Source organism: Urocampus carinirostris, chromosome 11 (assembly GCF_059441175.1).
Source record: "Urocampus carinirostris isolate Australia breed hairy pipefish chromosome 11, RoL_Ucar_1.0, whole genome shotgun sequence".
Lineage (NCBI taxonomy): Eukaryota > Metazoa > Chordata > Actinopteri > Syngnathiformes > Syngnathidae > Urocampus > Urocampus carinirostris.
The window spans coordinates 14,904,153-15,044,214 of record NC_142359.1 but is presented as its reverse complement, the minus strand read 5'-3'; the positions used below and the strand labels follow the sequence as shown (position 1 = coordinate 15,044,214).

General features: G+C 40.5%; 7 protein-coding genes across 9 annotated transcripts; 5 read left to right on the top strand and 2 right to left on the bottom strand.

The window, feature by feature from the left end:
* Nucleotides 1-26,855: 26,855 nt before the first annotated feature.
* On the top strand, nucleotides 26,856-52,688 carry slc7a8a (solute carrier family 7 member 8a). The gene is made up of 11 exons (XM_088346687.1): nucleotides 26,856-27,354; nucleotides 35,979-36,183; nucleotides 41,561-41,712; nucleotides 44,701-44,826; nucleotides 47,184-47,337; nucleotides 47,440-47,563; nucleotides 49,280-49,383; nucleotides 49,473-49,569; nucleotides 49,642-49,791; nucleotides 49,857-50,034; nucleotides 51,074-52,688. The coding sequence occupies exons 1-11, from the start codon at nucleotides 27,210-27,212 to the stop codon at nucleotides 51,220-51,222; spliced, it is 1,584 nt and encodes a 527-aa protein (XP_088202813.1). The 5' UTR covers nucleotides 26,856-27,209; the 3' UTR covers nucleotides 51,223-52,688.
* A 3,437-nt stretch (nucleotides 52,689-56,125) lies between these two features.
* Nucleotides 56,126-70,406, top strand: gmpr2 (guanosine monophosphate reductase 2). Of its 2 annotated transcripts, none has more exons than XM_088346688.1 (10): nucleotides 56,126-56,266; nucleotides 57,612-57,717; nucleotides 59,977-60,096; nucleotides 60,176-60,259; nucleotides 61,940-62,113; nucleotides 62,203-62,284; nucleotides 63,940-64,046; nucleotides 66,286-66,328; nucleotides 66,399-66,558; nucleotides 68,393-70,406. In XM_088346688.1, the coding sequence occupies exons 2-10, from the start codon at nucleotides 57,631-57,633 to the stop codon at nucleotides 68,580-68,582; spliced, it is 1,047 nt and encodes a 348-aa protein (XP_088202814.1). In that variant the 5' UTR covers nucleotides 56,126-56,266; nucleotides 57,612-57,630; the 3' UTR covers nucleotides 68,583-70,406. The 2 variants fall into 2 exon arrangements, with proteins under 2 accessions (XP_088202814.1, XP_088202815.1); XM_088346689.1 differs by having other exon boundaries at nucleotides 56,191-56,266; nucleotides 57,623-57,717.
* Nucleotides 70,351-78,580, bottom strand: cideb (cell death inducing DFFA like effector b). The gene is made up of 5 exons (XM_088346690.1): nucleotides 78,208-78,580; nucleotides 77,538-77,652; nucleotides 74,302-74,451; nucleotides 72,299-72,489; nucleotides 70,351-70,744 (listed from the first exon to the last, which is right to left on the bottom strand). The coding sequence occupies exons 1-5, from the start codon at nucleotides 78,231-78,233 to the stop codon at nucleotides 70,612-70,614; spliced, it is 615 nt and encodes a 204-aa protein (XP_088202816.1). The 5' UTR covers nucleotides 78,234-78,580; the 3' UTR covers nucleotides 70,351-70,611.
* A 3,173-nt stretch (nucleotides 78,581-81,753) lies between these two features.
* Nucleotides 81,754-88,052, top strand: tinf2 (TERF1 (TRF1)-interacting nuclear factor 2). The gene is made up of 10 exons (XM_088346684.1): nucleotides 81,754-81,971; nucleotides 83,279-83,475; nucleotides 83,642-83,752; nucleotides 83,822-83,917; nucleotides 83,981-84,091; nucleotides 84,880-85,003; nucleotides 85,208-85,613; nucleotides 86,249-86,310; nucleotides 87,713-87,774; nucleotides 87,855-88,052. The coding sequence occupies exons 1-10, from the start codon at nucleotides 81,941-81,943 to the stop codon at nucleotides 87,972-87,974; spliced, it is 1,320 nt and encodes a 439-aa protein (XP_088202810.1). The 5' UTR covers nucleotides 81,754-81,940; the 3' UTR covers nucleotides 87,975-88,052.
* Nucleotides 88,053-89,306: 1,254 nt separating this feature from the next.
* dhrs4 (dehydrogenase/reductase (SDR family) member 4) lies at nucleotides 89,307-96,983 on the bottom strand. Its single transcript, XM_088346685.1, has 9 exons — nucleotides 96,822-96,983; nucleotides 95,372-95,498; nucleotides 93,751-93,928; nucleotides 93,581-93,682; nucleotides 93,441-93,511; nucleotides 92,051-92,102; nucleotides 91,845-91,979; nucleotides 89,843-89,898; nucleotides 89,307-89,770 (listed from the first exon to the last, which is right to left on the bottom strand). The coding sequence occupies exons 2-9, from the start codon at nucleotides 95,485-95,487 to the stop codon at nucleotides 89,656-89,658; spliced, it is 825 nt and encodes a 274-aa protein (XP_088202811.1). The 5' UTR covers nucleotides 95,488-95,498; nucleotides 96,822-96,983; the 3' UTR covers nucleotides 89,307-89,655.
* Nucleotides 96,984-98,517: 1,534 nt separating this feature from the next.
* On the top strand, nucleotides 98,518-112,995 carry efs (embryonal Fyn-associated substrate). Of its 2 annotated transcripts, none has more exons than XM_088346683.1 (8): nucleotides 98,518-98,711; nucleotides 99,072-99,195; nucleotides 101,560-102,744; nucleotides 103,381-103,500; nucleotides 105,993-106,922; nucleotides 107,001-107,057; nucleotides 108,451-108,708; nucleotides 110,085-112,995. In XM_088346683.1, exons 2-8 carry the CDS (start codon nucleotides 99,184-99,186, stop codon nucleotides 110,268-110,270), a joined length of 2,748 nt encoding a protein of 915 aa, XP_088202809.1. In that variant the 5' UTR covers nucleotides 98,518-98,711; nucleotides 99,072-99,183; the 3' UTR covers nucleotides 110,271-112,995. The 2 variants fall into 2 exon arrangements, with proteins under 2 accessions (XP_088202809.1, XP_088202808.1); XM_088346682.1 differs by having other exon boundaries at nucleotides 99,066-99,195.
* Nucleotides 112,996-115,088: 2,093 nt separating this feature from the next.
* Nucleotides 115,089-139,181, top strand: acin1b (apoptotic chromatin condensation inducer 1b). Its single transcript, XM_088348520.1, has 17 exons — nucleotides 115,089-115,274; nucleotides 118,087-118,152; nucleotides 118,242-118,344; nucleotides 119,010-119,062; nucleotides 120,594-121,640; nucleotides 122,857-122,927; nucleotides 127,470-127,590; nucleotides 130,217-130,262; nucleotides 130,344-130,492; nucleotides 131,268-131,414; nucleotides 131,476-131,632; nucleotides 131,697-131,842; nucleotides 131,925-132,032; nucleotides 133,283-133,390; nucleotides 133,481-133,868; nucleotides 134,806-134,903; nucleotides 137,113-139,181. Exons 1-17 carry the CDS (start codon nucleotides 115,140-115,142, stop codon nucleotides 137,410-137,412), a joined length of 3,243 nt encoding a protein of 1,080 aa, XP_088204646.1. The 5' UTR covers nucleotides 115,089-115,139; the 3' UTR covers nucleotides 137,413-139,181.
* The last annotated feature ends 881 nt before the right edge of the window (nucleotides 139,182-140,062 follow it).

Sequence of the window (140,062 nt, the reverse complement as noted above, 5' to 3'; positions counted from 1 at the left end):
GGAGGACCTCACAGTGTGCATGTTCATATGTGTGTATGTGGATGTACTTAAGGATCAAACTGAGTTTCAACCAATACATTAATGACATTTTGGCCAAGTCGCCTGATTAACTGCTGATATTGCTAAACCTCATTTTTAGTCGTTATCTGAGATTAAGTTCGATTTGAATATTTATTGAATTTGTTATGGTGATGTGATAACATTTGTTGACCAAAGTTAGGGTAAGTGTGTGTAAGCCTCTTCATTTTATAAAAATAATAGAACTTTGACCAGTACCACATATGTTCCAAGGTTCAGGCATATGGCGTCACTGTGTGGGTATGCTTGGAGCACGTTAGCAGACAGAAAAACCATAGTGTCATCAACACAACTCCGCAAATCATTGGCTGCTCTTTTCTTGCTCTGGGGTACATTGCCACCTTGCGATACCATATCGGAGCCGACAACATTGTAAAGGATTCCTCTCACCCTCTTTGACCTGCTGCCCTCTGTTAGGTGCTACAGAGCCCTTAAAACAGGCTCAGAGACAGGGCCATAACCTAAAACCTAAACAAGCACACAAGACTGAAAAATAATTATCTTACCAATGTATAGACCAGGGCAGCACAGCGGGGCAGTGGTTAGCGCGTGTGCGTCACAGTTCTGAGGTCATGAGATCAAATCTCCTGTGTGTAGTTTGCATGTTCTCCCTGTGCTTGCGTGGGTTTCCTCCAGGCACTCAGGTTTCCTCCCACATTCCAAAAGGTTAATTGGCCGGTCAGAATTGTCATGGGGTGGCAGTAGCTCAGGAGGTAGAGCGCTCGTCTTGGGATCAAGGGATCCCAGTTCGAATCCCGGCTCGTCCGTGTTACATGTCGAAGTGTCCTTGGGTAAGACACTGAACCCCTAATACCCCCAATAAGCAGGTTAGCGCCTTACATGGCTGCAAGGCCGCTATTGGGAAATGTGGAGCACATTGTAAAGCGCTTTGGGAAGTCATTGACTTGAAAAGCGCTATATAAATGCAGATCATTTCATTTCATTTCATTTCCCTAGGTGTGAAAGAGCGAGTGAGTTGTCTGTATCTGTTTGACTGGCTGGCAACCAGTTCAGGGGTCCCCTGCTCACTGCCCGAAGATAGCTGGGCTCCAGCACCCCCGCAACCCTACTGAGGATAAGCGGTGCAGATAATGGATGGATGGACCCAGGGGTTCGCAACCCAAAATGTTGTAAGAGTCATATTTGACCCCCCCAAAAAAAACATGTTTGGAGCCAAAAAAATTAAAATCTTATATAAGCCTAATAAGAATGGTAACACATATTGTATACAAATACTGTATACAAATACTGTATATGTGTTTATTTATTGAGGAACGTTAAGAATGGTTGTGTCATGATTGTCCTATAAAAACAATATGATTTTCCCTTATCAAAAAAGCGCCAGGGAGCCACCAGGGTAGGTTGTTGATTACCCCCAGCATTGACAACTGGGGATTCGTATCTTATTTATCAACTTATATTGGCATAATGTTGCTGCCCACTGTTATTGCACGATTTTTCATTGCACTATTTTTGCGACAGTCTTCAAATTTAGTCGAGTCCCTAAGCATCGCCTTGTAAATATTTAGCTTATTTATCCTAAAATTATTTTTTGTATCTATTTTTTTCCATTATGTCTTTGATACATGTTAATCCTAAAAAGCAATGTCTAATATGGTTGTAAACAATGTTGACAACGCTGTTATCAACGACAATAAAAACAATTCTTATTGTACTAATAAATTATTCGAGATGTTGATCATTTTTATACAGATATGAAGACCGACTGCTATCATTGGGGGTTGAGGAGTAGTTTACCTGAGATTGGGGAGGGATAAAAATAAAACCCTGTAAAATAGTTAATGCTCTTGTAGCTATGTTAGCATTGGCCCCTTGGTAGCATATTATCAAATGTCAGTAATGAAATTACCCGAGTTCAGGGAGTCATGTCAAATCAATGCTATTGTTCGTCCGCTTGAGTGGATATCATACTATTCGGTAGCATAATAAGCATTTAAATATCTGACATAAACTTCGGATTAAATATAAAAAAAATAGTCTTTAGGGGTCTCACGCAGACTCGGGGGTCCAATTTTGAGCGAAATCAGGTTGCACCTAACGCATCGAAGACTTGTGTCACACTGCCCCCTCTCTATAATCGGACGCAATTACAACCAATTAACCCTTAATTCTTATTACCCCCCAAATTTGTTCACACAGCACTTTTTTAGGGGATGTGTTTCAAAATTAGCTTTTATATGTAGTTAATGCTTGTATTTTGTTGTTCATTTGTTGCATTGAAAAGTCAATATTTTTCAATAGATATTTCGCTAAGTCATGCAGGGATTGCAATTTAAAGCTGCCTAGTATAAAAGGTTCAGTGACATTAAAAGTGCTTTATAAATGCAAACCAATTACCATTACCAAATGCGTTAACAGCTCACGGCATAGTGAAAAGGAAAATGTTATTATAATTTTGCAGAATAATGGATTTTTCAAAAACGTATTGATTTATTTTTTGCAGAATATTGCATTATCATTATTAGTGATATACTAAACAAAGGGACCCCTGTCTTTTTTACCGCCTTTTCCCCTTTTTTAAAATTTCTTCTTTCCTTGTATCCTTTTATTTTCTCCTTTATTGGTTTTATTTTTCTTAGCTTTTTAATTGTTGTTTCTGTTTTTTTTTCTTTTATTATTATAGTTTTTATGCTTGCTTTCTTCCCTTTTCTTTATTCCTCCCTATTTCCCTTTATTCTTTTGTTTCCTTTTTTTCCTAGCTTTTTATCTTTCTTTTTCTTCCTTTATTATTCTTTATCTATTATTTCTTTCTTCTTATTTTATCTCTCTTTTATACCTTTTACGATTGACTTTTTTCATCTTTTGTTTTTTTATTTTACTAGCTTTTTATTTTTTTATTTTTTTCGTCTTTTCCTTATTTGTTTGTGTCCGTGGATGGGCACTGTCCACCCCTGCCCCCCATTGTAAAGACCTGCTGCTGCATATTGCCAGCATGGTAGAAAAGAGGGTCAAATCTATGCGCACACTTATCAGAAGCTAAATATGACACAGGCTAAAGCACAGCATCGTGTGGACTTTTTTTCAACATCAAAAAGGAAAATGCCGCGTGTGATTTGTGTGGTAAAGTGGTCCGCTACTGTTTTAAATTTGAATAAACACATGAAAAATGTTCAACCTACATGTTACTGTTCCTGAACGAAACCCTGTAAATCTGTTGTTACTATGACCAAAAAGGGCTTGTCTGTTATATTGCTGATTTTTTTGGTTCAGCTCTGTGTATTTTTGTTTTCAAAGAGTTGTTGTAGTAGAGGTATTTTATTTTTAAAGTTGTTTTACATTATATTGTTGACATTATTTGCATTTACTGACTTTATTTTCAAAATCTGTTCAATGAAATGTATAGTTGCCACTGTTGCCATGGCGCCCAATTGGCCACGTCCGTGTGGTGCCAGCTGCGGCTCGTTGTCAGATTGGCTTCCCTGCTATTTAAACCCAGTCCTGTCACACTTCCTTTGTCAGCCCATCAACGAACTTCTGCCCCGCATGATGTGGGTTTCGACTCTGTCCTGTTCCTGTTGATATCTCCTGTCCGGTATTGTTCCCGTTTATTTTGTCCTGTTTAATTTCGGTTTCCAGTTTTGTTTCCGTCTATTTTTGTCCTGTTTATTTTTCTCCAGTTCTCATTCCCGTCTAGTTTCTCCTGTTCATTTCGATAACCCGATTCATTATGTATCCTGTCTGTCCCGTCCTGTCCGGTATCGACCCCATCTGTCCGATATCAACTCGAGCAATTGGAATCAATCACTCAGGTTTCTGGCTTCCTGTCTTTCCACGCCAGACCGTTGCCTAACTTGCATGACTCCCCATTTTCCGTAAAATAAAAGGCTTGTGTGAGAATGTCACGCGTTCGGGTCCTGATCCTGATCTGGTTCTTGACATAGTTGCCATGTTCTCATTTACATTTTTGTTACATTGGTGCATTTTTGGTATGACTCTCTTGACTTTAGTTCTGAAACTAATATTTATATTTATTTTTCATACAAAAACATCTGCATTGTAGTAATTAAAAAAAAACATTGTAGTTGCCTAAAATCTTTGTGCTGTATTAATCGGAAATATAAAATATCTCAATGGGGGGTTCAGTTTCTCAATGAGCATGACATTTGCCGGCATAAGGTATTGTTATCCTATTGGTAATAATTTATATTATCCTGTATTTACTTGTTTCAAATTGATACCAAATTTCCCAGTATCGCCCACCTCTTGAGCGTGTGTATGGTTGTGTGCCCCATGCCCAGCTATGGGGTGCCGTCTGGGTTATAATACAAAATTGGCTCTCACACTTGCACCCGAAAGGGTCTCATACATGAGAGTAAAATGTTTGTGTTCATAAGCGTAGGTCAAACACGTTCACATTCACATAATGAAATGGTCTCAATAACATGTGTCAAACACTTACATACTGGTCAAACGCTTCCATACAACCTAGTGAAAACAGGTATTACCTAGGTAAAACAGACTCATTAACAGGACTGAAATGGTCTCATAAACGCATGTAAAAAGCTTACATACACTGGCTTTTATACACGTGCGTGACTAGAGCGTACAGAAGCTTTTCACATGTGTCCGTGTGAATATTTGACAAGTGCTTATGAGAGCATTTCAGTAATATTGATGAGCATCTCTCACCTATCTTTGTAAACACAAACATTTCACAAACTTGTGTGACGTGTTTATGAGAGAATTTTACCAGGGCGTGTGAAAGCATTTCAGTGTTGTGTATGGGCGTTTTTCACTTGTGTATAAATATGTATTTTTTAAATTCTGAATTTTGATTAAATAATAAAAAAAATGTGTAGTTTTGTTTCCTGAAAATAATTTAACAAATTATTATTTGAAACAGTAACTCATTTCAATATCAGTGTAAGTATCCATCATCAAATCTTGATTGTTATAAATAAAACAAATATAAATAGACATGTCCCTACCGTTTTTGAGAAATAGTTGGGGGGGTTTTCTCCACCAATATAATGTGATCATTCAAAAAATGTGCTATGTCCCTACCAATATAGAGCGTTCATTGTTATGTCCCCACCAATATTGTGTGATTGTCACGGTTGCCATGGCGCCCAATTGGCCCCGCGCGTGTGGCGCCAGCTGCGGCTCGTTGACAGATTAGCTTTCTGTCTATTTAAGCTCAGTGTTCTCACTCTTCCTTTGTCAGTCCGTCAGCAAACCTCTGCCCCTTAAGACGTGGGTTATGACTCTGTCCTGTTTCCTGTTGGTATTTCCTGTCCGGTATTGTTCCCATTTATTTTGTCCAGTTTAATACCGGTTTCCAGTTTTGTTCCTGTCTATTTTTGTCCTGTTTATTATTCTCTCTAGTTTTTGTTCCCGTCTAGTTTGTCCTGTTTAATTGCTATATCCTGTTTCAATATCAATCCTGTCTGTCCCGTCCTGTCCGGTATCGACCCCATCCGTCCGATATCTGCTCGGGCAATTGAAATCGATCTCGTCGGTCTGCAGCTTCCTGTCTTTCCGTGCCAGACCACTGCCTAACATGCATGACTCCCCATTTCCTGTAAAATAAAAGTTTGTGTGAGAAACGTCACACATTTGGGTCCTAATTATTTTCCGGTTCATGACAGTGATTACTTAAAAAAAGAATCTATGTCCCAACCAATGCCGTGGCCAAATCGACACCCTTGCTTCCAAGAACAAAAAATACTGTGTATATTGTCCTAAATACGTATATATTGACACATTTGGGAAAAGGAGCAGTTAAACATCTCTACTAATACAATTACTAAAAAGAACAACTCATGGATATTGAGCAGGCTCAGAGTCAAAAATCTGTTCTCTAAAAGGGGAACTCCATTTATTTCTTCTTGAGGTTTTTAAATTAACAGCTATGGAACTTCCCCTCATCCTTTCTCTTTTTATTCTTGGAGGAAACATGCACCTTCACTATGGATTTGTCACCAATCTGTCAGAGCCAGAACTAATGGTAGACCCAAATGCATAACGTTTTACACAAAGGTTTATTGGATATAGAGGAAACAAACGCCAGCGATCCGGTGCTCGCTGGACAGGGGGAGCAAGTAGCTCACGGGATCGGAGCGTGATCGGAATGCAGAAGTGGATTTGCCGGAGCGGGAGATAAGAGCCTGGTCAAATGGTCAAAAACGGTCGTTAGCTGGAGCGGGAGATCAGAGCGTGGTCAAATGGACAAAACAATAGCCAGAGACAAACGGGAAATCAGGAACAGACGAGTGGGAAACGGATGAAGACGGGAACAGCAGGAGCCCGAGTCAAAGTGCTTGCCTTGCGTATGCGGAGGGTCGCTGACGGACTGACCAAGAGTGACAGGAGTACTGGGTATAAATACGAGAGGAATCAATCAGGCAACTAGCAGCAGCCAAACAAACGGGCACAGGTTAGTGCAATGAGTAATCATGACACAATCTATTGTTAAACGGATCTATAATGTTATAAAAAAACACAATTATCTTTCTCAGTAATAAGTACTGTAACCCGTCAAAAATACAGACAATGCCGGAGTGACTAATCGGGTAGAACGGGCGATTTCCTGAAGGACTGTCTCATATCAAGGTCGATGTTGGGCTGGCTAAGTGAGAAAAATGTTTTTTATATCTATCTGTCTCTTGCACTTTCTAACCTTACTCGTGCATTCATTCTATAGTCGGCTATTTGGCCACATTCAGCGCAACAGATGAGGTGAGTTTTACAGTCTGGGAGAATTCCTCTCCCAAATTTTAAGTTGGTTCGGCCCACCACCCCTCTTGTTTTCTGCAGCGCTAAAATGAACACAGAACAGCGGAACTTATATGAATCAAGTATGATGGAGGGCAAAGAGGTGTTAGGTGGAGCCGAAAAAGCCAGAAAAAGAATAAAAAACAAAAGAGAAGAGACAGCTAAATGTGAGAAATTGACAGACAAGTTAGAGCAAGGTATGAAATTTGCAGCCCAGGGGCCATTTGCGCCCCCAGGATGATAGTTTGGAGTGCTTGCCTCGATTTGAAAGTTAAAGGCACAGTGTGTATTATTTTCACGCTAGATGTCGCTGTATTCTGTTGTGCCACTGAAAACGAGTGCTAAAAGCACAGAAGAAGAAAACATCTACTAGTGTAGATTAGGAGACTGATTTTAATTATTTTACTCATTCTCAAAGACAAGAACTTAACATATTTTCCAATTACCAATTACAGCAGCCCACAAAACTCCCACAGATAGCTAAGGTGTTCTACAACAAGCAGGGCACCCATGTCAAGGGGCTGATATACAGTGAAAAAACACAATATTGTTATGTCTGTTCAGCATTTGCACCTGCTGTCCCCACTACAAAAACAATTCTCATCTGTGTTTACCTGGGCTCACAATATAACCTCCTCACAAATGCCTACTTTGTCAATGGGCTGGCATATAAGTTCCTGTTTACCCTTTCCTGTACTCTGGTTGCTCGTGAGTGAAGCTTCTCTGCTTAATGCTTTGGATGATTTTGATGTTTTAAGTAGCCAACTTACAATGTGTCAAGTGTTTTCTGTTAACTATCAACATATACCTGAATTTTGATGTATAAAATACATCATAAGAGCTTGCTGCTGTTCCGTTCATTCAAATTCCTCTTCCATAGCTAAGTGGGCCAGCTTTGGGTATGAAACTCCCGGGCTGAAAAAGGGGCCCACTCCACCCTGATTGTGATGTTTTCGTTTCTTGTTTCTTGGCATATTTTTGTGTTTTCCTGGTAATTCATCTCATCTCATTAGCTACACAGCTTATCCTTAGTAGGGTCGCGGGGGTGCTGGAGCCCATCCCAGCAATCATCGGGCACTGGGCAGGGGACACCCTGAACTGGTTGCCAGCCAGTCGCAGGGCACACAGGGACAGACAACTCGCTCGTCCATTCACACCTAGGGACAATTTGGACCGGCCAATCCACCTGAAATGCATGTCTTTGGAATGCGGGAGGAAAAAGGAGTGCCCGGAGGAAACCCACGCAAGCACGGGGAGAACATACAAACTCCACACAGAAAGTCTGGAGATGGATTTGAACCCACGCAAGAGGTTCCCAAGACATGAACTGTGCCGCACATGCGCTAACCACTGCGCCTCCGTGGTGCCCGTGATGTTCTTGTATCACAGAATAATTTTACATCAAACATAATGTCACAAACAACCTTCGATCAGCCATCATTTTAAAGGTGTTTATATATACAAAGTACAACCGAATTCAACCGAGTACAGTTGCACTGAATTTCTCCTCATGCAGATATTCCCCCCTACCGTATCTACTTGCATACAAGCTAAATTTACAACTAAGAAAATAAGATCAAATAGCAAATGGTAGGCATGAGGAGGGCAGTGGCTTATACAAGACAACTAAACCAGCTCAGTAGCCTAGATGGTATGGCGCCTGCTTTGAGACTGGGAGGTCGCTGGTTCGCGCCTCGGCCGAGTCATACCTAAGACTTATAACATTGGTAAAATGGCGGCGCCCTCTGTTGGCTGCGGCTGCATCGGCTCGCTACAACGGGTCAGGTGTATCGACATTTCGTTCTGTGTACATTGTTACAAAGAATGACAATACAAAGGAAATTATTATTATTATTATTATATTATTAAACAACTCAATTAATAGGGCAACACATAATGATAGAACATACAGTAAAAGTGTGTTGAATTTTGTTTTTTTGATTTGTAAAAATATTGTTGTAATACATTATTCCTGGAGGAAACAAAGGCAAAGTATTGGACAGTACCCAGAAATGCAGAAGGTGATCTTAGAGTGGTTTAAACCCCTTAGACAAAATGGATATGAAGTGTCTCGGCAAAGAGTTAGGATGCAAACTCTCAAGATTGCACAAGCCAAGAAATATAAAGGGTTCACTGCTTCAATAGGTCGGTGTACATGTTTTCTTTTATTTCTTTTGTCATGTGGCCTTCTAAAGCATTTTTAGAGGGTCGGCTGGAATAACTACGATAATGTGTCACTAGATAGTTTCTTTCGAAATAACGCGCTACTTTTAGTGTCAGTAATCTGTGTGAGGAATTGAGTGACATTTTATATTAAATATCCAGAAAGTGTAAGTCTGTAACTACTATTTGTTTTCAGTATCGCACCTAACGCTGCAGATTTATAGTCAACCTCAAAAAAGGTTGAGTGACATTCTCAGACTCCAGAAGATGGCGGCAAAGCACTGTATGTTGCGTTTAAACACACTTTAACCTATTTCCTTGATACTAAAATCCTGACACAGCAATTGTAGCATGAGACAAGGCTTTGGCCTGAACACGTCAAGCAGGCTTTAACTGTAATTCTACTTAGAAGATGAAACATATATGACTGCGTATTGCATTACAAACTCCGCTGATGTATTGAAATGTCAAACAAATAGCATGTGGGTTCCAGCAATGTGTGGAAAGGTTTCAGCCAGAATATCAATATCCTGCTGATTAAAATGTGCTGCCGAGGCAACATGCTGATGAGGTAGCAACCGCCTGGATATGTAAACTCCTGCTTTCATATTCTGGGGCTATATATAACCCTCTGGCTGCACTCCTGTAAATATTTTATGGGCCTAAGTAGCATGAAAGAGAGCACGTGGGTGCACATGACATGTCCATCACAAAGTTATCGAGTTAGATTAGATGTAGGAAAACCATGACCTGCGGGCCACAAGCGACCTGTCGGGATTTTTAATCTGTCCTGTAAGATGTTAAAAATATAATGATAACATGTATGAAATGTTTTTTAGAAACTTCCCGGTCCACAGATCCATTAACTGGCTGGGTCGTCGAGGCAGCACTAAGGACCCAACCCAGGAGAGCTTTCCTCACTGCTGATGGTTTCTGGACTTTAGTAAGGTTGGGATGCTGTCACCCCAGTTCTTTTTATGTCCTCCTCTCCTTCTGCCCCCTTAGACTGTGCCCTGGAGAATGATCTTGGTCAATTCTGATGAACTTGTGACGAGACCATACCACTTCAGTTTTTGTCTGCACACAGTTAACAACAGTAGGGTTCAATGTTCCCGGTGAGGGTGTTGCACATTGTTTTGTTTGTTATATGGGATATTGGGCTGATGCCTAGGAGTTTCCTTCAGCATCACATCTCCATGGTCTGGATTGTTCTTTACAGCTTTGCTGTGAGAGTCCATGTCTTGCAATTGTAGAGGTAGATGGAAGTAACCAGCACTTGCATGAGTCTGATCTTCAATTTCATTGCTATGTTCTTGTCCTCCCAGATGAGTTTAAGTCTGGCCAATAAGGCTGTGGTTTGAGCAATCCTGGCCATGATTTCTGGTTCTGATCCTACTTCTGATATTACAGCTCCAAGGTGACAGGTTCAAGCTCTTGGTGGTTTATAGTGATGTTTTTGGTGATACCTTGAGGATTGTCAATCCTTACTTGTTGTTGGTTTCCATTTTAAACTGGGTTGATTCTCCATTTTGGCATTGACCAGATGTTTGTTTTTCTTCTGTCAGTCAGGCACTATCATCAGCAAAATGTTATATCCCCTAATGCTGACTGTACGTTCATGTTGGTCATGATCTTCTCCAGGAAGATGTTAAATAAAGTTGGAGAGAGAAGACAGCCTTGTCTCTCACCGACTGTGGTTTGAGACCACACTCCAATGGTACCATTGATCAGTATCACACTGTTGGCATTGGCATACTGCTGTTAAAAGGTCTGAACTATTCTCTGGCCCATGTTGTACTTCCGCATGGTGGCCCACAAGGCAGGTTGCCATTCTCTGTCAAATGCCTTTTTGAAATCCACAAAGACATGATAAAGGTTTCTCTAGTGTTGTTGAAACTTCTCGCATAGGATGTGCATATTAAAAATCTGTTCTGTAGTCTTCCTTCCCTCCCTAAAAACCTGCCTGTTTTTCGTTTAGGATGTTTTGAGGTTGTTCAGGAGGACCTTCAGCTGAACTTTACTTGCATAATGAGGGTTCTATATTTTGAGCATAGTTGGAGGTTTTCTTTTTTGGGTAGCGCTATTCCATGTATTTTTTCTTCATGCAGATGGTTCTGTCCTGTTTGCCAGATCCTTTTGCAAATCTTCATCAAGATGTCTATAGTTAGTTGACCACCATTTCGAGTTCTAAAGGGATGTTGCAGATTCCTGGAAATTTTCTGTTCTTCAGCGAGTTGATTTTTGGCCACTCTTCTCCCCAATGTGCCCAACAATCAACTAGCTGGCTACATTTACTTTGTTATTTTATCTATCAATATATCTTTCAAATTTAGCGAAAAAAACATTGATTATTTGATTTAATTCTGAGTATTTCTAAACTAGTTATATTTATGTTTAAAAATATGTCATGATTACTGATGTGACTCAGCTGTACCCGCTCATTTGGCGCCACCCAACGCGGGTTCTGATTGGCTCCCTGTCACTATTTGAACCCAGTCCTGTTAGTCCCCTGGGGTCAGTCCATCTGAGAACCACAGTGTATACTAGGCATGCCTTTTTCGACCCTGACTCCCAACTGTCCCGTTTTTGCTCCCGTCTGTCTCCGGCTACGACCCGTTTTGATCCCGACCACGTCTGCTCTCCCGTCCCAACTTACGACCCGTTTTTTATCCCGACCCCTTCTGCCCTCCCGTCCCGGCTTACAACCCGTTTCTGACCCCGACCACATTTTTGCTCTCCTGTCCCAACTATCGACCTGTTTTTCCGTCCTTGACACCGCCCTTGCTGTCAAGGACGGAAAGGAATGTAATCAAACGGTAATGCATGCTGTATACAAATCACTTTTGAGCAGGTAACAAGTTTATTTTGCCTTTTTCTATTCAAATCGCTCGTATTGAAACTGTTATGCACTCTACCATAAAGCTTATTTCTGCATAATAAGCTTTACGGTAGAGTGCATAACAGTTCTCAAAAGTGATTTATATACGGTGTGCATTACCGTTCGATTACGTTCACAACAAAAACAAGGACGGAATGGTTTAAGTTGTATTACATTTCCAACAAATGCAAGACGAAGAGGATTTGGTTATATGTTCGCCATTACATTCCCTAAAAGTGATATAAAAGTGAGATAAAACGAGGTAAAAGTGGTTGTAGTAGCGAGGGGATGCAAATCTCGGCAGGGATGCATTTCTCGGCATGACACCGGGCTGTAGAAATCATAACCGCTCAAGACACAGTCCGGTGAAGATCAAGATTTCAAGCTATGGCACCGAAGAAGCCAATATGTTATTATTGTAAAAGTTTTTCATTTTTATTTTATTATCTTGTTATGAAATGAAAAGAAATGTCAAGAAATAAAAATGGATTAAGACGAGGTCACTACGGTGACCCATGTTCACCCCTTGACGTTTCGAGCACAACTGACGTGTGCTCGGCAAATCGCGCTGTATATACGCGGAGAAAGGCGTTTGACCGTCACACGCGTAACACGCTAATTTCACGTAATAACACCGCGATACAGGCGCAGAACATGCTATGACCGTGCTCCACCCACGATTACCCGCTGAAATTTCCCATCCTACCCATGTGTAACCACGCCCTGGCCGCGGCCATAGCACGTCGTTCCGCGTCATTTCCGCGTCATTACCTCGTGTGCCGCCCGCGGTTAACACGTGGTCTAAAGTTTTGAGCAGCGCAAAACTTTTTCGCGAGGCCAACCGCGTGTGAATTTCCGACCGCGTGTAAAGCACTGCTGTATCTCGTCTATATGGCGATCTCAAAGCGTCCAACAGCGTCTGCTTCACGGGCAGAAATTTCTGGCCGTGATTCAGCCTCGATACGCCCGTGAAAGGCTGGGTGACCGGGCCCTAAACATTTGAGCGGCGCAAAACTTTTTCGCGCTGCCAACCGCGTGTGAATTTCCCGACTGCGTGTAAAGCACTGCTGTATCTCGTCTGTATGGCGATCTCAAAGCGTCCAACAGCGTCCGCTTCACAGGCAGAAATTTCTGGCCGTGATTCAGCCTCGATACAGACGCAAACGGCTGTGTGACCGGGCCCTAAGGAATAGCAGTCTGTATTGGCCTTATGCCAAATTTTGTTAACCCAATACAGCCAAAGTTTGCTCACCCCTGTCTTAGATAAACTCAAAATCAAAGGATTTGATTGGTCAATACACAAAGCAGTTTCACTGGAGGCGGTGCTCCGGCAAGCGAAGGTTCTTTGAGAAATCAAAACCTTATTGGTTTCCAAAATGTTGCTAGACTGGATTTGCAAAACTCATACAGGCCTCTTTTTAATCCGAGAGGATGACAACACGACAGCAATTGGTCAATTTTTGGTAGCGCCCTTGCGGGAAAAGTCCACACAAGAGGACAGTGTGACATTCAACACCGTCTGTACACTGCGTTAGACTCATGATTGATAGACGGAATATTAATCCAAAATACGTGGAAAAGCACAAGAGGAGGTTCTCCTGGGGCCTGGTTACAATGCCAGGGTTACAATTGTTTAGGGCCTTGAACAATGAATTAACAAGAAATGAAAGCTATATTTTATTCCAAAATGTATTTGAATTTTTAAAACAGAATAATTTGGTCATCATTTGAAACAAAACGTATCTGGATTCTGCATTGAGGCTCCATACATTCTAAAATTGTGTCATGAACCGAAATAGAATCAGGACCCAAATGTGTGACGTTTCTCACACAAGCCTTTTATTTTACGGGAAATGGGGAGTCATGCACGTTAGGCAGCAGTCTCGTGTGGAATGATAGGAAGCCAGAGGCCGATGAGATCGATATCAATTGTCCGAGCAGATATCTGACAGATGGGGTCAATATCGGGCAGCACGGTGGAGCAGTGGTAAGGGCGTGTGCGACACAGTTCTGAGGTCATGAGATCGAACCCCCTGTGTTGAGTTTGTACGTTCTCCCCGTGCTTGCGTGGGTTTTCTCCGGGTACTCCTGTTTCCTCCCACATTCCAAAAACATGCATGTCAGGTGAATTGGCCGGTCCAAATTGTCCCTAAGTGTGAATGAGCAATTGAGTTGTCTGTCTCTGTGTGCCCTACGACTGGCTGGCAACCAGTTCAGGGTGTCCCCCTGCCCACTGCCCGTTGATAGCTGGGATGGGCCCCAGCACCCCCGCGACCCTACTGAGGACAAGCGGTGCAGATAATGGATGGATGGGGTCGATACCAGACAGGACGGGACAGACAGGATTTATATCAAAACAGGATATCGAAAATAAACAGGACAAACTAGACGGGAACGAACCTGGAAACCGATATTAAACAACGGGACAGACAGGATTGATATCAAAACAGGATATTGAATTCAAATAAGACAAACTAGACGGGAACGAAACTGGAAACCAATATTAAACAGGAAAAAATAAACGGGAACAATACTGGACGGGAAATACCAACAGGAAACAGGACCGAGTCAAAACCCACGTTTTGCGGGGCAGAGGTTCGTTGACGGACTGACAAAGGAAAAGAGTAAGAGCACTGAGCTTAAATAGACGGAAAGCCAATCTGTTAATGAGCCGCAGCTGGCGCCACACGGGCGAGGCCAATTGGGCACCATGGCAACAGTGAAATATTGTTTTGATTTTGTATCCCTATTGACTGAAAAGTTTAATTTACACATTATGAATAAAAATTGATATATTTTGCGTTATTCATAGTCCACAAATGCAGTATTACAATACTTTTGCAAGATCAAATATTGTCAAGAACGTTCTAGACTTCACTAATTTAGTGTGCTCAGTTTTAAGATACTGCACGATTGTACTAATTTTGATGGTGCAGTCCGAAATTTGAAACTTTTTGACTTGCTGCCCCCATCTCCTGGCTTGTGGCATCATTGCAGACTTGTCAACTCGTTCATGATGCATGTGAAAGTACGTGCATTTCTCAGACGCGCTCGAATTTTTTGCATCTTTCTGTGGGTTTGTCTTGGCGTTTGGACTCTTCTTACTTTCCCTACCTTTATGTCACACCAACAAATAGAAATGTAAAGAATACCGTGACCTCGCTCTTTATTACTCCCCCCCCCTCATTCCTCCTACCTAATGTGTTCTGCCCCAAACAGCTTTGCCAAAAGTAGAATTCAATCAAAAATAGGCTTTGTTGGTGATAGGAATGAGTGGAGAGGTGTTGTAAAAGGATAGTGGGGTGTTTAGACGTGTTCTAAGGGATGGGCAGGGCACCTGTATGATGTGGCAGGGGTAAACCAGTGAAAGCTGTCGGGCCCTGCTGTTGAACAGAAGAGTGTGTCGTGTCACCCTGACCCGAGGGACACGGATGCTTTCTGGTGTCCCATTTCATCTGGAGGGATGAAAGCATGACCGACCTGGGTGCCAAGTTTCTTAACTTGTTTGGGTGTTTGGGCATTTAGGGTGGCCATTGTCAATTTTTTGTGTTTTTTGCTACTCTTTCCTTTTTCTTTTCTTTGTTTTTTTATCCGTGTTTGTCTCACTGTCAGTCACCCCTCTTGAGGGATATGACTCAGGTAGATAGATATATAGAGAATAGTTAACACATAGTTAAAGGTGGTGCCTCAGTCAGCTCAAACCTCAAGTACTGATTAAGTCTTCTTTTGTCATCTTTTTGGGTTTTGGGGTTGGCTTTGGACCATACTTGAATAAGGCCTTCTCTTACTTTTACCATTTTCAGGCTAACAGAACAAATCCGGGGAAGAGCATAAAATAGCCCCCCCTATCCTGCTTCCTAATATGTTAAGAGTCCTGGAACAGTGGTGCTAAGAGTAAGCTAAGAGCAGATAGGCGCGTGGGAAGAAATGATAAAGGCTCTTTGATCTCAGGCATTGTTAACACATACAATTATTTTAAAGACTCCTCAAACGACGCACCCAATTTTTATTATTCCTTTTTTTCTTTTTCTTTTTTTTCTAATGCTAAAAATGAGATAAGATTTTTTTTCTTTAATATAATATGAATTTTTATTCATAACTTCTCTTCTCTGTTGTTTTCCTGTGCACGAAAACGACTCTGAAGTTGCAACTTTCCCCCCTTAAAACTTGACCAGTGATGGCCCAACTCATGTGAAAGGATCACAAATGCAGAGTCATGTTTTGCCCACCATTTTCCTGCTCGAAAGGTCAAACGGCATGAGGGTGTGGGGGGCATTTTACAGCGAGCCGGGGGCTTCGTCTCACGAGAGAACCTCATTAAAGTTTTGGCAGAAACTCACAAGGGTAAAGCATAGGGAAAAAAATAAAGAGCTTTAGAAGGAAATAAAAAAGAGATTTGCAAAAAAAGCAGTCAAGATGAGGTGGGCCAGCCTTGGCCAGAGAGAACTGGATTCAACCAGACTCCCACGAAAACACGCTCAGCGTCTATCGCACGAGGACGGACCGCGGCCAAGAGGGAGGAAACGAATATGAGAGCTACAATGGAAGTCGAGGGGGGAAGTTGTCTCTAGTTACCTTCTTGTTTTTCGACATTGTTTAAATGAGTCAGGTTGTTTTTCTGAGTCGGCACTGGAGAAAGAAAAACCAGCTAGAAGAGGAGAGAAACGCAGGCGGGTTCCAACATGTCCATACTCTAGCTTAGATAACAATCGAGGAAGGTTTGTTTAAAAACTAGTCTTCATGGCCAGAGATATGATTGGATTTGGCTGCTTGGAGTGGTCGGTTATCGAGAGCTGCAGAACCCGATTGGGTGTTTGAGACCCCTGAAGGATTTTATACTTTTGACTATAAAGGATTTTATACGATTGAATACAAGTTACATTTATTGAGTGCAATGAAGATTTTCACCGAGTAGGCTATAGTTCAATGACAGGTCACGCCATTCCAAATGCAGAATATTTTGACTACGTAATTTTGATAACAGGACTCTGACGGAGGATGGCAGGCGATGTTTTGAGAGCAAGACCCTGATGACGTAGAAACGCTCACTGTTGTTTTGAGTTTTCTAGACATCGCCCGGGGGGGGGCTTCCTTGGCACGCCCATGGGAGGAGTCGAGACGCCATCTTGCGGGGAGACGTGGGCCGGGAGGAGAAAAGCTAGAGGACTTTAGAGAAGGCTACACAGAGACTCAGGCGACGCTAATTCGACTAATTGGGACAATTTTGATGGAGTTCACTTAGTTAAATTGATGAAGAAATTACATCTGAAAATGTGAAAAGGTCGGCTATTTTTGTTCATCTTTTCCATCAAGAAATGAGCGCGCATGGTTGGGTGAATGTTGGTTGTGTTTGATTAATGGAGTCAGATAACTAATTCGAACAGTTTGGTAAACGATACATTTTAATGTTTGATTCCAAACACCCCTCAAAAGCAGACCACTCAAAAGCAGATGTTGATCAATTTTGTTGGTATTTTTGGGGGGTGCCTTGACATGAAACATAGCTAAAGAGACGCGCGAAGGCCTAAAGTATAACGGTTCCGCCATTTCGGAGCCTATAAGTCACATACAAACACACACACATACACAATCACACAAAAATCTTGATTTATGAAGGTGGCGGGTCTGACAAGGGCATGGTCTTCCCCTCATTTGCCAATTTCCTTCACCAGATGTAGTTTCACCGAGGCCAGTGCCTATCTTTCGAATTAAACTAAACGAGGAATAAGAATAAATATGCATAGATTGATTGTTAGCCAAATTGTCCGACTTTTGTGACGTTTTGACTCATTAAGCCTGATGGCGAAGTTGGCAGCCACATTTAGCGGCGCAAGCTAGCCAAAATATTAGTAAAGGGTCCCTACAGTATGACGCCAGCACGTTCAGGAACCCGGCACGTGTTTTGGAACACATTGTCCCGGGGCAGGACCTCATGTGTTTCTGGGTGCATGGTAAACACATGGCTCCGATTACTGCCGCACGCCCCCTCAGTTCTCCGTCTTAGAGTTCCTTGCTCCCCCTTCTTTTCCACTCTTTTCACTGTAAATTCACACATTCCTCTTCTTCGCTTTAAAAATCTTCAAAGGCTTCTGTTCCGCCCCTTCTGACGTGCTGTTTACAAACAGAACCAGGGACTGTCGCTCAGGCCTGCCAGTCACACTCCGGGAAAAGACTCATTTTGATATGTTCTCATTACATTTGCAAGGATACACTTCAGATATACAGTTTCAGTTTCCCTCATTCCTTTATTTTTTCCTTCTTTTCTTCCTTCCTTCCTTTTATCTGACAGTCTGTCTCCCTTCCTTTCATTACTCCATCGTCCCTTCCTTCCTGTCTTCCTTCTTTTTTTTCTTCTCTTCCTTCCCCCTGCTGTCCTTCCTTTCCTTCTTCCTTCATTCCATCCTTTCTTCCTCTTTTCCTTTCTTCTTATGTTCCTCTCTGCCTTTCTTCTTGCATTCCTTCCTTCCCTTCTTTATTCATTCTCTTTCCTTCCTACTTCCTTGCTTTATTCATTCTCTTTCCTTTTTGCTTCCTTGCTTTCTTCCTTTCTTCCTTCCTTCCTTCCTTCTTTCCTTCCTTCCTTCTTTCCTTCCTTCTTTCCTTTCTTCTTATATTCCATCCTTCCTTTCTTCCTTCCTACCTTCCTTGCTTTCTTCCTACATACCTTCCATCCTTTTTTCTTCTCTTCCTCCCTTCCTTCATTACACCTTTCCGTATTTTTTCTTTCTTTCCTTCTTTCCTTCCTTCCCATTTTCCTTCCATCGATCCTTTCTTCCCTCTTTTCTTCTTTCTCTCCTTTTTTCTTCTTTTACCCTTTTATCCCTTCTTTCATTCCTTTCTTCCTTCATTCTTTTCCTCAGTCATTCCTTTCTTCTGCCCAGCCTGCCTTCTTTTCTGACTTAATTTGTTAATTTCCCCCTTCCTTCCTCTCTTCCTTTCTTCCTGCCGCCATTCCTCCCCTTGTTCCTTCCTTCCTTCCTTCCTTCCTTCCACCCTTTTTTCCTTCTTCATATATATGTGTACATAATGTCCTTTTGCCTCCACTACAAGTATGCGAGACTCATAAAATAGGTATGCAGGATTTTTACAACTCAGACTTTTGAGCGCAATCTTTGCACATCATTGAAAAACTGAACCCTACAGTATTTGACGGTGCACGCACATGCCTTGTTTGAGTGGAAGCCAATGGAAGTGACTTAATCTTTGGTGGAGATGGCATTAAAAGGCCACAAGATAATCAGAAGGGCTCAGGCTACACTGTACAGAGGTCTTTGTTCTCTTGCCACTTCAGGACGGTCATGTTACAGAAAGGAGTGTTTTTTAGGTCATGTCGAACTCTAAAATGACGCTTGCTAAACTTGCATTCTGTCCTTTTCTATTTCTCAATCACTGCGGCTATGCTTGGTTTTGGGGCAAATGATTTGTCATGCACAAACACGATTTTAGAGTGTTTTTTGGGGGGGACTAGTATTGTCATCTTTGGGAAGGAAAATACACGGTCGACTTGTGATGATAGAGGCCCCTGTCTTGTATGTCTTTGGACCAATTTTCCATCCTCTGCACAGCAAACAACAGAAAACAGGAGGTGGCTTACTTATTAACAGCTTTATCTGAGAATCTCCATTCCTTTCCGCGCCAAATCTGTCACCTCCCAGTTTGTGTACATGCGTGTGCTGGTACTTATTCCAGATACTACACAAGACGGAGAGGTACTCGTATTCTGTGCAGATTGCGGAAAAAAAGTGTAGGGAAATTTCAGCTTTTGGGCTTTTATTGGACCAGCTCAGTAGCCTAGATGGTAGGGCGCCCGCTCCGAGACTGGGAGGTCGCTGGCTCAAACCTCGGCCGAGTCATACCTAAGACTTACAACATTGGTACTCATTGCCTCCCTGCTTGGCGCTTGTCGTTAAGGGTTGGAATTGGGGGGTTTGGTCACCTAATGACTAAAATGGCTGCGCCCTGTTTGGCTGCGGCTGCATCGGCTCGCTACAGTTTAACTGTACGGGTCAGGTGTATCGACGTTTCGTTCTGTTTGCATGGTTACAAAGAATGACAATAAAAGTAAATTCTTCTTCTTCTTCTTTTAAAGTAAAACGTCAGGAGATACGAGTGAAGTTCAAACCTCTTGCACGACTCCCTTTTTTACCATGCATTTTAAACGGTAATCAAAAACAGACAGTGATATTTCCCTCACTTTGTCTTTGAGAAGATTAAACTACTTATCAAAAACATTCTTTCCAGATAGATGATGGAATCAATGGGTCCCGTTTGGCAATCCATCAATTTTTGGTGTTGTAGGGCTGGAACTCACGATTATTTAAATAATTGGTGAATTGGTTGATTATTTGTTTGATTGATCGATGAATGTGATCTTTAATTTTTTTTTCTCCTCCTTTATTAAAATATTGAAATTTTGGACAGATAAAAGTGTACAAAACAACAGAATTTTCTATAATATAAAACAATAAAAACCCCATGTGTTTTTTTTAAATTAACTTAACAACAAACCAAACTACATGCAAATGTATAAGATACTTTCCCTATACAGACAGCACGGCGGCTGAGTGGTGAGTGCGTCTTCGCCACAGTTCTGAGGTGATGAGATCGCACTTTCCTGTGTGGAGTTTGCATTTCTGCCCGTGCTTGTGTGGGTTTACTCCGGGCACTTTAGTTTCCTCCCACATTCCCCCAAAAACATGCATGTCAGGTTAATTGGCTGGTCCAAATTGCCCCTAGGTGGGAATGGGCGGGTAAGTTGTGTGCCCTGCAACTGGCTGGCGACCAGTTCAGGGTGTCCCCTGCCCACTGGCTAAAGATGGCTTGGATTGGCTCCAGCACCCCCGCGACCCTACTGAGGATAAGCGGTGAAGATAATGGATAGATTTCCTTCTACAGTGCTACTAAAAGTTAGGCAGCATCGAAGGAGAATGTCAGTACATTGTTGGATGTCATCTTATTGTACAATGTTTTTATGCAGTTCTTTGAGTTCCCTTTCAATTTCTAAAAATGTTTAATAATAATACATTTGGATTTGGATCAAGATGACCTCGTGCTTCAAAATACGGCCTCGAAGCGCCCTCTGTTGGACCAAAGAGCTACTACAAGTTTGCCGCCCGATCAATGGGAAATTCAATGTAGACGCTGGCGATGTTCGTAAGTTGAATTTGTTCTTAAGTTGCTTCACTGCTATAATTCATATGTTTAAGGTTTGTATAAGTATGTTTAAAGCTTGTATTGGTAACCTGTATTGTTTTGTACTAAAAAAATAAACGTTTCATAAAATAATATGCTCTGTAAAGATAGATAGAGTTAAGTTTAACTTAATTCTGGAAGATGAGCTTCAAGAGTTAGGCAACTTCCTTCTCCGTGGTAAAAAGTGGACTAAAAAAAAGCAATCCAACCATTTTTTCAACCGCATCAATCTTTCTTATTTCACTTTTATTTAAAAAAATACGGCTCGACTCTTCTTTACACTTTACACCAACCATTTTGCACGAGATATTAAACAATAAAAACCTCAAAGTTCTTAGTGGGCTGGATACAGTACAAGTAGTACTGTATGTTTAGACATGAACTAGGAAGTAGAAGCCGTATTACTTCTTCGGGGTGGATGCTGGGTGACCTCGTAATGGCGTAAAGAAGCACCACAGTACTGTTCTGTACTCCGGAAAAAAGGTGCACACAATACAAAATCCAACTTACAGCAATGTCCGGATATTTTTCGACATCCTGAAAAAAATGTGGGTATCTACCATTTTTCGTAAGTCGAATGGTCGTAAGTAGGGGAGCGTCTTTACACTCTTTTGTTTGCATTGAATTAACGTGCCGAGAATCACAAAATCGCGTGACACATAAAAAACGAAATTTGTGGCTGACGCTTTTAATAATTGATTTTAAATGATTTTGTCGATTTGTTGTTACAGCCCTGGTTTAATGTCTAACCAAAATAGTCCGTTTTTGGCAGGCCTTATTTTAGTATATTTGGTTTGAGACATTATCTCCTCCTCTTTACTCATGAAAAAAAGTCAAAGGTTATTTTTCCCGGCTTTGTCCTCTTCACTGGTTTAAGTAATAGCAGCAAGTGTCCCCTGACACGTGAGTTGGGATTCAAATTGTGCTTTCGATCGATTAACATGATCTGCTTTCTTTCTCCCTCAATGGACACTTTGCTGATCCCTCTCGCCACCATTTAATCAAACGCACTCATGCATACACAGATTGAGTAGGCGTCGGGGGACCTAAGCAAATACAAAGTGCTCCCTGCGGATGTTAAGTGGTGCATGTCACATGAAAAGTGGACTCAACAACAAGAGGACATTTCATTTGCGCTTTGCTGATGTCATCTACAAAAAGGATTGTTAATCCAATCAAGTCAAGAAAGATAAATCAGGCAGTTTATTTTGCATTTTCAGCTAATCACACTTAGGTCACTGAGGACCACTGAGAATGATCGCATCAAACAAACAATGATAAGGCAACGCTGAAGTCGAGCCGAGCGGCTGTATGTGCGCCTTCTGTGGTTTGGTTCTGTTTTCTGTACATACGTGGCAATTTGCACAATCAGCGCAAAAAAGCTTCATTTTGCATCCTTGCGGTTATGCAAGTCTTTTGTTTGCCGGCTATCACGAGGGGTCAGGAAACACTGGTGTCTCCAGTGAAAGGTTGGGAGGCTTGGATTGGTAGGGGGAGGGAAAAATCTACCCTACCCCAAAACTAGTAGTCATCCAGGTTTCTAGAATTGCCATTGTAACACAGGTCTTCAAATTTTCTATTTTTTATTATTTTTGGGAAAAGTGACCTTTATTCATCATTTTAAATACAAATCAGCTTACACTGATGGCTATTTGTTAAACCATTTTTTTGTTCTCATTACATTAAATTGCCAGTGAGAACCTGTAATTATTTTAGTTATAATGATCTATATATCTACCCTGGTCATAACCCTCGAGAGGGGTGACCGACAGCAAGACAAACACATACAAAAACAAAGAATTTTTTTTTAAAAAGTATTAAAAAAAGGGAAAAAGTAGCAAAGAACACACACAAAAATTGTTGGACCATGGCCAACCCAAATGCCCGATTGCCCAAACAAGTTAAGCACCCCGGCACCTGAGTCGGTCATGCTTTCGTCCCCCCAGATGAAACGGGACACAAGAAAGCGGTCACAACACAGTCTTTTGTTCAACAGCAGGGCCCGACAGCTTTCACTGGTTTACCCCTGCCGCATCATACAAATGCCATGCCCATCCCTTAGAACGCGTCTAAACATCCCACTATCCTGTTACACCACCTCTCCACTCATTCCGATCACCAACAAGAGCTCTAGCTTCCACTAAGTTATAATAATAATAATAATTTTAAAAAATTGGATTTGTTGTAATATAAAGTCAAAGCTTGTGCAAAATGGATTTCGGAAATTAGTTTTATTCTAACCAGTCACAAATAATAAAAAATAGATATATGAACGAGTAATTGAGACCTTTTATTAAATTGCATAATATTATTTAAAGAAGAAAACAATACATTGAAAAAAAACTGCTATCACATGAGCCACTATATTTTGTGGGATTTTATAGGGACAGTGTGTATTGTTTGGTGCCTTCTAGTGCTGAAAGAAATTGATTTATATGGAAAGAAAACATTTGCTTTGAATAATAAGCAAAAACTACGTGATTAATCATGTGAAAGTGATTTTTTTAAATACATATAAGTCGGGAAATTCCTGTTTGTTTTACATAAGATGAGGCTCATCGGGAAACCAAAAATTTCTCGAAAGGCTGGGCAAAAGAAGAGCAAAAAATTGTGCTTTTTGGTCGCTTTGGTGTCCTTAGTTTTTATTCTTCCTTTAGCGCTCATTTTCGGTTGCACAACACAGTGGTCAAATAATAAACACTGTCCCTTTAAGTGCATTAAAAAAGTAAATTATTTGATTCAACATATAGTATACTAAATATTTTGTGAAATTTATGTACAAAACCACCTTCTTATTTCTTGAAATACTCCATTGGGTATTCAATTTGTAAGAACAATAAATACAAGAGTATTCTAACATACTGTGTCAGAGTGTGGTATGCTGAGAGCATGGCAGGAGACAGGAAAAACATTTAGAGTAATCAACACAGCCCAGAAGATCATTGGCTGCCCAGTCAGGAGGACATTGCCGGCTTGCGATACACCAGAAGCCTTAACATTATAAAAGACTCTTCTCACCATCTTTTTGCACTCTTGACTTCTGGTTAGCCCTACAAGTCCCTTAAAACAAGGACCAACGGTCTCAGAGGTATTTTCTTTCCCAATGCGTCCATCAACTTAAACAAGCATGCGGGCATCGAGCCCGTCTATCTCGTCCAGTTTCATATCTGACTCCAGTCTCCAATGTCTGGTATCGATCCCGTCTGTCTCGTCCTGTCTGATATCTTGCTACAGTCTCCAGTGTCCGGTATGGGGAGGCAGCGTCAAGAAGAAGGATGCCTCTCGTCTCAATAAACTGGCTAGAAAAGCGAGCTCTGTTGTGGGCAAAGAGCTGGACAGCCTAACAACAGTAGCTGAGAGACGAGCACTGAAAAAGCTGAGGTCAATTATGGACAATCCATCGCATCCACTACACAGCATTATCTCCAGACAGAAGAGCAGTTTCAGCGACAGACTGCTGTCACTGTCTTGTACTACGGACAGACTGAAGAGATATTTTCTTCCTCATGCCATGAGGCTCTTTAACTCCACCCGGCAGAGTAAAGGCCCACATTAAACCACACCACCTACATTGGATATTACCGAATCTTACTGCAATATGTATTCTGTGTAGCACTATTTAGTTACTCTATATAACACGCTACAGTGGGCATTTGCACGTCACACTGGGTATTTGTATATTGTATTCTTTTGGCTTTTTTATTGTACTGTTCTCAGCTCAGGGATGCTGCTGGAAATGTGAATTTCCCTTAGGGGATGAATAAAGTATCTATCTATCTATCTATCTATCTATCTATCTATCTATCTATCTATCTATCTATCTATCTATCTATCTATCTATCTATCTATCTATCTATCTATCTATCTATCTATCTATCTATCTATCTATCTATCTATCTATCTATCTATCTATCTATCTATCTATCTATCTATCTATCTATCTATCTATCTATCTATCTCTGTCTCATCCTGTCCAATATCTTGCGCCAGTCTCCAGTATCCGGTATCGATCCCGTGTGTCTCATTCTGTCTGATATCTGACTAAAGTCCCCAGTATCCGGTATCAATCCCGTCTGTCTCGTCTTGTCAGATATCTTTCTTGAGTATCTGGTATCGATCCTGTCTGTCCCATCCAGTCTGGTATAGACCCTGTCTGTCCGGTATCTGCTCATGTAGCTGGTATCGATCCTGTCTGTCCCGTCCCGTTCGTTATCTGGTATCGATCTCGTCGGCCTACCTGTTTTTCCACGCCGAACTTCTGTCTTACTTCTTCCACCCAGCGATTGCCGTATCACTGGCGTTTGTGTTCACACGCATGACTGCCCCATTCCTGTAAAATAAAGCTTGTGTGAAAACATTACGTATCTGGGTCCTCCTCCTGTTCGGGTTTTGACAGGAATTTGATTGCTGCTAAACATTTTTTGTTGCTGCTAACTGTTATTGCATTACTTTTCATGCTCGGTAGCCTAGATGTTAGGGCGCCCGCTTTGAGACTGGGAGGTTGCTGGTTCAAGCCTTGGCCAAGTCATATTAACTCATACAACATTGGTACTCATTGCCTCCCTGCTCGGTTGGAATTGGGGGGTTTGGTCACCTAATGACTCCCAACACAGCAGTTGGGTCTAAAATGGCGGCAGCCCTGTTTGGCTACGGTTGCAGTTTACGGGTCAGGTGTATCGACATTTAGTTCTGTGTGCATGATTATAAAAAATGACAATAAAACTAAATTCTATAAATTCAATTCTACTATTGTTACGATGCATTATCTTTTAATTGCAGTATCCTTATATTTTAGGCCAGTGTCACTTTTTAGCCAATGGATTGCCACTCAAAGTGCTGTTTAAAAACAAAAATCTCCTCCTTTCCCCCACCCTATAACACCAATTTCACAGACACACACAATTGATTTAAAAACAAATAAAACGATTTAAATTCTTAAATAAATACATTTATGGTAAGGCACAGACTAACCTTGTGAGGAAAGGGACCTGAGGTAGGCTCAGCCACAATGATAGAGATGGCAGCAGATATATATATTTTTTGATTAAACTTGACAGTCTTTTATTTTATTTTTACTCTTTTAGTTCTTTTTTACAACGTTGATATATATGACGATAAAGACAATTGAATTTAATAACAAGCCATGTATTTACGAAAATTCATTTTAATATCAAATGCATCTTTACAATAAATAATCACACTAATATCTGCTTCTGTCATCCATTTCCTCGGCATCATTAATACAGTACAGTTGAGAATATTAATGCAAAGAATAGGACCTGAAGTACTATTCTATGCGCGTCCGCCGGTGTCCTGAAATTCCTTCCTACCAATAGGGAGGTCCTACCAATGCCTCGTGCGCATGCGCGCGCAAGCACAAACGCGCATGTCTCGTCCAACGGCGAGTACTTACGATTTTTTTTGTTTAGCCTTATTTGACTCTTTTATTGCGTTAAAGTGCTGTTTTCTGAACTAGCCTTTAAGCCTGGCATATTTTTCTGTGGTAGCTTTCTAGTACGGTATTTGTTGACCACGGTAATCACGCAATGTATGTGTACATGTCAACCTTTTATATCATCAGTAAAAGTTCCATGTGCAATAATTTTGAGTTTGGTGGTTTTACTGGATTATAAAGAAAACAAAATTGCTGCAACAAATGAGACTGCAGTAGGACATTTCGACAGGGCAAATCACTGGGTTCTCAACGCCCCACCCTATTTGAGAGCGCAAATAAGCAAGTGGTCCAAAAAGAAGGAAACAACGAGGACTTGGGCGGGGCTACCGATGACGCACGCGTGTATATTAAAGCAGATCAGGCTGAATGTTTACAATGCGCAGCTGACTCAACCTGCGGAACTAGCGACTCCTTTTGCACAGTTTACGCGCTCCGTGCCCTTTGGATCATGCGCCTTTTGCGCGTCTGGACTTTACGCGCGAGCCACTGAAACCTGCAGTGGAATTAGGGGACTCCTCTTCACACTTGGATTTCTCTTTCCATGTGTGTGTTTGTGCGTGTTGCAGGTCCCTTGCAGAGCACGTGAGCGCATCGACGTGCGTTTTTGGTTTTGTTTTTGGGTACGACATCAGGCGGAAAAGCCGCTCGGAGGAGCGGTGAGGACGGAGGGTCGGTAGGAAAAAGACACGCTGCGTTATCTTCTTGAGGATGTCGGACGGTCCCAGACAGAGGGGCGCTTCTGCAAAGGATGCTGCCGTCGAGGATTCCGGAGACGGAGAAGGAGGAGCAGGAGGAGGAGGAGTTGCACTCAAGAAGGAAATAGGGCTTGTGAGCGCCTGCGGTATTATAGTTGGTAAGTTCGGCACAAAAATAGCTAAGCATGCTCTCATTTGTCACCAAATCATGATAAACACTTGATGAAATAGCAGCCCCGACACATGGGATAACTCATATCCATGAATAGCAAACATCCTGTTGACTTGTTGAAAGACTTAAATAACCTAACCTTTTATCCAGTCTTGGGACCATTCCTAATAAAGAATATGAGTGACAGTGATTAGTTACTTAATTTAAAAAGTAATTGCATTACCCCCTTCCCAGATTACTGACACTAAAAAGTAGCGCGTTACCCTGGCAGTAACTATCATAAATTATACCGTACTCACATTGAAGCTGACCCCCATAAAACTGCTTACAAATCATCGCATAGAAAAAGAAATAGAAGAAAATGTGTACACAAATTTGTGGAAGTGGTAAATCCTTCATAATTTTTGGCCTTGTGCAATCTTGAGTGCTCGCAAACACATCAGAGACAGTCCATATCCATTTTGTCTTGTGTCTTCAAACCACTCAAAGATTTCCTTCTCCACTTCTGGGTAATATCCAAGATTTGTCTTTTTTTCTCCAGGCATGGTGGCATAGTGTGCAGGTTTTGCAGCGATAATTTTACAAAAAAAATAAAGATCCAGCACTACTGTACAGTAAATTATTTGCTCGCATATACCCCCTTGATTTCATTGACCATGTACAATCCACAAGCTGCCTACCTTTAGCAACTGGTGACACACAACCAAATACAATATGCGCATATGAACTGACCCACTGATTACAGTAATTTACATTGTAGCTTTAAATACATCTTAGATGTAAGTAGGGAGAATATCAGCAGTGAGAAATTACGTGTCCTCGTGCTTGAGATAGTATTTTGCAGGTACATGTAGAGATTATACTCCATCTTTGCTTTTAGGAAGTAGCCGAGTAACGTACCATCTTGTAATGTCAGTTGAGTAACAAAAATGTATCAATAACATGTTACCGTACTGTACTTGTTACCGAGAAGAGGAATTGCATAGAAGGAACACATTCTTTTTTAACGCGTTATTCCCAACACTTCTTATAAGCAAGTTATTGACGCAAGCTTTAACACACAAGTCTTGCTCCTATTCCCGAGAATCTGGGTACATCCTCGCCCTGGGTTCAGGAAATGTTTCACCCAAAGAGCCATGCAACAGCAATATTTCTATTTTCGTCTTTCAGAGAAAGCCACACCATATAATTAAGGGCATAATTAGTTGTTGAACCAGATCTCCAGAACAAAAGCCTATTCTTCGGTGCATTTTTTTACTTTTTTTAAATCATATATATGAAATAATAACACTGCCAAAGCCTTCGCGCATACGTGCAAGTCAAGAATATATATTTATATTAGATAACATGAGATAGTTCTTATTTTCTGCCATCCTGCTGCTAGGGGTACTCGAAAACCTCAAAAGGGCTCGGCAAAATAATGAGAATATTAATGGTGCAATTTTTCACTCTGAGTCTCCAGTTTGTATTCTTCCTTCTGCTTTGTAGCACTTGTTTTCGTTTGCAAGACACAATACAGCGCCATCTAGTCTTCAAACAAGACACACTGTACCTTTTGGTTTGTTCTGAGTGTCATTTTATTTAGAATAATCGCTTCAAAACAAGGTGCAGACTTATTTCTTAAAAATGTCATACATAAACATTTATCTTCAGTTATTTGACGTTGTCACTTTTCTAACATTCAGAATCGAGCAGTCATCTGTCCTCCATTTTGTTTTATTGATGCGAATCTTCAACATCTTTGAAATCTACGAACATAGAACTTAATGTCTTTTTTTAATAAGTTACACAAACTATTCACTTGAAAAAATAGAAGAAAGACAGCTCACATGTATATTCTGCTGCATCTCATTGGCTAAGAGACACGGGAAATATCCGGATGACATCACTTCTTACCAGCCTTAAATGTAGAAAAGCACTACAGCGCTCCTGCCGCAAGTGTTAAAAACACAGTGTTGCACTCCCAGCCTAAATGCATCAAAATGTGGATTCTATCTACAAGTCAGATGTACTTATCAAAAGAGCCACAACTGTCCCGCGGGCCATATGTTCCCAACTGCTGTCTTAGTCCGATCATAAATTATTTCAGAGCTCTAACAAGCTTTTACACTAATGGACAGGTATGGAAGAACAGATCCCGCTAATCTCCATTGACTTTTGAGTATGCCTAAGATGTGCAGTCCCTTCGTGACCTTGGAAAGGTTGAAGGGATGAGGGGGAACTAAGGGGGGGGGGCGTCCTGAATCATTGAGCCCTGCGTTTCCAAGGTAACCGGAAAAAAGATGAGTTAAGAGTGCACAAGTCCGACAGGAAGTGGAAAGTGTGGAGGGAGAACCAAATACAGGCAACAAGTCTAACATTTATAACATCAAAGTTACTTTTAGGGTTAAGAGTTATTTTGAAACACAGCTTAAATATTTCTCATACACAAAAGTGCTCAATCAACAATTTCAAATATACTTGATTGTAAGCTTAATTCTGACATATTCTGTCTACACACCCCTGTGTCACGGTTGCCCATTGCCCTCACTTGGGCCCGCCTGTTTGGCACCAGCTGCTGCTCGTTGCCTGATTGGCTTCCCTCCTATTTAAACTCAGAGCTCTCATTCACTCCTTGTCAGTCCGTCAACGAACCTCTGCACTTGCAAGACTTGTATTTTGACTCTGTCCGGTATCCTGCTCGTGTATTCAGTATCCGGTATCAATCTCGCTTGTCTCATCCTGTCCGGTATCTTGCTTGTGAATCCAGTATCCAGTATCGATCCCGTCTGTCCCGCCCTGTCCGGTATCTGCTCGTCTATCCTGTATCTGGTACCAATCCCGTCTGTCCTGTCCGGTTTCGATCTCTTCTGCCCAGCGATCGCTGAATCGCTGGCGTTTGTGTTCCCACGCATGACTGCCCCATTCCCCAAAGCTTGTGTGAAAACGTTACGCGTCTGGGTAGACCGTCTGTTTGGGCTCTGACCCCCTGCTAATGCAGAAATATTTTTGATATCACAAGATTATTAGACTAAGATAAATACAAGAAAGGCACCTATAAAATGATAAGTATGATTTTTTTTTACTGTACATTTTAATAATGTGGGCAGCACGGCGGCGCAGTGGTTAGCGCATGTGCGGCACAGTTCATGTCTTGGGAACCTCCTGCGTGGGGTCAAATCCAGCTCCAGACTTCCTGTGCGGAGTTTGTATGTTCTCCCCGTGCTTGCGTGGGTTTTCTCCGGGCTCTCCGGTTTCCTCCCACATTCCAAAAACATGCATTTCAGGAGGATTGGCTGGTCCAAATTGTCCCTAGGTGTGAATGAGCGAGCGAGTTGTCTGTGTGCCCTGCGATTGGCTGGCAACCAGTTCAGGGTGTCCCCTGCCCACTGCCCGATGATTGCTGGTATGGGCTCCAGCACCCCCGCGACCCTACTGAGGATAAGCGGTGTAGCTAATGAGATGAGATGAGATGTTAATAATGTATCATATATTGTGAGTTTTAATGACCTAAGGCAAGTGTTTTTGTCTTTTTCATTTGGTTTAACATGAAAAGAAAAACACATCAGTAAACAAAAAACATGTTCAAAAAATAATCGGGATTATAATTGTATTTGTTAGAATCTGTATTTGATGTTTGCCATATCGGCACCATCAAGATATATTCATATATAGCGAATGCAACTTGAATTTTTCAGACACATGCATGGGCCACTCAGATGCAAACTTAAATGTACATGGCCATTCCATAGTTTAGCATTATATTAAGAAAGTAGCAAATCCATACTCTGTACTGCGTATGAGAGTCATATTAATCGGTAATTTGACAGTGAATCCTCTATGCAGTGGCTCGTTTGCCCCGTCTGATTGTACGTTTAAAGTATACCACTAGCAGTTTTTGGATGAAGTTCAAGAAGTCTTACTATTGGGAAAAATTATATTGACCTTGCTTAAAAAGGTTATTTACTTATAAGCATTTTAAATATTGTGACAAAATCGATTTGAGATCGCTATTCTTTCTCTCTTAAATAATTATGTAGGAAGTAAACCTTTCCAAAGCAGTTGACCTGATTAAAGAACTGAATATGAAATATTATATTTCACAAAATGCTCCAGAAATATATATAATGTATACGCGTGGGATGAGAAATATCGAATGAGCACTCAGGCAGTCAGTGCAGTCAGAATGTTTTATAGCTCTTGCAGAGTTCAGTCTTTTATGTCACGTGGGGCGGGTGTGACTCGTCTTAGCCACTAGTGCCTCTTGTTTCCAAGGACATCAAGCAGTCGCATAGCCCCATTGTGTTGGCACGCACAGATACACACGTACACAAACTTGTGACAACGATTACAAGTGAACTCTTGTCCACTGGTAACAAGTTCCCTGATAAATTTGTGGTTGATAGCATGTATTCTAAAAAACACAGACACCTTATTGATGTTTTTGTGTGAATGATATCTCGAAAGTTTCAAAAACAAAATTGTTCCGCATCCTAGAACCAAGACCTGAGAGAAAATGTTGTATGGGCCAATCATTAGTTTGAATATATAATTTTGTTCTTTTTTGCATTTCTAGAATAGGAGTTAAGAAGCCCTGGAGTTTGAGAGTTGCTGTTGAGGCATGATGATGTCAATGTTGCTTGGGTCTTTGCTTTCAACCAATCACAGTTCACCTTTCTGAAGCAAAACATGATTGTTCCTTTGCTGAAGACTCAGCAACAACTAAGTTATTAAAATTTGTATTCTCTTTTTAACATTGGACACCTTCAATGGAGATGACATATGATGCCAGTTCCTTGTTTTGACTAATGATGTGCACTAATTTTTGCTGTCAATTCATTGTCACTATTACCCAATCAGTTTGCTGTTCTTTAATTATCACACGCTTTAGAGCTGATCTGTCAGAACCCAAACAGATGGAGGACCCAGGCGCGTAACAGTTCCACACAAGCTTTATTTTACGGGTAAGGGGCAGTCATGCGCGTGAACACAAACGCCAGTGATGCAGCGATCGCTGGGTGGAAGAAGTGAGACAGAGAAGTCAGAGGCAGACAAGATCAAAACCGGACAGGACAGATGGGATCGATACAGGACACAATAGTAGATACTGTACAGGACTGAACCGATCAGATCGGATCGAAACACGAGCAAGATACCGGACAGTACGGGACAGTACGGGACTGACGGGACCGATACTGGATACTGGAGCAAGATACCGGGCGGGACAGACGGGATCAATACCGGATACTGGAGCAGGATACCGGACAGGACGAGACAAATTGGATCAATACTGGATACTGAAGACTGGAGCAAGATACTGGACAGGACGAGACCGACGGGATAAATACTGGATACTGGAGACTGGAGCAAGATACCGGACAGGACGAGATCGACAGGATCGATAACGGATACTGGAGAACGATACCGGACAGGACAAGACAGGCGGGATCAATACCGGATACTGGAGACTGGCGCAGAATATCAGACAGAGTCAAAATACACGCCTTGCAAGTGCAGAGGTTCGTTGACGGACTGACAAGTAGTAGATGAGAGCACTAAGTTTAGATAGGAGAGAAGCCAATCAGGAAACGAGCTGCAGCTGGCGCCAAACGGGCGGGCCCAAGTGAGGGCAATGGGCAACCGTGACATGGTCTGTTTTTATAACATTGAAAATATAATAAAAAAGGGGGCTCAGGTAAGGGCTTTAGGACAAGATGGATTCCCCTTATCGGAAAGCTCCTCCCCGGTCTTCCTTGCAAGTTGAAAATCCAATGATATATTCTTTACTTAATTTGAGTGTCTAAATTTAAACTTAACATTTATCATCCTTCAAAATCAACCATCAAACCCTCTGAGATGGGATGAGAAACAGGTGCAGTTTTCAAAAACCGCCCATTCATAGTGGACAAAATCCTGGTTTTAGTCAAGTTGGGGCCCTTACAGCAAAATACATTGGATAGTTTGACTTGTGCTATTCATTTGCGAGTGGAATGGAAGTGGCATTTGGGCTGGTGACCAAAGTGTCCGGCAGGAAAAAAAATCTGCTCGTCGAGCACGTCTCAGAGCGGAAGTTTTCCTTTGCGAAACAACGGCGGAGGCCTGACACTTCTGCAATTTGTAAGACCAAAGCGGCACGCAGGTTCTGAAATACTCATCTTTGTTCATTGTGCGGAGAGATTAAGACTACCTTGGACTCTTGTACTGTACCGACTATCATGCGAGGTGGTAATGATTCAATGGGACCTTGGACATCGCTTTTATGAGACGTTTGCTATGTGTTAGAGTTGCATTTCATGGCCGCAATCCACCCCACTATCCTTAATCTCTTTGCTACATCAGCAGATTAGCACATCCCATTTGGCCTGATGACCGGCTGCCATTTCTCCGTGATAGCAGCAATCCCTCACCTACGCACATCTGTCACTCACATTTTCATATCACTTTGTTATTTTTGCCTACAAAGTGAAAATAAAATATTGTTTTGAGGTGTCACATGTTGAGAAACCAGTAAAACACGTAATAATTGAAAGTGTTCCATGTGGGACCAAGCTACTGTGGTTACATTAGAATACTCTCAAAGCTAATAGCACAACAAATAATTCAGAATATCTTCTGGTTAAGGACTTCACAAAATATTCAAAATTGATCATCACACAAAGGGGTGTTATTTTTACAAATGATTTCATGCATTTTGGCGTCGCGTTAATGGCAATCGGCTTTGGAGGAAGATATTTTCTTGCTCCAGGGAGTTTTATTTTGGCAAATAATTATTGACTTTTATTGCCTTTTATCTGGTATGATATGGGTCCAGGCAGTAAATAAACTTAGCTACTTAATGTTTTTTACAATGGTCCTTTGAACTTTTTGAAAAACAGAGATTACATTTAAAATATTTTTTTAATTTTAGTTAATCAGTTAAGCAACAAAGCAATTGACGGATTTATCGAATATCAAAATAAAGTTTTTTGTTTAGTCTGTGTAATATAGTGTAATAATCTGTGAAGCCCTTTGAGACTCTTCGTGATTTAGGGCTATACAAATAAAAATGACTTGACTTGACTTGACTTGTTTTGCAACCATAGAATCTAGTGTGACGTGTAAACAGCTCTTTCATCTTGATAAATGTTACGTTTGTATGTTTACTTGTAATTTCCTCTAAAATTGAAAGGACAGTATGTATTATTTGACCACTAGATGTCGCCGCAAAGCAAAAGTAAGAATACAATCGGGTGAGCTCATTTTATTTAAAATTAATGGGAACATTTCAATTATTGAAAAGAAAAATGCTTGTTTATAGTAATAGTTAATGTATTTTTGCTGATTGTGTAAATCAAATTTGTCTTTTCAAAGAATGAAGTGTTTTTACTACTAACGAGGAGCTTAATCATATACAATTTCTCTTTAAGGGAAGGGCATTTGTTGACGCCAGGTCTCGTATTGGGTGGATAAGAAGCCCCATTTCAAAGTAAAGCAAGTCACAACAGTGACAGATCACACCGTCTTTAAAATACAAACCAAGAAAATCAGTTGTTAGAAGAATAGATATTTATTTTCACTAAAAGTATTTGAACTTAGCATCAGTAACAGTACTTGTCATGATGACTGATTAACTTCCCCTGTGCCTGCTCGTTTGGCGCCAGCCGCTGCGGGCTTCCTGATTGGTTACCCGTCCTACTTAAGCTCCGTCCTTTCCTTCGCCTGTTTTCAGTCCGTCAGCGAACCTCTGTTTCTACAAGGCAAGCACTTTGTCTCTGACTCCCGTCGGTCCTGCTTTTTTCACCTGTTTTCCACCCGTCCGTTCCTGATTTCCCCGTTTGACCCCGACCACATTTTGCTCTCCCGTCCCGGCTTGCGACCCGATTTTTATCCCGACCACGTTTTGCTCTCCTGTCCTGGCTATCGACCTGTTTTTTTGGTCTTCGACACCACGATCTCCCGCTCCGGAAGATCCACATCCGCATTCCGAACACGATCCGATTCTGTGAGCGGTTTGCTTCCCGCGCTGCCTCTTTCTCTCAATAAACTTGTGGTTAAAGTTACGCATCTGGGTGCTAATTCCGTTCCGGTCGTGACAGTACTACATGTATATCAGTCTATAAGAGCTACATAAAACAGCCCTACGAACACCATCGCCTGAAATTAGCTTTTCCGCAATACCTTTTAGATCAGTGGTCCCCAACCTATTCCTAGACTGCTTTAAAGACTGACAATATTCTGGCCCAAACGATAATAATAATGTAATAAGCAATAATATTAGCAATAATATTAATAAGCCGATATTAATGAAAATAAATACTATTTAATTCCATTCTTCTAGACATGAAGATGGCATAGAAAAAAGTATTACATTTTCTTTCAGTTCGTTTGTGGGTAAAACAAAATATCCGTTATATTCGGTAAAAGCAAAAAATAACACAACCTTTTTTCTTAAATAAGGCAACTTTTATTTATTCCTGTGTGGCAAGGTACCAAACATTCACAGCCCGGACCGGTCCGTGGCCCAGTGGTTACTGACTATTGTTTTAGATAGTTCCTTAATAAAGACTCCTACTATGCAATTTGACTGGTGCTATATGGCCAGAAAAATAAGTGTTCTGAACTCTGCCTCACTTGCTTTTCTTCACCTTTCAGGAAATATCATCGGATCTGGAATTTTTGTCAGTCCGAAAGGAGTGATGGAGAACGCTAGCTCGGTGGGCTTTGCTCTGGTGGTCTGGATCATCACAGGGATCATCACTGCAATTGGGGCGCTATGCTATGCCGAGCTAGGAGTCACCATCCCTAAGAGTGGGGGCGATTACTCCTACGTGAAGGACATTTTCGGGGGCTTGGCCGGGTGAGTGAAAACTCCACAGTCATATTAATCTGTAATTTGACGGTGAATCCTCTTCTCAGTTTGATTGCACTTGTAAAGTAGAGACCTTGCAGTTTTTTGGCTAAGGCCAAAGTTTAAGAAGTCTTAATATTGGGGTAACTTTGTAGCTTCAAGAAATGTTGGTTAAAGATGTTTTTTTTCTGATCAATATGTGCTAAGAAGTATAATCAACTCAAGTGTTCCCTAATGCTGATACCAAGTACAAAATATCACTAGTACCTTTGAGTATAGCTGTACTGAAATTCCTTCGTACCCATCTCGTCTTCCTACCAATGCGTACAATGCTGATTCCCCAGGAAATGTGTATTTTCCTACTACCTATCATTTGTGCCCTTGAAAGCGATACATTTAGTTTATAAGGTGAGTACTTATGGTCTTCAGTTTTTTTAGTCTTATTTGACTCTTTACTGCTCTAGAATATAGTTTTCTGATGTAGCTTAATAGCCTGGGGAGTTTTTCTGTGATAGCTTTTAAGCTTTGTTTGTTGACTACTGTAATCACACAGTGCATACCAACCTTCGTTTTATATCATCAGTAAAGGTTCTGTTTGCAATAATTATAAAGAAAACAAAATTGCTCCCAAATCAACCACTGGGCCGATAAGGATAGTTAGAGGCTGACATGAGTACAGGGCAAAAAACAAACCTGGGTTACCAATTAATCAGCCCATTAATTAAACCAAATATGTAATGCAAAAAAAGAACAGGAAAAAGAATATGTTTGAAGCAGTGATGTGTCGTGAAGTTCATGTCTGGTGAGGCACAGTCAGATTTACAAAAAAAGGAAAGCACTTTTTAGTCATCGTTTCAATTGCAGACCATGAAAGCAATATATTAACTGTAGCATAGAAAAAACGTTTTATTTTCCTACCTTAACTTCTAAATTAAGTTTATGTGCTACTTCAATAGATAAGTAACCTCCAATATGAAAAAAGTCAATATAACAAGAAGAAACAATACTGGTTGGCTTGACTTGCTGTTAATTTGCTAATACTATCTCTTATTATATTGTTTGGGGCTGATGTGTGCACTAAATCAGAATCTTTTGTCTCATAATCGCCCTCTGCCATGAGGCAAGAGGATCGCATGCCTCACGCTGCATCTGCAGACACTCAGCACAAAAATGTTACATAGTAATTGAATTGATAATATTCAAAGTATAATATAGAAATGCAGCAATTTAGAAAAAAAATCCCAAAATCGTGAAGTTAAACGAGAAAGAACTTTAAAAGAGAATAAACATATTTAATATATATTTAATTGTATATTTCCATGTTGTCAGGTGAGGCACCACTTTACCCAACTCTTCTGACTGCATGTCACTGTTTTGAAAATATAGTTTTTCTGATTTTTTTAAGGGTCATATTTAATTGATTATAATTAATCATTTAAGCCCTAATATTAAGGAAGATAACCACCAATTAAAAAGGGACACTGAACTATTTTTAACGATGCGTTTTCTTAAAAACTGCATTAAATTAGTGTCAATTTTCTATTCGTCAAATTTCAATTTTTTTGGTTCCTCATAGTAAAATGAACACAAGGGGACATTGGCACTGGTGTTGGTTTCTGGTCTGAGTACCGAAACCTCGAAATGAGGCTGTCTTTTATGATACAAAGACCTTACATCGAACGGCAGTGGCCCAAATATAATGTTGGTGACATTAATCTACTTTGAAGACGTTGTTACATTCAAAGGTGGTGCTTTGCTACCAATATTTGTGGTATTTTGACGCCAAATTATGCGTAACAAAAGCAATGTTTTGCTCCTCATTTTCTGGCATTTTTACAGTAAAACATGAATCATCCTTTTAAAACAGAAGAGTAAATAATGATGAATCTCATCTCCTTTTTGAACGTAAATGAAATCAAACATTTCTCACTTGATGGCATGGCTTTGTCAATAATAACCAAAAATGCAAAACACAGTGACTGATAAAAACAGCAAATGTCTTGACTTGCAACCTTGGCCCACTTTTTGTTCTGTGTCAAGTTCACCATAGTACTATTGAGAACCTATCCTGCCATGTCGGTGGTTCGCGCCCCGGCCGAGTCATTCCTAAGACTTAAAAAGTGGTCGGCGGCGCCCTCTGTTGGCTGCGGCTGCATCGGCTCGCTACAATGGGTCAGGTGCAATCGACATTTCGTTCCGTGTACATTGTTACACAGAATGACAATACAAGGAAATTATTATTTTTATTATTATTATAAGTAGAAATAAATGTGGAGATAATTAAATACCAACGAATTTAATTTTGTCATTGTATTTTATCGTCATTGTAGTCTGTTTTCATTATATTTTGTTGTCATTGTATTTTGTCATTCTTGTATTTTGTCGTTGGTGTATTTTGTTGTGGTTGTATTATGTCACAGGAAACTAGTCGAATTGGCTGATCTTTTTCCCAATTGGTTGATCGACAAGTGCACCAATCAACTGCAATGCCTTTCTTTCCTTGGTTAGCAGGTAAACGCCCTCGTGGCTCAATCAACCAATAGGTGAACAGCTCAGCCTGTTTACTCGCCCTCTCATTTAAATAACATTTGGTGGTGACAAAATACAAGGTCAACAAAATACAACAACGACAAAATACAACAAAGACAAAATGCAACATAGACAAAATACAATGAAGACAATGATGACAAAATCCAACGACAAAATAAGGCGATTACAAAATACAACAACGGCAAAATACGACAACGACAAAATCTAGCGACCACAAAATCTGGCAACCACAAAAAACAAGGTCGACAAAATATAACGACAAAATACAATGATGACAAGATACAACTACAACAAAATGCAACAACGACAATTTGTACAAAACACAACAATAAAATACTGCGTCTAAATACAACAACGACAAAAAAAAAATGACGACAAAATACAACCACAACAAAATACGATGTTACCGAAATACAGCAATGACAAAATAGAACAACAACAAAATACGATGATACTGAAATACATCAATGACAAAGTACAACAACGACAAAAAAAAAACATCAACGGCAAAATGCAACGACAACAAAATCCAACGACAAAATACGGCGATTACAAAATACAACAACGGCAAAATACGACGATGGCAAAATGTAGCGACCAAAAAAAAAACAACGTCGACAATATATAACAACAAAATACAATGATGACACAATACGACGACAACAAAATGGAACAACGATGAAATACAATTTGTACAAAACACAACAACAATCAAATACTGCGTCTAGATACAATAACGACAAAAAATGATGACAACAGAATACAACCACAACAAAATATGATGATACCGAAATACAGCAATGACAAAATACAACCACAACAAAATCCGATGATACCGAAACACAACGATGACTAAATACTACAACGACAAAAAAACATCAACGACAAAAATGCAACGACAACAAAATAAAAAGACGACAATTACAAAATACAACAGCGACAACATTTAACGACGTCTAAATACAACGACAATGAAACACGATGATGACGAAATACAACAACAAAATAGGATGATACCGAAATACAGCAATGACAAAATACAACACATCAAAAAACATCGAGGACAAAATACAACGACAAAAGACAGCGATTACAAAATACAACGACGACAAAATACAATGTCAAATTACAACGCTGACAAAATACAATTGGTACAAAATACAACAATAAAATACAACGTCAAAATACAACAACAAAATACTATCTATCTATATATCTATCGATCTATCTACCTTGGTCAAATCCCGGGTGACCGACAGCAAGACAAGCACATACAAAAACAAAGAAACTAAAAAGGGAAAAGGAGCATAAAACACACACAAAGATTTTTGGACAATGGCCAACCCAAATGCCCAAACACCCAAACAAGTTAAGCACTTCGGCACCTAAGTCGGTCATGCTTTCGTCCCTCCAGATGAAACTGGGCACAAGAAAGCGGCTATGACACTCGGGTCAGGGTGACACAATACACTCTTCTGTTCAACAGCAAGGCCCGAGAGCTTTCACTGGTTTACCCCTACTGCATCATACAGGTGCCCTTCCTATCCCTTAGAACGCGTCTAAACATCCCACTATCCTTTTACAATACCTCTCCACTCATTCCTATCACCAACAAGAGCTCTCGCTTCCACTATATTTAGACCTATTTCCTGCAGTGCACCCATAACACCATCCATCCACATCAATCGCGGCCTTCCTTTTGGTCTCCTTCCATTTACTTCTGCTCTGTAGATCCTCTTCAACATTCGCTCCTCGTCCATCCTCTCCATGTGTCCAAACCAACCAAGTACTCTCTTGTCCACACGCTTGCTGAGTTCCACTACTACTCCAGTTCTGTCTCTCACAATTTCGTGTCTCAATCCCTACAATCTTGTCACTCCTAACATACTCCTCAAACACTTCATCTCAAAAACCTTGAAAAAATATTTAATTTCCTTCTCAACAACAAAATACAACAATGACCAAATACAACAATGACAAAATACAATGATGAAAGAATTGTAAATATCTATTTATTGAAAATTGTATTTCTATTTGTGGCAGGATGGGACTCCATACGGTACAGTTTGTCCCTTTTTGGTCCACAAAGTGGAAATCTCATCCAGCTTCTGCTTAGCGGAACCCAGTCAAGAATTTCCAAGTGTAATTTAAGAATTGCATAAAATAAAAGCCACCAAAGGGGATTTTTTATGTTGTTGCTTTGCTTCCGCTCATTCATCAAATGAATGATATAAACGTTCAAGTACTTGGGAACAGAGCGACGACTTCCGAGAAAACTGTCGGAACAAACTGTACTTTGTCCCTCACAATAAACTTCCCCAACCACTTCAATTATAACCAGGGTCTTTACAATCAGGATGTATTCGAATCTGGGAGAGGAATTCGATCAGACAAAGACGCCGAGGCTTGTTTTTTTGTCACTTTGTACTCTTTCTATCAATATACATCAATGAACTTTACCTCCCGAGACAAGTTAAAGCTGCAGGTCTCCCCGTACCCTACATCTTAGATAAATACACCATCTTTGTTTGCGTCCTTTTATCCCTCACGTCCGCTCGATTCAATAGGCAAACAACAAAGGTTTCTTGTTACATGACGAGAGGGGCGCTTATTTATTTTACAGAGGTGTACTCGACGGGCTGCCATAGTTGGCAAGTCCGGTCGACCGAAATATATTCGCGTCCAATGCGCGCATTCCTGTCGGATGATCTTCAATAAGCCTCTGTTAAAGCTTCATCCGAACAAAGGTTGTTGTTTTTTTGACCGAGTGAAAAAATTCCAAGAAGTCGTCTGCGCCCTAATCCCCCGTTCACCGCCTCCCCGTTTCTTGGCACAGGTTTCTGCGTCTGTGGATTGCCGTGCTGGTGATTTATCCGACCAACCAGGCCGTGATCGCATTGACGTTCTCCAACTACGTCTTGCAGCCCCTCTTCCCTACCTGCCTCCCGCCAGACACCGGCCTCCGCCTGCTGGCGGCCGTTTGCCTCTGTGAGTGATGAAAAACACTATTAACCTTTTATCCAGTTTACCACGCATTTTACCAATTTAAAGGTGGGGTGAGGTATTTTAAACTGTGTTACTCTCTGCTGCCATCTACTGGCTTAAAGTTATGATTGCAGCCTTAGGCAGCTTTTTCACGATGTGCGTGCAAGTACATGCACTACCCTCTCGGATAAACTTTTCTTTTTGCATCTTTTTGGGGGTTTGGGTTGGCGTTTGGACTATACTACGCTGCGCTGCCAAAAAAACAAAAAAACTTGCAGGAACGAGTATGACGTCACTCTACAGCAGTTGAACTTAATGTGTTTGGCACAGTTCTTATAAAGGTAAGGCGAAAGCAGATAGGCGCAATGAAAAATGAAGCATGAGGGCTTACTGAACTCAGTTGGGCATTGTTAACACATACCTAATAGAGAAAATTTTTCACTTTTTAAAGACACATTAGGCGACGCTCCCCACCTTTAAGACAGGGGTCTCAACCTCAATTTAAATGGATTCTGCGTGAGGCTGGGACGCATCAGGGTTTTTTTACCAGAAAAACTGATACAAACATTCAAACTTTCTCAATTTATCTGTATTTTCTTTCCATAAAATAAGATGAAAAAATGAATAAAATATTTTAAAAAATCAATCAATCGGGAATAAATAAATAAAATAATAACTAAAATGGTTGTGTACCATTAGAACATAGAACAATTTTAGGTCAGGTTTTTTTTCTTGCTGCATTTTCACCTCTGAAGCAACCAACCTCGTTGCTTGTGAAATATTGTGATCCTGGTCAAACTTGATCTCTCTGGTAGAGTAGAATTTCTTTCTGGGAGAGCTCACTCAGCAAACCAATTGCAAATTCAGCTTTTTAGGATGTTTTTAAATTTGGGGTTACCTACCTGACTGCCTGTAAAAGATAGTGTTTATATTCAATGTCATTCTGGCCTGGGAGAATGGAATGTGTTTCTGGAAAAAATGCTGACTCCACAGACTCCACCGCTATGCCGCAAGTGACACTAGCTGAGCGGAAGGGGAGCTGTAAAAGGGATGAGAGCGTTGCTAGGAAGCAAACGGACTGAACAATTTCAAGGCAGTGGAGTATTTCTGACGCTGCGTTGCTCGCAATTTTGTTTAGATATTTTCCTTTTATCTAGCATTTTTCATCATTTTTAATCCTGTCTTGTGAGCGGCAGTGGCTCAGGAGGTAGAGCGCTCGTCTTGGGATCAAGAGATCGCAGTTCGAATCCCGGCTCCTCCGTATTACATGTCAAAGTGTCCTTGGGTAAGACACTGAACCCCTAATACCCCCAAAAAGCAGGTTAGCGCCTTACATGGCTGCACGGCCGCTATTGGGAAATGTGAAGCACACTGTAAAGCGCCTTGGGAAGTCTTGACTTGAAAAGCGCTATATAAATGCAGATCATTTCATTTCATTTCATTTCATTTTCTTATCCTTTATTAAGTAAAAGAGATAATCATTTTTTTGGGGTGCTTCGGTTGAATTTGTGGGTGATTGGGCACGGCCAAAAACAGGCTGGTTACGCCCATGGTTTAATCAAAAGCACTTTGAGGGCATTGCAAGGTGGGAAAGTGTTAAAAAGTCAAACTATTGTGACTATTTTACATGTAAAATTCTGTGACATAGTCACCATATCAGGAACCTTTCCCACCTTTTCCACTGAGCTTAGCCACATATGAAACAACATGGAATGTCAAGACATGTCTGTCAGCACATTAGACAGTAAATGGATCCGACCCGACTCATTTAAGCCACCCCGCCTCTTCTTTTTTACGACTACTGAGTGTTTGCATGGACATGACAGTTTGAGATACGCATCCCTCGAAGAACTTAACATGCACTGGGAAAATACTGCACACAGACTTCAGACAGTCAGCGAGACGAGGCAGCTTGACTGCAAGCTTTGTCGAGCTTTGTTTGTTGAGGCAAACTTTCTGAGAAATTCACGTTTTGTGAGAAGAACAGTCAGCATCGAGCTGCTCTCATCTTGTATTCCTAGAAAGCCGTGCCAAAAATGCAGCAGGGTGGTGGAGAGGGTGAAAGGTGAGCAGGGAGATCGTTCCTGTTCCAGAAAATCCACGTGCCTCCACCTAAAATTACTTCTTGGGTTGTCTTGATGAACGCTTTACTGAAAGAAGGGATGCATCAAGAGTCACCACATGTTCATTAATAACAGGGCTTTGGTTACAAAAACCAGCCGGGACAAGAATCCCGTTGAGGCGGCGACCTATTCGTGTTTGCACTCGCGTGTGCATAACCGCTCATTTTGTCGACATTTGAGTAGTTCACTAAAGAGTGTGATAGTTGTTGACGTTGACTGAGTATGTTCAAAGTCAAAGGTGGCAAAAAAGCTCACATTTAAAAGGACAGCGTGTATCATTTGACTACTAGATGTCGCTTTGTTGTGACGTACTACCAAAACCAAATGCTAAAAACCACAAGAAAAACATTTACCTTTTAACGTTTCGAGAAACGCAAAGGGACCAAAACGCACCATTTTTCTTTTTACAGTATTTTTTTTGCCCAGCCTTTCACAAGGTTTTTTTTTGGAGTACCCATAGCAGCACGATGGCGAACGTTGGAGTAAGTTCCCCCTAGGTGAGACTCACAGTATGTAAATGGGTCCCAACACTGGTTCTGAGCAATGGTTTTGGGACTGAATAAATTGACAAGATAAAATGGTCTAATCTAACTGAAAAAAATCCATATTCCTCCCCGTTGCTATGTCAAGTAGGCCATTTTTAATCGCAAAACCATTTGACCTTTGACGACATCTCAGTTGCGCAAGCTGAGAAGTTCAATGTACATGAGCCACGTCAAAGGTCTCAGTGTGCAGCACCTGACCTGAACCCTTGCAGATCCGTGACAACTTGAAGCCATCATGCCCCCCTGAGGTTTCCCAGCTGTGATAAGTCACAAAAACCTGACTCATATATCCTAATGATTGAATGCCATGTTTTTGCGTCCAGTGCTGCTGACGTGGGTGAACTGCTCCAGCGTGCGGTGGGCAACTCGGGTGCAGGACATCTTCACGGCCGGGAAGTTGCTGGCCTTGGCCCTCATCATTATTATGGGCATCGTGCAAATATGCAAGGGTGAGTATCTCCTGTGGGTCACCGAGGACATCCCTCCCCCTCCTCTCCCCTCGCCCAGTGGGGGAGCACTGTGGGGTTAGCTTGAGTAATCACAACATGGCCAAGGGACAGTTGTTTTAAGGTCTTAAGGAAAATGAGGGCCTCAGAGAACCAAACGGGAACATTTGATGACAAAGCATTTCGCAGCTTTGTCAGTAGTCACTGGAGCTTTGGGGGTATTTAGCTCTTGGCCAAACAGACAGAAAACAATTTATTTGTTATCTGCGGGATAAGGAAAGAAAAACGAAAGCCCAGCATTGAACTGACATTGGCAAGAATGTGAAAATTAATATAAATGGAAGCAAATCAGGTTAGGTGAATAGTTTACTCCCCCAGAACCACTTTTGGGCGCCTTACTGACAAATATGAATTAGTTACAGTTACTATTTACTCCATCTAAAAAGTAACTTAAGTTACCACCCAGATTACTGACACCAAAAAGTATCTAGTTCCAAAATACCGTCCAACCTTGCATAAAAGTTGACCGCTAAAACTGCTAGCCACAAATTAAACAAAACTGAAGATAATGTGCATATCAACCTGTGGTAGTAGTGAATTCTTCATATTTATCGAGTATCTTAAAAGCTTGCAAACAAACACCTAGCCAAGACATTCGTTATCCATTTTGCCGCTGGTTTTCAAACCACTAGAGGATTTCCTTCTCCATTTCTGGTTACGGTCCAAGACGTTTTCTTTTTTTTTACCAGGCATGGCGTTTAGCAAAAATAAATATACAAATAAAAAAACTAAAATTCAGCACACATTTACCATAAATTTACCCCATTCCTCTCCCATTGGATCGTTGTTCCTGTATAAGCCAAGACCCTTTCCCCATGCACTGCCTACCATTTGCCACTGGTTACACACAACCAAATATGAACATATCAGCTGAGTTGTAATTTCAGCTGTGATGTAAGTGTCACGGTTGCCCATTGCCCTCACTTGGCCCCGCCTGTTTGGCGCCAGCTGCGGCTCGTTGCCTGATTGGCTTCCCTCCTATTTAAGCTCAGTGCTCTCACTCACCCCTGGTCAGTTCGTCAAAGAACCTCTGCTCCCGCAAGACGTGTGTTTTGACTCTGTTCGTTATCGATCCCATCTATCTCATCCTGTTTGATATCTGACTTCAGTCCCCAGTGTCTGGTATCGATCCCGTCTGTCTCGTCCTGTCTGATATCTGACTCCAGTCTCCAGTATCGGGTATCGATCCCGTCTATCTCGTCCTGTTTGTTATCTGACTCCAGTCTCCAGTGTCTGGTATCGATCACGTCTGTCTCGTCCTGTCCAATATCTTGCTACAGTCTCCAGTAACCAGTATCAATTCCGCCTGTCTCATCCTGTCCGATATTCTGCACCAGTCTCCACTATCCGGTATTGACCCCATCTGTCTCCTGTTGCCTGTTACCTTACTCAAGTCTCCAGTTATGGTATCGATCCTGTCTGTCCCGTCCTGTCCGGTATCAATCCCGTCTGTCCGGTATCTGCTCGTGTATCTGGTATCGATCCTGGCTGTCCCGTCCTGTCCAGTATCGACCCCGTCTGTCCGGTATCTGGTATCAATCCTGTCTGTCCCAAACTGTCCAGTATCGACCCCATGTGTCTGGTATCTGCTCGTGTATCTGGTATCGAGCTCGTCGGCCTCTGGCTTCCTGTTTTTCCACGCCGGACTTCTGCCTTACTTCTTCCGACCAGCGATCGCCGAATCACTTGCGTTTGTGTTCACGCGCATGATTGCCCCATTCCTGTAAAATAAAGCTTGTGTGAAAACGTTACGCATCTGGGTCCTTCTCCTGTTTTGGTTCTGACAGTAAGAACATTAATGGGGAGAATATCTCCATGACGGGAAATTCAGCATACTCTTCTCTGTGCTGGAGACAGTGCCGCCATAACTGTATTTAGTTGTATTTTGTTAGTAAATATAAACATGCCTTCACTTCAACGCAAGTTGCTGGCAGATTGAGGATATGTGAGGCAACATGAGTGATGTAGGAGACTTCAGCAGTTAAAAGACTTTAAAAGTCATGGTTTGCATTCAATGAGTAGCAGAATAACGGTGTAATACACCAAATAGTAATGACAGTAGAGCTACAAATGTTGTTTGTGTCGTGTTACAGTGCTCGTTACAGAGAAAATTAATTTTATTCCAGGAACGCGTTAGTCTTAACACTGCTTAGGACCGCCTTTACGTTTGAACAATGTACATGATGGACCTTAGTTTCAGTCCACTGGGGTTGTGGGGGTTGCTAAATTCAATGATTTTTTTTTCATGAGGTTTGAATCCCTCAAAAAATTTATTTAACGCTTGGTTGTTGTGCCTGCAGGCGAGTACTACTGGTTGGAACCTGCCAACGCCTTTGAGCCCTTCCAAGACTATGATGTGGGATTGATAGCCTTGTCATTCCTGCAAGGCTCATTTGCATACGGAGGATGGAACTTCCTCAATTATGTCACAGAGGAACTGGTGGATCCTTATGTGTAAGACTTGGCTTGCTTTCTTGCAGTCAAAGCTCCAGATGTTTTTTATCAAAGCTCCCCATTTTTTTCCTCTTTTTACATTATTTTTGGATTCTTTTGCAGGAACCTCCCCCGTGCCATCTTTATCTCCATCCCACTGGTGACATTTGTCTATGTCTTCGCTAACATTGCCTACGTGACCGCCATGAGCCCGCAGGAGCTGCTGGCCTCCAATGCCGTTGCTGTGGTTAGTTCTTCAGACAAGAAAATTCCACCTGACTTCCTCACTACCTCATTTTTTGCCGGCCTTTCTGAAACATCTGCTTGGAAATTTCATCAGCCTCACATGTTTCTGTCTCCTAGAAAGACTGCTACATTATTGTTATAAAAATTTAACATGGAAAAACACACAATCAGGTGAAGAGTAAAAACCAACAAACAACTAATATATAATGTTGTCATGGAATGGAAGGGAGCTGTCACGAGGCGTGATGGAGTGGAAGGGGTGACCGGACCAGAACGGAGGCAGGAGGCAGGAAGGGAGAACTCATATGCGTTGACGATCATAAGTTTTATTTAACAAAATAAAAGTCGCCCAATACTCCGGGACCAAAACAGAACAATACAGAGTTCCTCCGGCACGAACTCAACAGGACAAGGCATAACAGACGGAAAATGTTTAAACCTAAAACAGGACAAGGCATAACAGACCTGGGATTGTGTAATGAGCCAGCGCCCGCCAAACCCAAAATCCAGCCTTAAATAGCAGACCAGCAATCAGCTGATCTGCTGCAGCTGAGTTCGGGGGCGCGGCAGACTGGTAGCCATGGCGACCGTGACATAATGTATAGTATTTTACAAAAAACATCCAAGTAAAAAAATCGTAATATCTTCAATAGGTCCTCACCTGAGCTCTTTCCTTTTATCAAGTCTAGGTTACAAAAAGCAGATCCGCCATAAAGGATGTGAAAATTAAAGATGACCAACATTACTGGCGACTAGTGATGATTTATATAAACAGTGCAAAATAGTCAAAATAACAAACAACTCTGGCGTCTTCTTTAATCTCCTTTGCAGTTGTCCAGTATTAAAAACAGAAATAAGCAGATTCAACTTATCATTTATCAAATAAACATTCAATATTTTTTAAGACTTGATTAATATGGTTGATAACTTAGGTCAAAACTTTCAGGCTTTCAACTGTGAACATGCATAAACGTTTATTTTCCTCTACAATGAAGTCCAGAAACTGAAAAAGAAAATTATACTTGAAAAGTTTATCGTTTTACTGTTTGCTTTACCAATTTTAACTGAACATATTATTCAACATCAAAATAATCGCCTTTTGTAGCCCTAAAGATTTAATTCATTACATCCACTACATAACATCATCTGCAGACAGAAGAGCAGCTTCAGTGACCGACTGCTGTCACTGTCTGAGACAGAGGAGACCATTTCTCCCTCATGCCATGAGGCTCTTTAACTCCACCCGAGGGGAGTAAAACCCCACATTGTGGGACGAATAAAGGATTCCCTTATCTTATAAAACCCCAACCTATCTATCTATCTATCTATCTATCCATCTATCTGTCTGTCTGTCTGTCTGTCTGTCAAATACAGACCAACATAGGAGGATCTGTTTTCATTGATATCTTAGGGATTCTACTATAGGCATGACAGAGGCATGGAGGAAGTTTGAATGCATTTTATATTTCATTCATGATTTAAAACAAAATATATATGAAATAATAATAATTTTAATAATAATAGTTGTTGATGATGATGATTATTATTATTATTATGTTAGATCGTCTTTGTATTGTTTTATGTATTAGTATTTGTAAGTATTTTCACCTCTGTCGTATCGAGAGACTAATTCACTACTACAGACATTTAAAATTGTCAAATGTGGCTGACGGGCAGTAAATACGGGAAAGTGACCTTTTTTCCCACTCTATCCTAGACATTTGGAGAAAAGCTTCTTGGTGTGATGGCATGGATCATGCCCATCTCTGTGGCCCTGTCGACCTTCGGGGGAGTCAACGGTTCTCTTTTCACGTCCTCGAGGCAGGTTTTCCGCTGACACGCCTTCGAAAGGCGCCCTAAGATTATATTGAAAATGATCGTTTGGTGTCTCCTTTTTTCTCGGAATGCAGGCTGTTCTTTGCTGGAGCCAGAGAGGGCCACCTCCCCAGTCTGCTGGCCATGATACACGTCAGGCGCTGTACTCCCATCCCAGCTCTGCTTTTTACTGTGAGTTCTGCGGCGTTAGCTTAATCTTGTTCCTAGCGCTAAGTGTCACGATCCAATCAAAATTTTCCACAGTGCCTGTCCACTCTGCTCATGCTGTGCACGAGCGACATGTACACCCTCATCAACTACGTGGGCTTCATCAACTACCTCTTTTACGGCGTAACTGTCGCCGGGCAGATTGTTCTGCGGATCAAACAGCCCAACATGCACAGACCCATCAAGGTGCGCGCTGACTAATATCTGCAATATTCGGGGAAGAGTTGCTTTAATTCCACGTCTGCTTTTAGATCAGCCTGATCTGGCCGGTGATTTATCTTCTGTTCTGGGCCTTCCTGCTAATCTTCTCGTTATACTCGGAGCCGGTGGTCTGCGGCATCGGCCTGGCCATCATGCTCACAGGCGTGCCTGTCTATTTCCTGGGCGTCTACTGGGACAACAAACCAAAGTGCTTTGACAAATTTGTTGGTAGGTTTTTTAAGCTCCTTCTACAAAATCAAATCACCTGGAGTCACGATTCAATTCGAGACTTAAAGGTATTCCCAAACAGATTTTTTTAAAATTAGGCACAGAATGTTTAGTATTCCTTCCCAAAAGTATGCAAATATGTTGCAAAATGTTCCCCGTACCGGGGTATTTGCGAAATTCAGTCCCATCAGGATTGTTTGATGTGTAGCTGTGATGTCATTGAAGGAACACAACACTTTCAAAATGGTCATTCTCATTAACACAACATGTGAGGCAAGCTTACAAGCAAACGGAGATTGTAATGAACAGCTCATTTTTAATGGTGGTAAATGATTGCGACTTTTTGTTTGTGTCAGGGCTACCAAGAGCTTTCTTGTTTAGTTTGCTCCGGCTAATTGGCTACCCACCGTGTGTTGTTTGGCCGGCTAACTTGACACCAGTTTTTCCATGTCCCTTGAATTATTCCTGGCCGGCTTCGTGTTTATTTCTGTATTCATTGCCGCATTTGGTTTTTGGTCCATGGTTAGCCTGGTTGCTCACCGCGTGATTTTTGGTTGGCTAGCCTGGCATTAGCGCCGGTTTTGACAATTTTTCTCCGGGCAGTAGGCAGAGGACACCCTGAACTGGTTGCCAGCCAATCGCAGGGCACACGTGGACAGACAACTCACTCGCTCAGTCACACCTAGGGACAATTTGGACCGGCCAATTCACCTGAAAGGCATGTCTTTGGAATGTGGGAGGAAACCCACGCAAGCACGGGGAGAACATACAAACTCCGCACAGTAAGGCCGGTAGCTGGATTTGAACCCACGCAGGAGGTTCCCACGACCTCAGAACTGTGCCGCACACGTGCTAACCACTGCGCCGCCGTGCTACTGTTTTCAATTGGCATTATCTTGGGAAAAAAATATTTTAGCGGTGAAATATAGATATACATTTTATTGAAGAACGTGTACTATTTCCTCACATTTGGCATGTTTATAAAAGTGCATCATACAAATGTCACCCCTAACAACTTGGGTTAAAAATGTTGTTTCAGACAAGATGACGTATTTGGGTCAGAAGTTTTGCGTGGTGGTCTATCCCGCTCAGACGCCAGAAAACGCAGACGAGGGTGAGGAAATGAAGGAGGCTAGGTCCCCTCTGTCCCAAGAAGACGGCGACAATCACAAATCGGCAGACTGCTGAAGCCTCAATGTTTGTGTCGGACTACCATGTGGATTTTCTGATCAATACATAAAACCCCTTTCTTACTGTACATCACATCTTAGATGCACCTTTTTTTGTAACCTCTGTGCCAAATGCTGTGACATTTTAAGAGTAATATGACCCACATGAGCGTTCACCCGGGTTTTTCTTCCCTGTGGAAGAAAAAGCTTAGTACGACATCTTAATACTCTTGTAAGATAAACATCTCAGTACGTTGTAATATTGTTAAATAGCCTCACTGTGAAGATGTGTTGTTTTTCTTTTCTACATTTGTTTTCAATCTTGTAATTGTTTGCTTTTTTTACAAATTAAAAACACCAAATCCAATTATCCAAACCTTGTATGTCATGTAGTGCATGGAGTGAAAATTCCAGAATGCAGTTTGTTGCTTTTTTTTAATTGATTTTTATTGTTTTTATATTTAGGGTAGTTAGATAATTTTCAGAAATAATTCTTTGATTTTTTTTTATGTTCCCACCATCACATTCATGTGCATTTTGTTTGTACTGTTAACGACTCCAAAGGCTTACGCGCTAATATACAAAGCATATATGTGTTTTTGTGTTGCATTGGCGTCACCTTGTGGCTTTTAGTGTAAGTCTATTATTCGAATGTGGGTTTTCTGACAAATGCAGTTTCTTGTGAATGTTGGTAACAACAAACCATTTTCATAGTGTCTATTTAATTTGTTAGCAGGGATTCACTGAATCCTATGCAGATGATACTTGAAATGTCATTTGCCTTCATTTCTTGCCACAAATATGACAGATTTTCACAAATTTTAAGGATTTTTAAAGGATTTTATGTGATACAAAAACATTGTTTTTTCTCTCGTATTTTGCATTGTTTTGTTTTTATTCAAACCCTAACACGTATTTTCACCACTAAAGTTAGATTCATCTTGCAATGCCTGCATGAATATCCAAACGGACAATAAAAGGCAATGATTGTATTGTCAGAGGTATTTGCAGCAATCTAGTTGTTTTAGATTGTAGACCTATTAGTTTCCCATTGACACTCATTAGTTTCACGTGTAGAGATTGAGGTTATTTACCTTATTTTTGAGATGGGGTTTTATACCAAATACTATATGAACAAGGATAAATTGAACACCCCCTTTGAATTGAACTGTAGTCTTGTATACTGTACTCTGTTTTCATACTGACAATAATAATCTCAAATCCTCAGGATTCTATCATTGCTGCCAAATAAAACAAACGCACACACAAAAAACATCTGCACAGGAGCTTTCCTATTACAACCATGAACAATAATGACACAGAAACATATCCAATGCTGGGCCAGTTTATATCCGTTCCTCGTGATTAAATTGTGTTCTTTTGTTTGTTTGACTTCTTACGGTGATATTGCTGTAATGATGTTCCTGGTTCAAATTGTGTTCACATTCTCTCCTTGCAAATAAAATATGCCAGGTGTCTTTTGGACTTTGCAACTCATCTGCTTCTTTTTTTTCTATCCACAATTAGTGTCAGAGCCAGAATAGACGGTAGACAGTTTATTGCGGAAGCGGAGAAGACAGGCGAGGTAAACAAATGCCAGCGATTCGGCAATAGCTGGGCAGGAGAAGCAGGAAGCCCACGAGATCGGAGCGTGGTTGGAGGGCGGAAACAAATCGAGCAGCCGGGACCGGAGATCGGAGCGTGATCGGTGGGCAGAAACAAGTCGGAGCGTAGTCAGAGGAAGGAAAAAGTCAGGCAGCCGGAGACGACCAGGAACCCAAGGGCAGACAAGCAGGATACCGGAAAGGACGGGACAGACGGGAGGCTGGGTCAAAAAGTGCTTGCCTTGCATGTGCGGAGGGTTTGCTGATGGACTGACAAGGAGTGAATGAGAGTGTTGACTTTAAGTAGAAGGGGAACCAATCAGGAAACAAGCAGCAGTTGGAGCTATACGAGCAGACACAGGTGAGGGCAATGGGCAAATCATGATAGTGCAACTCTTATTCACTTTTCGAGGTCAGTTGATTTTTTTTTACGAATAATGGACAATTATTCAGTTTTTTTAGTTTAAGATGATTGTCACGTTTTGAGAAACTTTAACGAAGGTTTGACTCGAGGGTAAACTTGTGATAGTTTTTTTTTTTTTTTCTTTTAAAGGTCAAAACTACCATGATAATAGGCTGGGCTTAGAGACTGGTCAAGGATCGAATCCAGCTACCAGCCCTCCTGTGCGGAGTTTGCATGTTCTCCCCATGCTTGCGTGGGTTTCCTCCGGGCATTCGGGTTTTCCCCCACGTTCCAAAAAACATGAATTTCAGGTTAATTGACCGGTCCAAATTGTCCGTTAGTGTGAATGAGCGAGCGAATTGTCTGTCCCTATGTGCCCTGCAACTGGCTGGCTCGGAGTGCTCGGGGGAAACTCACGCAAGCACGAGGAGAACATGCAAACTCCACACAGGAGGTTCTATCTCATGACCACAGAACTGTGCCGCACACGCTCCTACCACTGCACTGCTGTGCTGCCCATACATACACATATATATATATATATATATATATATATATATATATATATATATATATATATATATATATATATATATATGTACATATACAGTGGCTTGCGAAACTGTTTGGCCCCCTTGAACGTTGTGACCTTTTGCCACATTTCAGACTTCAAACATAAAGATATAAAACTGCAATTTCTTGTGAAGCATCAACAATAAGTCGGACACATTCATGAAGTGAGCACACTTTATTAGATATTTTAAACATTTTGTGGGTGGATGCGAAAACGATTCAGCCCCTTTACTTTCAGAACAGCAAACTCTGTCCAGAAGTTCATTGAGAATTTCTGAATGATTCAATGTTGATCTAAATGACTAATGATGATTACCTGTGTAATCAAGTCTCTGTATAAATGCACCTGCACTGTGATACAAAAAGATTTCCCAAGGCATAAACATCCCAAGGAGCACTGTGCAAGTAATATTGAAATGGAAGGACTATCAGACCACTGCAAATCTACCAAGATCGGGCCATCCCCTTAAACTTTCAGCTCACACAAGGCGAAAACTGATCAGAGATGCAGCCAAGAGGCCCATGATCACTCTGGATTAACTGCAGAGGTCTACAGCTGAGGTGGGAGAATCCGTCCATAGAACAAAAATCAGTCGTATACTGCACAAATCTGGCCTTTATGGAAGAGTGGCAAGAAGGAAGCCATTTCTTAAAGATATCCATACAAAGTGTCGTTTAAAGTTTGCCACAAGTCACCTGGGAGACACACCAAACATGTGGAAGAAGGTGCTATAGTCAGATGAGACCAGACTCGAACTTTTTGGCAACAATGCGAGACGTTATGTTTGGCGTAAAAGCAACACTGCTCATCAACCTCAATACACCATCCCCACAGTCAAACATGGCTATGGCAGCCTTTTGGTTTTGACCTGCTTTTCTTCATCAGGGACAGGCAATATGGTTAGAATTGATGGGAAGATGGATGGAGCCAAATGAAATGAAATGATCTGCATTTATATAGCGCTTTTCAAGTCAATGACTTCCCAAAGCGCTTTACAATGTTCTCCACATTTCCCAATAGCGGCCTTGCAGCCATGTGAGGCGCTAACCTGCTTATTGGGGGTATTAGGGGTTCAGTGTCTTACCCAAGGACACTTCGACATGTAACACGGACAAGCCGGGATTCGAACTGGGATCCCTTGATCCCAAGACGAGCGCTCTACCTCCTGAGCCACTGCCGCCCCTAAATACAGGACCATTCTGGAAGAAAACCAGATAGAGACCGCAAAAGACCTGAGACTGGGACGGAGATTTGTCTTCCAACAAGACAATGATCCGAAACATAAAGCAAAAGCTACAATGTAATGGTTCAGCAAAAAACATATCAATGTGTTGGAAGGGCCAAGTCAAAGTCCAGACCTCAATCCAATTGAGAATATGTGGAAAGAACTGGAAACTGCTGTTTACAAACGCTTTCCATCCAACCTCACTGAGCTCGATCTGTTTTGCAAGGAAGAATGGGCAAAAATATCAGTTTCTTGATGTGCAAACCTGATAGAGACATACCCAGAGCGACTTGCAGCTGTAAGTGCAGCAAAAGTTGGCGCTACAAAGTATTAACTCAATGGGACTGAATAATTTTGCACACCCACTTTATCGTTTTTTTTATTTGTTAAAAAAAGATTAAAATGTTCAATAAAGTGTGTTCCACTTCATGATTGTGTCCCACTTATTGTTGATTCTTCACAAGAAATTACAGTTTTATATCTTTATGTTTGAGGTCTGAAATGTGGCAAAAGGTCACAAAGTTCAAGGGGGGCAATTAGTTTCGCAAGCCACTGTATAAATATGGTGGTGATGGCCCTAGGGAAAAAGCTGTATGAGATGAGGTGTTTCTGCGGAAAAAAAAAATAAAAGCACAAGTGTTAATAATGTCTTGACAAACAGACCATTGGCAGAAATGTTTTATTGACTTTACTTTACTGCTTAGAGTTAAATGTGAATTTCCCTTCGGGGATGAACAAAGTATCTATCTATCTATCTATCTATCTATCTATCTATCTATCTATCTATCTATCTATCTATCTATCTACTAAGCTACGGATTACTATGTACCCATCTCTGAGGCTATGTCTATCTTGTGTGCATCTAGCAGCCGAGTCTCTTATTTCGAACAATGTAGTTGCCTCCAGAGAGTTAAGAAACAAGAGACAAAAATAATATAAATTGATTTCCCTCCGTGAAATCCTCTTATGCTTGTACTGGTTTATATTACAATAATAACGCTTATAAATAAAGTTATTGTTGAAACGTGTTGCGTGTCTTCCGGATCCATTTACGACATAATATTTGAATTACCGTAAAGTAGATTCGAACAGTGTAGTTCAAAGGGCGTATCCACTACATACTATGAGCGAGATAAAAAACTACAAGGCACTCTCGCTTCCCGCTCAGGGAACGCACGCTTCGATAAAGGAAGTCAGTCTGACCTACTTACTAAAGGTTATTTATTGAAAACACGTTTTAATTCATACGTCGAACCGGTAAGTTTTTTATCAAGCTTATAAACCTCTGAAGTTACTTCAAGTCAAGTCAAATGTCTTGAAATTACTTGTTTCTCGGCGATAACTTGTATCATGTGGAAAATCCTTCATTATAGTGACGACTACTCTAAACTATTAATCGGGATGTAATCTCATTCTAGTCATTTTTTCTTTGCGTATTGTGTGTAAATAATTTAGAGGTAAGATCGGGCCCAAAAAAAGCACCCGAGCCCGACGCAGGCCCGAGGGGTATTAAACCCGACCCGGACCGAGCCCGACTAATTAACTGGATTTGCTGGCCCGGCCCGAGGGGGCCCGAAATTACATATTTATTTATAAGGAGGGGTGATTTATGATAACAAATTAAACTCTGCCATTTGTTACAACATCTAGGCCTAAGTTAAATAAAACTGTATACACATTTACATCTTTTATATTTCTGTGTCTGCACTGCAGATGTTACATTAAGCGACAATCTGTCATTGACGGTTTTTTTTTTTTGAGGTAGCGAAAACATTTAAGGGCGTCCGTCATTTTGACGACTTGATCATTGGGCCATAATCCACAGCAGCAGTAGTAGTACGTCCTTAAGATTTTAGCGCGGCACTATCATTGAGGGGGTGTTGACGTGTTGTGCCCTTTTCCGACTCCTATGCAAATCCCCCCCCCCCCTGATCGTATTCTATATAAAACGCTTATTAAAACAATAAAGCGAGCTAATTATAATAATTGGGAGATCCTAGTCTATATAACGTGTTTATTTAAACAATAAAGCGTGATTTTATTCTGCAAATTGCATTTTTTAACGCGGATGAAAATGTCACCAACGTCAATGTACACTTCCGACAAAAGCGATCGTATTCTATATAAAACGCTTATTAAAACTCTTACCAGAGTGCGTTTTCCTCGTCAGTTCTCCTCTCTTGAGTTTATCCTTAACTTCTTGTTGGTCCGACTCCATATCGGGGATACCAGGCCAAAATCACGCGAATTTGCGGAGGGGAAGATTATTAAGAGGACAGCATTCACGTCACGTCACGTGCACAGAGCATGCTCTGGCTCCGTTAAAAGCAATTACAGCTCCTTCTCCGTTTTATCCAAATTATTTATTTTATAACAAGTATTCCTTGGTCTAGTATCCATACATAGTTTAAGTATATATTTTTAATGAACATATATTTATAATTATTAATTAATTAAAAAAAAAAAAAAAAAAAAAAGCAGGACCGAACCCGACCCGACCGTATGACTGACATTTCAGGCCCGACCCGGCCCGAAATTGCCTCGGGTTCGGGCTCGGGCCATGAATCTTAGCTCTAAAACAATTAACGTAATTGTGATGCAGTTGTCTTGCAGTTTTTATCATGCCGCGCATTGAAAATGACATCAAGCTGGATTTCAAGGATGTGCTCCTACGACCCAAGCGCAGCACCCTCAAATCAAGGAGTGAGGTAAATGCCCAAAAGTTGTTGGAGGCCAAGAGTCATTATCAGGGCCGTCACCAGACATCAGTCTCAGTCCAAATACATAGGATACAATTCTAATTACACACACTATTTATTAGCACAGCACTTATGTACGTTAAACATAACCAACAGTTCATCCAGCAGCAGCGAACATCAGGCTTCTTTATTTGTAACAATAGAAAGAAGATTGTTTCCAAAGTGCAGTGGTTAGCACATTCCCCTAACACGCGAAAGGTCCCTGGTTCGAGACCAGGTGGAAATATTTGTTGGCCTGGAGAGGGATGGGCGCCACCAGGCTGAACTTGCCCAAGACACACCACAGGAGTTGGTGCCCCTACGACCCTGGTGGTTCATGGATCCACTTACCCACCAACCAAAGAAAGAAGCAATGTTACCAATATCCTACATACAAATGTACACTATCTTGCAAAAGTCTTGGTCGGGACTTTGGCATGGCCATGTTAGTTTTAAACCATTCCATTGTAGATTTTGCTTTATTTTAAGGGTCGTTGTCCTGTTGGAAGTTAAACCTGCACCCCATTATCAGGTCTCTTTCTTTTACATAGTAGAATCCATATTTAGTAGTTGCCACCATGTTTGTCTGGCATCTAGCTGCTACGCAGTGATCATTGGGGCGGCAGTAGCTCAGGAGGTAGAGTGCTTGTCTTGGGATCAAGGGATCCCAGTTCGAATCCCGGCTCGTCCGTGTTACATATCGAAGTGTCCTTGAGTAAGACACTGAACCCCTAAATACCCCCAATACGCAGGTTAGCGCCTTACATGGCTGCAAGGCCGCTATTGGGAAATGTGGAGCACATTGTAAAGCGCTTTGGGAAGTCATTGACTTGAAAAGCGCTATATAAAAATGCTGATTATTTCATTTCATCATCATTCGGCACTGTTTTTTTTTTTTTCATTTTGGTCAAATATTACCAGAATGATCTCCTCTTAACTGCAATTTATTTACAGGTAAAAATTCCACCATATCAGTTACGCCTGACATGTAATATCTAAAACCAGTTGTTCTGAATTTAATAGAATGCAAATCTCTTTTCTTGTTTCTCTACATTTTTCCGAATATTTCCACATTTCTTCGCAGGCTAAATGTTAATTTGAAGTTGCATGCTTATTTATTTACTGGAGAAGGTCGCGAGCAAAAACTCTCAAATAATCATTCATTTTACAGTATACTTACTTTATCGCAGTTAATGGGGGGCCGAACCCACTGCAAAATGTGAAATCCACGAAGTAGCCTGATTACATGACTGTAACAAACGAGCAAGAGTATGCAACTGTAACAAAATAACAACTATATATCTCTAAATAAAAACACAGAACTGCGGTTAAATGAATGGTCTTTTGTCATTATACAAAAGTTTACAACAAAATTGGAGGGCTTCTCCATTCAGTGTAAAAAACGCGATTTAGAGAGCGGCTGGATATCTTCACTCTAGCATTGGGCATCTTTGGATTGAGCCAGGTCTCCATAATGGATAAATACAATAGTGCTGCATGTAGCAGTTTCCCACTAGTTGTAGCTACAGTCAATCTTATTAATGGGTAATGGATCTGGTGTTGGTGAGATATAGGCACAGTAGGGGTATCTTGTTAGAGTTTTTACATAACTAGCTACAGTAGGTCAGACCTGTGCTCCCACAATTGCCTTATCTCCTGATGCCGCCTCAGTCTCTTACCGGACCCGACGACCATCCATGGAGCACCTTCTGGGGATCACCATTTCTTTGTTTTATGACTTTCCCCTGCTTCTGATTTAATTGATGAATTTCTTTTCAATGTAACGAGCCACTGAAATACTAGCTGCAGCTGTAGCCGTGCTCTGAAGTTTGTTTCAGGTGCCCGGCAGTTTAACTGACAGCATACACAAGCCTATCACAGTCGCGCACACAGAACACACAAAGACCTTCCAAACTTGCCCCCTGATAGCATTTAAAGTGTGCTGTCTGCTGCAGAACACAATGCACGATATGTTGATATCAAAGACAACAAAGACAATTCAGATAGAAAATCCGCAGAGCTTTGAACCAGCAATATCCAAAGCGTGAGCCGCCATAATTGCGCAGCAACATAGACGTAGTCATGGAGGTAAGCAAGATAGTACCGATGTAGTATGAGAGTACAGGCGATACTTAAAGTAAACCACACTTCTCTCTTTATATTTTGATGTATTGGTGAAAAGGTAAAATAATGATAGTGATGGGGTTGTGCCCTTCTGCCGATGTCTAGGTTGATCTTCAGAGGAGCTTCACGTTCAGGAACTCCAAAGGCAGCTACACCGGAATTCCCATCATTGCCGCTAACATGGACACAGTCGGCACCTTTGAGATGGCGAGGGCCTTGCACAACGTACATAATGCATACCTTAAGAAATTAGAGCTGTCTTTGTACATCGAGCAGTCATTTAATCTGTTCTCTTCTCTTCTAGTTCTGTGTCTTCACTGCCATCCACAAACATTATTCTGTGGACGACTGGCGGGAGTTTGCTGCCAAGTATCCAGAATGCCTTGAGGTGCTTGCAAAACTGTTAAATTCTTCTATAAAGGGACAATCACAGTCAGTATTTGAGGGTAATTTATCCTGGTAATTACAAACATGGGTTTTTTGTGGGTAAATACAGTTAACCCCCGTGAAACCCTGCCTTAAGATGTTTTCACTTAATAGCGTGGAATTAAAAACATTTCGGCCCCTCTATACCTCATTTCCCCACTATACAACGTTAGCAACTGATTATTTTGCATGCTTGAACCTTATAACACATTATAACACTCAACCTAGCTGTCTTCATGTGTGCACAATGTCATGAACCTCGCATGACAATCCTCGCAAGTGGAAGTTTTTAAATCTGTTTCATTTTTAATCCGCTGTCGCGTCTTATGCCCCTGGTGCATTCACCCGCTACTCGACTCAACCAACTCAAGTGACACCAAAGAAAAACACAATTTTATTTTTACATATATATATTTATCATATAAGAATTTATTCCACATAAGTAGGTCTTATTAGATTGTCCTTATCTGAAGTGCCGGGATTTCCGAACACATTGGCTATGCATTACCATCCTTTACTATATGGCAATTTCACATTGCGATCCCCACCTCAAAATGGATTTATGGCATTTCCAACACAAAGGAAGATATTCATCAGGAGAACTTGATGTAGTTTCAAATATTATTGAAGAAAACTTAAAGTAGGGCTGATTCAGGGAAAACATTAGTAAAGCCGCTGAAGCTGAGACTGTTGAGATATGGTTGATTGAATGCATTGCAATAATGATTTCTGATACAGGTATTGTACGAGTGCTTGAAATCCTAAAAATGCTTTAATTCTATTGTTGTGTTTTCAAAATTTGAAGAGTGATTGCATTTTGGGTGTAGTGGTGGTAAATCCTTTAAATTGTTGCCATGTTTCTTGGCAGTCTGGATCAATAGACTACACGTTAAATGAAGAAAAACAAAACAATTCTGCTCGAAACTAACTTGTGGTTAGTAAATCTAAAAAAAGCACAAAGTATGCGCAAGAAGCAAGATAGAAACTTTATTGTGATGATTTAAGTCAACATCGGAGCTAGATTGTCTATAATGGGTAAGCAACGAGTAAAACACCTTTAAGTAAGTTAAATAGAAGAAAATGGTGACTCATATGACTAGTTCATATTTACATTAATTTAGTTTACACATACCAGGTAAGTTAAACTTTGGAAGAATTTACTTTTCTTTCTGTACAGTCTGACATAATCGAGTGCTGTCAGTAAGAAAAAAAATGAGAACATTTGATACAACATAGACTAAACAGAGACAGCAGCAAAGACTAATGAAGTGGGGATCAGAAACTCCGTTTCATTTAAAATTTATATGCAATTTTCAGTGAATTATAGCTGCTGGCTTAATATTTGGGTTAGGATTTATCAGATTTTCTGGTCCTTTTTTCTATACGCAGCACTCTGTGACGTCAAAAAATACTGCTAAGGATTGATTCACACCGGTTATCTTCTTTTAATAGTACTGGAAAAATTCGGTTTGAAAGTCCTTAAAAATGTGCTTGAATTTTAACATGAAAAATATGCACAAAACTTGAGGAAAGTTACCTATAAAAGACCAGCCTTCAGCTTACTAGACTAAGCTGAATTCTTTTTATCATTTCCTGTTAATAATATTTTGCAAACACATCCGCCTGTTTTACCAATACACAGAACGTGGCGGTCAGCACGGGCACCGGTGACACCGACTTCCAGAAGATGTCCGCTATCTTGGTAGCTGTGCCGAAGCTGCGCTACATCTGCGTGGATGTAGCTAACGGCTACTCTGAGCATTTTGTGCACTTTGTCAAGGAAGTGCGAAAGATGTTCCCCTCACACACGATAATGGTCAGTCTTTTTCTTGTCTGAATTGTTTCCCATTATGCTTAAAATGTATTTGGAACATGTGTCGATTTTGTGTTCAACCGAATATCCAGGCCGGAAATGTTGTGACAGGAGAGATGGTGGAGGAGCTGATCTTGGCTGGTGCCGACATCATCAAAGTGGGCATTGGACCAGGTGACCCCAGCCGATCATCACTTCATTTTCTTTAGTTAGCTTTTAAAAATAATGCACTCATTTCATTTAGACCATGGAGTAAAACCCACTCAATAGTCTCTCATCACGAAATTCTTTAGATTTATGAAAAAGTAATATCCCAAACAGAGCTAAGATCTTAGGCCAGACCAAATTTGGCCCTTCTCAGGCCAAAAATGTCAATCATTACGTTTGGGTCAGATCGGGCTTCTCTCACGCTGAATTAAAAAAAAAAATGTTTATAAAATGTATACTAAAACGATGTGTGTATATCAAACTTAAAAAAAACTTACACTGTTCTTTGCAATGTCTATTCAAAAACTCCTTCCTGCCTCGTCTATTATCCACCCGTCCTTGTTCTATGTCTCTTACCCGCTCTCTTAAAGTGCCAAGCTAAATTCTTAACGCTGTGGTTTATGGCCCGATTTTCAACACGTCGAAATGATGTACAGCCTTAAAAGTTTCCTGTCGAAAATCTGTCAGGGGTGGAAAATTGTCAGTTAATGTGACCCTGCAGACACAGAAATATAAAATATGTAAATTTTTATACTGTCTTGTTCAACTTGGATTTTGTTGCACAACACTGGCTTTAATTTGTTATCTTAAATTATCTCTCATTCTCCCGAGTCTTCACAAATAAAATGTGAAATTTTGGTTTTGCCTCAGGCTCAGTCCTTCAAATCAAGTTAATCGGTCGAGTTTGGGCTGGGTCGGGCTTCAAACTTGCAGGCCTGGGTCAGGTCGGGCTATAAAAAATTAGGCCTGATCTTAACTCAGGTCCACATCCCAAAAAAAACATTTAAATTTATGAAACAATATTCAAAATTACCCTTAACAGTTTTATATTTTGATTTACCAAAAAATGCATCTAAAATTCGATCCCGGCAATTCATGAGGATCCTTAAAGCTCCAGTGTGTAATAATTAACCACTAGATGGTGTGGCGTTGCAGGTGCGAGTGAGGGCTAGTACCACAGAGCACAATTTGGTGGCTGGATGCCGGACAAATATTGCGGTGACCTAATTGTGGATTCCACTGTTTTAAAGAAATACATATTTCTTGTCCTATGATTTGTTTTAAATTAAAATGAACATTGGTATGATAGTTCATGTATTTTCCCTAGTTTTAATATATATATATATATATATTTTTTTTTTAACTGAAAAGTTTTTTTGTACCACTAGGAGGCAGTAAATATTGCACACAGCCCCTTTAAGGAACAACAATATTGAATATTTTTATTGATTTAAATATTAAGTTCATGTATTTTTGCTATCATATAAAAGTGCATTTTTCAAAAAAGTTGTCGACTGAGAAATATGCATTTATTTTACATGATATGAGTCTCACCCCTAGGGAGCTGACCTCATTACCTAGTGTAGTTTGGTCAATTTAGTCTCTGTGGTTTGTATTCTTCCTTGTGCTTTTTAGCACTCGTTCTCTGTTGCACGACACAATGCAGCAACATCTAGCGGTCAAAAAATACTCGGTGTCCCTTTCAAAAGATAAAAAAATTATGTGTAATCATTGTTATTTTTGTGTGATACTGACATTTTCAAAAATAATACTAGATGTCTATCGATTAATTAGATTTATTTTAATGTTAGTGTTTATATTCATTGGTTTATCTTCCACAGGGTCTGTTTGCACAACTCGCAAGAAGACAGGAGTAGGGTACCCCCAGCTCAGTGCCGTGATCGAGTGCGCCGACGCAGCCCATGGACTCAACGGCCACATCATCTCTGTGAGTTTGGATTGGGAATATACGCTTAGAAATTTTCTAAGTTCTCCTACTTTCAGCGTTCAAGGAGGAAGTTATCAACAACACAGAAGAAGTGTTGAACTTAACAATGCCAAGTCACATTTATTTGTATAGCCCTTAATCACAAAAAGTCTCAAAGGACTGCACAGGGCACAATTACATCATCCCCTGATCTGAAACCTACATCCGGGCAAGGAAAAAATCCAGCTTGCGGAAAACAAGAAACCTTGAGAATTTGCCACTCAAGTGGTAATCTCCATTCCAGGAAGACCAGGCTGGAATAAATGTTGCATTGGGTAACAATACACAAAACATAGTAAACATCAATAAAAAAATATAGGTAATATTTAAAATATACAACGATAGATAGGTAGCTAATTTTTACAACTGAAGAAGTCACATTTGAGTTTATAAAAAGTTTTTAAATAATATTACTAATATGAGAAACTTAAGAAGAATCATCCCCTCTAATCATTTTTTACAGCAAGTTTTCGAACTGTTTTTATTGAAAAAGATTACCGTATTTTTTAGACTATAACTAATTCCAGATTGTAAATTAACAAGCCAAAAAATGCATAATTAAGAAGATAAAAAACGTATATAAGTCGCACTGTAGTATAAGTCTTTTGGGGCAAAATTATTTGATAAATCCCAACACATGTCATCTTGAAATTCTTGTAATTCAAAATGAAAATAAATGTGGTGGTGTCATTTCACCAAATTACATTTTTTCAAATTTGCTCAAAAGTGATTTCTATAGAAGGTGCCAATTGCTCTGTGCTTTCCTGCTCTATTGCATTTCCCCCAAAATGAGATACAAAGTCATTTCAGTGATATTTGAGTAAATGACATATGCTATTTAACACGGGGGACATTTTCTTGGCACGACACAGGCAATGTTGGAATTATTAACACAGGGCTAGAGCGGTTCAGTGTGAAAATAACATGTGAAATGCTATACCGGTACTATATACAGCAGGGGTGTAGAATTCGTTTTAACTGGAGGGCCACACAATAGAACAAACATTCTCTCGGGGGCTGAACGAGTAGATTTGAGAGAAAAAGAAATGAGAGGGAGAGAAAAGTAAAGAGTGTGGGACAAAGAAATAGAGGTAGAGAGGGTGTGAGAAATAGGAGATAAAAAGAGAAATAGTGAGAGAGGAGGGAAAAAGAGAGAGAAAGAAAGAAATCCAAAGAAAAATAGAAAGACAGAAGGGGAGAAAGAGAGAAGGAAAAGCAAGAGAGAAAAGGAAAAGGGAGCAAAAGAAGGTAAAAAAGACACAGAGAGAGAAAGAGACAGAGAAAGAAATACATTAACCGCGTTTGTGAGAGGCACCTGACTTTGGCAAAATCAAGTAGACCTATTTCAACCTGCAGCTCGTTTTTCTCTTACGCTTCCTTCAGCGTTGTCTAGCGGGCCGGATTCAATCGCTTAGCGGGCCTGATCCAGCCCGCGGGCCGCCTGTTTAACACCCCTGATATACAGGTTTCCCGCACATCCTTGTAAAGTATTTAACAGCATTAAATTTATTATTCTAAAAACAAGGCCTTAATTAGCCAAACTATGAAAAGTTTGTGATTACTAATTCAAAAAAATACAGTAGTCCACAGGGCAGAACAGTACTGACAAGTAACCTAAATCCCTTTTATTCCATTTATTCCCTTTTGAATTTGAAAAATATATACATCATATTTTTGTTGAATTTACTCTAGAATGCTTATATTGGAACTGGTTACAGAAATACACTGTAGTGTTTAACGTACCAAAGAAATAAGTATGTAGTTGGCAATTTGACTGTATTCAAAACTGTCCTTTTCTTACTTTCACCATTTTCATCCTGGAATAAAAGAAAACTGCGAGCATGCTTGTGAAATCACTCTCCTCCCCCCATACACCTGACTTATTTCCTCCAGCGTAAAGAGCTCTGTGGCCAGAACACAGAGGGTAAAAATGTAATAAAAGCAGAAAAAAATAAAAAGGCTCGAACTCAGTTGGGCATTGTTCACACATACTTAATATTTAATTCTAAACATTTTAATGACCTCAAACTACTCACTCCAATGTTAATGTGTGAATTATTATCAAATGTATCTTAAATAAGAATTTTATAATTCCTGTAACTTGTTTGCTAGAAATATATGGAAAACGGTGTTTTACATCACCTTTCAACCCCTTTGAGAACACGTGCTTTAAAGCTTAAATGCCTTCTCTCTCATACAGGATGGGGGATGCACTTGCCCAGGTGATGTATCCAAGGCTTTCGGTGAGTCTGAAGATTGTGAAGCCGCATTTAAGCCATTTCGATCTTTCACCGAAAATATTATTTCCGTCAGGCGCTGGAGCGGACTTTGTCATGCTCGGAGGGATGTTGGCGGGCCACTCCGAAAGCGGTGGGGAGACCATCGAGAAGCTGGGCAAGAAGTACAAGCTGTTCTACGGAATGAGCTCCGAAGTGGCCATGAAGAAGCACGCCGGTGTCCTGGCTGAGTACAGGTCAGCCCTAGTCTGTTATTGTAATCCTTTGTGTTTCGTGAGGGTTGCGTTGCAAAAAGGTCCCATTATAATCTAAAACCAGTGAAGTAGAAACCTCTATTAAATACTCTATTCTACATTGAAACCAAAGAACAAAGATCCAATTTATGGGTTTAACCATTTTGTTTTACAAATAGAAGTACTGTACTTTATGAACGTTTTTCTAACAAATAACATCCGTGCTGTCAAATAATAATTTAAAAGATAATCTTGCTCCTATATTGCACTAGAGCAGGGCTCTCCAGCACAGTTCCAGCAGGCACCAGGGTGCCTCCGGTCCAGTTCTGAAAATAGCTCACCAGTGCAGGATCATTGTGATTTTCTAGTAAAATTATTTTTTTCTAAGTGTTACACTGAGTCTATTTAACCCCACCTCAATGATTACCTGCTAATAACAAGATAAGTTATTATTTTAGAAATTAATATCAAATTGACTGCCCTTCTCGCTAAGTAGAAACAAAAAGGAGCTCTCAGCTTGGAAAAGTTGGGAGACCCCTCGAGTATTGATTCATGAAATGATACTTTGCTTCTGTTTTTATTCTGTCGCCATCATGTGGACGTTATTGGGAGAACGAAAATGTGGTGTGAAAAGAACATTCTAAACTCAAAATAAAAGAATATTGTACTTTATAACGTATTTATTTTTACAATTAACTGCTGTACTGTCAAATTATAGTTTTAAAAATTATCTTGTTGCTTTATTGCGCTAGTGATTCCAAAAAGGAGTGGAAACTATTTCAGGACACTTTTTTTTTTTTTTACCACAGATGAAATTTTGTCGCCATCATGCGGACCTGTACAAAAAAACAAAATGTGTAAAATTGCTTTTATAGACGCTTCCCTACTTACAAACATTCGAGTTACAAACATCAGTGCATACGAATATTTTTTTGGGGATGTCGAAAAATATCCGTAAGTTAGATTTTGTATTGTGTGCACCTTTTTCCAAGCACAGGACAGTACTTTATTGCTTCTTTCTGCTGGTACCGGGGTGTGGCGCTGCAAGAGCTCACCCAGCATCCACCCCGAAAAAGAAATCTGGCTTCTACTTCCCAGTTCGTGTGTAAACATAATATATATCTCCAGTACGCTAAGAACTTTGATATTTTTAATGTTTAATATATTTTTCGACCACTTTGTACCACAGAGGAGGAAGTAGCCTAACTCTTAAAGCCCATCTTTCAAAAGTAGGTTAAACTTCACTTTATTTATCTTTATAGAGCGTATTATTTTATTAAATGTTTGAATTTTCAGTACAAAACAATACAGGTTACTTATACAAGCCTTAAACATACTTATAGTAACCTTAAACATAAAAAATATAGCACTGAAGCGATTTATGAACGATTGTCCGGAACCTCGTTCGTAAGTAGGGCTGCGTCTTTTCCTCTATTTTAGCATGTAGAAAAAGTACAACTTTTTAAAAGAAAGCATCTTCCTCTGCCTTTTGGTGCTTTTGTGGGTCCAAAGCATTTTGTTGACAATATCACTTTTAGAGAAACTTGAAATTGAAAATGATTTCTGCGCAAGTCATGTAGGTTCATCAAGCGTTAACGTTATTGACGTGCAGACAAAAAAGGGGTGGTGCTGTTTAGCCAATCAGAATGCAGACGACAATGCATGATGAAAATCTGCCAAATTGTGAAACCGCGACACAGTGAGGGATTACTGTATTGGGATTTAATTTTGCCAAATATTGCACGTCACCTATGAGTTCTGCTTCCGTTAAGTACACCGACAATGTTATTTTCTACTTTTTTGGTTTCTCACTTATGTTATTCCCGACCACCTCTAGAGCATCCGAGGGCAAGACTGTGGAAGTTCCGTTCAAAGGTCCCGTGGAGGCAACCATGCGGGACATCTTGGGCGGGGTGCGCTCTACCTGCACCTACGTGGGGGCGGCTAAGCTGAAAGAGCTAAGCCGCAGGACCACCTTTATTAGGGTTACGCAGCAACTCAACACGGTCTTTGGCAACGACGGCTAAAATACACAGCGAGGCCCCAGTGCAGATGAAATTTCTGCGTGCAATCACACTGCCATTCCTACTGTTACTCCCCTCGGATGCTGTAACGCTCCATTTCCTTATCGTTCCAAGGTTTTAGACCTGATTGCAAATTTTACACTGGAAAACAATATGGTAGCTCAACAGCCTTTGAGAAATGATCTTCAGTGAACTTAATTGGCATATGCAAAAAGGATTTATTGAAGCCACTGACTCGTGGCAAACTTACCTACTTACTTATCACTATTTTTGGGTAAAAGAAATTCTCAACTCACACCAACATTGTTCATTAGCACCATGCCATAAGATGGCAGCCTAGTTATTTTATTTTTTTTGTAAATTGAACTTCACCACGCGATGGTGTCAAATCACTAATTTAGTATTTCCATGTGAGTAAAACCCCGCAATATTATTTCACATAAATCAGTGCCATTAAAGTACTACAAGATAGATCCTGTAAGTTAAATGGACAGTGTGTATTGCTGGTAAGTAAAGTACTACTGAAAATGAGTGCTAGAAATCACACTGAAAAAGAAACAAACAAAGGAGCCTCAATGTAACCAAATCACACCAATTTCCTTCAAGTTTCTTTCTTTCTGAGGTTTTTGGTGCCCGTAGCAGCAACAGTTACAGTATGTCAGCTCCCTCCTGGTGAGGCTCATTATCTGTAATATAAATGCTAATTTATGTTTATATGATAATAAATACACAAACTACATTTTAAATAATTTTTTGTATTCATGAACCACTTTTTTTTTCTTTTTACAACTAGGAGGCGTTAAATAATACACACAGTCACTTTTAACTTCTCAATTAACTTCAATGTCGATTATGCTCATCTGGATGAAATTCCTCCATGCACTTCAACATAACCATTTGACACCCCAAAAAGTCTGCACTATTAGTGTGCAGAACTCACTTTAGCATCAGCTTTTAACTTCAAGACGTAAAAAAAAATGCAAAGAAAGCGCTGATTTAATCTATGTAATACACCTTCATGCACTTAAACATCATTGACTCAAAATTTCCATCCAACTAATATTCGTAATGCTTTGTTTGGAGCACAATTCCGGTAAATATTGGTTCACTGTTTAAAAAAATAGGGTGGCACGGTGGGTGGGAGTTTGCATGTTCTCCCCGTGCCTGCGTGGCCTTTCCTCTGCGCACTGTGGTTTTCCTCCCACATTCCAAAAAGCGTGCATGTCAGGTTAATTGGCCGGTCCAAATTTTCCCAAGGTGTGAATTAGCGAGTGAGTCTGTCTCTGTGTGCCCTGCGACTGGCTGGCAACCAGTTCAGGGTGTCCCCTGCCCACTGCCCGAAGATGGCTGGGATGGGCTCCAGCACCCCAGTGACCCTACTGGGGATAAGCGGTGCAGATAATGGATGGATGTTAACAAAATAGCATTAATATTAATTTAAACACATGCATTCACTTCTAATAGACCTCAAAACAAAAACAACATGCTGCCATGTAGTTTTCTGAAGATGTTAGATTGATGCAGAAAGTAGTTTTTTTATGACAAGTTAGAATGGACCAATGAATAAAAGCTGGATCACTATGTAAAATCCTCACTTTTAAATGTTCTTAAATTGTTTAATAGTCTTAAAGATTATCTAAAACTTTACTGTTGACAGGACTCATTTTATTTTCTTGACTGTGATCAATGCCAAAGTCTGATGTTTTACAGAAGTTAATTTCTAGGATATGTTGTTTTTTCTGGTGCCTATAAACTGTTCCTTCAGCTGATATAAGGTTTTGTACTTGTTTTATTGGTGCACAATTCAATAAAACGTTCACATCTGCACGTGCCACTGTCTTTTTTTTTAAAACTTGCGTTTGGTTCATTTATGAATCAACGACATTACTTTGTGTCACAAAATCAATGGATGGTTAGAAATAAACCCAACATCAATTTTGCGTTATGCACCTGGATAACACAAACGTGCAAATTTGCCTTTACCTTTGCAAGCTGAAAGAGGATTTTAGTCAAAATCTGGCTTGCTTAACAATTAATTTAGATATGTTTTCTGCTGTGGTGTCCAAAGCTCCACACCCTCAATGGCACGGCGGATCAAGGAGGCTGAAGTGATGAGCAGGTGTCCGGCAGCATTTAGGAGAGCTGAAGCAACACGCAGTGCCTCTCTGCAAAAACACAAAGTACTATACCTAAGTACGATAACCAGTAGACTGCCAGTATCAATACTTGACTACTAGATGTTTGTGTTTATACAGTAATCCATCGTTTATCGCGGGGTTGTGTTCACAAAAGGTCCTGTGATAGTCAAAACCCACTAACACTTTTTAATTTTTTAGATATCCGACTGACAAAATAGATCTACAAATAAAAACAATTATAGTAGAATAAATCAATGTTTTTTATTGTCATTATACAAAAATTTTGAGGGCTTTTCTCCTTTCTGTGTAACAGAGAAAGCGATGTAGAAAGCAGCCGGCTAGCTGCATGCTAGCATTGGTGATCCTCTGGTTAAGCCAGGTCTTCGTAATGATTGAAATACAACCGTCACGGTTTTCCCACGAGTTGTTGCTCCAGGTTATCCATTTTATGGGCAATGGATCTGGAGTGGCTTGTGTGGGTAGTTATGTAGCTGAAGCAGTAGGTGGGACCTGCAGCCCCGCTTTTACTTCCCCTCTGACGCCTCCTCGTTCTCTTCCATTCAATAGCTTTTGGGTACCCGAAACAGCAACAGTTAGGTCAGCTCCCTACTGGTAAGGCTCATTATATGTAATATAAATGCTAATTTATGTTCGCATGATAATCAATAATACACAAACTACATTTTAAATACATTTTTTGTAATTATGAAGACTATATTTCACGGTGACAATATCTGTGTATTATTTGTTATTGCAACATCTGTTGCAGCCTGGTCACCCAAGAGGGGGGATTACTTCATGTGCGGTCCGCTCTCAAGGTTTCTTCATTAACTTCATGTTGATAATTTGAGTTTTTCCTTGACCTCGTGTAGGTTTTAGATCACGGGATGGTGCCATAATAGTCCTTAGTTGGCAATAGTCCTTGGTCTCTGCAGCCCTTTGAGACTCTTGTGATTAAGAGCGTCACAAATAAACTTGACTTGACTTGTCCTGAGATTTTTGAGCGTTTCCTTGCCCTCATGTAGGTTTTAGATCAGGAGATGTTGTAATAATAGTCTGCAGTTTGCAATAATCTGTGGTCTGTGTAGCCCTTTGAGACTCCTTGTGATGAAGGGCTAAACAAATAAACATGACTTCACTTCACTTATCAATCCCGATCACAATCCACGGAGCACCCGGTGGTGATCAGCATTTCAGCGCTCTTCTAACTTTACTCAAAGTCTGATTCAATTGATAAATTTATTTTCATTGTAATGAGCTGCTAAAAAACTAGATGTCACCGAGCTTCGCAGTTTCGTTTGGGGGGACACATTGACTTGGGCGCCTGCCTGGCTGTTTGACTGAAAGCATACAACAGCCTGTGAGTCTCGCCTACCCAACACACACACACACACACAGCCCTCTGCAACCTGTCCCCGTGATAGCATTTGGTTGGTGTTTTTTGCTGCAGAACACTATGCACGATGAAAATCCACAAAGTATCAAAACCACGAAAAGTAAACCGCGATACAGCGAGGGATTACTGTACAGTTATTTGATGCACATAATGATTTCACAGGACGCTTTTGGGGTTTAACGTACCTGAGGACTTTCTTGGGTCCAAGACACTGGAAGTCAGCGCTCACTGAGTACAGACCTTGAAATGTAGCTTTCACGCTCAAAGAGCCGAACAAATCCTTGGGGCTTGTTTTGTAAAGGTCCACGGTAACACTGGCGATGTCTTTTCCCGTCTTGGACTTAAGCTTATCTTGGTTTCGGGCTGTGGCCGCACCCTAGTACAGAACAGAATTGTCTTTATTGTCATTGTTTACAACACAGTGTAGTTTACAGTGAGATTGGACATGCCATTACAGAATAAGACTAAATGAAAAAATACATTTAGTCAATAGGCCTATTTAGGCAATATTTACTGTACATGGCAATGATTGTAGCCTGGCCTAAGATGTATCTGCCATATTTTCTGAACAATAAGGCGCACCAAAATAAACCCAAACTTGCCAGAAATTCGAATTAGCGCCTTATAACCAGATGCCCATCATAGACCGGAAAGACAGTAATTAAAATCGGAAATGCATAATTACAGCTAAAACCATTTATGAAAAAATATGTTCATTTTAGTTGTGAAACCAGATGTCCTACTATTTATGGACTGTTTTTTATTTATTTTTAATACAAACCTCACTTTTGTAAAGGTCAGCAGCAGACATTTTAATATAAACAAACAGACTTCTGCTCGCCTTCCTAGAAAAGCTTAACCTAAATCAGGGACCGGAAACACAAAACATTGAAAGAGCGAAAACTAGAGTTCGTACACTTTTTTGTGGCCAAATTCAAGCACTTTTTAAGGACTTTCATAGCCAATTTCTCTATTTCTATTTAAAAAAAGAAATATTACATTATTATAAGTACAATAAGCAGGTAGGCGCCTTGCATGGCTTACTCCCTATTGGTGTGAGAGTGTGTAAGTGTGAAGCACATTGTAAAGCGCTTTTGGGAGATCTTCATTGACTTGAAAAGCGCTATATAAATGCAGACCATTTACCTTTTACTTTTACTTTAGTTTAAACATAATGCGCTTTATAGCTCGAGCACCTTCTATATGAAGACTTTTTCACGAAGGAATATTTTTGAAGGTAAGAATTATTGTTATTATAATAGATACTAATATATTGTGAAAAAATATGGAAATTGCGAAAATAGTGATGGTGGTGATGATGATGATGAAGTGACTGTGCATCCACAGAACCAATGTAAATATGTACTGTATATTCATGGTTTTTTTTTTACATGTAAATATGAAGGGCATCCAGATGTCGGATGCAATTATTAAGGAGGTCTGGTGGTAGGATTAAATAAGCATATGCTTCTTCCTATTCATTTACGCACAAATACAGTAACATTGTTTTTGTTTTTTGACCTGTTGTTTTGGGCTGAGTGTTTGGCGCGTCTGTGGCACAGTTCAGAGGTCATGGGATCAAATCTAGCTACCAGCCTTTCTGTGTGGAGTTTGCACTTTCTCCCCGTGCTTGCGTGGGTTTCCTCCAGGCACTCCGGTTTCCTCCCACATTCCCAAAAACATGAATGTCAGGTCAATTGGACGGTCCAAATTGTCCCTAGGTGTGAATGAGCGACTGGTTGGCAACCAGTTCAGGGTGCCCTGAGATAGCTGAGATGGGCTCGAGCACCCCCGCGACCATACTGATGATAAGCGGTGCAGATACTGAATGGATGAACTTGTTGTCTTGCTTTTATCATGTTCAACAAAAAGTTTCACTCATTCATTCAAGGTGGACATTATAGTCAGGTGCGCCTTATAGTTCGGAAAAAATATCAGAAAATTGTGCAATAACATTAAAAGTTAAACGAGAATATGTTGTCTTCTGGTTCTTATTTCTAGTAAATGGAGCGTTTAAGATAGAAGAACCGGGTTGAGGTTTGGACCGAAAATTACAGGTCTCATAAAAAAACAACAAGGTAAACTTATACACGCACCCATCGAATATGACCGCAGCCAATAATGTTGCCCAGATGTAGATGATGTCATCTATATAACAACAAAACCACAAATTAAAAATCTCGATTACCGATGGTGATCGCCACGTCTGCCCGGGCTCCAGGGCCACAATGGCTGCGTTGTCCGGCAGAGTTGCAAGGAAGTCATCCGAGTCCACTTCCGTCCCGTCCTCCTCGCAGACGAGGGAAGCCAGGGACACAAGCGACAAAGCCCGACAGACCTGCAACCACAAGTTGTTGTAGAAACGTAGAGTGAACAATACTTACTACCTGACTTCAGTGTGTATGGTGGCCTCTAGTAGTTAAAACAAAAAGGCAAATGAGACTTTGTTTTCTTGATGTTCTCTCCTGAATAGTTTGATAGATAAAGGATTTGACATGATCAATCTCGAAAAGCAATTTGAAGCTATGTCTTTGAGTTATATTAGCAACAAATTGAGCTATCTGCGATGCACTTAGAACTTGGGCCAATCTCCAAGCACTACATAGTAAACATTGACTGTCTGACTCTTCTTTTTAGCTTTTAAGTCTTTTATTCCATTTTTATCCTGGAGTGCCACATCTAATCTCGTTGTAAAGAGTGTTAAAATAAGTCAACTTAGGTCATGTTTATTAGTATAGCACTGAATCACAAAAGGTCAAGTCAAGTCATGTTTTTTGTGACGCCCTTTATCACAAGGGAGTCTCAAAGGGCTGTAGGACCACAGACTATTGCAAACTGCAGGCTATACCCTACCCTAATCTAAAACCCACATGAGGGCAAGGAAAAACTCAAATCTTCAACATTAAGTGAATGAAGAAACCTTGAGAAGGGACCGCACATGAGCTAATCCTCTTTCCAGGATGACCAGGCCAAAATGGATGTTGCAATACATAGACATCATCATCATGAAACATAGCTCATTCATAAGATATTGAATAGAAGTGTGTTTTAAGCCTAGATTTAAACAGTTCCACTGAGGTTGCAGATCGCATCTGAGAGGGCAGAGCATTCCACAGCACCGGAGCCCGAATGGAGAACGCTCTCCAACTTGCGGATCTCTTCTTGGCTCTTGGGATCACTAGTAGACCAGCATTTTCAGAGCGAAGGCTCCGGATAGGAACATAGGGGGAAATTAAATCTGAAAGGTATGAGGGAGAAAGTCCATGCATTATTCTGTATCCTACCAACAGTACCCTAAAATCACATCTTAAGCTAACTGGGAGCAAATGCAGGTTAGCTAAAATCGGGGTCATGTGATCAAACTTTCTTGTCTTAGTTAAAAGCTTAGTTGCAGCATTTTGTACCAGCTGCAGCCTTTTGCTTTTGGACTTCGGGAGACCAGAGAGTAGTGCATTACAGTAATCGAGACGGGAGGCAACAAACGCATGAATTATAATCTCCGCATCCGACTGAGACGAATTTTAGCAAAGGGCCGCACAGACCACCATGAAACCATCCATTGATTTGAAACCTATGTGAAATTAGTAAAGGTAAGTTCTTACTTCAATTAAAATGTAACTCCGTTATCCCTTAGCCCCAATCCCCCTCCTGCCACCACGCCTAATTATTGACACCAAAAAGTAGTGAGTTGACTCCAAAAGTAATTATCTAGTTATAAATTACCGTGCATACTCTGTTCAAACCTTTTCCCTAAAATGCTTAAAAATAGCCACAAAATAAAAGCATGAGAAGAAAAACATGTACACCAACTTGATGTAGCAAAGGTTTCATAATTCTTGGCTTGAACAATCTAGAAAGTTCACAAACTAAGACCTTGCAAAGACTCACCATATCCATTTTGTTTCTGGGCTCAAAGATCCACTCAAACATCTTCTCCAATGATTTTCTTTTTTTTCTCCAGGCATGTCGTATTTGCCAAAGTATTATTACAAATAAAAAGACCAAAATTCAGCAAACTTTTACCATTAAGTATGTGCTAACGTTGCTCCAGGATAAGCCCCTCATCCCGACGCGTTGCCGACCATTCGCTAGTGGTGACACACAACCAAATATGTGCATATAAGCTGACCCCCTGAATTGAGGATTTTACTGTCGTAAATTTAGCTTAAATGCGAGGATATACGCTAGGGAGAATATCTGCATGAGGAGAAATTCTGCCTTCTTGCACTCTATGTTTAAGACTCTATAATTGTATTCGGTTGTACTTTGTAGGTAGATATAAACATGCCGATCGAATCATTGAGGCGGGCCAAGGCTTGTATGTAATAATATGATTGATGCAGCATTATTGACAAATGAGTCACTAAATTTTATTGATAACGTGTTACAGAACGCTTTACCTAGAAAAGTAATTGCGTATTAGGAATGTGTTTAATTGTAACTGTTAGTCCCAACGCAGTATACTATGTTGTTATCAATGACAATAAAGACACTTCTCTCCTAATCAGTATCATCAGCAAGAAAGCCAAGGAGACTTTAAAATCTATGGCAAAAGGGGTAATGAATTGTGTAGAAACGTGACATTTAATTTCCTTTAAAATTGTTGCTTTTATCCATCTTCGCAACATTGCTAAAATTCGCTCTATGCTGTCTCAGTCAGATGCGGAGATTATAATTCATGCGTTTGTTACCTCCCGTCTCGATTACTGTAATGCACTACTCTCCGGTCTCCTGAAGTCCAAAATCAAGAGCCTTCAGCGGGTACAAAATGCTGCAGCGAGACTTTTAACTAAGGCAAGAAAGTTTGCTCACATTACCCCGATTTTAGCTAACCTGCATTGGCTCCCTGTTAGCTTAAGATGTGATTTTAAGGTTCTGTTGGTAGTATACAAAATCATGCATGGACTTGCTCCCTCATCTCTTTAAGATTTAATTCCCCCTTATGTTCCAGTCCGGAGCCTTCGCTCTGAAAATGCTGGTCTACTAATGATCCCAAAAGCCAAGAAGAGATCCGCAGGTTCGAGAGCGTTCTCCACTCGGGCCCTGGTGCTGTGGAATTCTCTTTCCCTTGAGATTCAATCTGCAACCTCAGTGGAAATGTTTAAATCTACGCTTAAAACACACTTCTACTCTATAGCATATGAATAACCTGTATTTTATGTTGATAATATGTGTATTATTTGCCCTCATGTAGGTTTTAGATGAGGGGATAGTGTGATAATAGTTTGCAATAGTCTGTGATCTGTGCAGCCCTTTGAGACTCTTTGTGATCAAGGGCTATACAAATAAACATGACTTGACTTGTCTATTTCTCTTTATGTGCCATTTTTGAAGTCAGGTCAGAAAGGGTTTTTTTTATTTGAGTGCTGTTATAATTATTTAAAATAGTTTTATTTTTTAAATAAAACTTGCAAAAAAGATCACCCTCTCTTGGAGTTCCACCAGAGTCCCGGCTGTGATGCCCTTCCTGGCCTCCCGGTTATGACTCCGTACCCTGAAGGGGCGCTGAGAAGGGGACCACACTCTCTTGGTTACCGATCTAAGTGAGGACACAAGAGAAAACGAAAACATTTTTTTTAATTCTTAAGTCATTCAATGCTATTGACAGATATTTACGTCTGAGTTCTTTTTTGATGTCACTTTTGGTCAAGGTTGTATTACTATGGGGATATCTGTGGTCAGGTCGAAATTGACCTACAATTTTTTGCGTTTATTTTAAAAATATCCACCAGGCTGGCATGCCGAGCTCAGTTTGGGTCAGGGGTGTATCCTGACTTTACAGTATGTTCTCAGGTTAAAAATATCAACACCAAATATTTATCTTTGATTTTCATGACTCTGCTTTATCATTTGCCAACAATTTAACCCTACCCTATAAATTATAATCACTGATATGGGATCTTTTCTAAGCACAACACATTTATTCACAAACAATGAAAACAAATTATTTTGGCATTGAATGTGTTGATTTAGAATCATTTCCAATACATTTGAATAGGGAAATATACGTGATTTTCATGATACGGTTTGAATAGGGAAAAAAACAACAACAGCATTGCAATTTCCAACTTCAGATAAAATATTTCTTACTTACTTTATCAATGTCGACGTTGTTTCCATTGTGGTTGTTCTCGATGTTGTGACGACCTAAAACAAAGTGCGCTTTCCTTTGTGTTGAGCAACCAGGACTTTGTACTAAAGTGGTGAGCATCTACATATAGTCACCTTAAATCAAAGTTCATCTAGATTGTGTACGTCACGTAAAGATAGCAACGACTCCAAAAATATCTGGGGAAAATGTTTAACTCCTCCACAGAAAGTTAAGAATATTTGTTCAAACCTCAAATTGTGTTTGTGGTTAAACGTCATATTGAAATATACAATATTGTGAATGTGCTTGATTGCTGTTGAGATTATCAAGATTGTTTTCTGTTATTAGTGTCAATAAATTTGTTCAAACCACAAAAAAAAAAATTGCAACAGCTCACCGCGGGAACCAAAAATGTTGATATCAAGACAGTTCAACGGCTCGCAAATAAAGGAGTGAGGTGAAGTTTGCGAACGAAAAAGATATATGAGCCGACTCTTTGAAGTGATCAATTTGAGCTGGCTCCCGATTTTTTAGAAGCACTCAAATATTTTTTCTCTGTGACACACTCGCAGCTGACAACGGTGCACTCTCGAGTGACCCAAGGAGCGGAATATTAGATTATATTTTGCCAGTGCTGGGCCGTGCATTTCACACTTAGCCTAGGCCTTCTTCGATAGCCTTCAAGTCTAGTCAAGTCATATTTATTTGTATATCCCTTAATCACAAGAAGTCTCAAAAAACTGTACAACCAAAAGGCTAATAATGCACCATACCCTGATCTAAGACCTACACGAGGGCAAGGGAAAAAGTCAAAACTGTCATGATGACTCATTGCCCTCACCACTGCCCGCTCATCTGGCGCCAGTTGCTGCTTGTTTCCTGATTGATTCCCCTCCTATTTATACCCAGTACGCCAGTCACTCCTTGTCAGTCCGTCAGCGAACCTCTGCATCCGCAAGGCTAGCACTTTGACTCTGGCACTCGTCGGTCCCGTTTTCATCCGTATACCACTCGTCTGTTCCTGACTCCCCGTTTGTCTTCTGGCTATCGACCCGTTTTGTCTTTTGACCACGCTCTGATCCTTCACTCTGGCTAATGACCCGTTTTTGACCACTGACCATGCTCTGTTCTCCCGCTGAGGCTAACGACCCGTTTTTGACCACTGACCACGCTCTGATCTCCCGCTCCGGCTAACGACCCGTTTTTGACCACCGACCACGCTCTGATCTCCCACTCCGGGTATCGACCCATTTTGCCCATTTGACTACGCTCCAATCTCCCGCCCCGGGAGATCCACTTCACGCTCCGATCCCGTGAGCGGCTTGCTTCCCTCGTCCAGTGAGCACCGAATCGCTGGCGTTTGTTTCCTCAATATCCTGATAAACTTTTGACTGAGACGTTACACGTTTGGGTCTATCATTTGTTCTGGCTTTGACAAAAACCTCACTCAGCATGAGAAAATTAAGAAACCTTGAAAAGGGGCAATGTAAAATAGTGAGTTTTTGACTACCTCCAAATTTGTATTTTTGTCATAACCCGCCCTCCTAGTATAAAAGTGATTCTTGGCCATTTGAACTGAGCATTTTTGAATCAAACAACTTTGTTCTGTTCCTCAATTGTGTGCAGAATATTCTTGATAAAAACTTAAGCAAAACTTATACTTAAACTTATACATAACCTTGCAACTCCCTACTTCTCCGAACTCCTTCACATTGCCACGCCATCCAGTACACTCAGATCTATGCTTATTTCCCTTTGGTGACCAGAAGTAGATTGATTTAAACCTGCCGTAGCTACACGCGAAGCCAATGCTGCAATTATTGTGGGATTGGTTCCAGTATATACTGTATAGGGCACTTCCCCAGCTACAGTTTACAGTCAGTTGCCACACCACTATATCATGTTTTGGCAGTAGGGCGCTTAGAAATCGTTTAAATGGAAGCTTTTTAAACGATGTGTGTTCACTGTTGGGATACTTTCATAATGAAAGCACACTGAACAAACCGTAAATAAATAAAAGCAATGAGCAGTAGAGGTGGGCGGATCTCTGCACACAGCAGAAGGAACTCCCTTCTCTCTCTCTCGCTCAGTGCAGTCTGCGCCGAAGAAAAATAGATGATATCCTTATCGTTTGCAGTGTTTTGTGACCTTTTCACAAGGACCTTTACTTGCACCTAGTTTTGAAACCATTATTTAGGACAAAAATGAAAGTCAAAATAAACCTGAGCACTCTTAAATAGGTTAACCGAGAGTGGGAAGCAAATTTTAAGTGGTTTATTTATATTGATATGGGACACAGGTTCTGGCATTATTATTTCATAGATTTTATTAAATCACAAGATGACTCACATTGAAATGAAATGTGCTGAAGAATTAGCTTTTGCCTGGAGAGAGCGTTTGGCATTTTAATTTTTTTTTTTTTTTTAATTCTGTTTTGAAGTGAAGTGAAGTCATGTTTATTTGTATAGCCTTTAATCACAAAGAGTCTCAAAGGGCTGCACAGATCAAAGACTATTGCAAACTACAGACTATTATGACACCATCCCCTCATCCAAAACCTACATGAGGGCAAACAATACACATATTATTAACATGAAATATAAGTTATTCATATGCTATAGAGTAGAAGTGTGTTTTAAGCTTGGATTAAAACATTTCCACTGAGGTTTTATATCGAATCTCAGGGGGAAGAGCATTCCACAGCAGTGGGGCCCGGAAGGAGAACGGTCTCGATCCTGTGGATCTCTTCTTGGCTCTTGGAATCACTAGTAGACCAGCGTTTTCAGAGCGAACATAGGGGGAAATTAAATCCGAAAGATATGAGGGAGTAAGTCCATGCATGATTTTGAATAATACCAATAGAACCTTAAAATCACATCTTAAGATATCAGGGAGCCAATGCAGGTTAGCTAAAATCGGGGTAATGTGATCAAACTTTCTTAAAGTATCTTTCAAAATTGTATTTATTTATTTTATATAGTTTTGCTTTAATGGCTCTTGGGTTTAAAAAGGTTCCCAACCTCTAGAAAAAAGCAACAAAAACAACCTGAAGATCCGTTTGGGAGCCGAAAGTCCCGGTGTTTTTAGTGAGTCAAACCAAAAGAGCCGTTTCTCGAAAAAGAGTCTGAATTCCCATAATTGGTGTTCGTAACGTCATGATATAAACATCTGTGTGATTAAAAAAACGGATATACTACACGAATATTGAAAACAAATATAATTTTATAATATAATTTTGATATCTTATGCATCAACACACACACACACACATATATATATATATATATATATATATATATATATATATATATATATATATGTATATATATATATATATATATATATATATATATATATATATATATATATATAACCACTCACAAATAAAGCCGGATATGCGAGACCTACGTCACATCCGAAAACTTTCTAGTAGCGCTTGTTTTCTTCATTTTTTTACTCAAGAGAGCGGGGCTTTACACGTTAAGTGTATCCTTATGCGCGCGGGTTAAGCACCGCCCACGAGGTAAGTGCGGTGTGATAAATATTAACCCCTGATCTAAAGGCGGGAGTGCAAGAATGTCAACGGACCTTTAGGATACAATTCCGCCCAAAATCGCAAATACATATTTTTTAAACACTCTTTTTCTTTTTTATCTGAAGTTTGTAAGCTTCCTATTTTCTAGTTTTTAGTCGATTGTGACCAGAATAGCTTTTGAACGATTATTCACTCAATAGAATGGCGTCAAAAAAAGCAAGCATGTTTGTTGGTAAGTAGCTTTACATGCTTTTATGAGGCAGAATTGTTTGTATTATTATTATTGTTATTATTATTATTAGACTGAAAAACATTTTGGAAGACAAATATCCTTGCTTATTTATTGCGTGTAAGTCGGCCAATTATCATTTTAACCACTTTACATCTCGGGCTGCAATTAACGACTATTTTATTAGTCGACTATCCATCCATTATCTGCACCGCTTATCCCCAGTAGGGTGGCGGGGGTGCTGGAGCCCATCCCAGCTATCTTCGGGCAGTGGGCAGGGGACACCCTGAACCGGTTGCCAGCCAGGGACAGTCAATTTTCCCTTATCATGGATACTTTAATGCTGCAAAGCACAGTGGGACTTACAGTACGGAGACAAATGCTACAAGCAAACCTCATTTGAAATGAAATGAAATGATCTGCATTTTATATAGCGCTTTTCAAGTCAATGACTTCCCAAAGCGCTTTACAATGCGCTCCACATTTCCCAATAGCGGCCTTGCAGCCATGTAAGGCGCTACCCTGCTTATTGGGGGTATCAGGGGTTCAGTGTCTTACCCAAGGACACTTCAACATATAACACGGACGAGCCGGGATTCGAACTGGGATCCCTTGATCCCAAGACGAGTGCTCTACCTCCTGAGCTACTGCCGCCCATTTATTCTCTTATTTTCTGCCCCCACAGTGAAAATTCCACAGTTCAAATTTAGTTGATGCAACAGTTGTATCCATCAATATGTAGTGTAGTCTATGCGTCTGGCAACCCACATACACCACACCTTGTAAATCGACAGGAGGAAGCACTCGCGTCTCCTTTTGGAATAAAAGTAAACAATCAGGGTACGTTGATGAATTTGGTGAGTGACATAAATGAAATCATTCTTTTTTTAATGTCAAAATTTAAAAGCAGAACCCACTCCAATTCTTGTAATGGCGACGCTCCCTGATCAGATTGCTTGTAAACAGCTTGTATGAGGATATTTTGTTTGCAACGAGTCATGTGACTGAGTGTTTGGGATTGTTCAGATTAGTGCCCAGGAAACAGAAGGCAGTTTTCTGATCGGTTTGAGTGTATTGACCCTTTAAAGAGACGCCAAAAATACTTCAGCGTATACAAAAACCCGCAGAACCGACTAATAAAAAAAAAAATCAGTGATGCACTAAGGACGTAAAAATCGGACTGCGTAATGGCGACAGAACACCATATTTAGATTTAGTTTTAAATGTATTACACTACTTTGTATGTAGTGGTCTACAACATGTCATTTGTAGTGGGTTTAGTCCTTGTTTTTGTCATCCTGTCCACCCAGGGGTCCCTTTTGCCCTCTTGCAGCAGCTGGCGCCACCTGTGCGCTTGGTGTCCGCCGCTCTCTGGAAGGTTATGAAGCAGCGAGACTTGTCTCAGTACAAAGTCCTAGTTGAGTTTGTGGAGTCCACTTGTGAGAAAGTGCCAGGCTTACTCACCTTAAGACACCAGGCCAAGCTCGCATTAGGACTGAGAGCCCGGGTATGTATCTTTTAAGTACTGTATGCCATTTTTTGGGATGTCAATTTTTGTGTTCCGCACCTCAAAGTACACCATCAGTTGTTTATCTTTTATTTTGTTGATCAACATAATATGAAACTCTTGTCTCTCAAACTGTAACCTCAATTTTGCTCTGGTTCTTTTCCAGATCATTTTAGAACTCTTACATGTTCCTAAACCTGATGTTGATTTAATTGAGACGGAGCTGAGAAATTTCAGGGTTCCAACTGGCCAGTCTACCTCTTTGGCTCCTGCAGCTGTACGTAGACTTGAGTGTGTGTTTTTTTTCTTTGTCTGATCTGAAATCAACTTGCTTTTTTGTCTGCAGAAAACTGACATCAAGGTGAAAAATTCAGTTGAGAGTTTTCAAACAATGGTCCAAACCTTGCTCTCTGACCAGGATGCAAAAGAGAAGTTTTTCCAGGTCTGTTGCACATAAGTCTTCGGTTTGATGGTAAAAAAGTTTTACTGTTGTTTGTACTGTCAGGAGGAGTACCTTAAAGACTACGGTCAATTGTATGACCAAACATTGGAGAAGCTGCTGTGGGAGTTTCTGGTTCGGTTGGATCAACTGCTTCCAGTGCCTAGCCTTGCTCAGGTAGAGAAAACAATTCAAAAAGAGCCGTCCTGGTCATCTGTATTGATCAGGGTTTGTACGGGTGCCTAAAATTCTTGAAAATGTCTTCATTTTAAAGGTTTATTTTCAAGGATTGAAAAGTGCTTACATTTTGGGTCAAGTTTTGTAAATGCTTGAACTTGTAACCTTGTTTCTCAACAAGTGTGCTTAAAAATGTCGCAGATACCACTTTCTGGTGGCTTTGCTATACAATTGCATTTCTTCTTCCCTTGTGATTAACTATAGCTGGCATTAGTTTGTACGGCATTGTCCTGTGAAGCATTATCGGGTCGCACCCAAGATGTTAGGTGCATGCTCCACATAAACAGGGCACCATGAAATGTGTATTAGTGCAAGGATTAAGTACAAATTATGGACATTTATTATGGGCCATGCAAAATTGGAGGGTAGTTTCCCAGTGGTAAATTCTCATGGGAAGAACTTCCTGCAACTGAAAATCTAAGCTACGTATTACTGTCATTTTACCTGACACATTTATGGGGAGAGATTTGTCTCAAAAACAAATACATTTGCGATTTCCTCAAGATCTTAAAATCGTTTTTAATAATTGCTCACACAAGTTTAAAAATAGCAAATGTAAATTTCAGTTATATTTGGCTCTGCCAAACATCACACTGGATTTTCTTTAATTTTAATTGTACTGGAGAAATTGGAAAATTGGCTTTGAAAGTCCTTGAAACGTGCTTGAATTTGGCTATGAAAAAGGTCTACAAACCCTAATTGAAGAATGTCTGTGGGTTGTTTTGTAGACAGTGTCCTGGCTCTGTGAGACCCCAACAGTTGTAGAAGAGTGCGCCCGTGCCGCCACCCAACCCCAGCTCCTAAAAATTTTGCTGGATTATCAAGCCTGTCTTGGGCATCTTGATTCTGCAGGTAAGCTTGGCATGATCCAGTGTTGTGTTTTAGGGGAAAATATGTGAGGGCACTATCTTAAAACCCCTCCTCCAGAAGGATCCAGAAATGATTCCTTCTGGCGGAGCTTGGTAAGGGGCCCTGGTCCAGGTTTCTCTGCTGAAGCATCTATCACCTGGGAAATGGATGGATGGCTAATTATTTATTTATTTTTTACTCTAACAGCATCCCTCCCACCACACTTGGGAGACTCCATCTTGACGACCTTATCTTTACCCCTCTCTGGGAGAGTGACTTCAAATGATACTAAAGGTTCTAGTCCTTCTTCTGAAACACAACCCAAACGGAGGCAAGACGAAACGTTTTCCGCTGCCGTTGACCTGATAAGTGACAGCGAAGCCACGCTGGGAACGAAGAAGTCCAAACAAGAAGGCGGTGGCCTTACGAGGTTGAAGGCGAGGAAGAATCTAGAGGCCAGCGACGAAGAAATAAATTTGCCCCCAAACACTTGCCCCATCAAGGCAGCCTGCCTGCGCCACCAACCAAAAGTAATTCTCCGAAAACTGCAGAAGTCTGAATTACGGCAAAGAAGGATGGCTTTCCACGGGCAGACAAGTAACCCTAATAAAGAGTAAGCAAGTGGTATTAACACATTTACTGTGATGCTGGACTGAGTCAAGCTTTGTAACATATATTTATGGGGGGAAAAGGTTAGCGAGAGAGAAACCCGACCCCAACGTAATGATTAACATTTAATACGTGTTGGGCTCGGGCTTAAGCTCTTACCTCTGATTTAAATGCATGTTTTGGTCTAAAAACAAATTAATTTATGGTATCTTATGAGGGCACAATAGATTTTTTTCACAGAATTCCTGCTGAGCCTTAAAAAATCTTAAAAGGCATTGAATTTACGCTCCGGTTTCCTCCCACGTTCCGAAAACATGCATGTGAGGTTAATTGGCCGGTGTTTTTTTTTTTTTTTTTTTTTTTGGTTGACTTGGTCTTAAATTTGATTTCAAAAGGCATTAAAGCGTCTTGAATTCCACTTGTCTTAAGCTGTAGGAACCATGTTTTCTGTAGCAGAGCTTGTTTTCGAGGACGCTACGCAATTTCTGCCTAGATGAAATTTTTTTAGATCCCTTTTGACTTCCAGTTATGGTACTGGCCATTAGGCCCATGTTGAAGGATGAATACGGATCATGTCAGTAGTGAGTTTGATCTTTTTGATTTGAATTATTCGATATTTATAGTTTGTCTACTTACCAGGAACCAGCCCACACAAGTAAGCACAAGTGACTTGTTGTCTCTTCTACAGCAAAGCAGCCCAGGTAGGAGGACGTTCCACGTTTCATTGTAAAAGAAAAAAAACAACTTAAAATAATTTAATAACTATTATTTTTTCCCCAAATTACATTACTGTATTTTTTGCACTATAAGGTGCACCAGATTACAATTTGCACCCCTAATAAAACTTTAGTGATATTTTTTCATACCCTTCTTGCTGCAGTTTTCGCTGGTTTAATGCTTTGCGGTTTTGAATTGATAGTCTTTATTGTCATTGATATCAATGTAGCGTGCATTGTGTTCAGGAGACAGCAAATGCTATCACGGGGGCAGGTTGGTGGGCGTGACTGCCTATGTGCGCGACTGTGATAGGCTGGTATATGTTGTCAAACAGTCGGTGTGGGCGGGCGTATAAAGAACATAAGTATTACAAGGCTCAGGTTCGAGGTCCGAAGCAAAACCAATGTCAGCCTTTCACATTTTATTTATGAGAATTCTGGAGCAGTAGGGGTGATTTTGGCCAGCTTTCGAGTGTGCGCTTGGGGTGTGAGGGTGACACGGAATCCATTGCGCGGGTCACCCACAAATTAGAAGAACAATAATGAATTCACCTATTTATGGAAAATGAACACTTGTTCATTTTGGAATTCACGGAAGAACCAAAATTGCATCACATTCACCTGGATTTCAATAACAATTTATCACTGCCTTAAACAAGCAGTGGTGCTCAATCTTAAAGTGATAGCTACATCTAGTGGTTGTCAACAATACTTACAATTAATCATGCCACATTAAGGATAATTAAAAACAATTCAGCAAGAGAGAAATCGGCCCGAACCCCATAACTTAATGACGTTTTAGGCCGAACCGACCCAAAATGTACGTTGGACCGGATTTGTCCTCCGGGCCTAATATTGTATCTCTAGCACCCATTCAAATTTCTGTTAAGTCAAGTCATGTTTATTTGTATAGCGCTTAATCACAAAGAGTCTCAAAGGGCTGCACGGACCACAGATTATTGCAAACCCCCAGACTATTATTACACCATCCCCTGATCTTAAACCTACATGAGGGCAAGGAAAAATTCAAAAACATGAGGAAAATGAAGAAACCTTGAGAATGGACCCCACACATGAGGTAATTCCCCTTCCAGGATGACCAGGCTGCAATGGATGTTGCAATAACAAATAATACACAGAAATTGTCAACATAAAATATAAGTTATTCATATGTCAAATTTTGATTCATTAGGTGCATTTATATTTGAATCTGAGACCAAAAAAAAATCCCCCACTGCCCGAGGATAGCTGGGATGGTCTCCAGCACCCCTGCGATCCTACTGAGGATAAGCAGTGCAGATAATGGATGGATGAATCTGAGACATATGATCATGTCATACTTTGCTTTACTGATCCCATCATTGTGTTTTTTTCTGGGTGTATGCAGTGACTGGCACGGACTACGTTGCCGATTCCGAGGACGAAGCAACAAAGAACTTTAAGGAGAGGGTAAGTGAATACTTTCATCTTTTTACCTCCCCCCACGTCGAAGCAATACCCCAAGAAATGTCATGTCGGTTCTCCCTCAGTTGTTTAGGAAGCGTTACTCCAAAACCAAACACGGCACGTATTTCCCTACCCTGCGTGAATTCTGCAAGCTCCGCAACCGCGCCACGCTGCTTGATGGCAGACAACGGAAATATTTTTGATGTGTTGTTTTTTTTTTTTTATCCTACCAGTAATTAAACTTTATGTGTTGTGGTTTCAAATAAATTCTTTTTTTGTTTTTTGTCTGAATGTTTTCTTCCAAGCTAACTAAATAAGTATGCGGAGATTTTTTTTTTCCCCTGGGTGAGGTTGGGCCATAATGGCTTGTACACAAAAAAGATCAAATTAAGGCATTCCATTTTCTCAAATGTTTTTACATAAAATATTTTTAAAAATTAGGAATACATTTTAAGAATCAATATAATGAATAAATACAAAAAAGACTTAAGACACTCAATATTCGAGGCCGAAAATCAAAATGAACAAACTTTGCTCAAAGGCAGAAACTCGCCCCAAGTTCAACAGCGGTGTTGTGTTATAACTTAAAATATTTCGCAATTGGATGGCAAGAAATGATCAATCAAATCAGCTAATCCGTTAAAACTGAAAGGCACTAATAGCCATGGGTCAAACCAGGAAGTAGTTAGCCAATCGTATTGTGGGGCAGGCGTGCATCGATTGTGGTTTTTCCGAAATTAGGCATTGAAAAACAGTTAAACACTATTAATACTTTCCAAATGCACCTTTTCTTCATTGGAGGTTTTTAAAAAGTAAGCATGTTGTTACATGACCATCACAGCAAGCAAATCCAAAACTTGCCAACACCCAAGGACCCATGCTTTCTTAACGGGGTTCGTACACCTTTTTCCCAATTGCTCCAGTAACATTAGAAGAACAAATTCCACGTGAATCATGTGTTTTCCAGAGCTATATACGCAATTCTCAATCTTATGTGTGCATTTTTCAAGACATTATTTTTTAAGCTCTTGAGTAAATCGTGAATATATATATATGTGTGTGTGTGTAAATATTTGTGAAAAAATTCTCCCCATATAATTGTTTGGTAAAAGGAAGTTCTTCCCATTACAGTTTTCCGCTGCAGATGCTCCTTAATGTTTTTGGAAGGCTCATAATAAATGTTTGTAATTTATACGTAATCCTTGCACTCAAACACATACAGACGCTGCCTTACTTACGAACGATTGTTTGAAAGTTGCTTCAGTGCTATATTTTGTATGGAATGTATGTATAAGGTTCATATAAGTATGTTTAAGGCTTGTATAAGGAACCTGTTTTGTTTTGAAACTGAAAAATACACGTTTAATAAAATAAAATGCTGTATGTTTTCGAGGATTTCAAGCACCTGTACGAACCCTGTCTCAACCCTTGTACACTTAAGTCAAAGCAGTCGAGGAATGATGACCACAAATGGTTTAAAATGTATACACATAATTGGCCACATTAATAAATGGAAATTTGTGCTGTGAGCAGCATGGATCACTGATTCCTGATCATTTATTTGATTTCTTTTATTAAATTAACTTGATTTGTATGCACTTGTCGGCATAAACACATTGGAATAGGCAAAGCTGAAGATTCCGGAAACATTGGAGGGAATCCAAACTTTTAATTACCCCCAGTGTTTGGTAAAATATAACCCGTTGTTCATAATCCAATCTTAAAATAATTTGAAATTGATGTGATGATTCATAGAATGCAAGAAATTTAACCAAAAAGCAAATGAAATACTTAGCCAGGCTTCAGCTACTATCGATATTCATGTTGCAAACGGCAACTAAGACCTTAAAGGTAAAATTGTTAATGGTTTCGCTGCTCAAGAAATCAGAGGCGACATCCGATCCCTCCAGTGGCTGTTATAGTTTCTCCTGTGATGTATGAAGCCTCCTCTGTGCACAGGAAGGCCACCACTCCGCCAATTTCATCCGCTTCACCAGCTCTATCGAGGAAAGGAAACCAACATATTATTGCATCAAGTTAAATGTTTCATTTATATTGATGTGATACATACCTTTTGATGCACATCTGATTTTTAAAGGTGTCCATCAGGTTTTCATTTTGCCACAACTAAGAAAAAAAAACGTGCTTTAATTCTTTTTCTACCATGCCTATCTGCTTTTATCTTACTTTTGGCAAAGCTGCTCGGGGCGGAACACATTCGGTAGAAGGAATGGGTGCAGGGAAGTTGGAGAACCATCCAACATTTTCTACTCCCACTTTTCTCAGTAATGATTACAATTTTGTAGTTGTTAAAAACAGTTCATGAATTTCAACATCATCTATCTTTTCCTCTTTCGCTCAGAATTTTATATGTAACCCTCAATCCGCCAACATTAAGCACCTGAACATTTTAATGTGGTCATGTTTCTTTAACAACTAAATACAGTTACGCTGGCACCGTCTCTAGCACGGAGTACGAGAATTTCTCTCTACAGATAATCTCCCTACCGTATCTACCCACATTTAAGTCATATTTACAACTGAAAAATCTAATACTGAAATAAGGATGTCAATTTGTATGTGCATAGTGGATTGAGAGTCACTAGTAGGGAATGGTAGGCAGCACGTCTGGAGGAGGCGTGGCTTGTACAGGAATAACAAAATCAATGGAGCAATAGTGAGCACAGATTTTGCAGTAAAAGGGTGCAGAATTTTGGTCTTATTTGTAAAATTATTTTGCAATATACCATGCCTGGGAAAAAAGAACAGTACCCAGCTATACATGAATGATTGGAAGCCCATTGACAAAATTAAGATGGAGTGTCTTGACTTTCAGGATCGCACAAGACAAGAAATATAAAGAGTTCACCGCTTCCACAGGTTGGTGTTCACGTTTTATCATGCGGCTATGTTTAGGTAGTTTTAGGTGGTCAGCTTCAAGTACCGTATACACAGTAATTTGTAACTAGTTACTTTCAGGAGTAACTTGATATTATTGGGTGTCAGTAATTCGGAGGGTAAGGAAATTACCTTTTAAATTAAGTAACTAGTAATGGTAGATACAAATAAATGGTAAATACAAATTAACATGATCATATTGGGAATCATTTTACAGGTCTGTTTATTTGTAAATAGAAATAAAGTGGAAAAAGGAACAAATTACAAGAAGCAGTCTCCAACGAAACAAATGTTTTAGGCGGATTCATATTTATCTGTCAGCATTATCGGGTGTTTTGGAGTAAAGAATTTACACAGTTGGATTCTATGGATTGTCCTTGATGTAACGAAGCCATTTTCGCTGACATTCAAAAAAGTTGAAGACGGCCAGGGGACGTAATGGTGAGGTAAGCCGGCTTTATAGTTTTTTGGTATCTTGTTTCAGACAGATTGTGATGTTGCTCTACTGAGTATATTTTGAAATCCCAAGAGTTAAATCTGTCGAATGATGTGTGGCATGACGTATTTCAGTGACTGGTGACATCGTACAGACATGTATTTGTTTATCAAAAATCTGGCGGCCCACTGGTGGGCTGTCTGAATGTTAAGGGGGTAAGGTACTGTGTATTATTAACTCTTTCTGTGTACCGTCTGTTTCAATGTGGGCACATGAGGCTTCTAGTCGGTGCTGCTTACGTATGTAAAACACAACCTTTAAAAATGTACTGGGCGCGGCTTATAATCAGGTGCGCCCTATAGTCTGATTTTACGGCAAAAAATATTTTTTAGTAACATGCCCAACACTGTTGGAGAGTGACTTTATTCTCGTGAAGTCATATTTATTTCTATAGCCCTCGTCTCAATGTTTGTTTTTGTTTCTATTTGTTAATATACCATGAAAATAGTGAAAGAAAAGGCCAGTTTTAAGTACAACCAACCCAAAACAAACTTGTATTTGAGCGCATCTAAGAAATGCACGAACTTGCATGCGCATAATGAATGAGCTTGACAAAAGCTGCAATGATGACAGAAGCCATGAGATGGCAGCAGCAAGTAAAAAAATCTAGTTCCAACATCTCCTTTACTCTCATAAGAAAAACTTGCAATAAAACAGATCATTCTGGCCTATGTCTCACCGGTGCGCTGAAGTCTGTTTTGATGATGCCAGGGGCCACACAGTTAACTCTTATGTTGCTCTGTCCCAGTTCTGGGGCCAGTGCTCGAGTAAGACTCACTAAGGCTGTCTTACTGACGCTGTACGCACCCAAGCCCTGCAAAAAACACGACAAAAACTTACAAACTTGCAGGTCTCGCAAACCGTCACCGGTGTTTATCATCTGACCTGTATTGGTTGATACGCAGCCACTGATGATATAAGCACAATGTTCCCACTCCTGGCAAAGCACACGGGTTGATTAAATATGTTTTCCTTTTCCTCTCAATTCAGAATTGAAAATAGCTGGGCTATGTTGTCTTTAAAGATGAAAAATAATAGTATTTCATTTGTAATCATCCAATTTTAGGAAAGAAAAGGCTGCATATGTTAATAGTGAATATCATGCAAACCCTCATGGGCAGCGTGTATTATTTTGTGCCTCCTAGTGGTTATAAAAAACTTTAAGAAAGCAACTATATATATTTAAAAAATGAGCAAAATACATGAACTATCATCTAAACCAAGGGTGACAAATTGTCATCAGTGTAACAGCTGTCCTCAACTTATAAATGTGACTAAATGTTATTAAATGATATGTAAAATAACTAAACTTGTTGGAAATATAGTTTTTGGTCAAAGCACTTATGACTTAATTTGTACGCTCAGACATTTTAATCGGTTGCGGACAGCATACAATAATTGGCGGGCCACATTTGGCCCTTATGCCACGAGTTTGACAACATAAAGGGCTAGCCGCTATAGCAGGCACGTCCAAAGTCCTGCCCGGTTGCCAGTTACGGCCCGTAACCAAATTTTTACTGGCCCACATCCTCTGTCAAAAATGTAATAATATGTGGCCCGCCAGTAATCTTGTAATGTCACAATTTCATCAGATGATGGCAGTAGCCCTTTAGCAACCTTGCCCATGGCTTTCTGTGAGAATTTCAGCCCAGCCCATTTCCAACATGGCGACTAAAAAAAAAAAGGAAAGTTGACTGTGAGGGCTGCCGCTTCCAGGACAAGTGGAAATTGGAATATTTTTTTTCACCGATAGCCAAAATTATTGCGTCTGGCTAATTTGCCAAGAGACTGGCTGTTTCCAAAGAATATTATATCAAGAGTCACTGCTAGACGAAACATGCCGGCTACTTAAAGTGAACTGGAAACAAACGCTGTAAAAAGGTGGAGCAACTAAGCTGTTTCAACGGCACAGCGGCGCTTATTCATTAGACCCTTCGAGGCAAATGAAAATGCTACAAAGGCGAGGTATGAAGTCGCTATGCTTATCGGCAAGACCTTCAAACCTTTCACGGAGGGTGAAATTATTGAAGACTGTTCAAAAATGTCAGGCTGAATAGTCGACCCTCACACATTTTTAGCTCACAAAATCGAACCTTCTTTCTGAAAGGTTTGGACACCCCTGCGCTACAGGTAAATGGATAAACCCCAAAAAAGACAGAATTTTTCCTTGTGCTTAGTAGCACTCGTTTTCGACATAATACAGCGACATCTAGTGATAAAATGATACTGTCCCTTTAGGTTGCTTCATTTTTTTTTTTCACGGTTTGTAACTCACCCTCTCTTGACCATATGCGGCACCACCAACTTGGTCATGAGGAAAGCGGCTTTCACATTTACGGACATAATCTAAAAATGCAGAAGAAAATGAATTTAACTCTTTTTGTCATAAGTAATCAAATCGATTCTGGAAGAAACCTTGTCCCAAACGGCCTCCGTGGTGTCCATGAGATTTCCATAGAAAGGGTTGGCTGCCGCATTGGACACCAGGATGTCAACGCCGCCACACTGATCCAGACACTGCGCGAAACACATGGTAAGGTCCACAGCGCATGTGGACAGAGCCCATAGTATTGCAGTTTTTCCACCGTCTGAAGCAGCTTTTCTCGATCGCTTTCGTTTCCGATGTTACAGGTGGTGCCGGTGACTTGGATGTTGCAGCTCTTCAGGAAAGCAACAGCCTTGTCCACATTGGCCGGCCGCCTGCTGCTCACCACCACATGGGCCCCCCTCTCACCCAGGGCCTTCGCCGTAGCCAAACCGATTCTAAAGGGACAGGGTTACCAAAGGCGTGGTCTATGAAAGAGGTCGCCAAATTTTTCTGTACCGCGTAACCTCACCCTGGACCATTATAACATTAGTTATGACAACAGTTAGGGCTGCAACAATGAATCGATAAAATCAATTATTTAAAGCGTTGGTAATGACTTATGAAAAGAGCCATAGGTTCCTGACCTAAGTACATAAGGCCTGGAGACCAAAATTACCTTGCACATTTTTCTTTGGCATATCTTGGTTGGGCGATCAGATCTTGGTTTTGGTACATGAAAAGCCAAAGGAACACTGACACAACTCTCCAGTGTACTGTATATATACAGGGCACATTCTCAACTACAGTTTAGAGTCAGGGTGTCACACCAACATACCTCATATATTTTAAGACAAAAAATAAATAAATAAAGCCAAACCTGCTCTCCTTAGACGAAAGCTAATGTTCAGCACATTTTATTTCACTGTGTGTCATTTGATGATTTGATCACATCTATGAAATTATAATAATGCCAGAGCCTATGTCCCATATCAATATACCACATAAAATTTGTCTCCTGCCCTCAAACACTTCAAGAATGTTGAAGCTCATTTAACCGTCTTTTTGGCCTAAATAAGGGTTTCAAAACAAGGCGCAAGCAAAGTTCATTTGTAAAAATGTCACGAAATACTGCAAACAAGAAGGATAGCGACCTACTGCCAAAATGGGGTATTATGGTGTGACACCCTGACTGTAAACTGTAGATAACAAAGTGCCCTATATATACTGTACTAAACCAGTTTCGTGATATGCGTAGCTTTGGCTTTCCAAGTACCAATGTCAAGATAATGTCACTTTGAAACACCAGAGAAAACATGCAAATGTTACATTTTATCTCCGAGCAATATGTACTCATAAAAAGAGCCAAAAATGGCTTGAAAGCGGGTTGGTTGGCATTTATTTCAAAATCATAACTTTTGATAGAAATGACCTAAAGACTTGCTTCTTTTTTTTACATACTCATAAATGAATGGCAAGCCGAAATAAATCATCCAACAAGCCAGGTCCCCACTTATTCGACAAACTGGTACCATGAGTAAAAATAGTGTAATAATGACGTAAAATTTAACATTTCTCCCATCTCATATACATCGCTCATTGTACAATGATTAAAACTCAGCACTTTCAGTGCCGCAGTCCAAGTTCCATTGTGTAAATGTGGTCAGTGATATTTTTTGACCGATGAATCATTGCGCAATCGCGATTAATATACAACCGGAAAACCTTGTGTATGAAATAAAATCAAATGGTACACTAATATGGAATTCGCAAAAAATAAGGAAATGTTTTTCGTTCCGTGCGGCCCGGTAACAGTCTGCGGACCAATGGTTGCGGACCACTGGTTTATGACATGTCTGGAGGTTTGTTTTTTTTTTTTCAAGGAAAAACGAGATTTTCACCCTGCAGTCGAGGCTGTGACAATCGCCACTTTTCCAGCAAGACTGCTCTTGGACATGTTCCTTGTTCCTGACACCGGATTTGTCCAAAGGGATCTGAAGCCAAACCTCAAGATCATCTGTGGAGACACTAAGAACACAGACCATCAACAATGCAAACGTAAATATTTTCTTAGCGAGACGGGTGTTGAAGCTGACTTTTTACAAGATCTTTTTATTACTTAATCCTTTGAACAAATTTTAAAAACAAGTTTTGCTCTGTGTAAAGAGAAGTGACGTGCAGTCAGGGGAGACAGTAACTCAACTGTCATGGAAATAAAAGTATAATATTAGGAATATATTAATATGCAAGTGTATTTTTTTTACCACTAAATTGCACTGTACTTTCTAATGCGAACAAAAACCAGTGCCGCAGAGCACAGCGTAGCAGCAAGATGCCAGACCAACATGGTGGCAACCACTAGATAGGGATTCCACTATGTAAAAGGAACGTCTTGACCTATGATTTTGAAGAAAAAAATACATTGGTAAGATGGTTTGTGTGTTTTGCCTATTATGCAAATGTATTTTTTTACGGAATGAAAGTTATCTGTACTGCTAGAAAGCACTAAATGTTACACACTTTGCCTTTAAATTGTTATATTTATTCAGTGTTGAAGTTCTTTTCCATTTTACTTCACAATTTTGCGATTATTTTTTTTTTCAAGAATCGCTGAATTTTCACATTTGAATTATTGTTGTTACAATTAGTATGTAAAGTATTACCTTGCGTGCAATTCTGTTGCCTCATGGCAGAGGGTGATAATGAGACTAAGAATTGCGATTTAATGCACACCTCGCCCCCAAACAATATATATTTCTTTTTTTTATGGAAAAAAAAACACACAAAAAAAGTTAAAACCTCGTAAAAGATTTCTTTGTTTCTCCAGCAGATAATTTTGGCTCATTTTGAGTATTTTTTCCAGAAAGAAAACTGGATGAAAATATAGTAAAACTTTTTCTCTTTGAAAGAAAAAAGCAGTAAAATCCCAAATTGAAGCAAATGAACCAAAATTTGTAAACGCTGTTACCTCTTGAGCTATAGGTATCACTAAAGCGTTATACTGACAATTTAGGCAACATGAGCTTTTAAAATTTCAAACAAAAAACAAACTGTTGCCAGGAATTTTTAAATATTTGCATCGAGATTTTTTTGATGGAAAAAAAATGTGTGCCTTGGCTCCAAAAGAGTTGGGAAACACTGCTCTATTACAAATCGAGCTTCCCGTAATGGTCTTTGTCAAACAGCTTGTAGACTGACTGACTGGTCTAATTTTGCCCATGGCAAAGCGGTTTAATTTACGTACATCATCATCGCACTCAGAGCGGTAAATAGGTTCTGTAAAACATTCTTAATCTTTAGAACATGCAGTAGCCAATCTATTCTTCAGGGATAATAAATGCAGACCGTTACCTCGTAATGAGCAAAACACGCTTCTTTGAAGCTTGTGCAGTGTAAAAGTGAAGTGTAGAAAATGAAGCCTCGTTTTAATGTGCAGGTGACAAAGCTTCTTTTCGGGCGGAGCTTGTCGAGAGGAAACGGTCACGTGACCAGGCTTGTCCAATCGCTCGCTTTTAGTGATGCGTCACGAAGGTATGCAGAGACACCCCGCTACTTTGGGCTTTGGTCATTGCTGGTTCACTGCTTCACAAATTATGAATGGAATTGTCGCCATTGTCATTGATATCAAAGTATCTTGCATTGTGTTCTGCAGCAGACAGCAAATGCTATCATGGGGGCAGGTGAGGGAGTGTTGAGTGGAAGTGACAGTCGAGTATAGCTAGTAGTTCAGCAGCCTGTTACATTTAAAGAAATTCATCAATGAAAGAACTTCATAAATTAAATAGCACCCTGGGGAAAGTCTGAAGAGGGCAAAGAAATAGTGATTACCAACGGGTGCTGCATGGATTGTTATCGGGTCTGGTAAGCGAACGAGGCAGTGGCTGCGGGCCTGGCCTACGGCTGCGGCTATGTAACTACCTACACAAGCCACCCATGCAGAGCCTGTATCAAACCAACGCCAGATTCATTACCCATAAAACGGAAAACCTGGAGGTACAGCTCGTGGGAAAAACACTACTTTTGTGACAATGGCATTTAATCATCACAGAGACCTGGCTCATTCCGAAGATCCCCAATGCAATAGCGGTGTTGCACGTCCAGCCTACTGTGTCTTGGCTACGTGTCAACTCTAACAAGCTACCCCAGGCAAGCCTGTTTCTCAACAATGCCAGATCCATTACCCATAAAACGGATGACCTAGTGCTACAACTCGTGGGAAACAGCTACATTCTGTATTTAATACAGCTGTAATATTGCACTACTACACTGGAGGTCAGTCAAGAGCCAATGTGAATGAAGCACCGAGTTATGAACCTCCTTTTGACTACTAAAGCAATTGAACCAATGTCTTTTGGAATGGACGGAGTGGGCGAGCAATCATTGCTTTGTCCCCGCAAGTATTATATATTACTTAAAAATGTGCTATGTCGCCACTATGCCCAAAAACAAACCTCCGCCCTTGCTGTCATTGGTTCATGAGGCTTCACTTTGCACATCTCCACCTTTACCTTTTCGGTAGCCATGCTGGGCAACTTGTAACACAAAATGACGTCACTATCTCGAAGGCTTCGGAGTCCTCACCCTGAACAAGTGAGCCGCCACTGCTTTCTAAAGTGACCTCGAAATAGAGCTACACGGGACATTTAAAAGTTGCATTATCGGGTTGCCGACCAAAACCGAATAAAGAAACAGCTAATGAGACTCGTTTTAAAATAGTACGTTGAAATGTGAAAAATAATACAAATCAAGACCTTAGGACTCCTCGCGCTCCACAAACTGGAAGAGCAGTTGTTTTTCCGGGTTTGAAAAATAGTACCTTTCACAATAAGAGTATCAGAATGTATTAGCTGCAGCTACATTTATGGACTTAAGGTGTTTAGAATTGATGTCGCTCATTTAATTTTAGTGATATTTATTATTCTCAAATGTCATATTTTGGTCGTTTCGTTTTATTCAATATTGAATGCAACTCACGGCAAAGAGCCAATCAGAGAGCGGCCAAGTTTCCGAGTTACGCGATCGCTAAATAACTGGATTCTACTCGGGAATTGTCATCGCGGCATCCGGTTAGTTTGTAGATCGACATAAGAACGTCAGCTCGGAATAAGGCGGAGATCATTTTGTTGTCTTGGGCCGAAAACGATCGAAAGCCAATGGCCGCTGGATGATTTTCACGCTCGAGAAGAAGCGCTTTCACTTCATCCCGCTCTGAGCGATTACAAGCGAATTAGCGCAAAGAAGGTAACGTGGAACATTTAATAGAACCGCTAACCAACAACGGATGGTTTTGGCCTCCCGTGTGTGGAAAATGGTGAACAGAAGCGGCGTTCAAGAGCCACCAACATTAGCGACTTAGGCCGCGGCAGTGGAGTCCATTTTAATGGATTACTACATTATCACTACATTTTACGTTTACTCTGGAGTTATCGACGATTTCTAATATGAAATCGAACGCCTAGCTGTATGCTAACTTACAGTTAGCTTCTAACGTGACTGGGGCATAGAAATGACGGGACAGGTGGTTGCCAGTCTCCTTTCAGTCTGTATTCTTTCGACAAATGTGTGCTATAAGTAACTGTTCCGAACGACTCCCAGGTCCAGCGTTTGTGCTTCTCAAAGTGGAGACGATGTGAGCTGAATGGACCCCCTTGACCGAACGGAACATTCGAGTTCGACATTCTTCGAGATCCAATAACTTGATAGCGACACAGCCATGTCTGTTTCTGTAAGTATTTCATAGTGTTTGCTTATGTATTCATTAATTTTGTATTGGCTAGTCGTATTTTGGGTCGTGTGGTTTCACATGCAATGGAACCCCAGGGGGCTAGGCTTTAAAAATGGTGAAAGGGGTGTTTCGGGGCCATTGGGTTGGCAATTAAGTCCTTTACAGCAAGGGACAGATGTGACCCTCATCCCCCATCCCCCAGTACAACCCTCATCCCATCCCGCTCATTTCCATGAAGCAGCTCTGTCCATTTGACCATACTGATCCTTATTTTGGACATCCATGCTTAGAGCTTTTTTAAATATTTTAATTTCTATTCCATCTACCTTAGTCATATCCCTCAAGAAGGCTGACCGACAGCAAGACACACATACAATAACAAGGAAAATAAACAAGGGAAAAAGAATAGCAAAAAAACACACCCAAACATTTGTGGACCATGGTCAACCCAAATGCCAAAACAAGTTAGGCACTTCGGCACCTAAGTTGGTCATGCTTTCATCCCTCCAGAAGAAACGGGACACTGAAAACTGCCATGTCACTCGGGTCAGGGTGACACAACACCCTCTTTTGTTCAACAGTAGGGCCCGACAGCTTTCACCGGGCAGGGCACGTGTATGGGCAATATTTAAATTTACTCCAAATAAAATGAGGGGTACATAGTTAGAATAGAGTACAATATACCTTTATCATCATTGTTACAAAATGGGTTGAACATATTGTGACAACGAAATTGGACATGGTACTCCAGTTACACATTAACTGTAAGGATAACAAATTAAAAAAATAATTTACACAAGAAAGTGTGGACATGTAGAGGCAAAAGATATTTACTTTGGGTGTTTACTTAGTTTTGGGGTCGTATTAGTGCAATATGCACTAGTCCAAAATAGGCAACATAGTGCAAAGTAAGCGTAGACATGAATACAATTTTACATCTGTATGAGGTTCTGTGTTTGCATTGGTATTTCTCCTTCAAGAGCATTTGTGGAGAGTTTCAGTTTTGGCTTTTAAATATTGACCCGGGCATTACCTTTTTTTATTTTGCTAGAGTTATTTTCTCTTCAATGTTTTGTGGTTGACCTATCCACAACTCAAAATTGTTAATAAGTCAGAATTTGAATTTTAGATGCACTGATAACGCTTTCTTTGATGAAACTACCTACATTTTTGCAAGCTCTTTGTGAATATCAGTTCATGAAATAATCATTAAAACTTATACAAAAAAAATTATTTAACCCCGGAGAACCCAAAACAATCTTCTTCTTTTTTAAACTATGACCCGTGGGTTATCTATGATTGGACAAACGATGTGGGTTATTATTACTCATTGCCTTCTCCTTTAAATCATTTTACATATGAAGTTTCTGATTGTTCTTGTTCTCCCTAAAAGAAAAAAATCTATGAATGCATCAGGAGGTATGAAAAAGCATTGAAGACATTTACTACAAAATCTAAAATAAAATGATGGAAAGGCAGCAATTCTAATTGGGGCTATAGGCTCCAAACGTTTTACTGAAAATTGATGGACCAGTGACTGCATGTTTATTCACTGTCTGGGTGTATCATGCCTCTTGCCCAATGTCCCTTAGATCATTGGTTCTCAACTGGTCTAGCTTATGAGTCACCATCCCACCCAGGGTACAAGCACAAATAAAGAAAAAAAACACTTTTCAAATGTATTGAATGACATGATTGTGTAGTTTAAACCAGAGGTCGTAGAATATATCCACATCAAAAAAAAGAACAACAAAAACAGCCAGGCCAGCACAACCAAAACGAATTTAAGTAATAATATTCCATTATTTGCTCATTTACCAGCATTTCCAATGAAATTCAAAACACTGCACTTTAGTGGCCTTGTCTTCAAGATGATAGAATCCATAGATCAATAATTCTCTGCTGTATCTGTGATTGGCCCTAATAAACAAGTGTCAACAAACATTACCAGTCTTTTTCTGTGCTGTAAAATGAGGAGTGTTAACTAGCATTTGCAGGGATGGGAGTTTAAATCACTGTGTTATGTTTTTCTTTCCTTACCATTATTTTTCCAAGGCTAAGGCCGTGACACATTGTCAATGTGCCTGTGACCCACTTTTGGTTTCCCGACCTACATGTTGAGAAACACTGCCATTGATGGATTCAAATGTGATACAAAATAGATGGATGGAACCAGAGCACCAGTTTATGATTCTGTCGCTTCTTTTCTATTATTCAAGCCCCGAGACAACTGAGCTGTTTAGCCATCAATGTCCCTGTTGTTCCAGATGCACAAGTGTTAGTCTATTGTGCCTGCTTGAAATAAGACTATTAAAAACATGTTGTTCTTGCATCACATTCTAAAACCTTTCCTCTCCCCTTTAGACGGTGTTGGCAAAGGCCCTCTTTGACAACACAGCTGAGAGCCCAGAGGAACTGGCGTTTAGGAAGGGTGACATCTTGATGGTTTTAGAACAGGAGCAGAGCAGCGGGCCTGGCTGGTGGCTTTGCTCCCTGCATGGCCGACAAGGCATCGCCCCAGCCAATCGCCTTCGTCTTTTGCAGACCGCCCCGGCTCCCAATCCGGACTCTGTTTACTTGTCTCCCGGCCCGCCGCTGGCCCAAAATACTGTAGACAATGCGGAAAGTACGTACCAGTCTCCAGCGGCAGGGGGTGAAAACCGAGCTGCTGGTCCGACCTCAAGACCTGGCAGCCGTCCGCGCTCGCACTCTAGTTCTGGGTCCCGACCCAAGCCAGACTGGGATATTGGAGTGGGGAGTCGCCCACGGTCCCCCTCGCTAAGAGGAAGGGGCTCAGACGTGACTGGAGCTCTATATCAGAGTCCAATGAGCCCGCTACCTTCAACAGCTCAGCATGCACGGCAGCCAGGACCTCAAATGGCTCCTGAATCGGTGTACCTTTGCCCCAGTGGTGTCGCGACAGTGGGCGATGATAGTGAGGACACCACATATCTCGTTCCTAGAGAAACGCTCACTGCAGAATCCTCTGATGACTGTTACCTGGTGCCAAAAGGAACACCACTTGCCGGTGATGATGTTTATCAAACCCCAACAGGAGGGGTTCTGGCTAAAGGGCCTACTTCCATCAGCAGCACTCAACAGTCTAAAGCTGTTCAGGAAATTCCCAGCATGTACCAAACCCCCACTTGTGTGGCAGTAGGACTTCAAAGAACTTCATCCTCCCCTGGCCAAGTACCTTCCAGGCCCCTGCTCAAGGGCCCATCGTGCAACCCTGCTGCAGCCAGAGGCAAAGCGGGTTTAGCCTGCCACCGAGGCTCCCCTTTGTTGGTTCGAGCCGGCCAACCCAGAGTTCCTGGATCACCAAATTTCACCCGAAAACCTCCCCCACCCGCTCCCCCAGTCAGGGGAGTCACACGGAAAGACGGGCAGCAGTCCATACCTTTGTCAAACGATTGCGCCTTGGCCCCCGGTCCTGGATCTCAGGTGAAGGAGGGGAACAAGCATACGAGTCAGGACCCACAGAAATGTAGCGACACCCACAGCAATAAAGGCGAAAATAAAGATTATGCAGATCCTCTGGATGACCAGGTTCGTTAGTTATATCACTTTGTTTGTGCTTATTCTCAGTACAATTCCCTTGCGATTGTATTCTCAACTAAAGGCATAGATACTACCCCAACACATTGATCATCAATACAAAACAATATTTTGTTCATATTTTATTAATACTTTGTTTTCAATTTGATGTTTTATTGTACTTTATTGTCTTAATACTTATCTAGACCCCCTTCTGTGTTTGTAAACAAGTTTGACGTAACCAAGCTATGCGTGCAAAGTTGAGGCACATCGGCAGAATTCATGTCAGTTTATACCAGACTGTTGACAGAAAATGTTCATAGTAACATCTCATACAAGCACCGAGTATGTTTAATTATATTGAAAATGCCATTTTTCTTTGGGAAGTGCAAAAAACATTGTGTTCCTTAATTGCTATTTGTGCCCTTCTACACACAACAGCTCGGCATTCTGTTTTTGTAAACCGTGACTCTAAAAACGTAACCCAACATACAGATCTTCCCTCGCTCCTAAACTAGTACTTCTCCCGCTGTTTTGGCTAAACAATGCAGACTTATCCTGCGGTTATCTAGTGATAACATTGGCTGGAAAGAGGTCTACACATTTAATAAATATTGCTAATATTAAATATTTTTTTGTCTTCTATAGGTATATGACACGCCACCCAGCGGCCGATGGCAGCGTTCAGTGCCAACAGTCCTCAGCAATGGACATGACGGCATTTATGATATGCCTCGCACCATTACGCACGTTGACTCTGAGACAGAGGTGAAAATGACTTTTCTATCTGTTTTCCCTGTTGCTTTTACTTGATTAAGATGCTTGACAAATCACCAAGTACATTGTTCTGGGTTGCTTACCATTAACTTTATGAAATAATGGTCATTTTATCCAGAAAGCATAAGCGATTTTTTTCCCCCTTATTTTTTCCCTTACCTATTACTTTTATTTCTTATGGATTTGATTTTAAAGTTAAGGCTGGCCCAGAAAATGATCCAATGTATGCATGAAAGTCAGGATGTAGCTGTTTTAAGCACCAGGATTTTTTAAGCGATCTATATGAGTTATAACCTATTTTCTAGATCACATGGCAGTACGGTTTTTCTTGTGTTTATAATTATCCATCCATGAATGGGCCTAAAGGCATGTATTAGCCCTTTGTCAATTTGATTGTATTTCATGAAATTATTGGCTAGATTGTATTCCTATGGCTACTATTCTATGCCTCAATTTAATCCAGGGAAAATCCTGCATAACACTCAAAGAATCTTGACGCACAGACTCAACCTATATCAAAGTACCATAACTATGCCTACAGAATTATTATCTGGGGAAAATAGTGGTTAGTGTCTATTGTTGCATGTGTAACTACATTGTAGTGAGTTTAGGTATTTCATTTAGATAAAAATTGTTTTTGTACTCATTTTTCATATTTCTGTGAATAACTTCAACTTTGTCATAATGCGTCCCTCCTTAATTCAAAATCCCATCAAAACCACTTTACCCAATGCCCCCAGCCCAAGTTCCCTATTGGTTCCCTCTAACCAAGCCAAGACGAGGCCACACTTGTCTTTGCTAGTCTGGTGGACTGTCTATCCGGTCCACGAGCTGTTACTATTTTCTTCTGGTCACACCCATCTGCTACGGCAAGGCCAAGGCCACAGAGCCCGTGGCCTTGCTTTCATGCTCCTTGAATGTGCATGCCAGCTGTTAGATTGTTTTTGCTCCAGTTAATGCATAAGCGTTGACACAGGGATGTTCAAGTGGATAAAAATATCCTGGACTTCATTTGGTGGTTTGAGCCACTGATGCATCTGTGTGCGGGTTTGCAGAGGTTCTGACTTCAATTAAATCATACGTTTATTATTTTGTACACTTTGATTCCATTATTCTGATCCTCTGCAGAAAACATACAAATGTAAGTAGTTCATGTCTCACCCATGTCTGCATTGATTAACTACAAAGTAAACGTTTACCACAAGACTATAATTACTATTTATTCAGCACTATACGGTGCACCGGATTATAAGGTCCACCCCCCAAAGATAGTCTTTTGCCATGTATCGTTTATACACAAGGCGCACAGGGCTGAAATGAGCATTTAATTACTACAGTAAGAACTTTCGTGTATACAGATTCAATTAATGCAATCCGAGCAGTACATTAATATATATTGTTGACTATTACCGAATAACATTTTATCTATTGAAAATCGAACCTGAGTAGTGGCAGTGAGAGGGCCACCACATTGCCACTAAACCACCAGTGGTACGGATAACATACTGAATGGCATTAGAGCTTATCCCATTATCACACTATATATACTCACAGTGCCACAACACTGATTAGCATAGTGCATTTGATTGGTTACAGTCTCTTCACCTCTGCATAAATAACCTCTCGGTTTAATATGTATGCGTAGTCTCCTAATATTTGTTGGTGAAGAAGTGGAGAGACTGTATAACCTATGAGAATGTACTATGCAAATCGGTGTCCTTGACACTGAGTAAAAAGTAGTGTGAGGATGACATGAGATAAGGTCCGGTGCCCTGTCATATGTATTTTGTATCACCGCTGGTCTAGTGGTAAAATGTAGGGTTTGATTCCTGTTGCCTACAATATTTTGCAATTAGGTCAGTGATGTTTATCGATTTGATCAATCATTGCTCAAATCCGTAAATATACTGTACTGTAATACATTGTACAGAAACGTATTCCTATGTCTACTGTATGCATTCATACTGCATGTATTTCCAATCTTATCTGACGTTTTTTCCAGTATATAAAGATTACCAGGTTTTAAGGCGTACTTTTAAATTCCTGGCCAAGTTTGGGTTTTGGAGGTGTGCTTTGAAGTGCGGAAAATTTGGTACCTAATCTCTTGGATAACTTGACCTCAGCCTACCATGGAAAATTATTTATCTATTTTATTGCAAAGATGAAATAAACGTAAAAGATAATGTAAAATTGAAACTCTACATATCCACGTCTTACACAGCATTGTTTATGTAAGCAAGTAAATAAACCTCTCAAAAAGGCTTGGTTTCAACACAACACAAAACAAAATAAAGTCTGTTTCCCCTTTAGTGACAAGAATCTTTTTGACCATACTTAAGTGTGCATCCGGGCCAGACAATAAATTTGTATAAAATGAACCTTTTTCTTCTACACTGCATCTTTCAATCTCATTTTGAACCTAATAAAGATAAATTGCAAAGAAAATTAATGATATTCAATTGTTTATTTATTTCTACCTGTAGGTGTATGACGTCCCCACAATTACACTGAACGGCTCCACATCAGAAGTCCAACCATGTGCTGACCTAGTTGAAGCGGACGACGTGTATAGTGTCCCTACGCTTCCAGGTGTGCCTCTGGGTCACGGTGAATCCACCGCAAGTCTTCCTAGAGAGGACACAAGCCAGAACGGTCACAATTGTTCAGAAAAGAAAGCCAGTGCTGGAAACCAGCAGCGTGACTCTTCGGACTGCGGGATCTACGATATGCCCGCTCTGAACGCGGAAGGCCTCCCCCACTCGTCCTCTTCTTCCTCTTCCTCCACTCGTCGTCTCTCCGTTTCCAGCAACGGCTCCGGGGACATCCAGTGGAGAGCCTCGCTTTCTAGTCTTGTCCATGCTGTGCTGAGCGCCATTTCCTGCTCGCCCGCCAATCTTTCGTCCCGGGATCTGGCCACTTCCCTTGCCGAAATCTTGTCCACGTGGAAGGCCAGCCACTGCGGGGACCCGCCTCCCCCCCTTCAGCAGGCCTGGGCCCGCCTTTCAGACCTCCTGCCTGCTTTATCGGCCATTGGCAACGCTCCGCCGTCGGAAGGACTCCTATCCTTGGTGCAACGCTCCCTGGAGGAAAGTGCCATCCTCTTGCAGACTCAAAGTCGCCCCCGACTTCCCTCCCAGGAGTCTCTTTCCCGCAGGCCCCTGCCTGCTCTTCCGGGATCAGATGGAAAATCAAACGGAGGTGGAATGGGCTCCCGCAAGAGCAGTTGGATCCAGGAAAGGCCTCTGCCGCCGACTCCTCAGCCAAACTTTCCATTAGCTCCCACTTTGTCCACGGTGACGCTCACAGTTGCCAATGGAAACGAAGATCCTGGCAACGAATATGCTGGGATTGGCTTGACCCCCATCCCACAACCGGTCCAAAATGGTGACAGTGTTGGATACGTGAAGCTGCAGGTTAGTCATTTTGTGCACAGTCAGCATTTTTTAATGCTATCTATGCCTCTAAATATCCTGTTCTTTATCCGCATGTAGGGAAAAACAGAACTTCCCCTGGCACAGAACGGGCAAACAATTAGCTCAGAGCCAAGAGTAAGTTTCTTCCAATATCAAAAATAAGGCTTTCCTTAATATTTTTAGGCAGAAATTGAGTCAAAGTTGACTCATTTGTTGTAGCTAAATAATTATTTTTTGACCTGCTAAGTGAGAACATTTTCTATTTGATGATCTCATTATGAGTCACGAGTTAAGTCTGTTTACCAAGGAGATGTGTGACTCAAGGTTCTATCTCATTGGTTCCCTTCCTAGTTTCTTCACTTATTGTCTTGAATCATTGGTTTTAGTCACAGTGCGTAAAGATTTTCCGCATGATAAGAGGTACCAGATTTTTTAGGCGCACCCCCAAAACAGTCTTTTTTTTTAAAGTATATTTTTCAGATGAAAATGAGTCTATAGTATGAGTTTTCTTGTGCCACTGACTAAACTCACAAAACATTGTACATAATGGGAATCAAAGCCGAATTGTAGCGCCGTGAGCGTCGACACATTACCACTAGACTCCTTGTTGTACACATGACATACAAAATGCCATTAGAGCTTAGCCCAACATTGATTTGCATGGTGTACGTTTAACAGTCCCTCTGCTTCTTCACCGGTGTGTCAATAACCTTCCGGCTTAACATGCATGTGTGGGAAAAAGAGCTTGTATAGTATTTTGTGAGAAGACTTTCTGTTCTCTCCATTCTTTAACACTGGTTGATGAAGAAGTGGTGGGACTTTTTAACCTGTCAGAAATCAGTGTTCCTGGAACTGTTAATAAAACTAGGTCCAATGCTGCACTGTATGTCATTAATACCACTGGTTGTCTAATGGTAATGTGTCGGCACGCTAACCGCACTACTTCAGTTTGATTCCCGGTGTATACACCGTTTTGCAATTTAGATCAGCATTGTCAACTGATTTGATCAGTGATTGCTCTAGTGAACTTGACTTGGCTTGGCTTAATCTACCTTGTGCACTGTATTCCGTGGTAAATAAAGCGCACCCGGTTATAGGCCTCACATTCAATTTTCTGGCCAAATTGGGTTTTTAGGTGTGCCGTATAGTCCGCAAAATACTGTAGCTAGTCCCGTTTTATTATAAAGTCTCTTCCAGAAGGAGTTAAGTCTGTACTGTCCAATATTTTGCCCCCCTTATTCACATCCTCGATTGCTCCCCGGTGAACTAACAAGACGTCTCTTGTCTTTGGTAACAATCTGGCCTTGCATAAGGCTGGAGCCTGCAAGACAACAAGTCTAAGACAAGTAGTCTTTCTCCAGTCGTTCACTGACGTACTGTATCTAATTGTGCTTGTCTATGTCTCCTGGGTCCCATTTGCAGTTGTTTATTGCGAGTTTTTTTGTTTTGTCTAGCCGATGAGATCATGACAATAGTGTATTAAAATCATCTTTAATTCATGAATATTATATGCAAATCTTCTCTCCAGATGACACCATCACCTCCCTTGCCGGTATCCCTTTCTCTGGAAGATTCGGAGCTGCTGTCCTTCTACTCTTCGCAAAGCCTCGCTCATCTGTCTTGCCTGGCCGACGCTATTGACGTGCTTTTCACCAGCGTGCAGGGAAACCAGCCGCCCCGCATTTTCGTAGCTCGTGGCAAGAGCCTCATCGTGACAGCGCACAAGCTGGTTTTCATCGGTGACACACTCTCCCGTCTCCTGACTTCAGGCGACCTACGGTCTAAGGTGCGTCGTGTGTCCTGGGGACGGATCCTTAATGGCACTTGAAATCCTTTAAAATTATTTAACTTTATTGTTGTTTTCAAGGTCAGGGAAATACTTGAATTTTGGGTGAAGTGCTTAAAAATGCGTTAAATGATTTCCATTGCTGGATTTCCTGGCAGTCTGTCTGGATAGACCACAATTTTAAATGAAGAAGAATCAAAAAGTGTGTAAAAAATAACGCTGATTGCGGCTACAGTCCTCATAGTTGAGTTGCGAAGCGTTACTGCCCCCTATTGTCGCATCCAAGAGGACGGGTTTATCAGACTAGTCATGGGATTTACAGCTCTTTTTCAGGAAGTGGCTCGTTCGGCTCGGCTCACAGCGAATAGCTGGCTCTTTTGACTCTTAAATGGCTCCAAAGATTTTTTTTATTTTTTTTTTAATCAATAATAACAGAACTATATGTACCATATTTAGTAATGATTAATTTCATATAATTTGCATTGTAAAAATCACAACAATTTTAGATTTTTACACCAGATTTATAGTCAAACAACACGACAAAATCCCTGAAAATGTTAAACAACAAAATTAAAATTTAATATATTTGCTCTTTAGTGCTTTAAATAAATGATAAAATGCAAATAACATTATTAACTCTTTACTGTTATATTTTAACCAATTTAGACACAAATCCTAAAAACACTAAAAAATGCATATATCCAACTAAGCAAAAGATCAGATGTCTCTAAGATTGAAAGATTGAATGCACTATGGTTAAGAACAATCAATTTCATAAAAAGACAGGAAAGTGGTCTAAATATAATGGAAGCTCGAGCTCTTGTTGGTGATAGGAATGAGTGGAGAGGTGTTGTGAAAGCATAGTGGGATGTTTAGATGTGTTCTAAGGATTGGGCAGGGCACCTGTATGATGCGGCAGGGGTAAACCAGTGAAAGCATTCTGGCCCTGCTGTTGAACAAAAGAATGTGTTGTGTCACCCTGACCCGAGTGACACAACAGTGGCCGCTTTCTTGTGTCTCGTTTCATCTGGAGGGACGAAAGCATAACCGACTTGGGTACCGAGGTGCTTAACTTGTTTGGGTGTTTGGGCGTTTGGGTTGGCCATGGTCCAAAAATTTTAGTTAGTGTTTTTTGCTACTTTTTGCTCTTTTTTTTTTTTTTTTTTTTTTTTTTTTACATTTCTTTGTTTTTGTGTTTTTGTTTATCTTGCTGTCGGTCACCCCTCTCGAGGGATATGACCAGGGTAGATAGATATAATAGATTTTATCTCAGTAATGAAAAGAGCCATGTCTGACTCGCTAGCTATATGTTCACCAACCCCTGCTCTAATTCATACCGCGGATATTGCTCAACTGCCCTTTCATTTCCATTCCAGATTACAACCTCAGGTGGTCGCTTATGCCAGGCCTTAAAGGCGGTCGTGGTGGCGACAAAAGGCGCAGCACAAAACTACCCATCGGTGTCCGCATCCCAAGAGATGGTGGATCGGGTGGCAGAGCTCTCCCAGCAGGCTGCCGGGTTCTCCACTCTTCTCCAGCGCCTGGCCGAGATCTCTTCGTGATGTTCTGGGACAGGGCACTTGAAAAGAAAAAAAAAACTTGTTGACACTACACATCTTTTTCTCTTTATTGGAAAATGCCTTATTTTAATATGACATTATGTTTTTTTCCATGTCATCTTGAGTTGTGTTGCTTGTCTCTGGCCCTTTTCCCTTCTCGTGCATTTTAACTTATTGAGGACTGAAACCTGCTCTTTGAAGCTATGTTACATTAGTTCCTCCTTTTGAATATCAGAGGTTGGGAACTCAAGTTACATGTATTGACTCCAGTCCAACAAAAGTCTTGAATTTAAGGACTTGAGATATTTTCAGATGGGACTTTGACTTGGGCCTGAGTGACACGACTTGACAATTGTGTTTTAAGAATCTGCAGGTTGAAGTGAGTGTTTTTTGTTTTGCTTGTTTTTTTTAAACTAAGGCTATATTACTTAATGTACAGTGCGCACAAACTTGACAAGCCACCTGTGTGCCTTGTGAAATGCACTCTTCTAAAATCAAGGAAAACTTTTATAAAGGGTTATAATCCTGGAAGTAAATTTTTGACGATATGAAGGAGAAGTGCTTTAAAGTGTTTTATTCTAAGTTATGACTTTAAGTGAACTGGTTTGAGACTTGACTGGCTTGAAATCCTGCAGCGACTCAAATGACGTGCTCGATGTTAACCACAAAAACTCGAAGGTTTAAGACTTTACTTGGACATATTGGTCAGTATCATGAAAGTGAGTACACACCTCACAAAGAGCAATCGTATATATATTTTCACAGGACAATACTGAAGAAATTTCAGTTTTGTAATAAGTGATTATTAAATAGCTGTACATCTATATTCCTGTTTGGCAACAAAAGAGAGCACACCACGGGTGAAAATGAAAATGTTTCTTCAAGGTTATGCCAGACAATGTATTTTCCGATTGACTGTCAGTGACTTATTCCCTCCTCTGCTAAAACCGAGACAGAAGGAGACACGCGTTCGGGTTTTAGCCTACTTTTTATATTCGCGTTATCCTGATGGTAGGTTTTGGTGCCATTACTCCCTGAAACTCTGAATTTGGTTCTTGTGTTTGTGCCGGATGCTCAAGATGCTGTTTAGATCTCCTCGTTGGCACGCCTCAAGTGTTGCTGCCCGCCCAACAAAATCCCCCGCCTGACCCCACTTGTCAGGTTGCTGCTCTTTCTAGACAGTAACCTATCATGCAAAACCTGCGGCCCGAGTTTACCCGTCATCTCTACGTGTGCCAATGTTTTTTCACATTGGTGTGGCACTGATCAGTGCGCCTGTGTTCATCTTAACCACTCAAGTACTAACGTTGTTGTGCACAAAAAATATTCTCCTTTTTGCCTTGCATCCTCTGCAAAGTTTTCTTCTATCTCCATTGTATTCAGTAATTTAGCTTCCCCCTTTTTTTTCCTTTGTTTCATCTTCTACCCATTGGATGCTCTCTCCATCTTCATCTTGCTTCTTTTTTTGTGTGTTTCAATTCTTCAACCCTTCCTTCTTACCTGTATACAAACCTGTGTTTACATCCTCACTCAAAGCATTCACACTGCAGTCCTTGCATCCGTTCTACACCTTTCTCTTCCTGGTTTTTGTGTGTGTGTCTTTTTCCAGTTTATTTTTTTCTTATTGTATCAAACATCATTTTGCAAAATGAAGAAATCACTTTAAAGGAATTAAAGGAAACCCTCCTTTTTCTCCTTGTGCACAAACTAACTGTAACTTTCCTCTTTTTTACAGCCTGTCCTTGAATCTGTCCTTAATTCCTACGAACAATGCTTTACTCTCAATTGAAATAGCCCTGACTGAATTTCTTTCAACAACGTGCATGAAACCTGTACATTTACACGCATGTCGCTTTACCCTTGTGGTTTATTTTGTCTATTTTAATTTATATGAAGTTTGCACTGTTCTGCAAAACATCAAGTCAAGTGTCACTTGTCTGAATTATATTGAAATGTACAAATCATTATCGACAGCGTCTTCCCAGCATGTTTAAGCAACCTTTCTGTCCATTTTTTCCCCTGATTTCAGCTTCTTTAAAGTATTAATGGAAACTACATCTTTTACGAGTTTGAAGCGACGCAAATAACCTTTATATTTATTATGATCATTTACGTGTTTTGATGTTTTCATTCATAACTTTATTATACCTGACTTTGTCATGCACATTTTTATGAATTTTACTTTGGTGCTGTACTGCAGTGGTTCTTCAACTGGTCACTCGTGGGGTTGAATTTGGGATCCAGTTCTCCCTCTCTTTACAGTCCTGTTTGTGGTCACTTTTGAGGGTGGAGTAATATATTGAATTCAATTGAATTGGGTTTCTTTTGATTAAATACACCAGGCCAACAATATTTTGGATAAAATGTGTTTAAAAATACACATGCTGTTTACATTTGATTATCATTAGGTGTTAAACTATCCTGTCTCACAACGGTCTAACCCAACTCATATTCCCTTTTAGTTGCCAAGCAATAACAACAGTTCATTATGATTAGGAGCAGCTCCCCTTGACCGAAGTTTTAGAACCCTGCTCGTTTTTTTTTTTTAGAAAATGCTCTGCCGTTCTTTTTCTTGCAAAAAAACATACCACTTTTTGTTGGTCTTTTATGCAAATGTTCAACACTCGTGAGCTCATCTGTTGAGTTCTAGCAATACATAACCTCCTCACTTTTGAACACTATATCTGCCTTGTATTCAAGTCCAGAAGAAAATACATTTTTGCATTAATTACCATTCGCCGTTTCTTTTCCAGTATTTGACAGTGGTGCATTGTTCCACCTGTTGTCCAGTTTGTGTTAAGGTTGATTAGTAGAGCAACGGTCTTTCGTATTTTAAAACGTTTAATGAATTGAGCAGCCAAGTTTAGAATAAAAAGGCATGCAAGAAGCAGAAGGGGACAGAAGCGTAACTCCACGAACTAACTACCCTCTTTTTAGGGACAGTGTATTTTCTCTAGATGTCACTTATGTAGTACAACCAAAAACGAGTGCTACAAACACGCAGACGAATACAAATAACGGAGACCCAAAGTGACCAAACTGCTCCTTTCTTATTCTCATGTTTTTAGCCCAGCCTTTTGCTCGCTTTTTTTTTTGCCAGCGAAATACATGCCAACCTTTTGACATTAAATAGCAGTGGATTTCATCGCTCGAACCTTCCTGTGTGGAGTTTGCATGTTCTCCCCGTGCCTGCGCGGGTTTCCTTCTGGCATTCCAGTTCCCTCCCACATTCCAAAAACATTCATTTCAGGTGAATTGGTCGGTCCAAATTGTCCCTAGGTGTGAATGAGCGAGTGAGTTGTATGTCTCTGTGTGCCCTGCGACGGTCTGGCAACCAGTTCAGGGTCTCCCCTGCCCACTGCCCAAAGATGGCTGGGATGGGCTCCAGCACACCCGTGACCCTACTGAGGATAAGCGGGGCAGACAATGGATGGATGGCTTTCATTGCACATTTTTTTTACGCACGAAACACAATCCATAATTATGTCAGTTCCCTCCATGTGAAATTCATGTTATTTCTAATAAACGTGTATTTCCTGACCTTCAGTATTTAAAAAAACTGCACCTTTGCATGAGAATTTATGTTGTTTTGCTTATTATTCAAATCAATATTATTGATTTTAATGAATTCAATTTCTCCCCCTCAGGCTTCAAATCAGTAGTGGGCAGTTTTTAAGTCAGAGGAAAATGAATATTGATTTGAATTTTTTTATATCTGCCTTTTGTCAGAATCTCAAATCTAATACCTCTCCAACACATGAGGAATAGAGATAATGTAGGCCTACCCATTTGTATTTACATTTGAATATGCCTGTGGACATTTCCTTGTTTGATTTATTCTTACTGTATATTCTCTATAAATGGACCATTTAATTACATTTTTTGAAACATTCCGACTTAAAGTAATACACGTCACTTTTTAAAGCACTGAATTTGCATAGAAAAACTCATTTTAAAATAGGTCGAGGTCAATTGTGCGGGCTTTTTTTGCATCGAATTTAATATCCTTAAAGCCACAGTGTGTAATATTTGACCACTAGATGACACTGTGTTGTCAGGAGCAAGCGAGGGCCGGTGCTTGGGACTGGAAAAACATGGCGGAGACCTAATTGGTATTCCACCCTGCAACAGAAATACAAATTTGCGATGATAGTTTTTTTACTAATTAAAGTTTTATGTACCACTAGGAGGCACTATACTGTCTGTTTAAACTAATGATAATCAAATAGCATATACAAAAATATGTAGGCAGTTATTTGCACATTGGCCTTAAATTTAGTCCACAGGAAGGGACACAGAGGACATGAGTACCACAACATTTTAATTAGTAGTACCTTATTGACCGTTATCGGATTTTGTTTGTACTGTATTGTATTTTAACCGTTTTGTCTGTCGGGTCTTTGTATTTGGTGTTTCAGCTTGTTGAGTGGGTATAAAGGAGATTATTCTATCTATCTAATATATATATACATGATCATATTTTTACCATTTTCGTCTGGCGTGCCGGATTTATAAACCTGACGGAACCGCGTGCGGCACGCGGGATATAGTCTGCACACCCCTGCTCTAAATAATACTGTTCCTGTAAAAACACTGTACACAAATGCCAGTCTTCATTACAACTTTAGTCTTTTTTTCTTTACTTTTTTTTGCTTTGAAAAAACGTTGATTTTTTTTATGTACCGGTATATAACTTGTTTTTTTACTAGGTACCTTTTCTATCGGATTTTCCGGAAATTACCGAACCTTAACGAAACTCGCCGGTTTCCTTTCGATCTGTCAGTTGGGCCGAGACGATCTTTTCCGGAAAGTGCCGAAGTTTGACGGCGAGCGCCAGTCGAAACGACGCTTGTCGGGAGTACTTTGGACAAGATGGCGGACGAGGATATTATGCTTGATGGACAGCCTTTACACTCCTTGCGAGTCGCCGAATTAAAAGCCGCGCTAGAGAAGAGAAACCTGTCCAAGAGCGGGGCGAAGAGCAAACTCATACAGCGACTCAAGGGGGTAAGTTTACTCACTGTTTTTGTGGTACTGTTAAGTGTGGACAAGTTTACGGGCTGGAGGCTTACTGATCAAGGGAGGGGGAGGAGACGCGGGGGGCTGGAGGTTCTTAACGGTATTTGACGGCACGGAAGCGGGAAGACGCAAGCAAGTGGCGTCGGTTACCAACGGAACACACTATCACTCCGGAACGCTGAACTGTAATGGTGGATGTCGCCAAACGGCTAAGCTAACAGCTAACCCCGCTGAAGTGGTAACTAGTTGTGGGGCAGGCACCGTGTTGCACAGTCGGAGTGTGCACCTGTCAAGCGGAGGCCTCGGGCAGGCGGAAGCGAGCGAACAGTCGTTTTTTTGTGCTGCCCGTCGAACAAAATATGAACATTACATTTTGAAAGAAATCCACCATTCGTATCGCGGAGGCCCACACTGTTTGTGCTTCGATCGTATAAAGGCCTGGGGCTTGCTTTGCATATGTACACAAAGTACCGCCGCTTCTGCAATGGGTTTATAGTTCTGCACAGATCATGACATGTGAGTTCTCGTCTCACGGTGCAGTTTCCTTTTATACGATTACAGCGAATTTGGAGCGAACTCCTGTCTCGGCGTATCGTGTATAGCAGTCGTTTGAAGTGTCCTTAAAAAAGTTAAATCTTTTCTCGAAGTATGCATTAACAATGACCAACTGATTTCAAACAGCCCTAATCATTCCCCTACCGCGCCTATCTGCTTTTAGCCTCATTTTAGGACAGCTATTCGGGACGGAAACACATTAGATCGGAGGAATGAGGGTTGGGGGGGGGAGTTCCCGTTTTTGATTGTTTTTGTTCCCATTTATCGATGCAGCATGGTGAAAGTAAGAAAATGCATGTTTCACGTGCAGTCCAAACGCCAACCCAAACCCCCAAAAAGATGAAAAATGAAAGGTTTATTCGAGCGCATGCTAGCGCTCATCATAAGGAGCTTGACAGAAGCTGTAATGATGACACAAGTTGGGAGATGGTGGCCGTGAGTAGTAAAGCTCTAATTTATGCACAGCTAGATAGATAGATAGATAGATAGATAGATACTTTATTCATCCCCGAAGGGAAATTCACTTTTCCAGCAGCATCCCTAAGCTGAGAACAATCGAAAATAACTGAGAACAATCGAAAATAACACGGGAGCTGCTGGAGTGGCTGCCATTCGTGACGGCGCCGGAGAAACGATTCAATTTGAATCATGTACAAACAAACAAACAATTGAATCATGTACAAGAAACGATTCAATCTGAATCATGTACAAACAAACAAACAATTGAATCATGTACAACAAACAAACAAAATATTTATGTTTCAATAAGTGGAGTGTTAATAAAATGGGGGGAAAATAATTTCTGATACTGATATGACTAGGTAAAACTAATTTTAAGTTACCTGTCCAAATGAATGTTGTGCCATCTCACCTTTCCCACTCTCTCTGCTCGCTCCTGAAACTTTATCAAATAGTCCAAAATTTTACCTCATCTTCTCCGCTCACCTCGTCGTCCTCTTCTCCTTCCACTTCGCACTACAGAGACTTATGCTACACGTGCAAATTTCCTCTGTAGTGTTCCAAATTCTGATAATCTCAAAGTCAAGATTGGTGCGTGCATAGCCTAAGCAATGCTGATAATATAAGGTGTCACACCAACACACCCTGTTTTGGCTGCATGTTGCCAAGGAGTCCTTAATATGGAAGCTCATTTAATAATGCTACTTAGGAAAGGAAAGAATATTAGTGATCATTGGCATTTTTCAGCGATATTGACATTTTGAAGAATAATTTTAAATGTTTATTGATACAATGTATTTGTTTTCACTTTTTGTTGGAATCTTTGAGTGCGGAGAGTGATATGATGCCCTGACTTATGGGTCTTGTTTTGTGTATCTTTGTTTGTGTAGCAAGATAATGCCAAAAGTAAGATTTCTTTGTGGAGTACAGTCCAAACACCAACCCAAACCCCAAGAAAGATGAATATAGGAGCATATTCGAGCACGAAGAAGTAATTCACATACTTGCGCACTCGTCATGAATGAGCTCAAGCTGCAATGATGACACAAGTCAGGAGATGGCAGCAGCGAGTACAAAAAGTTCCAAATTTTGTACAGCTTTAATAAACAAGATAAAGCGGTGCAACGACTAATCCAGTAATAATTGTTCAGAATTTAAATCTAAGTCTTACAACATTATTATTCAATATGAGCCCTAGAGGACCAGCAAAATTTTTCCTCCTCTTACTATACAGTACTTATGTCAAAGTCCAGGCCCGCCGGCCAAATCAGGCTGAAGCCCATCTCGGCTATCTTCAGGCAGTGGGCAGGGGACACCCTGAACTGGTTGCCAGCCAGTCGTAGGGCACACAGAGACAGACAACTCAATCGCTCATTCACACCTAGGGACAATTTGGACCGGCCAAGTAACCTGACATGCATGTTTTTGGAATGTGGGAGGAAATCTGAGTGCCCGGAGGAAACCTACTCAAGCACGGGGAGAACATGCAAACTCTGCACAGGAAAGGCTGGTAGCTGGATTTGATCCCATGACCTCGGAACGACTCAGCCGCCGTGCCGCCTAAAATAACATACTTAAATATAAAACCGTCACATAAAAAACAGTAATCTCTCCTAACTTATATTTTAACCCAATACAACAGTTTGGTACTATTCTGCTAACAAAAAAATAAGTAAAATCGCCAATGAAATAAAATTATAAAGCTTGGCAATAGATGTAAAATAATGAAATCGAAAAAAATGTGTTCCCAGTTTTTCTTCTCATTCCCTTTTGCTGTTACGTGCAGGCACTGATGCTGGAGAACCTGCAAAAGTCATCTACCTCTCAGGGTGGACGGCAGCCCAACTCTCAGGTAAAATATCTTAGTCCCCCGGCTTCATAACTTCATACACAGACATCAACCTTTAAGTCTTAACTTCAACTTCACTTTGTTTGTTACAGATAGGGGAAGAGATGAGCCAGAACACCTTCATTCAACAGTATCTTGCCCAACAGCAAGAACTGCTGCGTCATAGACAGGAGAGAGGAGCCCAGCTTGAGGATGGTATGACATGCTTCCAAATAAGTTTCCAGTTGTAGAGTATAAGACAATTGTGCTTTTAGCTTTAATGGCCGTAGGTATCAGACAAGGTGCAAATCCCACAAGATGTCTTACAAGTCCCCCAGTATGTTTTTTCATTAAGATTTCACTCAAAATTTTAGCACTCTTGAATCCTTTGACACACATCATGAAAATTCAAGCGTTTCTATCACCCATACGAACATTTTAATAAGTTTTAAGAATGCATCTATTCCTATTGAGTAGGGCTGCAAAAATTTATCGCTCAGCTTCCCTATTTTGGGGTATCGTTGATTCAAATTATTTTGCTTTTATTTACCTATCTTAGTCTTTCTCATTTTAGAAAATCCACCACTGTCTTTTTTAGTTGAGATGATTCATGGAATTTAGCTTTTTTAGATTACTTCTTATACTAAAAAAACAACTGTTTGATTTCTTCGCTGATATTGTGTAATGCAGAATTAAGAAAAAATGCTGCGCAATACAGATTGCTGCATTTTAGTGGCCTTAAATATTGGTTGTTATTGAATTAAGGAGAACACTAATGTCAGCAACGAGTCCCATAGTTGTCATACCATGACTCTGTCAGGAAAAATGAATGTGAAATACAATTTACAAAGAAAAAAACAAATATTTTCTCTGCCCGACAGAGGAAGAGGAAGACCAGTCAGACAACGACAGTTCATCCTGTGCCCAAGACGAGGTTGGTGTTCCTTCCATGTTTTCATCAGTACACTGATTTGGAAAGTCTTAACACCTAATGCCACCTGTATAAAAATTAAGTATGCATTTCCTGAAAAGGCTTGTTCATCTCCCCAAAAATACATTTCTGTAATTCACAGAAATACTGCTTGAACCTCATTGACAGTCTATTTAAAAGTAGGAAAAATAAAGATACTTTCGAAGTAAAGGTTCGGTTTAAATGTAGCGTGAATAAATGTTTGTTGCAATTGTTGAAAATCAGTTTAAAAAAAAGTATGTGGCCATCCCTGCCATATCAAAGTTAGTTTTTGCAGTTATATTATTTCTTACCTACACTCCGCTGCACCTTGATGTATGGTACATATACAACAACAAAGAATATGTCTAAAGAGTCTTTTACCATTTGTATGTATACAGTATTTTTTTTATTATTGTATCCTATTTTAGCCTCTTTATCAACATAGTACACTGCAGTTGCAAAGAAAATGTCATTGACAATATAGTCACAATCTTACTTCATCGCAATTGCAAATTTTCATGTGCTAATTAAGTTTGATGTAATGTGTTACACGTTTTCATAATTCATCTTAATTTCTTGCCTACAGTTGATACTTTAATATCCCACATATTTGAGTGTATTTAGGAAAATGACGACTGCAATATATGTAAAATAAATAATTTCTCCAAAGCTTTTGAAACTACTCCATTAATCAATTAGGATAGTCAGACGAATGCAGGAATGTCAAACGTACAGCCTGCGGACCAAATCTGGTTTGTTGGATGCTTTAATTTGCTCCGCTATAAATTTCCGAGTATCTCGAAAAAAGAAGCATGCCTATAGGTCATTTCTATCAAAAGTTATGATTGCCGAAATAAATGCTAACCAAATCCTCCGCGAGAAGGCAGTGTTGAGTTTGTATAGCATGATGAGTTGGTTCAAGTGTATTTTTATCTTTTTAATATTTGGAATATTCTTTTATGTATATATGTTTATAGTTTCTTATTTTTATCACGCTGACAACTGTGTGGACAGCAAAGTAAGAACTTCATTGTGCTGGGAATTGTGGTTCTTTACTGTGCGTATCACAAACACTTTGAAGAAATTCCCCATTTTTTGTGAATAAATATGTTGAGTTTGAAAATATCCCTTGTTATCTATGAGTATAATATGTAGGGTAGGTTTCTAATGTAGGCTGAATGGCAAAGCATAATATTGAAAAACAAAGCTAAAAATTTGAAGGTTAACATTCATTTACTGATCCTGGCCTGCCTTAGAACACAAAGTCTGACTCCGGCTACAGAGCCAAAAAGAGTTTGACATCCCTAGTTTAATTTGGGGTGGTTGGTTGGATCCCTTAACAACTAGGGTGTTGTAGGGGCACCATTTCCTGTGGTGTGTCTTGGTCAAGTACAGCTTGGTGGCGGCAATCCCTTTCAAGACAAACAACTGTTTTCCATCCTGTCTCGAACCGGGGAGCTTTCGTGTGTAGGGCGAATGTGTGATTACTTTATTTTTATTTTTTCAACACTAGGATCAGCTTGTGGCAGAGAAAGGAGGACCTCGAAAGGGCGAAAGAGTGATCTTGCGTAGGTCAACTGGTGCTTCCAGTCAGCTGGATGCTCCAGAACCTCCCAGTGCTAAGTCTCAGAAGACTACATTTCCTCCAGGCCACAAGGAACCAGTGGCACCCTCTCCTCCCCGTGCTGTGGCCTCCCTGTCAGTGCGCGTTGTGGGCCAACCGGACCGGCAAGGACTGCCGCCGGCTATGTCCAAAGCTCAAGAAAATGAGGGGGTCGCGCCAAGTGAAACTGGGGCAGCTCACTCGGTTCTCCACCTTAGCCGATCGGCCGGCGTCTCAGCCGAAAGCAAGGTCCAGGAGGACAGTGACGAGGACGACATTGATGAAAGCGGGGATGAGGATTGGGGGCCGGGGCCCGGGCCCGGTGGAGCACAAAAATGCAGCCAGGCCGCTGCGCAGCCTCCACAGCTGCCTGCCAGTTCTGCAAGGTCCAAACGTAAGCTACAGCCGCCACAACACATCCCGCCGCCGCCGCAGCCAGATCAAAATTTGATGCAGCTGCGCCATCCCACGCCACCTCCATCACCACCACCTGACTTATTTCCCCTTCCGGACACTCCAAAGCAGAGCCCGCCAGACACTGACGAGAAGCAGGGGGAATCCGCCGATGTGCCGCTTGCCGCTCAGACGTCACAGAGCCGAGACTCTGATTCAAGATCCCGCTCTAGCAGTCCTGAACCCCCTCTGAAGCGCAAACGTGGACCGCTCTCGCTGCTGGTGCACAAAATGGAGACGGAGGAGGAGCAGACCAGTGCGGACACCAGAGTGTCTTCAGAAGGCAATGAGAAGAAAGAAAAAGAGACAGGGGACCAGAAGAAACAAGACGGAAATGCACAAAAACAGCTCACAGAGAAAACGCAGACGACTAAGGCTCAGCCGAGGGCTGGGGGTCGGGACTCAGGTTCCTCATCAGATTCGGACACACAGTCTGATTCTTCATCGAAATCATCATCATCGTCATCTGTCAGAGTTCAGTCGCGTTGTGTGAAGAAGTCAAAGGTCAGTGAGTAAGGTCAAAGAGGACTCTTTTAATGGTAACGGTAAACGAAGATCAATTATTTGTATGCTGTAAATATTATCAGTTTCATTGGATTACAACAGGGATCTGGAACCTATAACTCTTTTCATGAGTACATATGACTTGGGGATAAAATTATGATCATGCAAGTCTCATCTATAACATTCCAATTCCATCAAGCGCGGAATCAGGTTTAGTGCACGCATAGCTGACATAGCGCTATTAGTATGATTGGTTTAATGCTGTATATAAAAAGACATACTATCCACTTCACTTTACAGTCTAGGTGTCACACCAACAGACCCCCTTTTGGCTGCACGTTGCTAAGGAATCCGTTGCATGGAAGTTTATTAAACAATTTAGATGCAATTTTGAGACATTTAATGATAAAGATCCACAGCAAAACTGTTGACAGAAACACCAGCCAAGCATAAGAGCAATTTGATCGGGTGAGCTTTAGGGGTGGGCAGAGCTATGCACACAGCACACTTCTCTCTGCCCAGCGTCGTCTGTATCCTTGTTTACAGTATTTTTTTAATTTATTTACAAAGGAACTCTGCTAGCACTTTCAAACCATTAATTATGGAACGAAAGTCAAAATGAGCCTCAACGATTCTAAGTACTTGCGGGAGGGACAGTAGTTGAAAATACTGTCATTATTCTTATTTTATAGATTTTCTCAAATCATCAAACGTCACACAGTGAGATACAACACGCTGAAAAGTTAGATTTTGTCCGGAGAGCAGGGTTATCGTTTTTCTCAAATTTGTCCTAAACTAGATGGTATGGCTCTTAAAAAATATATATAATATATTTTTTCTTTTATGGCTCTTAGGGTCAAAATGGTTCCTGACCCTTGAATAACATTATAGTAGTTTGGTATGACAATGGTAGTGTCAAAATGGCCTGCCACTGCAATATGTAAAAACCCTGAAAAAATCCCCTAAAATATATTTTATTTAACTTTTAATATTATGACTTTTCTAGAATTTTCCGAGCAGCAGAAAAAATAAATGTTCTTTTTATTCATTTTTCCATTTAAGCTGTATAAGAAGGTACAAAAATGGTCCTTAAAATAATGACCACTCAATGGTTAACAAAGACTTGGAAACGTCTGCGTAGTAGTTATTGACATGTACTGTATTTGCAAGGATTCCTTATTTGCATTTGAATGTTCTGTGTTCAATCTTCTAACAGAGAGCTGACCAACCCCAAGATGCGGATGAGACAAAGGGAAGCGAGACATCAAAAGGACACCTCGTGAAAAGGTTTGCAGCAACACTTTAGTCAAATTGGCCATATGTCCCATCCGAGAGTATATCAGTAGTCCCCAAACTATGCCCAGCAGGCTGGATAAGGGCATATTTGGTTTGGCTCTTGAACAATAATAGAGTGCATTTTGAGGCACATTTTTTTAACTAAAAAAGTGTCAAAGCTTGGAAGCACAATTTTGGTTGTAGCGGAATTCAATCTTGGGTCAAGGCAGTGTGGGAGCAGACCTCTTACCACTGAGCTACCAGTGGTATAGATGACACATGAAAAGTCATTGGTCTTTATTTCATTATCTCACTATCTTTAGTCACAATACCATAGACGGATGTTAATTTTTTGTTACAATGACAATGAATTTGTCACTTACGATGCCTAGAATAGAATTTATCGTCATTGTAACACGTGAAATGCACAACCAAATTTACATTCATCTCTGGTACCATGACTAAAAATAGTGTGGTAAATGAGATAAAATCGACTCACAAATCATTTATACTACTAATGGTGGCCTAATGCACACTCCGACAACTAGTCTGATCTTGGAACTGTTAACCCAATAAAATAGTACCTGGTATTTTATCCTAAAGGCCTAAAAAGGCGCACTCAGAGTAAAACTTAAGCTGTACCTGTACCATTTGGAGTATCAGCATAGTTGTTGTCTTTTTTTTAAGACAAGACTGCTACGGCACAACAGAGAGAACCCAGAGAGTGTTATTTGGTTGTCATTCATTTAATAGTGTTATTATTTACTTTCTGACTTTTCTTCTGTGAAGAATCTAGAGATGGTTATTTGATTGTGGCCTTCTGGAAAATATATGTTTTTATATATATTAATTTAGGCAGTCCTGCAATCGTCACACTTTTTGTGTTACAATCAGACTCTCATCAGAGAAGGAAAAAAAGTATGTGGTCATCACAGGAAAACATTTGGGGACACCTGATACATATGTTCGAGGTTTCACAGGTATTTGGACAAGATATTTTTTATGTGTTTTGCTAAACATCCTATATTTTAAAATAACTTTACCCAACCTTATTTTTTGTTAATTCTGTTACCAAAAGAAATACAGTAAGAAAAATCAATTATTATAGGCCTCTTGTGAATACAATTGTTTTGTGGGATGCACAAGAAGGTTTTTTTCCTCATGCCTGGTTTCCAGTTTATAAAAAATCTGTTCGATTTACAGAGGTGCTCTAAAATACATTCATGCCATACTCTACAAATTTTCTCGCTAGCAAGAAAACAAAAATAATAGATAACAACTACGTATTGTATCATGTGCTTAAAATCTTTAAAAATGCTTTAATTTTAATGTCGGGTTTTCAAGGATTGAAAAGTTCTCGAATTTTGGGTGAAGTGCTTGTAAGTGCTTGAAATTGTTGCCATGTTTCTCAAGTCTGCGTATAAATGATGCCGGCAATGCTTTCTGGTGGCTTCATTTTGCCATTGCATTTCTTCTGCCCTTGTGGTCAACTGCAGCTGGTATTAGTTTGTACGGTATTGTCCTATGAAGCGCCATCGCCCCTCCCTACGGGTCTCGTCCAAGAGGACAGGTTGATGCTACACTTGAACAGGGCACTATACGATGTGTATGAGTGCAAGGATTACCCATTAATTATGGACATTTATTTGGGGTCATTAAAAGTAGTGTTTCCCACTGGTAAATAGTAACAGGAAGAACTTTCCGCGACTGCAAATTTTACCCAACACTTATACGGGCAGAGATTTGTCACAAAAACATATTCGCAATTTACTCAAGATCTAAAAATCATCTGTCCTGATAAATGCATACACAAGGTTAAACATTGCATATGTAAATCGCAGATATATTTGTGGCTCTGTGAAATGTATGATTCAAATCCGGGTTTTTTTCTTTTAATGGTACTGGATAAATTGATTTTGAAGATCATAAGTGCTTGAATTTGGCCACGAGAAAGGGTGCTCGAACTGTGACTTTCCTTATGAAAACGGGGATAAAAAAAAATAATTTGTGCATTGTGTACTGTAATGACTAACAACCTGCAGTGCCGTGTATCTATGAAAATGAAAGCTTTTTAAAACGATGATTTATTGAGCAAACAAATACACATCAAACTGACGTGGAAAAGTCAAACAACAATACGAAACCAGAATGGAGGCGAGGAGACTACAACATGGACGAAAGGATGTAATTGCCTATGCGCCTGAACAAAACCTTTTGCTTATCGTATTCTTATTTGAAAAATTACTTCCATTTGTTTGGGGTTTTATTTTATGAAACAAAACCCAAGAACCGAAAATTTAAAAATATACAGGATAACAATGTCGTGGATTATCTTGTGTTGTATTTCTCGTCAGGCATGTTGCGAGACACTCCATTGGGACAAAACCATTGGATTGGCTGTAGCTTTCTTTCTAATGGGGCTTCATTTCTCCTGTTACATCTTGGTGTGATTTCCGTTGGTAGCTAATGGCAGCACCCGGCCTTTAATGATTTATAAGGGTATCAGTCATTTTACCGTTTGTTAGTATTAATAATTAGGTATTACCAACGCCATTTTTAAGTTGTTTTCCTTTGAAATCGCACTATAACTAGGCTTGCCCTTTGTTTTTTTTGTTTTGATTTTTACCCTGGCGTTGCTTTCGCTAGCCAACATGGCTGGCATGCCCACATTGCATCCTTGATTGCGACGCAGTAATTAGCTGCTCTGTGATCGAAGCCCCTCCAACGGCACTCAGTTTAGGGGGAGAATTCTGCATATTGGGACGAACGTTTAGGCCAAATTTGGGTTCGTTTCTGTCGCCGGGCGTCTTTTTCTCCAGAGCGACAAAATGCTATCCGAGGCTAACAAAAACGGGTAAGGATGGGTTTACGGCGACCCAGGGTGGTGGTTGTAATACATGGGGAACATGTGTGAATGGCGACTTTTGTTTGAAGTAGTGAACACTTAGCTTGCAGTTTCATATAATCCCACCAAATAGTACCACCTACAATGTAATGTTCATATATGCAATATGTTGCCATGAAAGTACATTAGCACATTAGGGTTTTTTTTTTAACCCGATTGAGACATTCCATTGACATAGCCCATTTTACAACCCCTCTTATCATAACAAACGATTACCTGATCCGACCTTCAACCCTAACTTCAACCAAATTCCAACCTAAACTAAAAATGGGTTTTGTACGCACTCGACAACCGAAATGGTCTAATCAATGCTACTAAAATTCCTGGTTATGGGCCTAAGATAGGATATGGTTTTACACATACAGGCACACAAGGCAACTGAAGGCTGTGCTTATTCACTCCCAACAATGTAGTTTTGAAATTCAAGTGTTTGATATTCAGGTATGAAAATCTTACCTATTAGGAGAAATTCGCCAATTGAAGGAACAAAAAGTGACCTAAGTAAATTAAATAGATCAAAGTAGAAAACCTGATTTCCCAGAGTGAACTGGGTGTTCGCGGTGGTGCATTTGAATTGAAATCCTTGTAGTTCGCGGGAACGGGATTACTGTATTTTTTCGTGTGTAACACGCATTTGCTTTTATCCCATATCATTTTTTTTATTCAGGGACCCGACTCTCAGACAAATTTAAGAAAATGGAGAAAACTGAAAGCCGTCCTGAAAGATGTAAACGCAAAAAAAGCATGACGTGGGACACCGCTCCTTAGTCTATCTCACAGAGAATTGGATTTGAAGGACACAAAATTTACACATGGTTAATTTTATGATGTTATTGTGTACATAGTATATTTTGTCCCAAAAAAAGACTTTATTCATGGACATATGAGTTGACCAATGTTTGTCATTGACAATGCTTAGTTTGAGCTGATTAAAAGTAAAAAAAAAAGATTATACCCCTTCTTTAATTAAAATGTAGGGGTGCGCATTATACATATATTTTTATATGTCGTATTTTCGCAACACCCTTCTCACCTTTTTAAGCCCTGACCCATTGACATACCCTGACTATAATTCCACTGTTTCCATGAAAGCATACTGGGGGTAAATGTCCCAAAACGCACACATTTGTTTTTTTTTACAATTAAGAAATTCCTTTCACATAATTCGTGTAAACCCATTTTAATCATCGCAAATGATTGCCTCATCCCATCTTCAACCTTAACTGCAACTAAGGTTCAGGGTGAACCAAAAACATGTTCACAAAAAAAAAGGTTTTAGACACAGCAGACCACCAACATGTCCTCATAACTACTAGTCCCATCACTGATAATAAAAATCACCAATATAGGCCTAAGAAGGCAACAAAATGCAGACACACAAGTCCACTAAAGGCTGTGTTTAGTCACCCAGTACAATGCAGTCTTAAAATTTAAGTGTCAGTGATCATTTATAATGAAAACAACTTCTAGAGCAGTGGTCTCCAATATGGTGCCCCCTAAAGACAACTCAGTAGGCGCCCTTTGCGCCACATAATAACAAAAAGTAGCTCTGCTTGGAAAAAGATTGGAGACTCGTGTCAGTGAGAATAAGTCATCCCCAATGGAGATGATTATCTGACCACGTGACCTTTTTACTTATCTTCTGATAGGGAGATGTCACAACCCAGTAAGTCACCTGCGTCAGAGGTGGAACCTCGCTTGGAGAGCGGCGATGGTCACCAGTCCGCACCAGCTGCGGAGTCCGTGGATGGCGATGGCCACCAGGAGGAGGTAAGTGGCCATGAGGGCCATGCATTGAGCATTCCCGCTAAAACCTTGCATCCACATTCATGAACGAGCATGGCAAGCTGATGCAAGGCTGACTTAAAACCAACACAACTTGAAGAGAAACCCAACTACAGTGGTACCTTGGTTTACAAGTGCCCCAACTTATTTTTAATAATAAAAATCTCTTAAACTTGTTATTTTTAATTGAGTTGCATGCTTCAGACAGTTAAAATAAAATAAGAATAAACAAAAAAAAAAAATTTATTCACCGTCCTCTTGTCCTTGTAGTGAATTTGTGTTCTACAAAACCACAACACCGATGAGCAAACTGAACTGGATATTGCAATGTTAGGACCTTTTTTAGAAATCAGTGCAGCAACAGTTGTACATGGACAATAACAATTCTCATTGATGCGTATGTTGTCTTTGTATTTGTTTAAATGCACACTAAATTTCTGTAGCTTAGATGCTAATCTTTTGAATTTATCATGTGATGAGGAGCCACGCTAAACTAAAGAAGTCATGTTGTATTAACTCTTAAAATAATTTTTGATTGTAGCATGAGGACTTTTTAATAATTGAAAGTAGACGTTTTTAAATATTGAAATATGCTTGAAAATTGCTGTTTTATTGTGTAACTTATAAATCATAGAAAGGGGCCACTGTATTATTGGGTAATTCTTTACCAGTTTTGCTGTGGCAATTCATTTCGTTTTAACCCAACTAATTACTTGCATTATCCTTAAAGGGTCATGAGTGCAGGACTTATTTGTCAGGTAGCATTGTGCTCCGGTATTTGCTTCAAGTTGCACTTCAGATTTTTACATTGGGAGGTAATAGAATTGATTTTTCAACTGTAATATATCAAGCCCTTAACAATTGCTGGGGTGTGTAGTGATGCATCATGGCTTCTTTTTGCCTCTTTTCTTCTCTCCTTCTCAAGCCTTTTGTATCCCCTCATGAACGCTTCTCTCGTAAATATATTTATGGTGTGAATGTTGTTTTAAAACCACATTGATTGCTTTGTTATGAAGGTGCCCATGCCTCTTCCATTGCTCTTAATGGTACAAGCTGCGTACTACTACCACCATCACCACCTCCAACAACACCACCTCCTCCACTCCTACTCCTCCTTCAACTCCTGTTCCGATATGCCTGAATGCATCGCTGCGACCTGAATTATGCCCAAAATCTGCCACCTCTTGTGTCCCTGAGTAAAGTCCAAGCCACCACCATGAACTAAAATGCACATCGGGCCAGCAAATGCAGATGAAACCATGTCAACTACTCACTCCGGTTGTCAAAGTAACCTTGCACCGAGGGCTGGAAGCTGAGCTACTTGCTGGACTGGAGTAGACTGGACTAAAAGTTTCTGTGCTGATTTACGTCGACAAGCAGGCGCGAGTTGTGCCTGCTTGTTATGTGGAACTGGGCTGAACTTTAAACACCACCTCAAATATGGACAGTTTTCCCCACTTTCAGAATGGAAATAATTCATTGACCAGTTACAATCAGACAAGATGCTTCAACGACCCTCAATGAACGTAAAGCTGGGAAAATTTCGTTTGTGGCTGGACTTAATGATCGCGATGCCAAGATGTTTAAAATCGGACTGAATGCTGTTATAAAAAAGCCGTTTTGCATCCATGACAACTTTCAGCCTGCAGCTGTCTCCCACATTCTGTTTGCTGGATTACAATTCAGAACTCAATTTATTTTCTTTACATCATTTCAACCTTTCCAATTGTGGTTTTATTTTATTTTTTTTGAGGAGCATCGCAAACATTCCAGAGACTGAAAATGAACTTTTACTCCACCTGTGAATGGCGGACATTAATTTGACACACCTGTTTCCCTTTCATGGATACAATTGTGACTCTGAACATTCGCTGATGAACAATACAAATTCCACCCAGTGATCAGTTCCTGCACATTCTAATCGAGGCATACCCTCACTCGTCCGTCTTCCCCGATTGGATCCTTGTTGCCTAGATACAGTGCACAGGGTCGTGCAGTTGGGCCGTAGTCGAGCCAGTAAGGAATCAGGTGTCATGTTACCAGGCAATCACTTTTCACCATTCAAAATGTCTAATTGCTAGAGGAATTAATATTCCTCATTGTAATTTTATGACGTTTTAAATTTGATAGTCTTTCTCACGTAGTAGTGCTAAAACTCTAAAATATGCCAATCCCTGTGACAAATCTCCAAGGCTGTTTTCAGCCTCTGCTTTAAAGAACACATGCAAAATTTGATGATTTGATTTTTAAATTAAATACTTCTTGTGACACGTTTTTGAATTACTCAAGACATATTCGGAATGTAAAATGAAACAATATTTTAAATTAAATCTAGGAAAATGCAATCTTCTAAACACATTTGCACAATTGTGCACATTTCTGTTTTTTTCCAACAGGTAATTTAACATAAACCACAGATATAATTGTGTCCTTGAGCAGAGGCAGAACACAGATGTCTGGGTTCTCATCAGGCATTTTTTTACACCCCCCAAAAAACTTCAGTTACCACATTTGCTTGTTTGATCCTGGATTCTGTTTTGAGTTCCCATCTTACCCGTTCCCCCCCTTTTGGGGTTTCTGTATGTTCTTTTTTTTTTCTTTCTCTTTCTAGGGTACCACTCCAAAAGCTTTTGCTGCACGCAAGATCTCCCTGACCAGTACGTGAAACGCAATGAGATCAGCCCTGGGTTTCTATAGTCTCCCCCCTGGTTTGTGATTGATTGGACTCTTCCCCGCAGGCAACAAGACATCATCAGTTGACACCAATGGAGGAGGAGGAGGAGATGCTGACACTGGAGCGGCAGCAGTGAGGAAGAGGCGTTGGGGCTCCAGCACTTCAGTCACTGCCAAGAAACCGTCAATTAGCATCACAACTGACTCGCTCAAGGTAGGGTGGTAACGAAAAATATACAGTGGTACCTCTTCATACGAGCTTAATTCCTTCCAGGATCGTGTTCCTAGCTCGAATTGCTCACGTACCGAGTAAATCTCCCAATATCAAGTTATTTAAAAACTAGTTGTTCTGTTCCCGACCTCTCGATAACATCACAGTGAACCCAAAATGCCTTTAAAACACATCTTTCTGATCACTAAAAACACATTCAAACAGTAATCAAACACTATGTAGTTTGACAGAGACTTTAGACTTACACGTATCATATACTGGGGAGAAATTGTATACGCCTTCTACGACGTCATAGTACATTATTATTGTCGCAATATTCTACACAGTCCTTGCTGTGAGTAGGTTCTGCATTGTGTTTGTAAGATTGGTTATCATTTAGGAAGAAAAATTGCAATCATTAAGGTGAGCAACTAGCAGTGGTTGACTAGTATGCGATCAAGAAACATTTTAATTGCACAATTTTATTTTGTAGTTTGCATGTGCAAACTATACAAGCTGATTCTGGCAGTGAGCAGTCAAGAAAAACAGGCAGTCTTGAACTGTCTCTTGTGGAAGCCTCCGGGACTGCTCGTGAACTGTATTTTCCTACGCATAACTACCCCAAAAAATTATACAGAAATTTTAGTGTTTTTAGTTGCTTGTATTTAAAGGTACCAGTGTATATATTCAGGAATGCAACTGTTCTAATTAGTAAACAGCAAATTGCTGGCCGTAACATTTTTCCTTTTCTTATTACTTCCCTGTATCTGTCCCACAGTCTTTAATTCCAGACATCAAAATAGCCCAGGAGGCTGTGGTAGACCTGCACCCTGAAGAGCTGCAGCTCTCAGGAGATGAGGAGATTAAGGATAACGGCCAGGAAGACAATGACGACAGTCTAAAGATCCGACGAACAGTGACACAGGTAAGGGTTCCAACTGACATTACAGTATACAACGATTTGACTATCTGTGCGTTTTTCTCAGGTGGTCCTAAGTGATAGACAGGACAATGTTAATGGGGAGGAAGATGAAAACATGGAAGTAGCGCATCAAGAAATCCCGCGTCCGACCCTTGTAGACTTACCCGAGGAAACTTTGCCTGAGAAAACTCCAGAGAAACCTGATGGAGAGTTGAAAAAAGGTGAAGTCTTTGAATGTTTCACTTAAATCCCTTAACTTTCCACTCACATTTTTCTCCTCCTTAGCTTCCCCCAACGACAGTTTGGTCCGTCGCTCCATCAGTCAGCAGCGTTCCGGCGTTTCTATCACAATTGATGACCCAATCCGAACCACGCGGCAGCCCTCACCGCCTCTTGGCAAGCTTTCAAAAATCATCCATGTGACCAACCTGGTAGGTTTCCCAACATTAAGAAACTCAATCATGGAGCGTTTTTTAAACAGCAATATTTAATATATATTTTGTCTGTTCTAAGGTGCGGCCATTCACACTGCCCCAACTTAAAGAGCTGTTAAAACAAACTGGTACCATGGTGGAGGAGGGCTTCTGGATCGACAAGATCAAGTCACACTGCTTTGTAACGGTTAGCCCCGATTGTTATACTCAATTTTTTATGTTTATCCTTGAGCAAGGAGTTTGTGATATCTATACTACTGTCTGTTGCTTCCACAGTGTTGTTCTAATTTACATTACAGTAATAGTCTCTAAAGAAAACTGAACTGACCTTTTGCCTTCAAAGAACCGTTAAATGCGGACCACTAGCCGCTACTTTTTTCAATTTTTCTCTTACATTTTAAATACAGCGACTTTAAATACGGTGTGGGGTTTTCTCTCTTTTTTTCGTGGTGCGGATCATTGCAAGGGTGTCTGCGGCGACTTCGGACGTGCGCCCTTCCTGTTAAAGCCCCGCTTTAATGCGGCGCGTTCACAGCTTGTCGCCTCAGCTGGCTCCTAGCAGGTGGCTTAGAACTGGTGCGGGGCTGGAAAAAAAAATCGTACCTGTAATATCTTTCTGTGTAAATACTTAAGAAAATGGCAAGCATAAAAAACACCACTATGGCGTCTGGAAACATGTCTTCAAGATAAATTAGTCCATGTTTTTGCCAACATTATTCATAAATACCGAAGCAAAATGCAAGATTTTGACTGTAGGTACTTTACTCACAATATTTTGAATGTCCCACCCACAAATCAAGTTTAATTTACCAGCAGTGGTTATCTTTTAAAATGGTTACACTTCTCTGTCTGTGATCTGTATCATTTGCGTCAATGTCAGGTAGCTGTAGTGTCCTTGAATCAACGAGGAACAATGACAATTGAATGTAATTTGGTCCATTAACCTTCAATTACAAAAAAAAAATCCGGACTTGACTGCACTTGTTTAGAAATAGTATCTGTGTTTTAGTGTTGGCACAGATGTTCCCATACCGCTTTCCTGATGGAAGTAGCACAAATAGTCTGTGGCCCGGGTGCCAGGGATCCGTGGCGATGGCCTTTGCTCTCCTCTTGACTCACCCTGCATGTATGAATTCCAAGTCGGGGAGAGCGTGGCCCAAGATGCTTTGTGCAGTCCTAACCGCCTGTGCCAGTTATTTCCTCTCCTTTGCCATGCTGCTGCCATACCACAGTCACGTTTGCACCCCTAGTAAATACTAAGAAAAAGTTAACGTATTAAAAGACAAGACGGGTAACTGGATCTAACATAAAGCTGGTACAACTTGCATACCTGTGCCTATCAGGAATGTCCCGTTTGCCACACGTTGATCAAGTTTGTTTAATCCAATGTTAAACAAAGTTACCCTCACATACGTCCCTTCCCTCTGTACTTGCTAGTATGCTACGACAGAGGAAGCTGCGGCTACCAGAGAAGCTCTTCATGGAGTCAAATGGCCTCAGAGTAATCCTAAAGTGCTCAGAGTGGATTTTTCCGAACAGAATGAGGTAAAGTTTACAAGCTTTGTTGAAGTACCAAGAACCATTTTTTTGACAGTGCTACACTCCCATTTATTTCCCCTGTTCTCCCACATGCAGCTCGACTTTCACAAAGGTTTGCTGAAGCAAAATCGCCCCGACCCGCAAGTCCCCCTGCTTGCCCCGCCAACAAGCCGGCCCCCTCCACTCATACCTGAGCGGGACAAGGAGCGAGAGCGCGACCGAGAGCGTGACCGGGACCGGGAAAAGGAAAGGGAGCGAGAGCGACAGCGTGGTCCGTTACCTGTGCGGGACCTGTGGGCCGAACGGCAGCGGCAAATGGAGCGGCGGGAACGGGCTCGCGGGGAGCGCGAGTGGGACCGTGACAAGATCCGCGAGTTTGCGCGACCTGGCACGGAGAGGGCCGAGCGCCGTTCCAGATCACGAGACCGGGAGCGGCGGAGGCGAGAAAGGCCAAAGAGCAAAGAAAGAAAAAGTGATAAAAAGGGTGGGTTACTCAAGAAGTTATTTGTCCCCTTATGGGTTCGATTCCCGTTGCATCCAATTATGAGCAAGCATCCATGTCCATGCTGGTTCGGGTTTAGTGGTCAGTGATAAAAATGATCGACTGATCAATCATTTTACAAATTTGGTAACACATTGGTGCATGTTGAAATTTCTGGCCAATGTTTGGGTGCCTTATAATCCAGAAAATTGGGTATTTGTTATCACAAGCAAAGAAAAATGAAAAGGGGAACAACGTGTCCCCCTCCTACATCCCATGTGACTTGAGGCGAGCTGAAAGGCACATTCCTCAGGTCAAAAGTTTCCAATGTGTTGATAAATCACTTTTGTCCTTTCTTGTCTTGTGCAAACTTTAAAAGTGATTGATAAATTGGCCACCAGAAATTCAGCCAAAAATGCATTTTTTACCCTTTGAAAGAGTAAACACTGAAACCAAGGGCATACTTATGGCATGGACAGAGCGGACGTATTCCCACCAATATCAAACAAACATTGTTTTGTCCCTAAAAAAATGCCAATGTCCCCACAAATACCAACATGAAAACAACCAGGACTGGTGAAAACAGCTCTAAACAAATGTGCTGAGCGTTCTGCCTCGCCCGCACTGGATGCAGAGAAAAAAAGGGACCCACCAAAGAGCACTACCAAGCCTCTGCTTCTCTTTTAGAACTCAAAAATTGAAGGGAAAAAAGGGAGGTTTAAAATATATTATGTGCAGTAGCTACCTCTAGATGTCACTAGTGCCTAATGGCAAAAAGCTGGTGGCACAAAGTGGGAACTCGTACATTCAGGAATTCTCTTATTTTGAAGGGCCACCATAAGGCTTAAAATCATTCAGATTGTCATATCTAAGAACAAGTACAATTGTACAGATTGGCCATGCAAAGCTTATGCAACACTTTGTTTTTCTGTCCTTCAAGAGAAGACAGACGAACCTCCGGCAAAGCTTCTCGATGACTTGTTCCTCAAGACCAAAGCACCTCCTTGTATATACTGGCTTCCCCTCACTGATGAACAGGTTGGTGTATGTTCCGTAAAATTTCTCCGCATATGTTTATATAACTTCTTTTTCCTTTTTTCTGTATATTAAATTGTTAATTTAATGATAAAAAATACAATGCATGGGCAAGTATGTCAATGAGGCCTCAATGTTGATCTGTTTTTTAAATTTGAGTCATTTGTTTGAGGAAGGGGGAAAAAACGTGTCACTACTATTACTACTACCGTAAATTACGGACTTTAAGCCGCTCTTTTTGCATACATTTTAAACACTGCGGCTTAAAATCTCAAGCGGCTTTTTTTTCCGCGAGGTGTACGGTCGCAAGTGTGTCTGCGGTAACCGCAGACTTGCACCCAGCCCTTTCTGCAGATCTCATTCGCTGTAGTACCTGTCGGCACTCCCTGCCCCATCTGGCGGCACTGCGCGTCCCCGGCGAGTTGCCTCAGTTTGCGCCGAGCCTCTGTTTTAGAACTGGTGCCGACAAAGGGAATCAGACCGTTACAGTTAAACATGAGGGCATGAGTGTAGTGATGTCCCGATATCTTTTTTGCCAAGAACTCAAAACGTCAAATTGAAGAAATTAGTAAAGCTTGGGTAAGAGGTGGGATCAACTATGCCTCCCTTACGTAGCCAAATGCCTTGTCATCAAAGTAGTGACACGCATAAATTGACAAAGAACATTCCCACTGTCTCTATCTTGATCATGATTTTGGCAGAATAAGCGATGAAATGTTGAGGAGAGAAAAGTAACACATTGTGCCGTAATGAAAACACTCGTTTGCGACTGTCAATCTAAAAAAACACATTAGTCAATATTAATTAAATTGGCATTAACATATGCGCAGGAGTCAGACGAATACATTCTCAAAAAGAAACCTTTATGTACTGAACTGAATTCAGAAGCCTGTACAATCACAACAGCCTGCTTGCTTTGTCATCAACTGATTTGAAGCTCACCCATCCCTTGCGCATATGGCAAAGTGATAAAGGAGGAGACCAAGTATTGCTACTACTATATAAAAAAGTCATTATACATGGTGACACTAGTTACTAACTAAGGTGGGGTACACAATAACTATTGGGCTGACAGTTATCATATTCAACACAGCTTAATATGATGTCTGTTTTTGTCCCGAAAGGAAAAATATCCCCGATAGTCACTAAAAGATTCCAAGGTTTTATCTATAATGATTTTTGTTTCATTTGTGCGTTTTAAAATTTCAATTCAATTAGGCATGAAAATCTCCTTTTTTGAGAAATTTAGCGTTCTGAAGTCATAAAAGGGTCACCTTTGTAGTGTATTGATCTAAAGAGAAAATGATTCAGAGTAAATCAAGCAATTGAGATGGTGCGTTTAAATTAAAATGAGTGTAGTTCGCAATGTATGCTGTTGGAACTCTCCGCTGATGATGGGTTGCATGGCACAGAAACTCACCTGTTTTGTGCTGTGGGCTTAATGTACAGTGTCAGGTTGGGAAGAGCGAAGTGGAATGAATGCTTGGTGAATGTGAATGCATTCTTGACTCTAGACATGGTTGGATGCAAAGATAGTATTTCGCGTGTGCAGGAGTACTAAATTGTTTGTTGTGTAACGCGCATTAAATGTTCTCTCGTTAAGGCACAATTTTTATTCACGGTATTGGAGACATATGTTGGAGAACGAAGGAAAAAAAGGCGCACTGAAAACTATAAATACATGGAAAACAAACAATTCTTGAGTGTAACCAATGATGAATCTGACTTAAAATGACATGAAAGCAAAAAATTACAAATTTTATGTTGGTATTGCGTTCATAGTCGTCAATTAATTATTTGAATCTTGGCCGTTCAATGCTTAGTTTGATCCGAGAAAAAGTCAAATTTTATTTTTATTTGACAATTGGGAGCTGCATGTTAATAATAGATAAATGTGGTATTTCCTCCACACAATGTCTGACGTTTTTTAAGCCATAATCGTGCCTGAAATATTGACTGCTGTGCAAATTGAGATTGACATGTGCTGACTACAAGTTTCTTGTTCGCAGCACGTTTGTGCTACATTTTTGTACTAGACAACAAAAAAGCTGGTTTTTTTTGAGTGGGAATAAAGAAATGGATGTGATAGAGTTCATTTTTATGGCTGCTTAAACCTGTGGTGTGTACAAAAACACAGCTGAGTTTCTTCCTTAAATGTGAATGTGAGGCTTTTAATCGTATCATATTTATTGACTTGACTACCCTTTACCAGGTTGTACAGAAGGTGCTGGAGCGCAGCGAGCGGCAGAAGGAGCGAGAGCGGCGCCTCAAGGAGCTCCAGGAAGAGCAGGAAAAAGTTCGAGAGGAGCGCAAGAAGGAGAGGCTGAAGGAGAGGGAAAAGGAAGGCAGAGGTAGCGTCACCGCCGGGCCCGGCAAAGATGTCGAGCGGGACAAAGAACGAGGCCGCAACAAAGAAGGAGAGCGAAGACGGGAAGAAGAAAGGCGGACGGGACGTCCCCCGGCCGGGCGACGCTCCAGGAGCTGCAGCGATACCCGAGACCGACGCCGCTGAAAATCTGAGGTTTGGGAGGCCTTTTTCCCCCCTCCTTCACAATCTGTGGCTCCACAATTTATACCTCCTCAAACCCTATAATAAAGTCCAAAATAGATACTCTATCCCTCAAGACGTTTCTCTGAGCAGTTTTACTGTTTCAATTTGCTTCATCGTTGAATTTGATGAGATGTGAGGATTTTTTTGATTTGTTTATTCGTGTTTTTTTTACATTTCAGTCTTCTTGGTATACAAATAAACTGCAGAGGACCAGGGCGGTCAAACGTTTTGAGTTACAATTAGCAAAAGGGTAGGGAAGAAAAACAATATTGGTTTTATTTTTTGGGATCAACCAAGACAGTCTTGAATTTCATACACCGGCAATGAAAAAAAAAAATTTCATATTACGGCCATTTCAAAAGTACCTTTCGCTTTTTTTCTTTTTGCATATTCAATTCAGGCAAAAAAAAGACAAAAATATGGGAATTCACCTTTAAAAGCAACAGCATATTCAACAATTTATTCCTATTTTTGTCTAATAATCCCATGTCATCAAATTGCCTCTGAAACGTTCGGAATCAGTTATGAATTAAAATTCAGTTGCTGTTTTTTTTTTCCCATTAAATTTGATAAAAATCTATAAATAAAACAAATGATTAAGAAAATAGCAAGTAAAGTATTTTAATGTTTGGGACATTGGTACATGAATGATACTAAATTGAAACATTTTCATTAGTTCTACTTTTTTTAATTTTATGCATATTATCATTGTATTTTTACCATTTTCATTAGGCGGGCCAGATTGAAATGCCTGATTGGCTGTATGTGGCCCCTGGGCTGTAGATTGCCCACCCCCGGTTAAAAAATAATATAGGCCTCTGTAAAATCCATACAAATTGTTTTAGAAAATTGGTTCTATTGTTCTTTGTAGTGACATTTCAGCATGACACTAAAAGGCCTTAAAGTGAGATTATTTTGACTTTTCAAATCAAAGTAACGTATTTGTGTATAAGACAAACCCCTCATTTTTAAACTGAAATCGGTATAAAATGTTACTTTTTTGGAAGTCACAGCATTGAGAGCGTTCAATTCTAATCACTGGACACCCAGTGGTATAGATGACCTACGAAAAGGCAGTGTCATTTATGATATCTCATGATTTTATCATGGTACTAAAGAACAATGTTACATTTGTGCATTTAACATGTTACAATAACATATGTTACAATAACAATAACATAACTTAGAATACTAAGTTGTGTAAGGGACAAATTCATTGTCATCCTCTCACAAACAATATCTGCCGATAATAGGTGTGTAACGCGCATCCAAACTTTAAGCTTTTTTAGGTAGAAAGTGTGTTATACACAAATAAAAACAGTAATTCAACTGGTAATTCTCTGAGCTGAATGACTGGTATTTGATCTGTGAAAAAAACTTTTTTTTTTTTATACACTCCCTCCTGTTTTTCTTTTTTTCAACGAATCCAAAAGCAAGACCACAGAAAACGATTGGTAGCGGTACTTTAGCATCATAGCAACTCAAAACGTACCCGGGAGAGGCTCTTTAAGTAGCTTTCCGGTTCATATTAGGTTCATCTCGAAGTATCAATCACACACAATGTATTTGTACCACATTGAGTCATGCATCTTGTAGGAAATTCCAATCATTTTGTCTTAAAGGTTATATCTGGCCCCATTTTAACTTTGCGTTAATTTCTGTTGAATGTAAGAAATGTCTTGACATATAAGTTAATAAATGTAAATGCTGTTTGACTTCAGCTGGACAAATATGGCTAATTCTGCCTTTTTTCAGCGTGTGTTTGTGTGTGTGTGTCAACGTTCATACGGGTGCTTGAAATTCTTAAGTGCTTGAATTTTAATGTTATTATCAAGGATAGAAAAGTGATTGAATTTTGGGTGAAGCGCCTGGAAAAGCTTGATATTTTTGCCATTTTTCTCGTCTGCTTCAAAATGACGCAGACACTGCTCTCTGGTGGCTTCACTTTGCCATTGCCTTTTTGTCCTTTCACTGCGATTAACAGCAGCTGGTATTAGTTTGTATGGCATTGTCCTGTAAAGCGTCATCTCCCTCTATGGATTGCGCCCAATAGGGCTTGTGTACGATACTCCTCAAAAGGACACAATGTGTGTCAGTGGGAGGATTGTGTAATATTCTCTACTAATAATGGGACATGTAATAAATTAAGGTATTTCCCAGTGATAAATTGTAATGGGAATAACTTCCTGCAACTGAAAATGTAAGCTACATATTAAGGTCATTTTTACCCAACACAAAGGGAGGTGTTTCAAAATACTGTATTATTCAGATCCACAAATATATTTGTGATTTTAAAATGATCTAAAAACCACATGTCTTAAATGGTCTGCATTTATATAGCGCTTTTCAAGTCAGCGGAGACCTCCCAAAGCGGTTTACAATGTGCTTCACACTTACCCATTCATACATACATACACACCAATAGGGAGTCAGCCATTCTTATTGGGACAATTAGGGATTCGGTATCTTGCCCATGGACACTTTGACATATAACACGGCTGAGCTGCGAATTGAACCTGTGATGTCTTGATCCCAAGACGAGCGCGCTACCTCCTGAGCTAATAAAGAAATGCACACTCAAGAATAAAAATCTCAAGGATAAATCAAAGAT

Excerpts from the sequence above, each read along its gene's own strand:
- efs (XM_088346683.1), top strand. Across the intron at positions 102,745-103,380 it reads CAGATCCTCTGGATGACCAG|GTATATGACACGCCACCCAG; the intron begins GTTCGTTAGTTA and ends TGTCTTCTATAG. Across the intron at positions 106,923-107,000 it reads TTGGATACGTGAAGCTGCAG|GGAAAAACAGAACTTCCCCT; the intron begins GTTAGTCATTTT and ends ATCCGCATGTAG.
- acin1b (XM_088348520.1), top strand. The coding sequence starts at position 115,140 with ATGGCGGACGAGGATATTATGCTTGATGGACAGCCTTTACACTCCTTG. Across the intron at positions 118,345-119,009 it reads AGGAGCCCAGCTTGAGGATG|AGGAAGAGGAAGACCAGTCA; the intron begins GTATGACATGCT and ends TCTGCCCGACAG. Across the intron at positions 134,904-137,112 it reads TTCCCCTCACTGATGAACAG|GTTGTACAGAAGGTGCTGGA; the intron begins GTTGGTGTATGT and ends ACCCTTTACCAG.
- slc7a8a (XM_088346687.1), top strand. The coding sequence starts at position 27,210 with ATGTCGGACGGTCCCAGACAGAGGGGCGCTTCTGCAAAGGATGCTGCC. Across the intron at positions 41,713-44,700 it reads GCTGGCGGCCGTTTGCCTCT|TGCTGCTGACGTGGGTGAAC; the intron begins GTGAGTGATGAA and ends TTTTGCGTCCAG. Across the intron at positions 49,792-49,856 it reads ACATGCACAGACCCATCAAG|ATCAGCCTGATCTGGCCGGT; the intron begins GTGCGCGCTGAC and ends GTCTGCTTTTAG.
- tinf2 (XM_088346684.1), top strand. The coding sequence starts at position 81,941 with ATGGCGTCAAAAAAAGCAAGCATGTTTGTTG. Across the intron at positions 83,918-83,980 it reads CAAAAGAGAAGTTTTTCCAG|GAGGAGTACCTTAAAGACTA; the intron begins GTCTGTTGCACA and ends TTGTACTGTCAG. Across the intron at positions 86,311-87,712 it reads TCTACAGCAAAGCAGCCCAG|TGACTGGCACGGACTACGTT; the intron begins GTAGGAGGACGT and ends GGGTGTATGCAG.
- gmpr2 (XM_088346688.1), top strand. The coding sequence starts at position 57,631 with ATGCCGCGCATTGAAAATGACATCAAGCTGGATTTCAAGGATGTGCTC. Across the intron at positions 60,260-61,939 it reads AGTATCCAGAATGCCTTGAG|AACGTGGCGGTCAGCACGGG; the intron begins GTGCTTGCAAAA and ends ACCAATACACAG. Across the intron at positions 62,285-63,939 it reads CAAAGTGGGCATTGGACCAG|GGTCTGTTTGCACAACTCGC; the intron begins GTGACCCCAGCC and ends TATCTTCCACAG.
- cideb (XM_088346690.1), bottom strand. The coding sequence starts at position 78,233 with ATGGAAACAACGTCGACATTGATAAA. Across the intron at positions 74,452-77,537 it reads TGGTGGAACTCCAAGAGAGG|GTCTGTCGGGCTTTGTCGCT; the intron begins GTGATCTTTTTT and ends TTGTGGTTGCAG. Across the intron at positions 70,745-72,298 it reads GGACCCAAGAAAGTCCTCAG|AGAGGCACTGCGTGTTGCTT; the intron begins GTACGTTAAACC and ends GTGTTTTTGCAG.
- dhrs4 (XM_088346685.1), bottom strand. The coding sequence starts at position 95,487 with ATGATCTTGAGGTTTGGCTTCAGATCCCTTTGGACAAATCCGGTGTCA. Across the intron at positions 93,683-93,750 it reads GAGAAAAGCTGCTTCAGACG|TGTCTGGATCAGTGTGGCGG; the intron begins GTGGAAAAACTG and ends TGTTTCGCGCAG. Across the intron at positions 91,980-92,050 it reads CTGCGTATCAACCAATACAG|GGCTTGGGTGCGTACAGCGT; the intron begins GTCAGATGATAA and ends TGTTTTTTGCAG.